The 104,685-nt window shown below is 40.0% G+C and overlaps 4 protein-coding genes and 1 long non-coding RNA gene across 13 annotated transcripts; 1 reads left to right on the top strand and 4 right to left on the bottom strand.

Annotated features, from left to right (window-relative positions):
• Positions 1 to 20,715: 20,715 nt before the first annotated feature.
• LOC148866992 (uncharacterized) lies at positions 20,716 to 23,513 on the bottom strand. Its single transcript, XM_088976445.1, has 2 exons — positions 21,509 to 23,513; positions 20,716 to 21,227 (listed from the first exon to the last, which is right to left on the bottom strand). The coding sequence occupies exons 1-2, from the start codon at positions 23,511 to 23,513 to the stop codon at positions 20,716 to 20,718; spliced, it is 2,517 nt and encodes an 838-aa protein (XP_088832571.1).
• Positions 23,514 to 24,313: 800 nt separating this feature from the next.
• Positions 24,314 to 28,555, bottom strand: LOC148866991 (uncharacterized). Its single transcript, XR_016109215.1, has 2 exons — positions 28,424 to 28,555; positions 24,314 to 25,055 (listed from the first exon to the last, which is right to left on the bottom strand). It is a non-coding gene; the product is annotated as an uncharacterized LOC148866991 (long non-coding RNA).
• Positions 28,556 to 62,989: 34,434 nt separating this feature from the next.
• On the bottom strand, positions 62,990 to 65,596 carry LOC148866990 (uncharacterized). Its single transcript, XM_088979531.1, has 4 exons — positions 65,092 to 65,596; positions 64,092 to 64,619; positions 63,664 to 63,694; positions 62,990 to 63,580 (listed from the first exon to the last, which is right to left on the bottom strand). Exons 1-4 carry the CDS (start codon positions 65,150 to 65,152, stop codon positions 63,409 to 63,411), a joined length of 792 nt encoding a protein of 263 aa, XP_088835657.1. The 5' UTR covers positions 65,153 to 65,596; the 3' UTR covers positions 62,990 to 63,408.
• Positions 65,597 to 83,317: 17,721 nt separating this feature from the next.
• Positions 83,318 to 85,295, top strand: LOC148866989 (Pentatricopeptide repeat (PPR-like) superfamily protein). The gene has a single exon (XM_088981232.1). The coding sequence runs from the start codon at positions 83,459 to 83,461 to the stop codon at positions 85,100 to 85,102; it is 1,644 nt and encodes a 547-aa protein (XP_088837358.1). The 5' UTR covers positions 83,318 to 83,458; the 3' UTR covers positions 85,103 to 85,295.
• Positions 85,140 to 103,394, bottom strand: LOC148866988 (Peptidase S41 family protein). 9 transcript variants are annotated; one of them, XR_016110819.1, is made up of 16 exons: positions 102,907 to 103,394; positions 102,598 to 102,717; positions 97,319 to 97,456; positions 96,332 to 96,436; positions 96,048 to 96,216; positions 95,179 to 95,255; positions 92,233 to 92,332; positions 91,126 to 91,256; positions 89,041 to 89,085; positions 87,056 to 87,139; positions 86,732 to 86,770; positions 86,586 to 86,648; positions 85,917 to 86,046; positions 85,789 to 85,849; positions 85,596 to 85,674; positions 85,140 to 85,431 (listed from the first exon to the last, which is right to left on the bottom strand). XR_016110819.1 is itself a non-coding variant. In XM_088981225.1 (15 exons), the coding sequence occupies exons 1-14, from the start codon at positions 103,333 to 103,335 to the stop codon at positions 85,794 to 85,796; spliced, it is 1,686 nt and encodes a 561-aa protein (XP_088837351.1). In that variant the 5' UTR covers positions 103,336 to 103,394; the 3' UTR covers positions 85,140 to 85,595; positions 85,788 to 85,793. The 9 variants fall into 9 exon arrangements, 7 of the variants coding, with proteins under 7 accessions (XP_088837351.1, XP_088837352.1, XP_088837353.1 ...); XM_088981225.1 differs by lacking the exon at positions 85,596 to 85,674 and having other exon boundaries at positions 85,140 to 85,595; positions 85,788 to 85,849; XM_088981226.1 differs by lacking the exon at positions 85,596 to 85,674 and having other exon boundaries at positions 85,140 to 85,537; positions 85,788 to 85,849.
• Positions 103,395 to 104,685: the final 1,291 nt, after the last annotated feature.

Raw genomic sequence — 104,685 nt, 5'->3', positions numbered from 1 at the left:
ACACAGAAAGTGTTTGAGAAACACGTGGAAAGCATGGGACTCCGGCTAGTACCTGATTGGACCTAAGTGTAAGTGGGAGTTGTTAGACAGTTTTGTATGCCCTTAGCTTCAATCAAAATGATGTACTTTATGAGTTTGTTGTAAATGAATAAAAGTGCATATTTGATTCATGTTCCCTTGGTATGTTTCTATGTAATACCCTTAAACTGGACACTTAATGAGACTCGTGTTAGTTTAGAATGTTCACAGCCAGTGGATCGGTCTGGGGAGACCTATCCTGACAAAACTGACACTGTGGTGCCACCAAGTCGGTTGCGGTGGCTTGTCTCAGCTGCCAGGGTGAGACCCTAGGCACATACAGTGTAGGATTAATTGAATCTATGAACTGGACCAGATTTTTAGTATTGCCCTGGACCTTGGAGATTGATGGGCAAAACTGGAAAATTACACCCGACCCCTAGACTCAATTATGATACTGCACTAGGTGTCGGATTGGGTTGTCTTTGATGTACCAATCAGTGAGATCCTTAGCGTGAAAGGCGTGAAAGGCGTCCATGTGATGGATCTCTCATCCCTTCCTATATGTCATATAGTCCAGCTTGTCACATATGTAATCTACTCTGGTGTTTTAAAAGGCGTGAAAGGCGTACGCCTGGAGGTGCGCAAGGCGCTCCCAAAACGCCCTGAGGCGTATGCCAGAGGCACTAACACCTTTGAGGCATACACCTCAGGTACGCCTCTTGTGCTTTTTTCATGAGGCGTTCTAGAGGTGTACGCCTCATGCACATCCGATTAAAAAGTCAGAAAAAAAAAAGGAAAAAAAAGGAAAGGAAAAGGAAAGGAAAAGAAAGAGAAGGGAAAGAAAAAGAAAGAGAAGAAAAAAAGAGAGAAGGAAAGAAAAGGAAATGAAAGGAAAGGGAAGGGAAGGGAAGAAAAGATAAGGGGAGAGAAAGTGGTTTGCTCCCTACCCCTTCGGTTGGGGGCTTCGCCCCCCAGACACCCCACCCCTTTTCGATACAACCCAATTTGTCTATTTTTGAGTTAGTGGGGGTGTTGCTCCGCTTCAACAAGACCCCCCTTTCAACTAATGTTATGCATCTTTATTCTTCTTAATATAAAAGATTTTTATTAAAAATAAAGAAAAAATGAGATCCCCCCTTCCTCTTCATCCTCCTCCTATCCCCCCTCCTCTTGTGTTCGGGAGGCTTACCCCTCTTGCATTCTGAACTACGCCTCACACCTCTAGGTAGTGGAACACCTCCGCATTTTAAAACATTGATCTACTCTGTCCCGAGACAGTCCCTTTGTAAAGAGATCTGCCCACCGGTTTCCTGAGCTCACTTTTTCTCTTACAAAGTGGCAATCAACTTTAATATGCTTTGTTCTCTCATGGAAGACTGGATTAGAAGAGATGTGTACAGCAACTTGATTATCATAGTATAATCCCATGGGTTTGTCAACTGAGAATCCCATCTCTTCTAACAAGTTATTCAACCATACTAGTTCACATGTAGTATGAGCCATAGCCCTGTAATCAGCTTCAGCACTGCTCCTTGCCACCACTGTTTGTTTCTTGTTCTTCCAAGTTACCAGATTGCCACCAAGGAAAGTAGTATCATATAGTTGATCTCCTATCTGATACAAAACCAGCCCAATCAGCATTTGTATATCCTTCTATCTCAAGAGTTCTTCCACTCTTGTATAGTAGACCACGACCTGGAGCACCCTTCAAATACCTAACAATTCTTAGACATGCTCCCCAATGAGGAGTCCGATGATGTTGCATAAACTGACTCACCATACTTATAGCAAATGATATATCTGGCCGTGTGATAGTCAAATACTTCAGTTTTTCCACTAACCTCCTGTACCTTCCAAGATCATCAAATTCCTCACCTACATCCATACTCAACTTTGCATTTGGTTCCATAGGTGTCTCGGTTGGTTTAGCACCTAACAGCCATGTTTCTTCTAGTAGGTCAATGACATATTTCCTTTGACATAGATTAATTCCATGCCTTGACTTTGCAACTTCTATTCCCAAGAATTACTTCAGCTTACCCAAATCTTTTGTGTTGAAGTGATCTTGAAGGAAGTTCTTTAACCTGTCAATCCCATTACTGTCACTCCCAGTTTGCTTATTTTCACTAACTGTACCACTACCACTAGTCACAACATGGTTAGCCCAAGTGTTGGGTGGACCATGTAAATCATAGCAGAAATTAACAATGTGCCCCTCTAATCCACAGTATGTGCATTACTCCTTCCTCTACCACGATGGCCACCAGAACGATTAAATAGAGAACCACCTCGGTTTCCTGGAAACCCATGGCCACCACCTCCACCTCTATTTCCACAACCTCCCCCTCTAGTCACCATAAAATCAGATCTGTCCAAGAGAGAAGAAGACTTTGTAGACTCAATAGATATCCTCCGAAGACAGGCAAACACTTCTTCAAGTGAGGGAAGAGCTTATCCTATGCCCGAGCAAGTTCATATTTAGCATTCAGACCCACTAGGAACCTTGTCACATCAAGTTGCTCTCACTATTGTTGCTGAACCTGAACATCCAGAGTCAAAGGATGATATACATTAATCTCATTTCTGATATTCCTCATGCTTGCATAGCATTCCTCCAAGCTTTGGTTACCTTGCTTTAGATTAAAGTACTCTTGGTACAGCTGATATACCTAGTAATCTTGGCTGGAGTAAAGTTTCTTAGCATGGTCCCAGATTTCTTTAGTTGTATCTATGAACATAAAGTTCACATTGATTTTAGGTTACATGCTATTCCACATCCAAGTCATGATTTGTGCATCTTCTTGTTCCCAATCACTGAACCCTAGAGAATCAAAGGAGGGTTTCTCCTCTCTCACATGTTTTACCTTTTTCTTGGCCTTTAAAAACACCTCAAAAAATTTGGCCCACGGCACATAATTCTCACCATTCAACTTAATAGATGTCATTTGAACATTCAGGTAATCTAGAGAAATCATAACACCTGTTTTATTGTCATTCCCATCTCCAGTTGATGCCATCTTAACTAATTCACTTCACTTCACAAAGAAAATCACTATTATAAAGTATAAACAAAGTATTCACCTTCAACTATTCAGCACAACTCCACACACCACCACAAAACCCTAACTCACTTTCAGCACCACCGGTTTCTTCAAATACACATCACACACCTAATACAAGAGCTGTAATCAATCAGCCATCAAATCGAACACTTGTACTGCACACTACAGAACCAACATGAACTCAAGTGAACACTGCTCCACCCGAACCTGCTCTCTTCATACCATCGAATAGAGAACTTCCTACCAATCACCACAAACAACCACCGCACCACAAACCGGAGGCATGAAGGCCTCCTTTGCAGCCTTTCCCTTAATCTCCCAGTGATTCTTGAGAAATTTGTGAAACCCTAGAGAAAAGGGCGATAAAAAAAACTGGGTAAATCAAAAAAAAAAATAAAGAGCAGATCTGAACTTGTTATATTCGCTCTGATACCATGTAAAAACAATCTTATTCAGTTCAGATTTGAAGTATGAGAAGGAGAAGAAGAAGAAGAAGAGAAGAGAAGAGAAGAGAAGAGAAGAAAGAAAAGAAGGGTTCGGCTGTAGAGAAAAAGTCATTCACTCTATCCGACCCACTTTGTATTTATAGTGAATAGATTGAGTTACAAAAAGACAGTATTGTCCCTTTTAAGTGATGGGACACATAACTTAAACTTGAATAAAGAAAACCTTTCACTTTCAACTAGATAAACCAAAAGACCAAAATACCCCTGTATTGTCGACACTGACAAGATTCTTCAATTTGGTTCAAACCACAACATTTTGATCACTTGCATGCTAACTTACATGAGCCAATTATATCCAGTTCCTTGTTTGATTTCCTAAACAATGACAAATAGGCTCTGTTTAAATTCTTGGTAGTAATCTTCATTAGTTGCTGCTTCCAAGATTTGTAGAGCTGTATTCATTGACTATTTTGTAAAGCCTAAAACTTCATCAGTAAGGTGAAGATTGAGCCAGGAATTGCTTGAATGGATTTAAGACCCAAAAAAACCCAAAGACATCAGATTCTTAGATATAACCCATTACAGGCCCAGGTTGGGCTTGAGAGGGGTTGCCCAACACCTTCCCTCTCTCAATCCATACTTATAATCTACTTGGGACAACCTTGGACATAATTGACTTTTGGAGTCGTTAAAAAATCAAAATGGTTTAAAAATATAATTCCCAAAAGTTGGGCACTTGACCTGCACCCCTAGTCCCATCACCTCCAATTTAAAATTTTATGGGTGGCAACTCTATTTCTCGCAAATAATATTCTCATTAGGACAGTCTCCAGTCTACCCCTCCCAAGACCCCAGAGAGCTGGGACCAACATTGGGTAATGGGCTTTTTTCACTATGGGGCATTTCTTTTACAAGTGTATGTATTGGAGATCTGAGAACACATTTCCTTGTATGATTAGCAAATTCATGGTTGTCACTAGACTTCTAATCTATAAAGCAGAGGTTAAACAGGTGCAACGGATTCTAGGTGTGCTAAAGGAGTTTGAGAAGGTGTTTGAACAAAGAATTAATAGAATAAAATCGGGAGCTTTCTTTAGTCCAGGGGTGCATCGAAAAAAAGTAAAATTTCTCCTGTCAATCCTCCATATGAAAAAACTAAATAAAATAGAGAAATATTTGGGAATCCAACTTGCACTATGGGGTACAACCAAAATCAACCAATTGGAATTGCTAGACAAAATAAATACAAGGCTGAGGTTATGGAAAGCTAAACTGTAATCACAAGCATGAAGAACAATCATGGTTAAATCAACACTCCAGTCTGTACCAAATTAAGAATGGGTTTCTCAATCCTTCCAAGTGCCACAATTAAGAAGCTAGAACAAACTGAGAGAAGTTTCTGGTGGGATGGCTGGCAGGAAACAAATCAATGCACACCATAGCATGGAAAATCCTTTGTCAACCCAAAAACATAGGGGGCTTAGGATTCAAAAGAATGAAGAGTTTAATCATGCACTGTTCTCAAAACAAAATTGGAGATTGTGGTTGGAAGAAAAGGATCAATGGAGGGAGGCTATAAAAGGAAAATATGTAAAAAAAAAAAAAAAAATCTATTTACTCCCTAAAAAAGAAGCAGGCGGGCTGGGGATGGTGGAAGTAGGTTATTAAGTTATGGGACTTATTAAAACCAAATACGATGTGGCAAATTAAGGATGGTTCTGCGGTTTTTATTACTGACCCATGGGTGCCAGTGTTACCAAATGGAGTTCCAGAAATAAAGCCTGAAGCACTTTCACAGTCGATGGGGCTAACAGTGAATGACTTCATTTCCACAACAGGTGAATGGGACCGAAGGAAAATTGAATTTTTTTAAAGCAAGACAGTTGCCACCAAATCTGTCAAACTATCATCGCTCATAATCTCTCTTCTGACAAGCAGGTCTTCATTGCAAAGTTCCCTGTTCTTTTCAGACTAATATGGGACATGAGAAATGCGGCCTTACAGAAGAATCATGTCATAAATCCAGAGAGCCTGCTTCATCATATGTACTGGTTTCTAATGCCAAGCCCAGCCATACAGCCCTCCCATCCATCATTTATGCATTCACATATAATCTTAGCCACAAAATATAAAATGTTCATTGATGGTTCCTTTATTCCATCATCTGTTATCGCAGGAACAGGAGCTCAGATACTCTCAGCAGAAAATAATGAAATTTTCTCAGGAAGAAGAAGAACTGCAGCAACAAACTCACTACAAGCCAAATGGTGGGCCCTCCTACATGCATGCAATATGCCCTCAAGCTGAAGACAAAAACTCTGGGCATCTTTTCTGACTCAGAAAGCTTAGTGAACAACATCTATATGGATGATGATACGGACTGGCATACTCAACCCATAAAACAGAAAGTCTTACATCTACCGTTTTTTTTTGATATAACTGTTATAAACCATGTAAATAGAAGTATGAATATGGCTGCTCATGAACTCACATATAATGCATGTAAATATAATATAGTAGTAGAAAGTGAGAACACCCAAAGTAGTCTTGTGATATGTTATTATGAGCAATAAAAAAAAAAAAAAAAAACTAAAATAAACCCAAACCTACCAACTCATGTCACGTTCTAGTCATATTCACATGTTGTATCAAATATGGCCAGCCCTAATCTCAGTGATTTGAGCTTTGAACATATTTTCAAAAGGCACATTCCTCTTGATTAATTCTAGGTACATGGGCAATGCCTCTTCTGGTTCCCTCTTTTCTTTTAAATGTTACACTCATCAATGTTTTGTTTTTCTTTTGTTTTGTTTTTATTTTGCTTCTTAACTGGCAAGATTGACCTTGTTTCTTGAGGGCTTCTTCTCAAGACTTCCTTTCCCTTTTATATTGAAATCTGGATTTCCTCTTCACGCCCACTTCACGGATTTACTCATGGGGATATGTTTCCAATTGTGTCTACAATGTGCTATGACGTGGGTAGGAGGAGGATTTTGTGAGATGGGTGTTGTGAGGTGGGTCTAATTTGTCTAACAATATATTCATCTTGTTAATATTTTAATCCAATACAAACTAACTAGAGAAAAGGGAAAAAAATATGCAAAGATTACATTGGTTTTAAAAATCATGTATAAACATAGTCCTTGATCCTCCAGCTTTGGCCTTTAGGCTGCATTTGGAAACGATGCAAACGGAGTGTAAATCCCGGTTCAGGGTAAATTTACACTCTGATTCACTTTTGACTGTGTTTGGCAACACTACATTTATGCATTGACAAATGACAAACTAATGCATATTTACATTGATAATAAGATGTAAAAGTACATCAATAAAAAAGAAGTAAATTTGCATTCAAGTGGGCTTTTAATAAAAATAAAAAATATATACTTTATTGGAATTCATATTTGCATCCATTACAGCTAAAAGTTTGTTTGGTAAGAAGGTAAATTTGTTGGTGCAAAACTAATCCAACTTTGCAATTTATATGAACCGTTTTACACTCTACAAATTTGCATTCACACTTATTTGCATTGTTTCCAAATGAAGCCTTAGGATTAAATTTTAACACTTACTTTTTCATGTTTAAAAATTAATAAGAATAAACTTTCAAGGGACAAATACTAGTAATCACAAATTTATGCAACTCTTGAATTTTTCATAACCCTTCAAACATAATGTATCCCATGAAAAATATGTTCTTTTTCTTTTCAGGAAAAGGAATTTTACTTACAATATTTGCAATTTAGTTAAGCTGGCAAGAAATGCTGGCAAAGGACCAATTAAATAATTCTTATCCAACTTCCTGCAAAAATATTAATTACACTTATTAGCATGAGTAGAAAAGTTGCTTAAATTAACTACATGTACCACTTATTCTCAATTATGAAAAACATGCACTTAGATACCAATAAAAAAACAGAAAAGTATGGACAAGCTCAATGCGGATTTCTGATTTCCACTGCAGAGTTATAAACATTGAAAATGACAATAACACATACACACTATGTACCAATGTCCGCCCGTAAATTGGCATCAATTCCGAACTGGCACCTACCCCAATAGTATTTTGAGCCTATAAATTCTAACACTGGCTGATCCATCATTCTCCCTAAAAAAAGGCAGCCCAATGCACGAGGTTTCTGTCAATATGGGGTTTAGGGAGGGATAGATGTACACGGCCTTACCCTTACACATACAAAAAAGTTGTTTCCAAAATACCGATAATAGCAATTTAAGAAGATTGTTTACCACCATGATTGCCAAAAATACCTTTAGTCTAGAATAAAATGTAGCTCTATTGTGATGGGCAATGCTCTTTCCATTCAAGCAGAGATTGAACATAGAACTTCTACCTCTTCCTTGAATAACAGAGCCTAATGATCAAAATATGGAATATGATTTCCAGCTAAAAAATTAAAAAAAAAATGAAAGTATGATAGATGGCTCATGGTAAGAGGGTATTTTGAGCATATTTAAAAAGTTTAATTCAATTCAACCACATGAAATTTCTATAAAAAAAATAAAGGAAAAGAAAAGAAAAATAACTTTAACCATGTGAAATTAAAAACAACTTGTAAAAGGGAAAAGAAGAAAGCATACAGAAATTCGAGGTAGGTGAAATTGATAAGCTCTTCTGGAATTCTTCCTTGAACATTCATATCCATTACTTTGCTGGCAAAACAAACAAAATAAGTGAGATTTCTCTCTGTATTCCAATTGGGTAGCTGCATGTATACCAAGAAAAATCAGCTATACCCATGGGCATAGCTGTGGCCCCACTTTGAATTAAATAAATTGGCATTAAAATGATGAAATCTCCTAAAGGCAGAAATTCTACACACCTTACAAAAGTATGGCAAAATGAATTTTACATGTAAGTATGAAAGATATTCTCAATGTGTGACTAAATATCGTGCTCTGAAGATTTGCACTATTTTTGCTTTTCAGAGATTTGGGCTCAATTTGACATTAAAGCGAGGCCACGATATATCAAAAAAATACTTCCTAAACAACAAAAAAAACGACGGTTTGATAAAACATAATACAGGCTTTTAATATGACAAGTAGATCCATTGTTGTAATTGCAATCGCATATAATTGCCGGGTTGAATTTCTCAACTTCAATGTCACGTGCATTACTCGTGAGGGCATAACCACTACAGGGATCTCCAGTCGTATTCCATTGGTAAGGGGAGCCGGAACTTTGGGATGAGATTCCCCATCTTTGGAAAATGGTGTTTAAAGCTATCACTGCATCAGCATCATCAACATCATCATTTAATCTATAGTAACGTTTACACAAATAAATAGAATAACCTAAGCTTAGTATGCATTTGATAAACTTGAACTCTGATGTTTGAAAAGTCAAAAAACCATTATTCAGGTCTAAAATCTGTTTAAAAATTTTCAAAAGATAAGATCATTTGAATTGGAGCAATTCTCTAGCATCTAAAATTGTGAAATTTACTATTTTATCCTTAGAAATAGAATGTTTGATAATTAGACCTATTCATGGGTCAGGCCAGGCCAGGATTGGGCTGGGTTTTTGTCTCTCTATTAACTGAATACATTAAGGCTCAAGCCTGGTCAAAATTTTGAAAATAGATTTTTTTCTTTTTTTATTCAACAAAAAAGTGTTTTATTTATATTAAAAATTCTCAAAACTCTAAATAATAAAAATCTCATTATTACTTGAAAAAGAGAAGAGGAACAAATAAAGAATATTATATATATAATTAAATAAAGCATGTTCTTTTATTATATAATATGTATTATCAAGTTGGGTTTGGGCTTGTGCTGAGCTTTTTTTAGAAAGCTCGAGCCCAACCCATAAAAGGTCAGGCCTGGTGTTTTAGGCAAGAGCTCGAGATCGCGGGCCGATCCGTCAAGCTAGGGGTGAGAAATAAAAACTGAAAAACCGAACCGATCGAAAAAACTGACCAAAACTTAACCAAAAAATCGGTTAACCAAACCAGTCGGTTCAATGTTTCAAAAAATCAACAGTTTCGGTTAACCATTTAAAAAAACCAACGGTTAACCGAACCAACTGATATATGTACAGTAATATATATTTATATAATATTATATATATTATATTTTTTTTTGAAAATCGAATAAAAAATTTGGCAGTCTGAGAGTGCCAAACTATTGAACAGAGACTTTCAGGTTTCAGCCGCAGGCTGACAGCCAGACTGGCGAACAGGCAAACACTACCAGACTGGTAGTCTAAGTGTCTGGCACCCACTACACCTTTCCCTTCCCCTTTCTCTCCCTCTCTCTCTCTCTCTTGGACTCTCACTCTCCCACACTTTCCCTTTCCCCTTTCTTTCCCCCCCTCTCTCTCTCGAACTCTCACTCTCTCTAGCACAAGCTTGCTACGACACCTTCGACTATGATCCCTCCTCCAGGTACTATGGCAACTACTGATTCATGCGTTACAAATTCTTCGACTGTCTAGGGATGGCCAACTTCGGCAACATTAGCGATCCCTCCTGCTTCCACAACTTGGAGGCTTGGCTGCAATTGCTCGACGGGTTAGTCTTTTCTCCTTTCCCTCGAGGCTCTGCTGCATTATGTTGTTCCCTCTCCCCCCCCCCCCCTTTTTTTAATTTTGAGGGCATAAAAAAAATCGAAAAACCGAACCACGGTTAACTAGTCCACCGGTTAATCGGTCGGCTGGTTAATCAATTGCATCGGTTTAGTTAAATGTAAAAATCAAACAAGTCAGTTCGGTCCATAAAATCACTCCACGGTTCGACATCCCTACGTCGAGCGACCCGACCCATGAACAAGTCTATTGATAATATTATAAATAGTAAAAAGAATATTAAATAAAATAGTGTTCTATTAACAAACAAATATTATGATTTGTTGGAATAAATAACTATTTATTAATTAATTAACACTAATATTTATTTATTATTATTAACTAATAATAAATAAAAATATTTTAATTGTTATTAATAATATATTATTAAATATTCTTATTAATATATTAATATTAATACTACATATTATTATTTAATTAATTAAAATGATATCATTTATATTTTTCTAATAATAATATTACTATTATTATTAAATGAATATTATTACTAATATTATTTATTTAAATAAAAAAGTAATAATATTTATTAATTAATAATAACTATTTACAACAATATTGATTTATTATTATTTTTGAATCAAATTATATAAATTATTATTATTTTCATTCTTAATAAACATATTATTATTCAATACTAATGATAATGATATTACTATTGAGTAGACATTATTAATAACTATTATTATTTATTAAGCTAAGAAGTAATATCATTTATTAGTTTATTAGTAATAAATATTTTATACTTATTATTATTATTAAATAATATTTTTTAATATTGTGAAATAGTATTTTTTAATATAATTTAAATATTTTTGTTATTTAGTAAATAAATTTTATTCTTTTTACTAAAGAACATTATTCGATAATAACAATCATATTATTATTGTTAAATATTATTAAGAAATGTGATTATTTATGCAAATAAGAATAATATTATTTATTATTTAAATAATCATAATAAATATTAAATAATAATAATTAATATTATTAAATAATATTTTTATATTATCAATTAATATTTAATAATAATGTTATTATTATTATTATTATTATTATTATTATTATTATTATTAAATAGATGACAATAACAAGGGTATTAACAACATTTTGTCATGTTTGAAATGTGTCTGATTTTGGTAACACAAAACTAAGTCTTACCATTTCAGATCTGAATTTGTGTTTCAAATCCTCTAATGAGACCTAAAGGTCATAAAAATTAGCGCTAGTAAGGTCTAAAAAGCAAAATTTCCAACCTTCAAATGTCTGAAAAGTGTTATCAAAGGCCACCTTATTTTGGGAAGAATGTAGATACAAATATGTATAGTATAAATATAAGGTTTTGAAATATCATATATGTTTTTGCATTCATTGAAAAGATTGCAAATACAAATATTTTCAATGCAAAACCTTATATACATTATTTCTAAACCTTGTATTTGCATTGTGTATATTTGTATTTGTCTCAATTTGGGAAGAGTACAAATAAAAATGTGTATAGTGCAAATACAAGGTTTAAAAATGCAATATATAAGGTTTTGTACTAAAAATGTTTGTATTTCACTCTTCCCAACTGTTGACACACAAAGCACCATCCTAGTGCTGCAACATGGGCCAAGTTAGCCTAAACCCAACCACCCCAAAAAGTTGGGTTGGATTAGGTCTTGTAGATGTTTGGGTTAGGGTTAACTTTTTGCCAATCCAACTTTACTTTTAGTTTGATTAGTGTTGACCTTTTGGGCAACCCGACCCAATTCTAACATGATGACTTTATTATTACTAATGTATGGTCCTCCTCATCTTATTGTAATCCACCCATCCTAACTCTTAGGGCCTAAACCTAATGATAGATTGTCATTAATGATCAATTTTACTTTCATAATTCTATGTACTAGTAAATGTGCATGTGGCAATTTTAAATGATGATGATGATCATGATAATAGCAATAATAGTAATAATATGTGTCCTAAATTATTACATTTTTAGGTTTTTATGTGTATAAAAATAAATCTTATTATCACATTTCATTTATTATGATGAACAAATATAATGTTTGAGATGTGATCAAATGTTTTTTATAAAATTTCAGATTTTTTTTCACTTTTTTCATTTTTATTATTTAATCATGACATCAAGTTTTGATACATTTAACCCAAAACTAATGTTGAATTGTTGACCTACCACTAGATAGAAATATAATTCCATTTTGAGTTGGTTTTAAATTATGTATTCCCGTTCCATCATCAATAAAATCAGTTCCTCTTTATCACACATTTTTCTTTAACTTAGAATATTAGAGATGTGCCCAAATGTTATTTCATAAAATTTCTCTATTTTTATATTTTTATATTTTGGGGAAACTTCACTTACCCCACCTAATAAATTTGAACTTCACAGTATAATTGGGGAACAATGAGATGGGGAATTGATGCCAATACAAGATTGGGGGGGATTGGCGTTTAGGTGGGGGTGTTGGAAGTTTTTAATTGTTGAGGTTTTCCCTTATGGCTCAATTTGGAAGGTGTACAAATACAAATATGTAGAGCGCAAAACCATGTATTTTGTATTATTTTGTAAGTATTTGTACTCTACATATTTGTATTTGTACTCTTTCCAAACTGAGCCTATATATCTTATTTTTATTATTCAATTAAGATATCAATTATTTACACATTTCATCATTGAATTGTTTACCCACCACCTAATAGGAAAATAATTTCATTTTTGGGTTGGTTTGAAATTTTGTATTTCATCTCTCATCAATAAAAACAGTTGTTGTTTATCAAACTTATTTGTTTAATATGATTCATAGCAAATATTGCAGATGCATAAAAAAATTTCTACATTTTTTTTACTTTTATAATTTTTTTATTCATTTATATTTAAAATAATTTTTTAGTTAACTATATCAATATGAATTGACACATTTGAGTCGAATGGTTGAATTTATTACCCATGACCTTGATGGAAGAATAATTTTGTTCCTTGTGTAGCTCAAGCACAAGTCGAAACAGGCCTCATGTAGCCCGACTTGAACCTACTCAAACAAATATACACATATATGCAACCTGGGTTGGCCCAAATTAACATTTTACATTTTTTTTTTATTTTAGCTTAGGGTCAAGCCCATTGAAACTTTGACTAAACCCAGCCTTGACCCGCTCAAGTTACACCCTTATATATGTACTAGTAATAAAGCATGTGCATTGCACGTGAGAATTTTTTTTCATATTAATTACTTGAATTTTAGATATATCATAATTAAGATAAAAATTGAAAATGAACAAAAATAACAATATGATTAAAAATAAGCTAAAATGCTTGTAGTAAGTGTGCACGTTAGGGCTGTTCATGGGTCGGGTTGGGTCGGTTTACTGGCATTTTTCCAACCGAACCGACCTAATCGGTTTACCTAGAATTGAAACCGAAAGCAACCCTGTACTAAGTAAAACCGACCTGGTCGGTTTGGGTCGGTTTTGTGAATGATTCTCTCGGTGTGAACGGTAAAGGATTCAAGTTTAAGAAGCGAAGGCTGGACGCCTGGAAATTAAAAATGATTTGATGAATTAAAGCTGAAATTTTATATATAATATTTATATTTCCGAAATAAAGTTGAAATACATACATACATACATATATATATATATATATATATATATATATATATATATATATCCACAAATATATATCTGAAATATATGCTAAAACTGAAATATATCAGATATATATATAATATATCTGAAATATATTATATAATATATATATATATATATATATATATATACCTAAGTCGGTTTGGATCGGTTCGGTTTTGTTTTTCACACTTGAAAACTGAAACCGAACCGAACCATCGGTTTATGTTTTTTTGTAACCCAAAACCAACTGGTGTTGAAGAAAAACCAACCGACTAGGGTTGGATCGGACCGAGTTGGTCGGTTTGGGTCTTGTTATGAACAACCCTAGTACACGTGCATTGCATGTGGAAATTTTATATTACAATTATTATTATTATTATTATTATTATTATTATTATTATTATTATTATTATTATTATTATTATTATTATTATTTTATTATTAAATTCTGTACTTCATTTTTGTCATAAATAAAAATAAATTTTATTTTTAACAATTATTTTTATTTATTATGATTAATATGTAACATTATAAATGTTCCCAAATGCAATAGAATTTTGTACGTTTTAAATGTTTGTGTTTTATCTTTTTTAAAATATTTATTATTCAAATATGACATCATGAGTTTCTTTGAAAAGTTGGATCATTGGTCCACCATCTAAATAAGAAAATAGCTTTACGTCCATATTTGTTTTAAATTATATATCATCTACATTATATAAATAATTTTTACTTATCATACTTAATTTTTGTTTGACATAATTAATATATAAATTTTAATATATTCTTTTGATTAGGGGTGTAAACGATATTCGAAAATCCGATTTTGAATTCGATATTCGACATAATCGAATCAAAATTAGATAATTCGAATATCTAATCGGTCAAATTCGGATATGACCTGATTCGATTCGATAAATATCCGAATACGACCGATTATTTAATTCTTATATATAATATATAAAATATTTTATATAATTTATATATTTATATACTTTATATCAATAAACTATTTATTTTATATATTTATAAGTTATCTAAAATAATTAATTAATCAAATTCGAATCAAATCGAATATTTGAATATTTAATCGAATTCGAATTCGGATATTAATTTTCAATATCCGTCGAATATCGGATTTTCTAATCGGATTCGAATTCAGATAATGCCTAATCTGATTCAAATTCGATCCATTTACACCCTACTTGTACTTTTTATTTTTTAAATATTTATTATTTAATTATCATATCATCAGTTAATCAATTTGACCCAAACCACTAACCCACAACTCAAAAAGGAAAATAATACGATTTCTAGGTTGACATTAGATATGTGCCCAAATATATAATATTAGAGATGTACCCAATATTTAATTATCATTTAATTATGGAAAATCATATGGAAAATAATATGATTTTTAGAAAAATAATATGAAATAATATTTAATTATCATTTCAATCATTGATAATGAATATATAATATTAGAGATGTACCCAATATTTATTTTTATGAATATATAACATTAGATATGTGCCCAAATATTTTCCATTTTTTTTTGTTATTATTTATATTTTCTATTTAAAAAATGTGTTATTTGACTATGACATCATTTCATTTATATGTTGATTTTAACTTTTGCATTCTATTTTTATCGTTAATAAAATTACTTCTTGCATTTTATATGTATTTTTATTTAGTATAATGAATGTATAATATTAGAGATATGTTCATTTATTTTATGTATTACATATTTTATATATTTTAATTTTTATTATTTAATTATGACATTATTTATTAACCCATTTGACCCAAAATGGATGAATTGCTTACCCACCATTGGAAGGGAAGAAAATAGTTTTGTTTTCAAATTATTTTTCAAAGTATTTTTTCTAATATTAAAATCAATTTTGTAGATTTAATAAGAGAATATACCTTAATATGAAATTTAATGAGAGAGAATAGGAAAATAGTATATGATGTTAAAAATGTTTCCAATTTTTTTAATTATTTTTTGCATTTTATTATTTAATTGTGACAACATGGATTGACCCATTTGACCCAAAATGGTTTAATATCTTACCACTACCTAGATGAAAATACTATTTTTTTCAAGTAGATTTTAAAAGTATGTTTTTATGTTATTGAAATTATTAATTTATTATGTATGGATTTAATTAATAGAATTTAATGATGAGAAGAAATAAAAACGCCTTAAATATATGATTCAATGAAAATGAATGCAAATTAATACCTTAAGTGTTGGATTTAATGAGAAGAAATTGAATGCATTAAATATCTCATGATTGTATTTTTTCAACTCATTTAATATTAACAATTGATTACCCTTGTGCCCTCATTTTTTATCAATAAATTTAAATATGGAAGGGTAAATTTTGTCCAAAAAAATTCCAGAAATATTTCTGAAGCTATTCATGCTTTTTAAAGTAGTGTTATATATATATATATATATATATATGTATACGTTTGTGAAATTTATACACATTTTTAATTCATTTTTCTTTATTAAGCTCTAAAGCCAAATAAAAAATGATTGTGCAATAATATAATCATAAATTCTTTAAAAAACTGACCAATCCACCTGACCTGCTCCAAATCCAACCCAGGCTATGTTAGGTTAAGCTTGAATGTACCGGCACAGCCTGCCCAAATTGCTATATATATATATATAATTACGGAATGAATGTACTCTCTGTTCAGTAAATGAAATCTACTTGTACGAGTAGATTGACTGTCACCATGCAAGCAGCTCGTGCGTGTAAATGAAAGCTCAAAGAATGGTGTGATTCAGTGCATGACACACACATGTCTAGACTTCTCTCGAATTACTTCTTCCATTTCTTTTTCGAGATGCTTCTTTCCACCCTCCCCATCTTCTCCCTCTATCTTCACATTGCCTCTCTTCGTTTCTCTCCGTTTTTTTGCTATGATTGGCGGTGGCGATGGGGTTTTTCTATAACACTGGCGGTGGCGGTGGCGATGGGTGGTCTATAACATTGGTTCTTTCCTTTGTTTAAACACCAAGGCCTATGTTTTTAGTGTATGCCTTTTTCCTTTAGTTTGTATGGTTCCTTTATTTCCCTATGGTTGCTTGATATTTAGTACTGAAATAGGATCTATGCCTTTTTCATATAGTGTATCCAATGTAAAGAAACACCAGACAAGGGAATAAAAATATTATTGAAAACAGAAGTAGAACAATGGAAACAAGAAAAATATGAAAAGTAAAACCTAGGATAATTTGGGTTTCCATGAGGCTAAGGAATCAAAAAAGGGTTCAACTATAATAGTTGAAACCTAAAAGACATGATACCAGAAAAAAACTTACAACCAATCAACCGGTATCATAAAAGAGGTGATCAATTAGATGGATTTCATCAAAATTCACAGGAGTGCTTGGATTGATCAGTATTGTAGACTTAGAAACTTATAAACTTGGTCCAACTCTCTTTTTTATATAAGTAGATAAGGACAAAAATTCTATGGTGGGCAGGCAAAGTCAAACTGCTTCCAAGAGGCAATCAATCCCATATAATGAGATTGCAATTTTTCCAATTTTATTACTTAATTTGTGTATTTTATTCTCAGTTTTTTCTTTGAGTCTATCATAATTTGTTTTGCATTTTAGATTTTGAGTGCAAAAGATACATCAGAAATTCAAACCCATCCTTCAAACAAGGGCATGAAGGAGAAAGAGTATGAAGCCATTGAAAACGACTAAGTTGAAAAGAGAAAAAAGAGAAACAAAGGTGCACTTTCAGAAGTAATGTCCTCAAACTTTTGTTTGAGTTTGAATTTTAGAAGTAAATTATCTGGCAGGAAGATAGAAACAGTGGAGGAATCTGGAAGCAGTGAATCTGATTTTGTGCTCTAACCAAAAAAAAAGTCTGATTTTGTAAAAGATGTCATAAATGGAGTGACGGTTGTGATTAATCCTTAGAATGACATGAAGGAATTATTCTATCGTTTACTTGTGTTTAAAATAGTAAAGCTTGGCATTATTCGGTTACTTATCTTCATTGTTCTTTTCTGACTTTTACATTGTAATTTTTGAATTATCAATCGGAGAAAATTTTTAAATAAGAACACACATTGAGTTTTCTTAGTGTGATTCCAGATCAATTAGACACAGGTGGTACTTGGATAAGGTTGTCACACTCTTTTCCATTGTAGTTTTTGAATTACTTAGTGTAGTTCTACAATATCAATACAATTCAAATTTAAGCAGGTCCTAGCTGATGGAGACTCAATTTCTATTAGGAGTTATGAGGCCACTGTTACACAACCCGAATCAGACTACTTGAGGAAACAAGTGAAACTCAAAGTAGAATGTAGGGAGAAGTAACAAAAAAAGAGTAGAATTTACTTGCTAAACTTTTATTCGAAGAGATAATAGATGGGTCCTTTATTTTTACTGAAAAGTTTCTTCTATTAGAGTTTTGCTTTCCTTGGATTTTATGTTTTTACTAATTCAGCTAATTTTGTGATAGCTGCAGTGTGGCATGGTTTGTATAGATATGAAACAAAAATGGGTTCAGTTCTACATGCCATTCTTTTTTGTGAAGGTTCAAGGGTAGAAGACTTCAATTATACAAAGTTGCATACATTTTAGGGTGATTGCATGGTTCAAAGTATCGATACGATATGCCCGATATGGGGCATATCGTATTGTATCTTTTGAAAAAGATACGGTGGCATTTCGGACCCCCTATTTTTTTTAATAATAAAAAATATCTTATAAGCTTCTCAAAAAACTAAACTAAAAAAAAAGTATGTATCAGCCATTTCTAAGTACCGATACAATACGACCAAAACTCGTATCGTATCGATACTTTGAACTATGTGATGGTGGTGGGTGCCGAACCCAACCAAAGATAAATAGTCTTGCTCTAGGTTCATAATTTGCAGATAGTGATGAGCAAGGTCGTTCTCCACAGGGATTGGGTGGATTTATTTCCAAGTAGATGGATTAAGGGGGGTTGTAAAGCTAACGAAAATAAGAAAATAGCAGAAAATAACAGAAAACAAAGATTAAATCGATGGGAGATGGCTTCCGGTTGAAGGGACAAGTTCAGCTTTGATTTGTAGCATTGATCCTCGATGCAAAGATAGATTCATATGCTTATGAATAAATTGGTTATATCTATTAACAAGCTCTAACAGCCAGCCTCTACTCTTATTATTCGACAACCAAAACAAGCTCTTTGATTGCTTCCCTTATTAATAGGCAGTCTCACAGTTAATTCACAGAAAATATATGAATACCCTTAAACAATGAACTGAAATAAAAATCAATTAGATCTCACAATGCTTACAAAATCAAGGCTTCCCTAACCCTTCAACCAGAAATAAAAACTGACAGACACTTCATGATGAAAACACAGCTTCTAGATGAGAAAGGGGGCGAACTCTTGCTTCTTCCTCCTTTGTTGCTGATTTCCCTCTCTGAAGACTGAAGCTCTCCTGGAGGAATTGATGCCTTGGGTGCTGGTCCGCCCCCCCTTTATATAGATTTGGGGAGAGGGCTGCTCTCCAACTTCCTTAAGGAGATTATCCTCAAACTAGAAAGTCCTAGTCTAATTTGAACTTATCATATCTAACTCCTATCTCTTATCTTTATAGGATTACAATTTGAGAATTTAAATCTGATAAAACTCTTTTATTGAGATTACATTTAACTTCTATTCTAATGGGACTCTTGGATCTTGAATTCGAACTGGGCTTCTTTAACAATTCGGGCTTGCTTCAAGACTCTCTGTGAAATGGGCTTCAGCTTGTGAAATGGGCCTTGCTGCGAAATTGCTCTAACTTTGGGCCCGAATTCGTCTTCGATGCGGACCGATTCTGCCAAAACCCAAAACATAAAAGTTGTGGGCCTTTTCCTTATCTTTTCAGTGCTTCTTGAAATATCCAAATCGGAGTCCGGAATTGAGAGTTATGCCCATATCACTGATCGGTGCCGAAACTGTGCAAAAACATCCGATTAGCCTTGTTTTCTTCCAATCGCCTTCTTGCTTGTCCTGAATCGAAATACAAGAGTAATGAGTCCAATTAGGTACCAATTAAGTGTAAAATACTGAATATTGAGGGATAAACATATGATAAATTTTATTCTTATCAAATTCCCACACACTTAAACATTGCCCGTCCTCGGGCAAGTCAAAATTCAAGTAAAAATAGAATAAGAACAAACTAGCTATCCTGCCAATTTTTAAACTCAACTCTCCTTCGTCTTTCTCTACAAATATTCTAGGTTAATTTTTGTGAATCGTTAAATCAACACAACCGAGTCATACACGACTCATTCATCAGTCAATCCAATTTTTGCTACTGCAAACTAGGTAGTAAATCAGGGAAAACCTTTTTATCTTCTCTCTCTTTTTATTTTCTTTTTCTCTCTTCTAAAGAAGCGAGTGCATTTTATGCTTCATCTCACTTTTGGATTACTTGGTCAGTAGGTGCATTTTATGCTCCATCCTACTGTTTGAATTACTAGCTAGTAGGTGCATTTTATGCTCCGTCCTACTATCAGATGACTTGGCTGGTAGGTGCATTTTATGCTCCATCCTACCATCGAATTACTTGGATGGTAGGTACATTTTATGCTCCATCCTACCAATTGTAGCAATGGTAAAGTATTTGCCATGTTTACTGTAACCTGAATTTAGGACTAGCTTAAAAGGGAATGGCTTCAGAAAGGTCATGTACTCCTTAATTGTACCTCATTACTAGGTCCACAAGAATTTTCCCAAAATATTGTTTCAATTGATTTCGAAAGAGTTTAGTGTTTTTTTTTTCTTTTTTTTTCGTACTGAAATAAAACGGTTAAAGCCTGTACTCCCCCCCCCCCCACACTTAAAACTTAATAAAAGGTGGAAATTACTAAATGATAAATGCAAAAACAAGAAAAGAACAAACTTCCCTGGTTTTAATCATAAGCCAGATCCTCCAGGTCTTGTAGTTGCAACTTCCTATGTTTTCCCCTCTCATCCATCATGGGTGGGTTCAAATCTGGTATAGAGGCCGGCACAATAGATGGGAAGAGTTTTGTGTGAGCCGGAGGCAAACTAATGAAAGCAGAATTATGAGCAAATTTAAAAGAGTTCAGTTCAGAAGTCAAAGTTTGCAGTTCCGAATTCAGCATAAACTTCTGCTCTGCTCGTTGCAGTTGATCAGGCCCATTGTTAAGTGCAACTCTCAGTGTGTCTTCATCATCTAGCTCAAAAGTTTGCTGCACTAAAGAGTCAATAACGTCCATAGAAAAAATGGAATGCGCATCATTAGGGTATCTCATGGCATCATAGATATTAAATTTAATAATTTCACCATCGAATTCCATGGTAAGTGTCCCCTTATGCACATCGATTTTTGTTTTGGACGTCTTAAGAAAGGGTCTTCCCAGAAAAATTAGAGTCGAGTTGGAAGAATTATCTTCTTCCGTGTCGATCACATAAAAATCGGCAGGAAAGACCAAATTATTAACTTGGACTAGAACGTCCTCCAAGACTCCCTTCGAGTATGCAGTAGATCGATTAGCAAACTGTAAGATCATGCCCGTTTCTTTTAATGGTCGGAGATTCATGGTTGTGTAAATAGAATGGGGCATGACATTTATCGAAGCTCCTAGGTCTAGCATAGCTTTTTTGATCTGGACATTTCCTATTTTACAGGGAATGGTCTTCCAAGAAAAATTGGAGTCGAGTTGGAAGAATTATCTTCTTCCATGTCGATCACATAAAAATCGGCAGGAAAGACCAAATTATTAACTTGGACTAGAACGTCCTCCAAGACTCCCTTCGGGTATGTAGTAGATCGATCAGCAAGCTGTAAGATCACGCCCGTTTCTTTTAATGGTCCGAGATTCATGGTTGTGTAAATAGAATGGGGCATGACATTTATCGAAGCTCCTAGGTCTAGCATAGCTTTTTCGATCTGGACATTTCCTATTTTACAGGGAATGGTGAACATACCTGGATCCTTGCATTTAGGGGGTAGTCTTTTCTGGAGAATGGCTGAAACATTTTCTCCTATATAGACTTTCTCATCGCCTTTCAGCCTTCTCTTAGTAGTGCACAGCTCCTTGAGGAATTTGGCATAGCGGGGTACTTGCTTAATTGCATCAAGGAGGGGGATGTTTACCTCAACTTTGCGGATTGTCTCGAGAATGTCCTTGTCTTGCTCCTCCTTCTTGGATCTCATGAATCGGCTAGGAAAAGGTGGAGCGATGACTATGGCTTGGGGTGGCTTTCCGCTTGAATCCGTTTGGGGAGATGGTGTCTCCTTTTTGGTTGTATCCTTGGGTGTTTCTTGATTGGGTTCATTCAGCTCCTTCCCGCTTCTCAATGTGATAGCGCTAGCATTTTGTTTCGGGTTGGTCGTGGTCTGGGAAGGTAGCCTCCCTGATGATTGGGATTCCATTCGACTTATAGCCGTTTCTAACTGGCTGACCTGATTCTCCAAGTTTCGAATGCTTGTCCTCGTCTCCTGTTGAAATTGTTGAGTATTAGTTGCAAGGGCTTTGACAATTTCATCGAGAGACATACCTGGATTGGAAGAGGATGAATATGGTGGAACCAGCGGCCTAGCTTGATGCTGATGTTGGAAGCCGAAGGACTTGGTTCCATAGTTAAGGTTGGGATGATCCCTCCATCCTACATTGTAGGTGTTCGAGTAGGGATCGTATCTCTTTTGCGGGAATCCTCCAACAGCATTAGCTTGTTCGTAAGGTTCATCTTGAAGCGTAGGGCACATGTCAGTTGGATGTCCCGGAGTTGAGCAAATCCCGCAAGCCTTCACCGTTTGTGTATTACCTGTGGCCATTTGACAGACAAGAGAGGTCAGGCTTGCAATTTTCTGTTCTAGGGAGGAGATGTTTACCTCGTTAGCATGAGTTGTTGAAGGGTTGAGCCTATAGCCGAACTGTTGAGAGTTGGCTGCCATATTTGAGATCAACTCTCTTGCTTGTGTAGGAGTTTTGTTCACCAACACTCCTCCGCTTGCTGCATCGATCATACTCCTATCCATTGGTAGTAACCCTTCATAAAAATATTGGATAAGGAGCTGGTCTGGAATTTGATGTTGCGGACAGCCGGCGCATAGTTGCTTGAATCTCTCCCAGTATTCGTAGAGAGTTTCCCCACTTAATTGTCTTATGCCACAGATCTCCTTTCTGATGTTAGCCGCTCGGGAAGCAGGGAAGAACTTCTCAAGGAATTGCCTTTTCATATCATTCCACGTGATGATGGAACCAGAGGGTAGGTAGTACAGCCAATCCTTAGCCTTATCAGCTAGTGAGAAAGGAAAGGCACGTAGTTTGATCTGTTCCTCGGTAACACCTTGAGGCTTCATGCTTGAGCATACTACGTGGAATTCTTTTAGGTGCTTGTGAGGGTCTTCGCCTGTAAGTCCACGAAAAGTAGGGAGTAAGTGTATAAGACCTGATTTAAGTTCAAAGGGTACCGTTAGATCTGCATATTCGATGTAGAGAGGTTGTTGGTGCAGATCCGGTGCAGCTAGCTCTCTAAGGGTTCTTTCTTCGTTGTTGGCCATGAATTCTTCTTCAGAATGGTTGGATGGCTCAACGATTTCTGCAGCCGACTTCACTCCGGAAGTGGGGAGTGATGCTGATTGGTTGCGGCGTTGCTTGGCTTCTTTCCTCAAGCGGCGAACTGTGTTCTCGATCTCAGGGTCGTGGTGGAGTTCACCTGCATGAGAAGAGCGAGGCATAAACCAAACAAAAGGAAATAAACCTACTTAGGACACCAATCCCCGGCAACGGCGCCAAAATTTGGTGGGTGCCGAACCCAACCAAAGATAAATAGTCTTGCTCTAGGTTCATAATTTGCAGATAGTGATGAGCAAGGTCGTTCTCCACAAGGATTGGGTGGATTTATTTCCAAGTAGATGGATTAAGGGGGGTTGTAAAGCTAACGAAAATAAGAAAATAGCAGAAAATAACAGAAAACAAAGATTAAATCGATGGGAGATGGCTTCCGGTTGAAGGGACAAGTTCAGCTTTGATTCATAGCATTGATCCTTGATGCAAAGATAGATTCATATGCTTATGAATAAATTGGTTATAGCTATTAACAAGCTCTAACAGCCAGCCTCTACTCTTATTATTCGACAACCAAAACAAGCTCTTTGATTGCTTCCCTTATTAATAGGCAGTCCTAAACAAGCTCTTTGATTGCTTCCCTTATTAATAGGCAGTCCCAAACAAGCTCTTAGAATTTAACCTATTAATAGCATTAAGAGGGGAGAGACCCAATTCTGGTCAACGATCTCATAAGCTTGGATCGTTTAAACCAGATCATATATTTTACTAACATAGATCGAAAACTTTTTTGCAATCAATTTATGTTAGTGGCCACCATGATCGAACCCACCAATCATATACGAAACTGGAGGTTCAATCGGCCATGGATTATTTCCATTGAATGAGCAAGGGGCCCTTCTTGCTTAATCAACAAAAATAATCCTCACAGTTAATTCACAGAAAACATATGAATACCCTTAAACAATGAACTGAAATAAAAATCAATTAGATCTCACAATGCTTAAAAAATCAAGGCTTCCCTAACCCTTCAACCAGAAATAAAAACTTACAGACACTTCATGATGAAAACACAGCTTCTAGATGAGAAAGGGGGCGAACTCTTGCTTCTTCCTCCTTGGTTGCTGATTTCCCTCTCTAAAGACTGAAGCTCTCCTGGAGGAATTGATGCCTTGGGTGCTGGTCCGCCCCCCCTTTATATAGATTTGGGGAGAGGGCTGCTCTCCAACTCCCTTAAGGAGATTATCCTCAAACTGGAAAGTCCTAATCTAATTTGAACTTATCATATCTAACTCTTATCTCTTATCTTTATAGGATTACAATTTGAGAATTTAAATCTGATAAAACTCTTTTATTGAGATTACATTCAACTTCTATTCTAATGGGACTCTTGGATCTTGATTTCGAATTGGGCTTCTTTAACAATTCGGGCTTGCTTCAAGACTCTCTACGAAATGGGCTTCAGCTTGTGAAATAGGCCTTGCTGCGAAATTGCTCTGACTTTGGGCCCAAATTCGTCTTCGATGCGGACCGATTCTGCCAAAACACAAAACATAAAAGTTGTGGGTTTTTTCCTTATCTTTCCAGTGCTTCTTGAAATATCCAAATCGGAATCCGGAATTGAGAGTTATGCCCATATCACTGATCGGTGCCGAAACTGTGCAAAAACATCCGATTAGCCTTGTTTTCTTCCAATCGCCTTCTTGCTTGCCCTGAATCGAAATACAAGAGTAATGAGTCCAATTAGATACCAATTAAGTGTAAAATACTGAATATTGAGAGATAAACATATGACAAATTTTATTCTTATCAGATTGTAATAGAAGGGAATATAATATTCCTTTGCTTAATTATTATAGGATAAACACCAATGCATTGTCATTTTGATTTCTTACGTCTCTTGTCTTATTTCAATATAAAGCATGTATTTTCTAGCTTTTTGCAATACCAATTCCAAGTATTTATTTTCAATAGATCATTATCCTATCATTAGCCCGTGCGAAGTAGGGCCCCGTGCTAGTTGCTGAGTATACAGAAACAGACTGTACCAAATAAAAAGCTTAAAAGCTAGGACTACAAATGGATCAAACGTTATCCATCCGATCCATTTAACTCAATCCACTTAAAGGCAAAATAGAAAGCTCTTTTGCGATCTGAATAAAAGAAAGGGAAAATTCTCAATCAATATCCTGTATATTGGCTCGAGTAATAATTTGGTCTCCAAACTTTAAAATGCGACAATCTAGTACCCAAACTTTTAAAATGTGACAATCCAGTATCTATCGTTAACCAGTCCGTTAATCAGCCATTAAGTGACATTTGAAAAATCAAAAATGCCCTTCGAATGATATCTAATTCTCTTTATCAACCATCCAAACATTGACAAAAAACTGAACAATCCCAAATTCTAGCCTCTTCTATTCAAAAAAGTTGGTGATTGTTTAGAAGAATCTAGAATTTGAACTGTTCATTTTATTGTCAATGTTTGGATGGTTGATAAAGAGAATTACATTGTATTCTTAAGGTATTTTTGACTTTTTAAATGTCACTTAACGACTAATTAACGGTAAGTACTGGATTATCACATTTTAAAAGTTTAGGTACTGAATTGTCGCGTTTTAAAATTCGGGGACCAAATTATCACTCGAGCCAAATTATAAGATACTGATCAAGAATTTTCCCAAAAAAATCAAAATAATGTAAAGCACATATACATTTCGTCCCATCCCGAATTTCTCCCAAACTTTTGTTTTCTCTTAGACTCAAAAGTAGGAAAAGGAAGGGAACATGAAGAAACATTTACAAACCTAGGCTTTTTTACATTTCCCTTCCATTTCCTTAAAACCAAACATAGCCTTAGGATTTCTGATTTTCTGAGGTAGGCTCGAGATTTTATATTGCCAATGACGTTCTAATACAAAGCTAACGCAACCTCATCAAGTACATCAAACGCTTTGGGTTAGGAATGATCTTGGGCCAGGCTGAGCCGGGCCTGGGCTCGATGATTAGATGATAGTTACAAAGTTGATTCGTGGCGTAGCCAGGAAATTTTTAGTGGGATTATACAATAACCTAAAAAATGACACTACTTTGCTTTCAAAAATAAATGATACTACCTTAGAGAGGGAAAACACAATTTAGGGTTTTTTTTAATCTTTTGTTTCTCTTCTTTTAATTATCTTTTAATTGCCATGTAATGATTAAAAGAGCCTTTACCCCTGCTGTTCATTTCGCATTTAAAAATGTCAGTTTTTTATATTATCAATGGCCTAAATTATAGTACAATTAGTTTAAAAAAGTCAATCAGTCTAATAGTTTAAATAAAATGTTCAAATTGACCCTACCCTCTTATATTTTCTTTTAACCTTACGGGGTTCAATATGGAAAAATAGACTCAAATAATGCATATAATTCGGTTTTTTTTTCTTCTTTTCAAACATCACTGGGTAAATGGGTCGGGTCTGGGCCAAGACTAGCTAGAACCGAAACCGATTCAACATGAAAATATTGAAAATTCGAAACCGAATCAAACCCAATAGGGTCTATAATTTTTAGATCCGAAACTAAATCGATCGGTTCTTGGGATAATTGGGTTTGATCTGGAGGACTCAATTATAATTAATTAATTAATTATATACATTTAATATATATAGCTCGAGTCAAATCTAAATCAGTTCGAGGTTGGGTGGAGCCAGTTCAGAACCAATAATAATCGTAACACTACATCAAGACCTGGAACCTATCCATCGGTTCCAATTCCTGGAACCAGAACCAACTCAATTGGTTTGGGTCCATCAGGTTGGACCCGACCCACTGACAGCCCTAAGCTTTGCCCTGTGCGTATGTCTAGGGATGGCAACAAGGCGGGTTTGGGGAGGGTTTTGTAAATTCTAGACCCTACCCACCTCCCTAAACATCTCAATCCATACCCGCCCCAAAACCCGTCGCAAGTTGGATTTTTAGAATCCAAACCCTTTCCGCACATACAAGTGCAAAACCCTCTCCAACCCTACCCTCCTCACATTCAAGGGTAGGGGCGGGTTGGGTTTAAAACCTGCATCTAATTTTCTATTATTTATTGTCAGATATAAGTAATAAATAATTCAAATAATATATAAACATCAAGATTTCTAATTATTTGATTAAGACATATAAAAAATACATAAAGTAGTGATTATCCTTCACATAAAATTCAAAATATTATTAAATTTAGCACTTACTATATAAAATTTGTATACTTTCCAACAATATACGGGTGGGAGAGGATCGTATTTAGCCTAATACCATACCCTATCCATACCCGTACGGGTTATAGAATCCCAAAACCCACCCCCAAACCTATCATTTAAATAAAAAAACTGCCCTGTTGAAGAGGGTAAGGACGGATAATTGCCAGGATAGAAATTGGCATCCCTATGTATGTCGGCCTGGATCAAGCATGCAGGCTAACCCACATACTGTGTGGACTTAATCTTATAGTCTAGAGCGAGAGAAATAAGACCCAAAGACAAAAAGAGGCCGATATACATGAAAGTGACCTAAACTTCTGACCTGGAGATGTAGTGCCTATTTGGGAGGGCTTTCATGCGGCAGCTTGGCAGTACACTGAAAGCCTAGAAGTTATGATTGATGAAGAACCCGGAAACCTCAATGTGCTTTTGTTCAATCATGAAATTTCCGGTTAATTAAGCTAAAAACCATATACACCGTCAAAGCACATCTAAACCAGATGATTTTGATTTATTTTCAAATCCATAACAAAAAAAGGAAAACAATTCACGTTGGAGAAAAAAATGGTTAGATTCAAAGGTTGTTGACAAGGGGTTTTGGCTGAAACTCCACTTCCAACCCTTTCATTTAGAATCTAAAACCTTCCCCGCTGATTGGTGAAGATTGAACATAGAAAACAATAACCTAGAAATAATGGTTCTGATATAAACTCTCGGATATAATCTCTTAGGCAGTATTTGGTTTGAAAGGAAATAAGAGAGAACCTCCTCTCTCAACTTTCTGTTTCTCTCTTGTTCTCTTTCAAACCAAACGCACCCTCAGAAAGAGAAGGAGAATTGCAGAAAGGTACCTTCATTTGGGTCCGGAGTAAGTTGGGCTTCAGATATATCCACCAGGTGGAATAAGCAGACAAACGCCAACCAACGAGGGAACTTTGATATGGGTTTCATTCTCTCTGTACTTTCTCTGCTCAGGAAATGATAACTCTGAGTGAGCAGTAATGCGTCCTTATAAGAGGAGGGTCAGAGATTCGGAGGGAGGCGGAAGGAGACTGTGTTTTTTGTGATTTGGGTTCCTTAAAGAGAAGAAAGAGAGATTTGTATTAATTAAGCTGAAAAAGAATTCTTGGCATAAGATTTGACCATAAATGGGAAATCAAATTTCAGCTTAAAAGACTTGACTTTTATGAGCCAATCAAAGAAGATAGCAAACCAAAGCGGAAAAACTGAAATGCAGCGGTCACATTGATGCCCAAGTGCTCAAACCAGCCAACCTCTGATCTAATCTACATGCAGGCCTGAAATATATCCACGCGAAAGGGACACAACTAAGAAATCAAATCAGCCCCCACAAGATTGCCCCCAATAATATTATGATGAGAAGATGTTCTCAATACACGGCAAAGATGTGCGTGGGACATTATGAGAGTCAATCTCGTGGGGATGATTTGAACTCATGCACCACGTCAGGATAATTTTTGTTCAAGTTTTTCTCCATAGCCAATTTCACACATTCTCTGAGAGTGACTCCTAGTTTTGAATTTTGACTTTTGACTTTTTGAGAATTGAGCTGAAATAGCGGCACACGAACCACACCCTTCACAGCTACAACTTTGAAGTCCGAATCTGCTGGTCCCACTCCCAACACAGGGTACCAGCAACTGATTCCAACTGCCATTATGTAAGAGCCCGTTTGGGAGAACTTGTGCAGTGACTGATCAATATATGAGTTCCATTGGTATACCCACTTCTGAGAAGTCACCAATTGTAGCTTCACTAGAAAATTAATGTTTTTTTTTTTTTTCTAACTCTTATACGTAAGCCTTTGTTTGGCTTTCCAAATTTTCACAAAACAAGGCTTATCAGCTCTCGGGGTATTTTCAGCTTATGCAACACTAAGGCTATATTTGGTTTGAAGGAAAAAGAAGGGAAAGACAGGAAACCAATTCAAGGGTTGTAAAGGTTTCCATATCTTTCCTTTCCTTTCCCTACCTTTTCCTTCAAATCAAACATAGCCTAAAGGCCACTGCAGGGAAATTTTTTATTATTGGGGTTGGTTGTTGGAACTAGATCCAAACTTACAACTTTGTTAATATGATCATGGACAACGGGTTCACAATGAAGGTTATAAAAACTGATTTAGAACTAAAACCGTTTTGGCAACTGGTTTTCAGGTTGATGGTTTGATCATTCGATTCGAATGGATGGCCCATTCCAACTAAAAAAGTAAAAAAATAATTAAAATAAAAAAACGATCAAAAACCATTAAATTGGTCAAATAGATTGACGGTTCAATCGCCCGGATCAATGGGTCACTGACTAATTCAACAATTTTGGTCAAGGGCTGAGTTTAGGATAAAACGGAATCAATTGCCTAAACAATTCCTAAGCCGAATGGTCCAACCGTCTCAATCAACGATCATTCAAAAACAGTGTTCACAATTGCTGCATTGTGCGTCCCCATTGAAGCAAGCTAGAACATGGGGTGTTTTGAAAAAATATAAAATATCACATCAACTAAATTTTGATGAATGTTGGGCATGTACGCGTTTCATTGGATCAATATTCGACCCATCAGTACACTCATCACATCAATTGAATTTTGATGAATGTTTGACATGTACTCATAAAATGGTGAAAGGATGTGGTCCCATAACTTTTTAGGGGGTGTTCTATAGTGTGGATCACACCCTGTGGTAGGGACCAATCCATACCACACCATAGTCTATAATTGTTCTGAATTGTAGACAAATTTTGTGGGCTGGACCAGTCCACACCCACAATGGCGTTTTGTAGGCGTGGTGTGGACCAGTCCACACCATATTTTTTGATTCCATGTATCTCATATACATTTATAAATGATCTACACCAATGTTTTAAAAAATGACCCGAAAACGGAACCGTTCTCGCTACTGGTTTCTGGGTCGACGGTTTGACCATTCAGTTCGAACAGATGGCCCCTTCTAACAAACAAATTAAAAAAAAATAATCAAAAATAAAAAGCGGTCAAAAACCGTTGAACAGGTTGACGGTTCGATCGCTTGGATCAACAGGTTATTGACTTTTTCAACGGTTTTGGCCAAAAACCGGGTTTGGGATAAAATGGAACCGCTTGCCTAGACAGTTCTCGGGCCGAATGGTCTAACTGTCCAGGACAACGGCGTTTCGAAAACCTTGATCTACATAGTTAATCATAAATATCTAATTTTTTGCATTTTATATGATAAATATATTGAAAAATGCATCAATGAATTAATATTAATCAATAAATATTAATTTGTATAAAAACAATAGTAAAATAATTAAAATTTAAAATAAATATATTTTAAATATTTAAAAAATATTATTTTATTGATAAAAACATTAAAATTTAAAAGAAAATAAAAAATTAAATAAAATAATTAATATTTAATTGACAAAAATATTATAATGTGAAATAGACAATAGGGTTTCATCATTTCAGGGAGAGTGTGAAGTAGGAGATCAAAAATAGAGTGTGAACGGGCCCTAACCACGAGTTTTTGCCATGGATGAGAAATTGGGGTATAGCGTGGACCAGTCCCGTCCAAAGCCAACAGAATGGGTGTTCATCACGTGGACGGGATGAATGGGATGAACACAGTGCCGAACACCACCTTAATCTCTAAAAATACCCTAACACTATTGATGGTCGTCTTCAATCTTTCAAACAGAAACCAAAGCAGCGGTTAGTGAAACTCTCTCTCTCTCTCTCTCTCTCTCTCTCTCTCTCTCTCTCTCTCTCTCTCTCTCTCTCCGACTTCTTCTTCTCTTCTTCTACACCACCAATTAGTGAACACAGCAAAGATTGAATGTAGTAAGGATTGTTTTGTTATTCTAAGGCCCTGTTCACTTTTCGGTAAGTTATTTACCCAGGTAAATGCAATTATCTGGATAAGTTTTTCTTGGGAAACACTTACCTATGTAAGTATATTTACCCATATTCTTTTATTTTCCAAGTAAAAAAAGGAAATAGTCATTTTAGTCATAAAAATCCATTATTAAAAGGGGCATTTTTGTCCCATTCAAGTGTTTGGAAACTTTCTCCCCCGATGGGAAAGTAATTTACCCACCTACCCGGATAAGTGATACGCAAAAACATAAATTTTCCCTAATTCCCAAATTAATCTGAAAAAAGAATATGGGATTCTTGGTCAATGGGAACCAAAATCCCTTTGACCAACTTTTCCCCATCTCAAAATCAAAAAAAAAAAAAATGCCCCCTAAAAGTAAGATCCAAAGTCGAAGAACAAATGGGTGGAGTTTTTTGTTTTTTTTTTTTTCCAAGCAAGAATGAGGTTTAGAAAAGGATGAATGGAATAAAGGAAAGTTGGATGTGGGATGTCATAATACACATGGTGTATATAGATGATGGGTTCAGTAGCCTTTAAGGAAGAAAGTGAGGAAGGGAGTAAGAAGATGAATTTGTAGTTGAGTTGTTCGTAATGGTGTTTGTTATAATAATTTCCAAATACAAATACAAATACAAATTTTGTGAAAAAACCCATCAACGGGAAAGATTATTTTCTTAGCTTAGATCCTCAAACTTTTTTTTTTTTCATTTTTCTTGTTTTCTATGACTCATGGGTTCATCAACTGATGTAGTGTCCATTCACCATTGCAATTGCTTTTACTGACACCCTTGGTTTCTTTTCCCAAGGTTTTTAAAATCTGATCGGACAGAAAACCATTCTGGAGACAGATTCCTGTGTCGAACGGTCCAACCATTCAGTCTGAATGGATAATGGACAAAAATGAAAAAAAAAATGGTTTTGGGGCGAAACAGAACCAATCAAGTGACTGCTTCCCGATTTTTCTGGTCTAACTATCTGGTCTGGTTCAGTTCTAAAAACACTATCCTTTCCTACCATTCTCACTCCCCTCAGAGACTCTCTATTCTATGGGAACAAACAAAGGTAAGAAATGTAGTGGATTAATCATAATTTTTTATTCACATTTTCAGCAACGAGTTTGCTATATATGTTTTCTCTCGTTATTACTACGGATTATTAACTTTTATGTAAACTCAAGCAAGATCGGCCATGTGAAATTTGGGCATATTCTTGGATGCCCTGAGTCTACCAGTCCTCTTGGCAAGCTCAACACTTTATCAACCCTTGGGGTCTTGGATAGAAAAAAGAAAGCTAGAGATCACAGCCCTTGAGTGTAAGGCTATCATTTCTTCTTCTCGTTCAAAGGATGAGGCTTGGACTTGGATTGGTTGGTTTTCTTCACCTTCAAAGAACATTCAAGTACACCCCCTTTGGATCGCGGAACTTTCAAGGCTTAATTCAAGTGCAGATACATTCTCCTATCTCCATTTAAGAGATGACCTCCTGTATTTTACTTCCTGGTATATGAAGTTCAAAGGAGCGCCTGATATTATTAATTAATGTTGGGTTTTCCCTCATGAGGGCATGGCATCACCAAGGATTGGGTGTTGGTAGACATTCATGAGGCACAAGGCTTGGATTGCAACATCATAGTTGTTGAGTATGAGTACCACATGATGGGGCCGAGGACTGTGGAACCACAGTTGGTCATATTTTCCTACTTGGTGTTGCAATGACGGGTCCACATGATCATTGTTTGTGGACACCACCGATGTGCTAATCCTATAGACATCAATACAGGTTGCATCCTCAACCACGTAGTCAGTTGGTTCTTGTGGTCCTTAGTGTTCCTCAATAGTTCTTTGCAAAATCTTGTCCCACAGTTGTCGCATTTTGTGGATCCCACGATGCCAACATATCGCTTCCTTCGTTCCTCGGCCTCAACCTTGGTGGCTCGAAAATCCTGTGACCTTTGGTCTTCTACAGACCTCATCCTCTTGGTCTTCTTAGTTGTTGTGATTGTCGGAGCTGTGTGGGATTGTGGCGTTCAGGATTCCCAAGACACTAGAAGAATTGTTTCTCCCACCTATATATTTATGTGTTTTCCTTCATTTGAAAAGTAGTTTTTTGATAAACTAACCTTGTTTTAGCCATTGGAAATCGGTGTAAACAGGTGAGCACTAGGGTCACCCACTATAACAGAGAAGAAGAAGAAGAAGATGCATCTGTGTTATCCTCGTGTTTCCTCCATCTCATTAGTTTCATTGTTTGCTTCCAAAATCACACACCCACCTTCACCCAACGAAGTAGTATCAGAGAAAGATTACTGGTTGTGTGTGGTTTCCTCCATTTTCTGTTGAGAAGAGAACTCCTACACCATGTTTAATTAAGGCTACAACTTGGGCCGGGTTAGCCCGAACCCACCCTGAAATAGTCGTATTGGGTTGGGTTGGGTTGATGCTTGGGTTAAGGTTAGGGTTGAAATTTATGAACCCGACTTTACTTCGGGTTGGGTTAGGGTTGATCCCTTGAGCAACCCGACCAAACCCAAATCTAACTCTATAGTACATATCATATATAAATATATGTTATATATATTATCATACATTCAAGTGTTTAATTTAGATGCATTATAGTTGTATAGCCCTTACCACATATTATCATTTATTTCATTTAAGATAATTACTTCACCTAATCCTAATTGGAAATACTAAAACCTTGATAACATATATATATTTTATGTTTTCTGAATATTTTATTCTTTATCTCCTCTATGTTGTTTGCTACCCATAGCTTGTTGCCCATAAAAGATCTATTATAAGGCATCATAATAAACTATAGTCATTTCAAACACTTTTTTCTGAATTTTGTACTTATAGAACCAATAAAAACATCAACAAACAAATACTAATAAAACATAGGATTAATATATGTAATGAAAGTTGAGTTAAAACTTAAGATTAAGAAATTCTACAAGATTTTAAGGGATGGGAAGAAGGTTGAGTTAGGCCCAACCCGAAGTTGACTTTGGATTGGGTTGGGTTGGGTTAGGTTGAAGGAATTTAGTTAGGATTAGGGTTAGGGTTGGATAGGCCGGGTTTGGTTAGGGCTAGGGTTGGGAGTTTAGAAGTTAGGGTTGGGATAGGGTTGGCCTCAACCCGACCTAACCCAGCCCGACTTGCAGCCCTTAAGATCACTACTTTGAACTACATAGTCTAGAAGTAGGGGTGTTTACAGGTCGGGTTGGGTCGGTTTATTGGGATTTTCCCAAACGACCCGACCTGGTCGGGTTACCTGAGGTTGAAACCGAAACCGGCCCACTGATAGGCCAAACCGACCTGGTCGGTTTGAGTCGGGTTGGATCGGTTTGGGCCGGTTTCGGTTTTGCTCCTGTACAAAAGGACACCTAATTGAATTCTAATTGTAATTGCCTGATGGGTTTCCTATTTGGTGTAAAAGACAATAGAAAGTTAGAAACTATGATAGATTGCCTATTCTAATTGTAATTGCCTAATGGGCCTTCTAGTTCTCGTAGAAGACTAGTTATAGTTAAGTAGGAAACTACTCAAACTAGGAACTACCGAACTAGTAGAAGACTAATTCGGTTTGGGTCGGGTCGGCTTTGGTTTTCACACAAGAAAACCAAAACCGACCCGATATATCAGTTTATATATTTGCCCAACCCGAAACCGACCAGTACTAATGAAAACCCGACCGACTCGGGTTGGTCGGTTTGGTCGGGTTGGACATTCTTATGAACAGCCCTATCTAGAAGACAAGAATAGAAGATGTCCTCCACTGTAAAGAGATTCCATCAAGCTGAAAGCTGCCAAACCCTAGACTGCCAAGATTAATAACAATTGGGAGATATTGAACAAGAAAGTTGTTGGGCAAACTAGTTAGTAGATAGACCAAAGTGTCTTCCACCATGTTGCAAGAAATTGATGCATACAAGCTATAGAATAAGCTAAAAGAGTTTATAAGAGTGCAAGACATCACAAAACAAGGCCTTCATGATTTGAAAGCTTGTGAACATGAAATACAAGGGTAGTTGTAGTGTTGCTAAGCATCTAAGCATGTTCCAAAACGTATTGAACGAATTGTCTAGCATGAAGGTAGTGTTTGATGATGATGTTCTAGCAAAACTACTTTTGAGTTCTCTACTTGATAACTAGGAAACCTTGGTGGTTTCACTCAATAACTCAACCAACATGGAATGTTGACCTTGAACATGGTTAAGAATAGCATGTTCAATGAAGAGACAAGAAGAAATGAGAATGGAACTTTCTCTCAATATGAAGCTCTTGTCGTTGAGAAGTGAGACAAGAGCAAAATTCGGAAATCTAATGACAACGACAAAGACAAGCCTTGAAGAAGATCTAAGTCCAAGAAGGGGTTTAAGTACTACATTGTGGCAAATCTAGCCACATCAAGGAGTGCAAAAAGATCAATAGAGAGCAATATAGAAGAAGTGATGAAGATAAAAGAGAAGAAAAGGACACATCTCTTGTAATTAATGACAAGATAATTATCATCTATGGTGATGGAATGGTGAAACTCACATGCCAAGACTCTACATGAGTGATAGACTAGGTACTTTGTTACATGTCACCTTATGGTGGATCTTCTCTTTCTACAATAGTGGTGATTCTATGTAAGGTTGGGAAATGATGTTTGAAAGATTAGCGATGTAGATGATGTTTTTTGAAGACTAACCTTGATTGCAAGCTACTACAGAAAAATGTAAGGCATGTCCTTAAAATATGCCTCAATCTCATTTTTACTAGTTGCCTTGATGATGTTGGATACTCCAGATACTTTGGTGAAAGAAAGTGGAAGTTCACCACAAGATCTCTAGTAGTGCCCAAAGGTGAAAAGGTGAAAACCCTTTATGTGTCATAATCTAAATTTTGAAATTTGTTGAAGATTCTTCCATAGAGATATGGTACAAGAGGCTCACTCATATGAGCAAGAAGGGACTTAAGACCCTTTGCAAGGAAGGAGGTGTTTTCCATTGCCAAAGTTATGTAATTGAAAACCTATATGTTTTATGAGTTGTAAACACTTGGTGGTGCCTTGTACTTTGTTACATTTATTGATGTTCGAGTAAGGTGTGGACTAATGCCTTGGAATACAAACATCAAGTGTTTATTGTATTCAAGCACATTTATGCTAGTGTTGAAAGAAAAAATGGCAAAAAAGTGAAGTGTGTAATGGTTAATAATGGTGGCAAGTACTAAGGTCTATTTGGTACTTACCGTAGAGAGTATTGTAGTAGGCCGGAGAAGACCATTCCCAATACCCCCAATAGAACTGAGTTGCAGAGAGGATGATGAATCACACCGTAGTTGAAAGGAGCAATGCATGCTTTCTTACTCCAAGTTACACAAGCCTTTTTGAGGAGAATCCATGAGGACTGCATTGGACTAAATCAATTTGTCACCTTATTTTCCACTAAATTGTGATGTTCTTAAAAGAGTTTAGAGAGAAAAGGTTGTTTCCTATGACCATCTACAAGTCTTCAGCTACAGGTCATCTATAAAAATTCCCAAGGACAAAAGATCCAAGCTTGACAACAAGCCCAAGCGGTGTGTCTTCATGGGATATGGTCATGAAGATTTTGGCTACAAGTTGTGAGATCATATACACAAGAAAACCATCTAGAGTAGAGATGTTGTGTTCTTCGAGGATCAGATTATTAAAAACCTTGAAAAGGTGGAAATGTCAAGGTTTGAACAAGAAAGATTTGTGGACTTAAGTCAAACTCCTCCTCCCATGATGAATGATGGAAATGGGGGAGAAATATAGTAAGAACTTGAATATTCACTAAATGAGAGTTCAAGTGATAGTTCATTATCCAAGAAACAAGCATCGTCTAAACCTCCTGTTGAATAATTGTTGAGAAAATCTATCCAACCGCAATAGTGTTAGACAGTGTATGTTTCTATGTAATTACCCTTAAATTGGACACTTATGAAACTCATGTTAATTTAGAATGTTCTCAGCCGTTTGATAGACCTGGGGAGGTGTATCCTACCAAGGCTAACGCAAATGTGCTGCCAAGTCGGTTGGGGTGGTTTGTCTCAGCTACCAGGGTTAGACCTGAAGCACATGTAGTGTGTGTTTCTTTGAAACACTGAACCTAGACCAATTTCTAGTTATGCCTTGGACCAAGGAAACTGGTAGGCAAAACTAGAAAGTTACACCTAACCCCTAGACTCGATTATGGTCTTTCACTAGGTGTTAGATTAGGATGCCTTTGATATGCCAATCAATGAGATCCTTCGGGGGTCAAAACCTAGGTATGTTGGAGCAATCTGAGAATTCACTTGAGTGGGTATATATTTATATGAAATATATATATATATATATATATATATATATATATTATTTTATGAAAAAATTTGCAAAAGGTTTTATTTCCTGGGATCCATCCGACCAGAGAGTGCAACACTGTACCTTGTAACTGAGGGAGATGTCATCTCTTGTCGGACAGTGTTTCGTCATTATGGGCTGAGAGGTTAAGTGTAAGACCATTTAGGGCTTTTATACCTAATGGGCTAATCTCACTTAAGAACCATAGTCCTTAGTCCTTCATAAGGTGACTGGACTCAAAGACCATTTAGTGTAAATGTTGGGCCCATTAAGAGCTCATACTGATGGACTCAGGAGTTCACTATGTAAAACAGTGAATTCGGACAGGCCTTGTAACAGAGGTTAGGCTGAACCCATATGCCTTTTGTGAGATCAATGTTAGGGTCCCACATCATATAAAGAGAGCCAAGTTAGCCAGTAATTAAAAGAAGTGAGCCTACAAGCTTAATGGGCCTAAGGCAAACTTGGGTATGGAGGTTTGGATCAGAAAGAGGATAAGAGGATAAGTCTTGTCCACTTAAGAGTTCATATCCAAATAAAAATTTGGGTTAAAGACTCCTCCCAATAGGATTAGGAGAGCTTATCTTTAAGGCTTATAAATAGAGGGGCAAACTGCTTCAGTCTTTACCTTTCTGCATTCAGTTCTCTCCCTCTGTTCTTGTCGCCCTACCCTAATTCAATCTCTAGTTTCTTGGACTGGTAGAGATCAATTTCTACCTCTGATTTTGCTAGAAAATCATATCTAATTTTGTGCTCACATTCCTTGCTTGATCCTTGCTAAAGGATTGCAATTCTTGTTGAAGGACTGCATTGTTGAACCTGCTTCATCTCAAGTCGCATCATCTTTAGTGGAAGCGGGTTTTGGTACCCTCTTTGGGCATGGACACCTACGTTAGTTGCTACATGTGTGGATTCCGTATTAGGTATTGCTCTTTCATTCCTATGATTTCAGATCTAGATTGGTTTGTTTCAAAAACAATCTTTGAAAAATGTAGTTTTTCTAAAACTAGGAATACGATTCCCGAAAGGGAGAAAAGAAAATTTTGAAATTTTGCCCAGCCACCATACATGGTTCGGCCATGCATATGATGGATCTCCCTTCCCTTCAAATAGCTTAAGAAATACTTCTCGTTGATGGAGTTGAACCAAAAAGCTATGAGGAAACTATGTCTCACAAGAACAAGAAGGAATGACTAAGGATGATGTAATATGAGATGAAATCCTTACAAGAAAATAACACTTACAACCTTGTAAAGTTACCTGATGGAAAGAGAGTAGGGATCAAAATTTTATGCATAAAACCGAGGTCTCACCCCGAATGGGATGGGTTTTCCTTGATCTTAAATGGGGATGGAGTGGGGACGAGGAAAATATTTTTGTGCTGAATTGGGAATGAGGTGACAATAGGGTTTGCATATAATTCTCTAAACCCACCCTAAACCCGATAGTAAATTATTAAAATATTCCTAAGTTTAATATTAATTTTTAAAGTACCCTTGCATTCCCCAAATTCCAAAAAAATCTAGGATCTCATAACCACATTTCTAAAATACTCCCAAATTTCCATAATGCTATTTCTAAAATACCCCTAAAATTTAATATATTTTTAGCTAAGTAGTTTTCTTGGGATAGGGAAAATTTAGGGATTCCATGTTCCCAATAGGAAAGGGTGCTTCACTCCAGAACCCGCGTCATTGCCATTCCTACAAGAGAGCACTCAAAGATTGGTGAGTGTACAGGGTTAAGGCTAAAGGAATTGTTGTTAAGCCCAAACACATTATTTGATTGGTTGTGAAGTGTTTAATCTAGAAGAAAGGTGTTGATTTTGAAGAAATTTTCTCGCCCATGGTGAAAATGTCCTCCATCCATGTGGTTCTTGCTATGGAAATAAGGTGATCATTCTTTGCTTGGCTTGACCCAGCCCAACCCACAAATTTTTTGGTCCAAGCCTAGTTTTCTATGTGCAGACCTGCCCCACATCAAGTCCAAAAAACTCTGGGCCGAGCTTGGGCCTAACACTTCAAGATTGGCTTGGGTCCAACCCATTCCATAATATAATATAAAACATATTTTAAATATTATTTACATATTTTTATAATGTAATATATGTATTGTATTTTATATATTATATATACACAAGTATATTTTATTTCATATTAAATGTTTAATCTTTTATTTTAACATATAAATAAATATTTATGAATTGACACATGTCAACACTTGAGTCAATTCAAGTATGAGAATGGTCTCCTAAGGCCTTATATTAATGAAGGCTAGAACTTCATTCTCATTCCTTAGGCAATGTGAGACTTAGGAAAATACTCAATAGTTGCACTAACTAATTAGTGTTGTTCTAAGTCCCACATTGTTTAAGAATAGGAATGAAGGCAAGAATCTATAAAAGGATAGGTAAAACAAGCCAAATCAAGCATAGCAATTAAATGAAGCACGTGATTTATTTTTGGTGTCGTAGGCCAAAAGCCTAGCCAAACTTAATTTCACTTTGGCTTGCATAATTTTTTTTGCATGTATTACATGTTATTTAATTTTCAAAATTTAAATAGTTAAATTTGTATTATTTGATGTTATGGTCCCAAATAAACCTGGCCTAGGTCCATCTAGGGTCAGGCCTAGGCTCGTAGTCTAGGCTTGGGGTGTAGGTCATCAAGGTGCAAGCCTAGGTTAAAGCCCTTGTCATTGGTGCTAAGGCCTAGCCTGACCTATGATTATCCCTATATAATGTGTAAATTTAGAAGTTAAGCAGCTTTATGTGCATTATCTATATGGTAACTTGGAAGAAGAGTCTCTATGGACTCAATCAAGCACCAAGATAGTGGTATAAGAAGTTTGAATCATTTATGACAGACCACAAGTAGAACCAAACTACCTTAGATCACTGTGTTTTCGTAAGATGTTTTTTTATGGAGATTTATCATCCTCTATATGTGGATAACATGTTGGTTGTTGGCCAAGACACAAAGAAGATTAAAAATCTAAAAGGGGAGCTAAGAAAATCATTGGCTATAAGGGATTTGGGCCAAATAAATTCTAGGTATGAAGATTCTCTGAGATAGGAAAAATAGAAAGCTTTGACCATCTTAGGAGAGGTACGTTGAAAAGGTTCTAGAAAGGTTCAACATGAGCAAGGCTAAACTAGTTAGCACTCCACTTATAGGACATTTCAGATTAATCTCATAGTTGTGTCCTATAAATGAAAAGGAAAAAGAAGAAACATAGCATGTGCCTTATGCAATAGTCATGGGAAGTTTGATGTTTCACTAGGCCAAACCTCTCACTCATGTTGTTAGTGTGGTAAGCAGATTCTTCTTAAAACCAAAGCAAAGAACATTGGGCATCATTGAAGCGGATCCATAGATACCCCCGAGGCACCTCTAGATAAGTTTATGTTTGGGAAGTGGTAAGCTTGTGTTGGACAGACACATAGATGCAGACATGGCTAGTGATTTGGATTCAAGGAAATATGTTATAGGTTACCTAGTTACTTTCATAGGAGGAGTATCATGGCAATCCAAGCTTCAAAAGTGTATTGCCTTACCCACAATTTAAGCAGAATTCATAGCCACTATCAAGACAAGCAAAGAGTTACAATCGATGAAAGGATTCCTGTAAGAACTTGGTTTGAAGTAGGAATCTGTAATCTTTATTCAGATAGTTAAAGTCCCATCCATCTTAGTAAGAACTCCACTTCTAATTCAAGGTCCAAGTGCACTGGTATTAGATATCATTGGATCCACAATGTTCTAGAAACAAAGAAGCTAGAACTTTAGAAAACCCACACAGAAAAGAATGGGTCTAATATAATGACTAAGGCTTTACCTCTGAAGATTCCACTTTGCAAAAGTACTACAAGCTTAGAAGTTGCATAAATTCCTCAAAAGTTGGGAGGGAAAATTTGTTGGGTTTTCCCTCCTCATGAGGAGGTCTCATTGAGGATTGGGTGTTGACAAACATTCAAGACAGACAAGGCTTGGACCACGACATCACAATTGGTGAATACCGCATGATGGGGATGTGGCTATTTGATCTGGAGTGAGGACGATTGAAGTATGGAGTGGAGTCACCATCTAAATTTTTTTGGAAAAGGGAATTTAGGAAAACCCAAGACTTAGCAAGAAAAACATGCTTTTCATGGTGACTCATTACCTAATGGGGATGAGATTCTTAGGGTCCCGGGATAAGGTATGGTGTGGGAAGGTGTTAGGTGCCCCACACACGCTCGGTTAAAGCGGCCTTTATTTTACCAATATTTGAAGAAAAATTTTGTAATTTTGGGCTTGAAATAAAATGATAAATAACATTTTAAATTGGCAAAGAAAGAATAAAAAACTATATCATACTAAATTAAACAAGTGAAAAAAAACTAACTATGATCAAGCAATTAATAGGAGAATAATAGTCAATAAACACTAAAAGATGAAAGAGCAATTTAGTAATTGGCTAGGAAATTCAAATAACAAATTTGAAGTACGAATTCTAAGTTAGAAAGCCATAAATAATAATTTAAAACTAATAGGAAATGAACAATATGCAACGATTTCTAATTTGACCTAATACTAATGCATGGGATGAAAAGAGATTAGCTATTGATTAGATTGGTTCTAGGAAAAAAGAAAGGACTAATTGAAAGAGATGTCACTAACACGCTTAAGGATACAGACGTTAGATAGTGTATGCCCTTAGCTCCAATCAGATTGGTGTACAAATACATTTATTGTAAAAGTACATTATTATTTCATGTTGATATTGGTATATTTTTGTGTAATTACCCCTTAAACAGGACACTTATGAGACTTGTGTTAATTTAGAACGTTCTCAACCGTTGGATAGATTTAGGAAGTTTATCCTACCAAGGTTGACACTAATGTTCTACCAAAGAAGTTGGGGCAACTTGTCTCAACTACTAGGGTTAGACTCGAAACACATGCAATGTGTATTTGGATGAAACACTGAACCCAAACCATTTTTTAGTTGTGCTCTAGACCTTGGAGATTGATGGACGAAACTAGAAAGTTACAGATAACCCCTATACTTGATTATGGAACTGCACTATGTGTTGGATTGGCCTGTCTTTGATATGCTAATCAGTGAGATCTATCAAGAGCCAAAACCTTGGTATGTTGGGACAATTTGAGAATTCACTTGAGTGGGTGATCATAGTGATAGGATCGACCCCATTGTCGAACAAAGTGAATGATAGGGTTTACAGTCTCTCTAAAGGAAACCTAAACTGTTAAGAGTGTATTTCAACTGTGTTTGAGATTTGGTTTGCAAAATATATTTAGTTATATATATTAATGTTTTACGAAAACTGTTTGTTAAAGGTTTTAATTCCCAGGATCCATTCGAGTAGAGAGTGTAATACTGCACCTTACAGCCAGAGGAGAGGTCATTCCCTGTCAGGCAGTGTTTGATCATTACAGGCCGAGATGTTAAGTGTAAGAGACCATTACAGGGCTGATTATCTTATGGGATTTATCTTACTTAAGTCCATTATCCTTCGATCTTCATAGGATGGTTGAATTCAATGATCATTTTACTATAAACGTTGGGCCCATATTAAGCCCATAGTAATGTGCTCAGCAGTTCATTACGTTTAGTAGTGAATTCAACCAAACCTTTTTACAAAGGCTTGGCCAGACACATTTGGACTTATTTGAAGTCTTTGTGGGGTCTCATGCCATACAAATCAGGCCTAAGTTGGCCATGCAACACTCTTATGTCGTGAGCCTTATAGCTGATGGGCCTAAGGTCCATAATTAATATGGCTAATTAAGCCAACACATGACAACTTAGCTTAGGAGATAGCTCCATAAGAGATTATAAAAGAGAAAGGGGTGGACCAGTCCAAGACAACTTCATATTTTTGCAATTTTTTATTCCCTCAAGAAAAGAGGCATCTCCTCGAGAAGTTAATGAGAGAAAAATGGCCAATCCCTCACATATTCAGGGGGAATTTTATATATTGTATTCAAATGTTTAAGTTACTTGGAGGGAGTATAAGTATCCTTTTTTAAGGTTTAATGCTTTACGCTTGTGCTTGAATAATTATTTTGCTTGGGGAGAGTTATCTTGCTCAAGGGGAGCTTTTAATAGTTGTGCTTAATTGAAATATTTCCTATTTATATGAATATTTGTGCTTAAATAACTATATTGTGCATCAATATTTTTGGATGATATGTTGACAAGGGGAGTGATCATTGTACTCTCTAATTAGTGCTTGTTACTATTTTTCATCAATGGTTTGTCATCATAAAATATTTGGGGGAGGGGGATGTTGGCCCTATGTGTTTTGATGATAACCAACTCATTGAGAGTACTAATGGTTTGTGCCAAGTATGTAGCTATTTTCATTGAGATAAAAATGATTAACAAATGGTAAATGAAGTAAAGCATTGAACAGTTATCAACTATGAAAAATCTCTCCAAATATGACATTGACCACCATGAGATAAAAAAAAAAAAAAAAAGATCCTTTAAGTCCAAGAAGTTTATATTATGTCATGTTAATTATGTCTAAGACTTGATGTAAATCATATGCCTAGGTTGTACATTATAAGCTCAATCAAATACCAATCTCAATTAACCTAAAACATAGGGACTAATTATTATTAGATTACTAGAGTCCAGATTCCATTGGTTTCCATCGAGTCCATTTCAACTCTCATGGCCTCCACCCACTTCTGGGAATCTATGTCTAACATAGCTTCCATGTAAATTACAGGATCCTCCTCACTAGTCAAGGCTTCCACCAAATAACTATCCTGGTCATAACCATATCGGACCGGTGGCCTGGATACCCGAGTAGATCTTCTAGGTTGGTCACTATCTAGAATTTGTGGGACATTTCCCACTGCTCCTGAGCTCTCCTCATCAAGAACTATTTCCTGACGATGGGTGTCCATGATGTATTCGGTTTCTAAGAATTAGGCATTTCGACTGCAAAACACTTTCTGCTCACTTGGGTCATAGAATAGATAGCTCACCGATTCTTTTGGGTAGCTTATAAATAGGCAATGGCTGGTTTTGGATTCCAACTTGTCCGCACTCATTCTTTTAACGTGAACAGGACAACCCCAAATCTTCAAGTGCCTTACACTTGGCTTCCTCCCGGTCCATAATTCATATGGAATCTTCGGAACTGATTTGGTTAGAACACGATTCAGCACGTAGATAGCAGTATCTAATGCATATCCCCAAAAGGATGTGGGTAATTCTGAGCGTACAAGAAGTGACTAGACCATGTCCAACAATGACGTTTTCCTCCTCTCTAAAACACCATTGAGTTGAGGTGTGGCAGGATGAGCTAATTGTGACACTATCCCATTGACCTTCAAGTAGTCACTGAATTCGTCAGAGAGATACTCGCCACCTCGATCCGATCAAAGGGCCTTAATTTCTCTCCCTAACTGTTTTTTGACTATCTGTCCGAACTCTTTAAACTTTTCAAAAGATTCTGACTTGTGTCTCGTTACGTACACGTAACCATATCGTGAAAAATCATCTGTAAAGGTGATGAAATACACGTGTTGATTCCGTATCCTAACACTCAGGGGACCACATACATCACTATGTATTAGGTCAAGTGTGCATACACATCTTTCAGGCTTACCGTCAAATAGTCGCTTAGTCATCTTACCTTGGAGGCAAGACTCACAAGTGGGAAGATTTTCTATGGTTAGAAAATCCAAAGGACCATCATGTACCAACCTTGTGATTCGGTCAACACCGATATGGCCAAATCGGTAATGCCAGAGGCATGTGGGATTTACTGTATCACGAGTCCTTTTCTTGGGATTTTTGACCGACGTAGTTTCGGTTAAGTTAGTTTTCAGAGAATGATGTAGAACATAGAGATCATTCTCCAGTACCTCGCATGCGATGAATTTGTTATTCCATTTAATAGTATATCCATCAACACACAGTTTAGAAACAAAAATTAAATTTCTTCTTAAGTTCTGTACATAAAGACAATCTTTAAGTACAAGCACTCCTTCTCTAAAGACTAATTCTATGGTTTTATTGCCACAGTTGCAACACTTGCAGTCGTTCCCAAGAATAGTGTCACTTCGCCTTCACTCAATCTTCTGCTAACTTTGAACCCCTGCAGTGAGTTACACGCATGAATTTAAGCCCCAGATTCAACACACCAGGACACAAAAGTAACTAACATATTAGTTTCTATGACACAAGTTTCGACATTACCTTTCTTAGATTCCAGGTAGGCAAGACAATTCTTCTTCTAGTGGTCGGTCTGCTTGCATAAGTGACAGACATCAGATGCCTTGTTCTTCTTCTGCTTCTTGGGCTTTGCAGCTTTCTTCTGGGGCTTCTTTGCCTTTCTCTTTTTCTTGCCCGATTTGTTAGCTTCAGCAAACATAACCACGGGCTCATCCTTCTTAAGTAGATCATCGGCCCTCTGCAACATATTGCTGAGTTCCTGGACGCTGACATTCAGCTTATTCATGTTGTAGTTCATTGTGAACGCATTGAAGGAAGAGGGCAAAGAATTCAAGATGGCATCCACTTGCGTGCCAAGATCTAGCCTGGATCCAAGGGCTTCGAGTTCGTTAATGTAGCCCATCATCCGGAGACAATGGTCATGAACTTTCTGCCCTTTGGACATCTACACAGTCATGAACAGTTTTAGGACCTTCTGTCGAGTAGAACAGTTCTGCCCTTCATACATTGTCTTTAGACTGTCCAATATGTCATTGTCTAGTTCGATCTGATCGAACTGCCTCTATATTGAGTTGTCCAGTGAGGCAATGTCAAAGTAGTGGGTTAGGGAGTTCTTATCCTCCCAATCTTGGTAGTCCCTCCTATGGGCCTCAGAAGCCCTATTACCCGGACGCTCCGGGGCAGGATTTTTCACCACCTTATCTAACTTTTCGGAAGTTAGGACCAGCATAAGATTTTTGTACCAATCGGCATAGTTTGGGCCCTTAAGCTTATTGTCGTCTAGAAGCTTTGCGAATTGACCGTTTGCCATTTTCTTATAAAATAGCAATGACATTAGTCCACAACCTCAGTTTGATTCATGTTACCTACATAGATATGGTTTTTAATCTATGTTCCATTTCCATTTGTTCATCTCTAAGATTTCCCTCCTTTCTCAGTGATGGAGACAGAGAAATGTCTCTAGAAATGTGGGAAATCACATAGAGTACATGGGGCCAACTATTTCAGTTGCATAACCCCACCACCTTTCTGCTTTCTGCGACAGATCACATCCACTCATCAAATGAGTTTCCCTTTGGCCTCTGTCAGACAAGGTTCAAAGACATTTTCAGGTAAACCTTTCTGTCCAATGAGTACTCACCCATCATATTTAGGTTATGCCAAGGTACTGTGAGAGAATTCCCATTTTCTGGTGAAACCCCTCCCACATCGGTCTATGACGCTCCTATCATCTTATGAAACACTCTGACAGACCTAACAGCAAATGGATAGCCCAATTTTATGGTGTGTTTCCTCATTACTGAAGGACCCATCGTTGTGCTAATGATGGAAGGCCTTTAGAGAGTCCATCATATGAATCTCCCTATCGCATGCACTCATATTTGCTGGAGGGAACAAAATTACGCCTTAGTTCTAATTTTAAGTCAAACCAGAGTGGCTCCCACTGACTTTCATAAAGTTCGATTTTTGGTGGGCCATAAGAAAGTAGGGTTTCCGTACGCATCCCTTTTCAGGGTTGTGGGACCCACCATATAAGGAGAAGTCATCCAATGACCTTAAGGAACACCATGGCAATGATGTACATTCAGCCATGGTGTGCGCAAGAGCCACTAACGAGTCATGGGCCAAGTGCTTATGGCCCAAAGTCGCAGCACATCAAACATCCAAACATCACATGTAAAGGAATAATTGATCCAATCAATTACCGGTTGTAAAGCCCATTGAACAGCCTATTTAAAATCCATAACATTAACAATTAATGTCGACTAGGTGTATGGGCTGAATCGAGTCAGCAGTTTGACCCATACAGCTTTTCTCACAAGAGTGGGCTTTTGCAGTTTTAACCTTTTAAAACTAGGCTTTATAGGTGGGCCGAATTAATCCCTGTAATTGAACATCAAATTTTGAACAACAAGTGTGAGAAAAATTGGACTGAAAATAGTCCCCTTCGAACCTTAGATTCGGTCCAAATAGTTTTGGTCCAATCTAGTCCGAAATTGTCCGAAACTGAATTTCAATTCAAGAGTTAATTCATGAAAGAACTAAAATTAATAATTTTAATTTTAGACAATCACAAATCAAATATGGACTGTTTGTACCACCTGCAAAATAGAGGTTAATCACTAGGGTTGCAGTTTCACAAACTGCAAACCGCAGAAAGCGAATTCTCCATCTGTAAATCTCCAGCGTCGCCTTCTTCTTCAATCAATAAAATAAAAAATAACAGAAATCCTATTTCTATTAATTAATTACAATCTTGATCAAATCCTATACATTCAGTCTAGAAAATTAAAAAAAAATTACAGACCGAATTAAATAAAATAAATGAATAAAAAGGAAACAGGGTGCGCTAACCATCTGCACCAAATCTGCATTGCGATCTCCAGGTTCGAACAATCCATTAAATCAAAATAAATAAAGAATAGTTCTAAATAAATTTTGGATTTAACAAAAATTAATTTCAGATCAATCGCCCTTAACAAGAAACAGTTTCTTGAAATAAAGAAAACAATTTGTGCAAATCTTGGCAGAACATCTTCTGTCCATCTGTGCAGGTTCAGATCTGATTTTCTTTTGGTTCAAGATTCGAACCTGTGGCTCTGATACCACTGAAAGAATGGTAGGATCCATCTAATGGACGCCATAAAGATTGCGGAATGGGTGGGAAATTTTCAAAAATTTTCCTACCTTCTCCCAACTGGGAATCGTATTCCCTAAATTTAGAATATAATATTCAAGGGTCGTACTTGAACCATAATCGAACCAAATCTGAACCAAAAAGGAAAGGGAGGAATTATACCTGATCCAGAGAAGTAGTATCTCCCAAAGTTGGTGTTCACGCCCAAAGAGGACACCAAGATCCGCCCCATATATATAAATGTTTTTTATAAAAAATAAATATATTTATAAATAATATATATATATATATATATATATATATATATATATATATATCGACCAAATAGAATTGGATCATGATCCGATCCATTTGCACCCCTAATGGAGGCTAAGGGTGCAAATCGGGCAGGTTGGGCCATGTTTACGGTCAACCCAAGCCCAAACCTAAAATTTGGGCTTAAGGCCCGAGCCCGAGATCAAACCCAATTTTCCCAACCTGAGCCTCGCCCGCCCGATTATTTGATGCACTCGGGTTGGGCTCGGGCCCAAGACAGGCTCAAGTTGGTCAATGAACCCACTTTAAAATTATACATATATAAATGTATTTATGCAAATATATGTACATATATTTATGTATGTATGTAAATATGTATGCAAAAAATCTATAGAATTTGATGATACGCAATCTGGTCGGTCCTAGCTGTCGGTCACCTTGCCTTTGACAGAGCTGAAGATGCCTGAAACAAGGAAGAAACTGGAGATTTTCGGGGAGGAACCCGGTAGGAACACTCCGATGCTCAAGTTAATACTCATGAGGAGGCAAGGAAAACAATGGATTTCAAGACCAGAGAGCACAAAAATCACATACCTCATTCGTTGGGGGAAGAGGGCTTTTTATAACCACCCTGGTACACTCATTCTCATACCTCTACCAGATCAGGTGTCATCACCTCTGCGGGGGTAGACATAACCACCACTATCTTCCTAGTCAGGGCCGTCTCCGCAACGTCTGAGATGGCGGTGGCAGGTGGTCGTTGGAGTGCAGCTGTCATGTGTCAGACCCCTAATTGGTCAGGCGCGCCGCCTCCGAGTACGGACTTCTTTGGTGTCAGGTATGGTTTGTTCGGTCATGCGACCTAGAGCTGAAGTGCCGAAGCGGTGCACGAGGTAGCCTTGAGTTTGGATAGAAGGGTGGCCCGAACTGACCCGAGGTGGGTCAACTCGAGCTCTTGCCCTTTGCAGTGCTCCTTGTAAGGCTCGGGGTCTCTAAGGGAAAGCCCGGGCTCTTTCTCCTGGGAGGTGTGGGTTCCTTTCGGGGGAGCTCGGGGCTCCTCTTGGGGAGTTCACGGGATGATAGGGAGATTTTCCTCGTGGCGTTCTTCGTCCGGTTCGGAGAGCCTCCTATCTGACTTGCTCATTCTTTTAGCTCGATCGAGACAGGCCTGGCTTGACCATGGGTCAACTCGGGTTGCGTACGGCTCACGTGCAGACGTCAAACGTTATTAGTTTACGGACATCAAAATATCACACTAAATTGAATTCACCTCGGGGGTCGTGTAGCCGGTTTTCCTAAGAGCTGTTGGATGGCTTTAATCCTGGTCGTTGATGCGCAGTTACAGCGGCTATAAATAGTGGGGGTCCAGGTCACTTTTCCTTCACCATTTCTCAGTACGCTTCCTGAGCTCGCATCACTTTCCTCAGCTCACGTTTCTCTCCTTAGCTCGGTAGTTTTTTCCTTGGTGAGTCTCCTTAGATTCTTTCCATTTTCTTTCCTTTCCTTTCCTTTCCTTTCCTTTCCTCTATGTCCAGTTCAGGTAGTTCGGGTAGTTTAGATCGTCTTTTAGGGTCTGAGGCAGGGACTTCAGCCCGAGCTGCTTCCGATAGCCTTCTGGGTGGACCCGAGGTAGAGTCTTCGGGTCAGTCCAGTTTGAGTAGCCTGGCATCCACTTCCCGTCAAGTTCGGATGCCAGACAAGTTCGAACCTTCCACCATGACGTCGAAGAGACTTCGGTCTCTTGTTTGTCAGTTCAACCTGCCCAGGGAGTACACTTATGGTTTGCACACGGGCGACTTCCCTTGGGAGCACGGTCCATACGAGATCGTGATTTTTTGGGAGCAGCTCATTGCCAGGCTGCGCCTTCCTATTCATCCCCTTATCGTCGAAGTCTTGAATCACTTCGATGTTACCATTGGTCAGCTTCATCCGAACTCTATCCAAAACGTCATTGGGACCATCTCCCTTTGTTGCACACACTACCTTCTGTTAGAATTAGAAATTTTCTTCGCCATCCTGATGCTCAAGAAGCAAACGGGTTCCCACCCTGGGGGCAGGCGGGCCTATTACTTGTCTCCCCGCCCGAGCTTAAAACACCTGCACAAGCTTTCGAGTAAGGTCTCGGCGTGGAAGTGGGACTACTTCATAGTCCAAAGTGCTATAGGGTGGATGTTTCCTTCTAATTGGAGGGCAGCTTCTCCCGACCCCGGCATTACTTTAGACAAAGACACGCTGGAGGGCCTCTAGGATTGGGCCCAGCTCGGGCTCGAGTGCAAAGATTATCTTGTGGAGGCTAAGCTTATCCAGGTCGGTATGAGTTCGGGTAGGTTTCTTGCTCAGTTTCTTTTCTCCTCTTTTTCTTTTTCCTTCTTTTTTACTAATGTCGAGCTCCTTTTGCAGGTGTCATGGAGGCGGAGAAGACCCGAGGTGCCAACTTGCTCGAAGGGATGAAGAGGCAAAAGCAGGCTACCAAGCGGGCTCGCGCTGGATCTCCTCGGGCCATGGAGCCCGAAGCCCGAAGCCACCGCCTAGTCATCAACCTGGAGTCTCCTAGGGAGCCCGAAGTGGTTGGGCCTGCTCCGGAGGCCACAGTAGAGCCCGAGATAGCAAAGGCTCGGGATATCGATACCACAGCCTCCCACACTCAGACGGTGCTCTCCAGCTCGGGGAGCTAGGAGGGGGTTGGTAGCATACTGATGTCGAGCTATGCTCATCGCAAGAGCAAGAAGGTTGTTAACCCTGGGGAGGTTGCGGTGTGGGCTGACCTCCCTCCAAATCACATCGGGGCATGCGCTGCATCACACGTCATGGTGGTAAGTCGTAGTGGTTTCTCCTGGTATTTTCCTTGTGCTATTATTCTCTTTTTGTCAGACTGACTTGTTCTCGCTTGGCAGGTAAACTCCATCCATACCCTAACTCTTCAGGCGGAGAGAAGCCTGAAGCGGGCACAAGCTGCCGAGGAGGCTTCCCACGTAGCGCAGGCAGAGCTAGGGCGGCATAGGCCAAGCTGGAGGTAGCTCGGGAGCGGATTCGTCGTCTTGAGGGTGATTCTTTGGCTCAGCAGACCGAACTAGAGAGGCTTTAGAGGGACAACAGGGCTCTGAGGATTGTGGTGAAGAACCTCGCGACCTCGAAAGGGGCCTTGAGCACGAGGTCAAATACCCCCAGGCCGACATCAAGGAGAAGACCAAGATCTTCCTCCAGGGCCTTGAGGATGCTAAGGTGAAGGCCATCGGCAACGACATTGCTTCGACGCGCTTTGATGACCTGATGGTGGACTCGTACCGGAGGGGTTTCAAGTTGAGCCGATGGATGATAAGGCATGCATTCCCCAAGCTCGACACCAATGCCATAACCACTTCGCGCATCACTCCGGAGATGACTGCTGCGGCTGACGATGATGCGGACTCTGAAGACAAAGCGGACCCTCTGAGTGCTGCTAGGTTCCTTCTGAAGGAAGGGATATGTGCCTCCAAATTGATGTATGTCGAGCCTGCGAGCTCGTTTTTTTTTTTTTTTTTTTTGGAATAAAATGTAGACAGTATTTTGCAATGAAATGTCCCTTTTTTTATTAAGTGTTGAGCATTGTCATTTTTCTCTTTTACCGAACTGACTATATTGTCAAACTGGTAGAATTGGGCCCCGAGGCTAGTTAACATAGTAAGGCTATACGCCCAATCAGTTCTCCACTTGGGTTGGTTAACATAGGCAAGAATTTGTTGATGAGGTGCCGAGGTCATCGTCAGCTCGGTGCTAGTACTTGGCCTTCACTTGCCCATGCCAAAGAGGCGATTGGGTCTTACGGTGCTGAGGTCCTTGTTAGCTCGACATTCTGGCCCTTAGGCTCTGGTAGTGGCTCATTAACCACTTAGTTTGATAATTTATAGGTAATATCATCTTAAGTTAACGATGTTCCAAGCTCGGGGTATCTGTTTACCCTCCAGGGTCTCGAGCTCATACGCTCCCCCAAGTACTCTCTTTACTCGGTAGGGTCCTTCCCAATTCGGCCCGAGTTTGCCAATATCGGGCTCAGGTACCATGACCTAGAGGAGAACCAAGTCATCGACGCCGAAATTTCGCCTCTTGGCTCTAACATTGTAGTACCGAGCTACCCTTTGCTGGTATGTTGCGGTCCTGATGTATGTGAGGTCCCTCATCTCGTCAAGAAGGTTGAGATTGGTACGTAGCTCATTGTTATTAGTATTATCACTGTATGCTTCCAACCGAAGTGAGGGGATTTCAATTTCAGCTAGGATGACTACCACCATGCCATAGGTGAGGTTCAAGGGGGTTTCTCCACTGGCAGCTTTCTCTATAGTTCGGTATGCCCATAGGACGCTGGGCAGCTCGTGTGCCCATAACCCTTTAGCCCGGTCTAGCCTGGCCTTTAGTCCACAGAGGATAGCTCTATTCATGACTTCTGCCTGACCGTTTGCTTGTGGGTGCGCAACCGACGTGAAGTTTTGCTGGGTCCTCATGTCTTGGCACAACTCTTGGAATTTGATGTCTTCGAACTGCTTGCCATTGTCGGAGTTCAGTATCCGAGGTAGCCCGAAGCAGCACACTATGTTCTTCTAGAAGAAGTTATGTACGTTTCGAGTTGTGATTGTTACGAGAGTTTCAGCTACAACCCACTTTGTGAAGTAATCTACTGCCACTACTAGGAACTTTCTCCCACCTGTTGTTGGCGGGAATGGCCCGAGTAGGTCAATACCCCATTGTGCGAAGGGCCATGGGCTGGTGAGATACTTGAGGTCGGCGGCGGGCTGGTGGTGAATATTGGCATGCTTTTGGCACTTATCTCACTTCCTAACTAGCTCAACAGCGTCTGCTTTCATTGTTGGCCAATAGTACCCCTGTCATACTGCTTTCTGAGCGAGGGCCCTGCCTCCCAGGTGTCCGCCACATAGGCCTTCATGAATGTCGTGGAGTACGATCTCGGCTTCGGGAGGCCACAAGCAGCGTAGGTAGGGGAGCATGTAGGATCTCCGGTACAGTCGTCCGTCTATTATGACGTACTTGGCTGCCTGGCGCTCTACCCTCCTAGCGGCGTTGCGGTCTGCGAGGAGGGTTCCATGTGGTAGGAAGCTCACGAGTGGATCAATCCAGCTCGGCTCTGCTTGGGCGACAGGAGCGACCTCCTCTGCCCCCCGGAGAATGCTAGGCCGAGGTAGGTCCTCTATGTACACAGTTCTCATGGTGTTGTCACTAGTGCTGGCTAACCGGGACAGGGCATCAGCCTCAGCGTTCTCTGACCTCGGGATTTCCTTGATGAAGTGTGACTGGAAGGTAAGCAGAGCCTCTTTTACCTTTGCCAAGTAGGCGATCATAGTTGGCTCACGGGCTTCGTATTCGCCTGTAACTTGGTTGACCACAAGCTGGGAATCGCTGCAGATAACTATGTATTTTGCTTTTATCTCTCGCGCCAAGGCTAGCCCGACTATCAACACCTCGTATTCCACCTCATCGTTGGATGCCGCAAACTCGAAGTGTAGCGCGTACTCCAATTTTGTGCCACTTGGACTGTGGAGAACTACACCGGCTTCGCTGCCCTGCTGATTTGAGGAGCCATCAACGTGAAGGATCCAGGGCTCTTCATCCCAGTTCGCGTTTGGCCTGACTAGGAGAGATACCGAACTGGGTGCGACCTCATGGGGCTCGGACTCAACCGGCCTGGGAGCACTGACCTCACCCAAACTGGGAGCTTCGTGCTCAACCGAGCTAAGGACCTCGAAGTTGAACGTGCATTCTGCAACAAAATCCGCCAAGGCTTAGGCTTTGACCTCGGGCCTGAGTAATACTTGCCTTAAGGGTTTGTCAGTGAGGACGATGATTGTATGGGCTTGGAAGTAAGGACGAAATTTGTGGGCCGCGATGACCAGCGCAAAGGCTAGCTTTTCTATCTCTAGATATCTCGTTTACCACTCCCTGCAATACTTTACTAACATAGTAGATGGGTCGTTGGACCCGATCTGCTTCCTTTACTAGTACCGAACTGACCACTTCGTCACTTGCCGAGAGGTACAGTTCTAAAACACCATCCTCTTTGGGCCGGATCAAAACTAGGATACTGGCAAGGTATCTTTTGAGCTCATCAAACGCGAGCTGGTATTCCGGGTTCCACTCGAACCCTTTGCTTTTCATTGTCTTAAAGAAGGGTAGGCAACGGTCTGCTAATTTAGACATAAAATGACTCAGATCAGTTATTCTTTCGTTTAATCTTTGAATCTCTTTTACTTTTCGGGGTGGTCTCATATCTAGGATGGCCTTTATTTTGTCCAGGTTGACCTCAATACCGTGCCTGTTGATGATGTACCCTAAGAACTTACCCGAGGTGACACCGAAGACACACTTGTTTGGGTTTAGTTTCATGCTAAATTGATGCAGAATTTGAAAGACTGAATGCAAGTCTTGTAATAATTCATGCAAAAACGGTGTCTTGATGACCATGTCGTATACATAACATTTTATCTTTGTGCCAATTAAGGGTTGAAACAGCTTATTCACAAGCCTTTGAAAGGTTGCCCCAGCATTTTTCAGTCCGAAGGGCATAACCTTGTAGTAGTACAGGCAGAACTCGGTTATGAAGGCAGTTTTTTCCTCGTCTAATGGGTCCATCCTGATTTGGTTGTAGCCCGAGTAGGCATCTAGGAAGCTTAGCAACTCGTGTCCCAAGGTCGTGTCCACTAGGCGGTCAATCTTGGGGAGGGGGAAGCAATCTTTTGGGCAAGCTCTATTTAGGTCGGTGTAGTCGACGCACATGTGTCACTTGCCATTTGCCTTTTTTACCAAAACTGGGTTGGCCACCCAACTCGAGTAATGAACTTCCTTTATGAAGTCTGCTGCAAGGAGCTTCTCGACCTCCTCATCGACCACCCTCTAGCGCTCTAGGGCTAGGTTGCGTTTCTTCTGTTCAATGGGCCTAACTACAGGGTCAGTATTCAGCTTGTGAGTTATAAGGTTGGGGTTTATACCGGGCATCTCTGTTGCGGACCATGCAAAAACGTCTAAATTTTGGAGTAAGAAACTTACCAGCTCAGCTCGTAGGGGTTCCTGGACGGAAGCACCGATCTGAAGCATCCGAGCTGGGTCTGCGGCTGAGGTCGGAACAGCGATTGTTTCTTCCGTGGGCAGCTCGTTCTTCGCCTTGCTCTGTAGGCCGCTCCAGTTCGAGGTCGCCGGCCACCTTGGTATTTCCCTTTAGGGTGGCAACATAGCACTTGCGGGACTCGAGCTGGTCGCCCTGTGCTACCCCACACCGAAGTCTGTAGGAAACTTCATCGCCAAATGATAAGTGGAGACCACCGCTCGTAGAATATAGGTGATTGGCCAACCTATTATGGCATTGTATGGGGAGGGCGTTGCGACCACCAGGAAGTCATGGTTGAGTCTGACTACGCAGGGTCATGTGCTGACTTCCACAGGTATTGTCACTTTCCCGAGGGGTCTAACTTCTTCTTCGCTGAAGCCCACCAAAGGAGTGTTTGCGGGTTTCAAGTCACTCCCCTGCAACTGAAGCTGGTCGAACGCGGCTTTGAAGAGAATATCTGCCGAGCTGCCCAAGTCAACCAATACGTGCCTGACCTCGAAGTCATAGATCTTTACCTTTATGACGAATGCATCATCATGGGGGTAGAGAACCCCGCGCGCATCATCCTCGGTGAAGAATATGGGGTCTTCCGTCCTTGGCCGCTTTGGAGGATTTTGTTCTTCTCTGGTGGCCTCACGGGTTGATGCCCGAGCTGCTGCCTAGGTGCATCCTGCTACAATCGATCCTCCAGCGATCACATGGATCGTTCCCCGAACTGGCCTTTCCTCTGGGGGTTGTTTCTATGACTGTTCTGTTGGCCGGCCGCTAGACTCGGGGGCATCTCTGTTGTGCTCCCCCTGCCGACCTATCTTATTATTGTTATTATTATTATTATGCTATACAAAATTTCTAAGGTATCCACGACGGATAAGTTCCTCTATCTCGTTGTGAAGATTATTACAATGCTCGGTGCTATGATCGTGGTCTCTATGAAAGCTACAATACAAATTTTTGTTCCTCCCATTCGGGTTCCCTTTCAGACGAGGGGGCCACTTCACGTATGGGTCGTCCTTGATTGTCATCAGGATCTCAGCCCGCTTTGTGTTCAAGGGCATGTAGTCCACCCGATCCGCCATGGGAGCTCGGAACGGAGCACTTGGCTTCGCAACCCAAGTTGAGTCTTTCTTCCTCCTGTCATCCTGGTTGGGGAGTTCGGTTTCCCTCTTCCTTTTTTCAAACCCGCCCTCAGTCCTCTGGTTGATCTCCTCCTCTATCCTTATGAATCTGTTTGCGAGCTTGAGGAATTCAGCTATGGTCGCGGATTAGTTGACCACCATGTGCCATTTGAATTCCTTGTGCGTCACCCCCCTCTTAGCTGTCGCGAGTTGTACTGCAGGGTCTAGGCGCGGTATCTGCAAGCACGCATCGTTGAACCATTTGACATAGCCTTGGATGGATTCTCCTTCCCTCTGGACTATCTCGAGGAGGCTCTCCTCGGTTCGGGGACACCGCTTGCTGGTAACAAAGTGCACGGTGAAGACTTGCACAAACTGGGCCCAGCTCCTTATCGACCCGGGGGCCAGGTTCCTGTACCAAGTGCGGGCAACTCCCCTGAAGGTGGTGGTGAAGGCCACACACATGCAGGACTCGCTGGCCCTCGCCGGGTGCATCTGGGACTGGAAAGCATCAACATGATCACTGGGGTCAAAGGACCCGTCATATTTGTCTAGTGGGGGGAGTTTGAAGTCCTTGGGCATGGGAATGATGAGGAGTTTTGAAGACAGGGGGAAGGGACTAAAAGAATAGGAGTAACCTTTACCTCGTTCGAGCTTGCTTCTTCTTTACCTCGGAGCTCGGGCAGGACGCAGGTGGTAGTTCAGCGACTTCGTCGGCGCCTCCGTTGCTGCTTAGAATGCCTGGTATTGGCATTGCTAGCCTCGGTGTTGCCGAGCTCAATGGGCCCGGACTGCTGGTGGTAGTCCGCGGACAGGACGCCGAATTGGTTTTCCGCGAGCAGGAACTCGAACTTAGAGTGTCGAGGTGCCGACTTGATTGGGTGGGAGGTTCCTGATCTGTCGGCGAGCTGCGAGGCGGAGGTAGTTAGTCTTTCCCTCCTGCTCGGGAATGAGGCCTGGCTTCTAGAGGGGTTCTGCGGCTGGGAAGCTTCCCCTCGGCCAAGGCGCCCGCCCTGAGGAGAGGACTTGACCGGCTTGATAGCAGGGTGCCGAGGTGGGAGTTGTGGTTGGTTTAGAGGCAGTTGGGGGAACTGTTGTTGGTAGTGATACTGAGAAATGTGGTGTAGTACTTTCTGCTAATGGAGTTGATGTTGCTGGAACTATTACAGTTGGGCTTGCATGGCTCGCATGCATTGCAATAAGTCACCAAGCTAATTCTGGCTGGTCGCCAAAGGGACAACAGTTGGTTCGGTGAAGGTTGTTTCAATAGGGAGGGGAAGGGGAACATTCACAGGTGCTACCGTGCTTGGTGCATTGAGGCTAGGGATTCCGTCCGCCGAGAGGGGATGGTGAACTATCTAATGCATACAGTGGCGAGCTGAGGGTGTTTCCCTATAGCATTCAAGTCGGCGTTGTGCCTGTTACTACTGGAGGAAGCCATGGATACTAAAGGTTTCTTTGAGAGAGAATTAAAAGTTAGGGGAGGCATTTTGAAGTCTTCCCACAGACGGCACCAAATGATGATACGCAATCCAGTCGGTCCTAACTGTCGGTCACCTTGCCTTTGACAGAGCTGAAGATGCCTGAAACAAGGAAGAAACTGGAGATTTCTGGGGAGGAACCCGGTAGGAACACTCCGACGCTCAAGTTAATACTCTTGAGGAGGCAAGAAAAACAATGGATTTCAAGACCAAAGAGCACAAAAATCACATACCTCATTCATTGGGGGAAGAGGGCTTTTTATAACCACCCTGGTACACTCATTCCCATACCTCTGCCAGATCGGGTGTCATCACCTCTATGGGGGCAGACATAACCGCCACTGTCTTCCTTGTCAGGGCTGTCTCTGCAACGTCTGAGATGGCGGTGGCAGGTGGCCATTGGAGTGCGGCTGTCATGTGTCAGACCCCTAATCGGTCACACTACCTGGAGCCGAAGTGCCGGAGCGGTGCGCGAGGTAGTCTTGAGTTCGGATAGAAGGGTGGCCCGAACTGACCTGAGGTGGGTTAGCCCGGGCTCTTGCCCTTTGCGGTGCTCCTTGTAAAGCTCGGGGTCTCTAAGGGAAAGCTCGGGCTCTTCCTCCTGGGAGGTGTGGGTTCCTTTTGGGGGAGCTCGGGGCTCCTCTTTGGGGAGCTCGGGTCTCACCTCGGATCACGGGTATGCTGTTGTGTCGAGCTGGCACTCCTGCTAGGTCACACTCTATTGTTTCCACGTGTTGCACGGCCAAAGGGTCGGGCCAAATCTCCCTCCATCACAAATGTTATATATACAAATATGTATATATAAATATATATATATATATATGCATGCAATATTTACATATACACACAGGCACACACACACACACACACACATATATATATATATGTACAAATGTATATAATTGGGTCAGGCTCGGGCCAGGTTTAGGCTACCTAAGGGTTAGGCCCGAGCCCAACCTAAAAAATTAAAAGCCTAACTACTTGGGCCCGAGCCCAGCCCGAGGACCGAAAATCCAAGCCCAGCCCCTGTAAAATTTCGGGTTGGACCAGTTCAGGCTCGGGCTGGGCCCGCCCAAGTTGCACCCCTCGTGGAGGCCCAGCTCAGAATACAAAAATCTGCATCCCGAAAACCTTACCAAACGGGCACTTAGCATCTTACGATGGAGACAAAAGACAAGGGAATTTCATGCATAAACACCCCTCAATGCTGCATTAGCTAGGCCAGACTGGTCTAGTTGGTAATTGGTATAATTTGATTGAGATTCTACCGCCTGACCTCCTGCTCCACGGTGGCATTGTTTTAAAAATGTTGGTTTTAGTAGAACGGGTACAAGGCATTCCAACATGTAGAACTTGAAAAATCACCAAAAATTGAAAAGATCACTAATTACCCAATTGGACAATCAAGCACAAAATTAAAGTTAAAGTTTGTACATACATTAACCTAGGGGTGTTCAAATTCGATCGATAAATCGAAAATCGAACCAAATCAAACCGAATAAGCTAATTCGATTCGGTTATTTTTGGTATTAGTTGGTTCAGTTTTTATTTTCTAAAAAAAAAGTTGGTTTTTGGTTTCGGTTCAGTTTGACTGAAATTTTCAACTGAACTGAACCGAAAACTGAATTAATATTGTTATTTAGTTAAATATATTAAATATTAATTTTTAGTTAATACTTTATGCTAATTAATTATTATATTTCCTAATGAACAATTTGTCAATTCTCCATTGGGCATTAGGCCCATTCTAAATTTTAATTAATAATAACTAATTAAAACCTAGACTCATTATTAATTGTTTATTAGTCATTAATTATTCATTAATCAATAATTAATTTTGAAAATGGCCAATTCGCCAATTCCCAATTAGCATAGGGCTTTTGGGCCTATTCTAACTCTTAATTAATAATAGCTGATTAATTAAAACCGTTGGGCTTTGGGGTCATTCTAACTTTTAATTAATAATAATTAATTATTTAAAACCATTGGGTTTTGTGGCCATTTGAAATTTTTTAATTAATAACACTTATTAAATGCTTATCATTTATATGAAACTAGGGTTCAACGAAACCAAAATCCGAACCAAATTCAGTTAGGTTCAGTTCGATTCTAAAATATAATTTGATTTGGTTCGGTTATTGGAAATGGTAAAACCGAATAGTCGGTTAGGTCCTCGGTTTGAACCAAATTGAACCAAACCGACCTATTGTACACCCGTAATGTAATCTTGACATGGTGATCAGATCAAATGGATTGACAGTTCAACTGCCTAAGTTGAATGGGTTTGGAACAAATTGATAATTTTTGGGTGACGGTTCGAACGGTTCAATGCGGATTGTAGGGGTGTCACTGGACTGGTTTTGGATTGGACCCCATCCAAACCAAAATCAATTTGGACGGATTAGATGGACCAACAAGATATATTTTATTGGACTAGTCCAGACTTAATGGTCCAAAGTATTTATTAGATTGGATGGGATTGGATCTGATCCATCCATAATGAATTTATATTGAATTGGATTGGACTGAGCCAATATATAGTCCATTGATAGGAGATAAGAATATAGGTGTCAATGAATTAAATTTAAATTAGAATTAATCTAAATTAAAACAAATTTGAACAAATTAAACTATCCAAACATTAAATTAAACCGGTCCAAAATGATTTAAAATATTTATTGAATTGGATTAAACCTGATCCATTTGTAATGAACTCGCATTGGATTAGATCGAATTGGACCAAATCCAGTCCAATTAACACCACTAGTCGGGTAGAAAACAATGCATGATGGAGCTCTTGACAGAGCCCGGAGGCTGACCTTGTCTGCAATAACCATGTGTTGCTTTGCTCCCTTAGCTCTCAACAAATTCTCTTTGACGACCAGAGGATGGTATCTACGAGTTCTGGGTCTGCGTGCCATCAGATTCGTTACTGAGTGGCTTTTGGTACACATCTGCTTTTAAGAAACCTGGAAGATTTTCTGTGGGGGAACTTCTTGGGTCCAGGGGACCGCGTGGTAGTGCGGTCTGAGCCTCTGGGGGCCCATGAAGTTGCCACATTACATGGAAAAGCAAAGCTTCTGAGCAATCTCCTTCGCCACTTTTACTGGAATTTGAAACCTCAAGCCTCAAGCTGGGGCTCGTTATTCAAGCTTAATTCTCTTTGGACTCTGGACAAAGGGGAAAAGATTGGGTATGGGCCATGGGGTGCCACCTCTCCTGGGCCGATCAGAATGGTCTGAGCCTCTTGACCTAGAATTCCTTAATTTTTTTTAAGACTGTGCGTAGGTGGGTCTCACATTGAAATAGTGTATAAAGAGAGACTGGATCTGCTCTCACGAATGGCGCTTCACACTGACCAAAGGTACATCATATTGTGCATTGGAAATATTTTACATAGTCATATTTATGTATTATTATTTATGAGAGATGTTCTCGATATACGATAGGATGTACCTGTAAAGTTCGTTGTGAAGCAACATGATAATATGATATGCCTGGCCCAGGACTGTGTAGGGCAGTCCTGGGCCCACATTTTAGGCTTGATGTGTGGACCGGCTGAGTAGTCATTTTAGGTTAGAGGAACAATGAGCACCATGGTTTTTAAAACCGATTCAGAGATCGAACTAGTCAGGGGTTTGGTTATCAGGTAGAACGGTCTGATTGTTTAAACCGAACAGTGGGCTTATTCTGACAAAAAAAATAAAATAGTCAAAATCGTTTGAACAGTTAATTGCTCGGATCAGCGGTTTATTGACCATAATCAATGATTTTTGAAAAAAATCCAATTTTGGGGAAAACTGAAACCGGTCATCTGACTGTTGCCAGTTTTTCCGGTCCGACTGTCTGGTCCAGTCCAATCTGATTTCGAAAACCATCATGATGAGCACAGACATACCGTAACCACAGACCCCTCTCTCACGGACTTCTGGATGGCAATAAGTGACAATTTCCCCCTTTCTTTCTCCTCCCTCTACCAGGGTAATGAATTCAGATTTCGAAATCAAGTATGGTACAATTATTTTGTTTATTACCTGGTCTCTGAGTAAGGTGCCGTTTACTCTTTTTATTTTAGAAAGATCTTCCAACAGTCGAAATGACCAAAAGACGTATTATAGGCCTTCAAAAATGAATTTAAAGAATACTTATCCTACGGAAAATCTTAAAAACTTCATTTGAAAGCTTCTTGAAATTCCCCCATTTCGGTCTTTTAGGGCGAACATCTTTTGGGCTTCTTAGCTTTCTGTTACCAAACAGAAAAAAGACCAATTTTCAATCCTCCAAACTAAGCCTAAAAGACCGCACAGAAAGATTTTCCAAAGGCCGCCTAAGCTAGTAGGCATTTTGGAGCCTGAGCATCTTTCTCCAATAACCAAATTATTCGTAAGTAAATAAGCAGATGAGTAGAGGAAATTAAGCTAAGAACCATCCTTTCTCACTACTGTATCCTATAATCCTTTAAACTGGCCTAAGCACAACAAAAGCAGTCCAAAAGGCATGTGGACTCGTTTGAAAATTTATTGCCTTTAACGCTACAAAGAAAGAGAGAACTAACTAGCTACACTGATGCTCTACCACTACAGGAAACCATCATATTACATTGCTGCTTCTGTGTCTTCTGGGAGCTCTGGACTGACCGATCAATAGGCGTTTATGGATCAAGTTCAGCACTGACCTGACTGCGAGGACTAAAGCCTCAAGATATAAATATTATCTCCCATGATCGGTCTGCAACTGCTCCTTTATGCTCTAAGGACGCAGAACAAGTATGGCAATTAAGCGAATTGCCATCCCAATTGCAAATGACGAAGTGACTGTGGTACCCATCTGTTTCAGAGACGATTTACAGAGAGAAGTGACAGCAGGAGGCATGTTGAGGTGAAGAGAAGCGACAAGCCATGTGCAACGGAGGCTGCTGAGTCGGTGGAGCCAGAAGGTTCTGATCCATAAACTGTTGATCCAGAGCCAGTTGGGTTGGTCGTGTTTAAAATCGAAGCGCCGGTGCTGTAATAGTGAGAACCAGTGAGCACTCTTTCTTTGGAACCAAGCAGAAGAAAATGAAATTACAGATGCTGAGAACAACTTACCTAGTTGATGGATACTGACATGTCGAAGTGCCTGCAAATAATGTAAAAGTAGATGATGTCTGAAAGTTAGATTTCAAACCATAACTTTGAAAATAAATTCAAGCAAACTCATTTGCCTCTCCATGATTACAGTTTGGGCAGTTAAGAGCAATCAGAAAGACTGGAAAGGATTCTCTGATTAGAGGAGAAATAGAGTTATACAGACCCATATCCAACTATACTTGGATACAGGATGAAAGATCAGTAATGCACCAGGAGAAATGTTTCACTTTTAGACTAGACTGTGAAAATTGTGATCAACATCATTAAGAATGCTGACTGGAAATTTGGGATTGCCCAGTTGAGCTTAACTTTCTAGGCAGTCTCTGTGTCTTCAATGATGTATTACTTCAGGAAGCAAAAGAATCTAGGTTGCAGATGTAGCTTACTTGGATCAACATTGGTAATAATGGCTGCTCCTCCGAAGTTGCAACTAGTAGGAATTGGGTTCTTCTGGTAGTAGTCATTGAATGCATAAGAAGCATGATCACGAACTGTGTTTGGATTGTAACAACTTGCACCTGGCTGAATTGCTGAACAATCTGTACCACCATACCCGCAAGCGTAGTCCAGAGCAACCTGTAAAGCAGTCTGCGATGCAGATTGGCTGGCGATGCACCAGCTCCCACCTGATGATATGGGGGTGGCTGTGGTTGGAGTGGTGTACGGGCTTGTAATGGCTGGGGTCGCCGGAGTTACACCTGGGTTTACTACAGGGGTGGTTGTTGTCGGCGTCGTTGTAGGGGTCGTTGTTGTCGGAGTGGTCGGATTGACCACCGGAACGGTTGTTATTGGCGTGGTGACATCCAATTGTGTGGTCGACTTTGAAACTGAGTCCAACGATTTTCCCTTGTGATCCAATTCTTTGCTGTGCGAAGTTGCGCCAATCGGAGCCTTTTTCTCTGCAACTTTTAAGCCTGAAAACAGAAGTTCAAATCAGAACCAAGGTGAGACTTGTATCGTTTTAATAACAAGAAGGGATTAATGTATTTATATTCAATTAACCACTCCAATGAAATCCGAATAAAAATTAAAAAGAGAAGAATCATCAGACCAGAGTTCTAATGGTTGATAATTGAGAATAGATACTTGGTGTGATCAGAGCCAAATAACTTGACTCAGTGTTTGGTGCTGGCAAAGACCATATTTACCAACATGAAGAACAGAAAGGCAAATTCAAAATACCAGACATAAAGCAAGAAATATGATTTACAAACAAAAAAAAAAAAAAAAAGTAGTCTCATAGAGAGATCGAGAGAGAGGGTGGAATTTCCAGCAAACAATAGAAATGATCAATCAGAAGAAGGAATGAAATACCCAGATGAATTAATGGCAATCAAATTCAAACTACATGGCACAAAGTAGAGCCCTGTTTGAAAAATAAGTCACCTGAACAAAATAGAAGACCCAGGAAGAGGAAGAAGAGACATTGAAGAACTCTTGGACCCATCACTCCAAACTACTTCTTCTTCCTTTTCTTCTTCTATTTCTGTTCTTTGCTTTTTTTTTTCCCTTGCTGTTCTTCCTGTTGTTCTTCCTCTTTAGCCTCTTGAGGCTGGCTGGGATTTTTCTACTTGATTTGAAACAAAGAACAGCAAAGATTTCTCAAATAAGTACTGATGCCGCTGTATTAGTTGTAGAAAAGGGGGATTAATCTTTAGACCCTTTGTTAATAATATACATATATTTGGAAGAATCAGAGCTTTCTTGGGTTGAAGAGAAAGAGGGAGGAAGAGAGAGAGGAGGAATAAAAGAAAACTTGAGAAGGGAGGCATAGGTGTTGGAAGATGCACGCAAGAGCAGGTGCAAAAAGAGAGAAAAAGATGAGAGCAGGAAAAATAAAGGGGCAAAGAGTGAATTGTTTGGAATTTAAGTCTGGTATGTGGGCTGATCTAGTGATGATAGTAATGATAATGATTATGTTGATGGATGCATTTCTTTCTCTTTTTGAGCTTCTCTTTTACTGTTTATGGGACTAAATCAAAAGACAAAGGTGGGAAGAGGAAGAAGAAGTATCATATGGTGGTGGGTGCATGTTTCCTCCTTTGTTTATTCCTTAATTCAGTCTTAATCTTAATACCTCCTAAAGGTTTCAGATCATGATCTTCAGTTTTTTTCTGTTGGGTTGTCAGTATTGTGTGTGTGAATGTGATTTCCAAATTCCAACTGCCCAAGCTTGAAGGCTTCTTGTCTTTCTACTTCTCTACTATAAAAGATGAGAAAATGGTGATCACATGCATGAAGGTTCCTTGAGATCAGATACTCTCCTTCCACATCTCATACTGGGGCCCTCAATTTTGTGGGTCCCATCTAAGAGATCAGTTTGCCTTTAGGTCACCTTACTGGGTAGATGGTAGATCTGTTTTTAGCTAGCGCCTAGGCCTTGTGATTAGTGGATGACTGGATGTGATTCATCAGATGGTTGCTCTGGACCATTGCAAGTGGGCCAACAGCCCAACACCTTTTGTTTCTTTATTTGGTAAAGAACGTGGGGAACACATGATGGAAATAGTTCCAATGTTCAAACCAGATCAAACTGTGGTCAAGTTGAGCCAGATCAATCTGGCCATGGCTTCCTTGCAGACATACAGAAGGAACCAGGTACTCCCCACTTGTATGAACCTTTACTTCTGTGAGGAGAAATCCTCTACTAGGGCTCCAAGCAAGTTTGAATGAGGGTACTTGGGTAACTCTGCAACCCCACTCTAGGAGAGATTCTCTGAAGACCCAATTGAAATGCAACACGTGTCCTTGCAAATATAGTCGACCGGTCCACATGTAACAAGTTGATTGGCTATCTAGTCCAGACTGGCAATCCCTGAATCCACAGCTGGACTGATGAAATGGTCAAATGGGCCCGTATGGACCACAAACGCACTCGTGCAGCCCAGGCCAAAAGGCATTTAATTAGTGAAAATTTTATCAAAGTGGGAGGTCCAAATCCCTATCTTCACACACTTTTGGCCCCATGGATTTTGAAATACTGCCTATGAAGAGAACACTTTTGGATTCACAGATAGGAGGCTCTTGGCTCTTGATTTCTTCTTCCCTAGACCATCCAAAAGCGAGACTATGTCTTTGTGCAAAAATTTAAAATAGGTCAGGGATCATTATATGTAGTAGCACCATAGATATGCCATCATTTCTCTTTTGAAACCACATATTATTTAATAACTATGTCTAATAAAACCCTAATCATGAATCATTTTGTATATCCAAGTCCAACCCAAAAGACCCCTAACCGTCCAACCAATGGATCTGTTTGGACCTTGAAATTTTATATAAAAATTATATCAATTATGGCCGTCTGTAACTAAGTGGAGCATGGACAGAACTCTGCTTTTAGCTGGGCTTGGCTTGTCAAGTCATCATCACCATCATCTCAGCCTTGTCCCAAGTATATGGGGTCGGTTATATGAATCGCCAGTGTGAGCTTCTCTTACACCGCGGTCCCAAGTCCGGATAAAGGAGGATTATGTCAGGTCGGCCGCCGGCACTAAAATTTATACCATACTCTTATGGTCATGGACCAAGAATTGACTCATTTAGGTCTGGATTTGTACAAAGAAGAAGAAGAATAAGATTTATCAAATCCTTCGTGGCAACTTTTTTATGAATGAAGTGGCAATCAATATTAATTTGTCTTGGTGTTATCATGTTTAACTAGGCTATGAGTAGTTCTAACACATACTGTTGTCACAATACAAATTAGTTGGATCTTACATCATTAAGCTAAGCTATCATAAATAAAGGGCTGTTTGACAGTTGATATCAAACAGGAATGCCAAATTAGGGTATGACAGTCACTTTTAACAGTAAAAAGGAGATAAGTCCTTAAAATAAGGAATGTCAAATGCAGCTTTAATGTGCAAGTTGGTTTGATCTTTTTTTAAACTGACTTTGCAAGAAGTACTTCAGCCATAGCTTCCTTGCATTGTATGTATTCGAAGTAGGGGTGTCAATGGACCAATAAAACATTGAATTGGACAAGTATGGACTTAATGGTCCAAAATATTTATTGTATTGGATGGAATCTGGTCCATCTATAATCAATTTATATTGGATTGGGTCGGATTAAACCAATATCCAATCCATTGACAGAAGATAAGAGTATGAGTGTCAATGGATCAGGTTTGGATTGGACCCAATCTAAATTAAAACCAATTTGAACAGATTGAAAGGTCCAGACATTGAATTGGATCAGTCCAAAATGATCCAAATTATTCATTGGATTGGATTGGACCCGGTTCATTTGTAACAAACTCATATTGGACCTACCTGCGTTGGGCCAATATGCAGTCTATTGACAATCCTAATTCAAGGAAAACTTATGACTCGGTTTGAAAAAAGTACAAATACAAATTTGCAGAAAGCAGAACCTTATATTTTGTATGTATTTGTATTTCTACACTTTACAAACTAAGCCTATATAACAAATCAGAATAAGACGCAAACGACATAACTACTTTTATCATCATCATCATATCATCATGTCCTTTTTTATATGCTCCTAGCCATCTAGTCCTTTCAATTTACAGCGGATCCTTCTTCTCATGGGTGCCCGTTAGGAATTGCTACCAACAAAACCCCCCTCAGACTGTACCAACAACAAAAAGATATTCCGAATGTGCAGCTGCAGAGGAGAGTTTGGATATGTTGCGGGCGTTTGACTGATAGCAGATTTGAACTCATGGGTGCCATAGATGGTATTTTGTACTTGTGACTAAGCCATCTTAATCACCTTTCTCCCATTTTTTTACCTATCTACTTTACTAATAACAATAAAAATTCCACTATATCAAATTCCTTCCAAAGACAGATGTGACATCTTGGCCAATTCTAACTTAGACAACTGAGCACTAATGAAGACTATATGAAAAAGAATTTAATAAGTGAAAATGGGAATCAAACTGAACAATTCAAACCCCTATCCGAGACTTATTGGCTCGAAAGAAGAAGGTTCTTGACTGTTGCTCATTAATCCATCGGAAAGTGGCAATGTGTTTTTTCCTTTGTTGTTTATACAACATTTTTAATAGAGCTTAGGGATTGCCATAAGATAGCTGCATAGCTATGGCATCATTTCTCTTTTGAGAACTGATGTAATCGTTTTCGGCCACGTACCAATGTTTTGTGATGTAAAATGTTTTTGCTAAGTACCTCGTTATTTGACTCGGTGGTGGCGTGCCTTAGTGATGAGCTACTTGGTGGCAAACTCCCTGGGGGAGAACTGCTTGGTGACGAACTGCTTGATGGCGAACTGCCCGGTGGTGAGCCCCCTGGTGGAGAGCTACTTGGTGACAAACTGCCAGGGTGGTGAACTGCCTGGTGGCGAACTGCCTGGTGGCGAATTGCCCGGTGGTGAACTGCCTGGTGGCGAACTGCCTGAGGGTGAACTGCCTGGTGGTGAACTGCTTCGTGGCGTACTGCTTGGTGGTGTACTGCCTGGGGGCAAACTGCCTGGTGGCGAACTGCTTGGTGGCGAACTGCCTGGAGGCGAACTGCCTGGTGGCGAACTCCCTGGTGGTGAACTGCCTGGTGGCGAGCTGTCTGGTGGCGAACTGCCTGGTGACAAACTGCCTGGTGGCGAACTGCCTGGTGGTGAACTCCTGGTGGCGAACTGCTTGGTGCAAACTGCCTGGTGGTGAACTCCCTGGGGGTGAACTGCCTGATGGCGAATTGCCTGGTGGCGAGCTGCCTACTAGGCGGCCGATGCCTTAAGAGAATGCTGGAGCTCCCTAGTGCGGCGCAATCCGACTGCCCTCAGCATGAGGTGGTCTTCTTTCCTTTGTAGGCTGCGGGAGATGAGGGACTTGCGAGAACTTCATCTTTTCCTCCTATTTGTAGGTGGCGGGAGCTGAGAGAACTGCGAGAACTTCATCTTTTCCTTCTCTTTGTAGGCGGCGGTAGCTGAAGGACCTGCAAGAACTGAATCATAGGTCCTAGGGGTATTTTCCCAGTGGGGGCTCTCCGACGCTTAAGTTAGCACTCTTATTGTAGAGAGCTTTGAAGATAATATGAGAGAGCTAGAGAGCAGGGGTTACTTCCCTTTTATCCTCCCCCTCCCCTTTGGGGGGTGAGGTCTTTATATACCAGAGTCCTCGCGGGTTAGGTGGGTGAAAAGCCTCCAAACGGTAAGACTCGTCGCATCCTGTCAAAACCAGGGTACGGTGGTGAACTCCTCGAGGTCGTCAGGCTAGCGCTTGTGTCAGGCGGCCAGGTCGGCGCCTGGACCGGGTTGTCAGAGGGGTGCCTGTGTCAGTCGGCGGGTCAGTGTCTTGGCCAGGTCGTCAGATCGGCGCCTGGGTCAGTTGGCAGGTCAGCGTCAAGACCAGGTCGTCAAGCTGGCGCCTGTGTCAGTCGGCGAGTCAGTGTCTAGACCAGGTTCGTCGATGGACGCCTTGGCCGGATCATGCGCTAGGCTGGTCCAGGTCGGCCAGGTCGCGCAGGCCACACGCCGCACGTAGCTCGCGCAGGCGATGCGCAGTTCGCGTAGGCTGCGCGCCCGCGTCGCGCAGGTCGCGTGTGTCACGCGCAGGTCGCGCAGGACGTGCGCGCAAGCCACGCAGGTCGCGCGTGCCGTCGCGCAAGTCACGCGTGTCGTGCACAGTTCGAGCAGGCCGCGCGCGCGCCGCGCAGGTCGCGCCAAGCCGTCCAGACTGGTGCCCAGGTGGGTCACCAACTTCGTAAGTTTGTTGGCTGGGTGTTTTCCTAATTGTCACGAGGTGCCACGTGTCACAATTTCATAAGAGGGCCAAATATGCCCTCATCAATAGCCCCCCACTCCCGAGCTGATAGTAACTCAGCAAAGGGAGTAGATTTCTTTTGGCCCGTAAGTCGATGAGCTAGTAAGTGCTGATCCAATTACTAGTGTGGCCCGTAGGCTTTAGGAGCGACTCATAGTCTACTCTTTTTGACTTTGCCCGTGCCGGAGAGGCGACCGGGTCTTAAGCAGTAATGTGGCCCGTAGGCTTTTGGGAGTGACTCGTAGTCTACTCTTTTTTTACTTTTGCCAGTGCCGGAGAGGCGACCGGGTCTTGAGCAGTAATGTGGCTCGTAGGCTTTTGGGAGTGACTCGTAGTCTACTCTTTTTTTACTTTGCCCGTGTCGGAGAGGCGACCGGGTCTTAAGCAGTAATGTGGCCCGTAGGCTTTTGGGAGTGACTCGTAGTCTACTCTTTTTTGACTTTTGCCTGTGCGGGAGAGGCGACCGGATCTTAAGTAGTAATGTGGCCTGTAGGCTTTTGGGAGTGACTCGTGGTCTACTCTTTTTTTACTTTTGCCCGTGCCGGAGAGGCGACCGGGTCTTAAGTAGTAATGTGGCCCATAGGCTTGGCCTGCATCAGCTTCGTAATGCCGGTCACCTACTCCTACAAGAAGCTACTAGGGGCTCGACCTTCGGGGGCAGCACTACTAACTTTAGGTTGCCAGCTCACACGGGAGCCTTGGAAGGCTCGACCAGTAAGGGCGCCTATGTAGTCAGTTGGCCACCAACTCCCGCGGAAGCCACGAAGAGCACATCTTTGTAGGGGGGACCTTGCAGAGAGGACTGATGTGGCATTATCTGAATTGAAAGTAAGGTTGGTAGATCTACTTAGTCCGTTAGCTCCTTGCATAGTCTCTGAGTTCATAAAAAATGTAAACTATAAAATGATAGCTTCAATTTCTAAAAGGTGAGGACTTAGTTTTGGTAAGATGAGAACTTAGCTTTTGTAGGATGAGAACTTAGCTTTTTGTAGTGTGTTCCCACAGACGGCGCCAATTGATGTAACCGTTTTCGGCCACGTACCAATGTTTTGTGATATAAAATTTTTTGGCTAAGTACCTCGTTATTTGACCCGATGGTGGCGTGCCTTAGTGATGAGCTACTTGGTGGTGAACTCCCTGGGGGAGAACTGCTTGGTGACGAACTGCTTGGTGGCAAACTGACCGGTGGCGAGCCCCCTGGTGGAGAGCTACTTGGTGACAAACTGCCGGGTGGCGAACTGCCTGGTGGTGCTCCTTGGTGGCAAACTGCCTAGGGGCGAACTGCCTGGTCGCGAACTGCTTGGTGGTGAACTGCCTGGGGGCGAACTGCCTGGGGGCAAACTGCATGGGGGCGAACTGCCTGGTGGCGAACTGCCTGGGGGAGAACTGCCTAGTGGTGAACTCCCTGGTGGCGAACTGCCTGGTGGCGAACTGCCTAGTGGCGAACTGCATGGTGGCGAGCTGCCTGGTGGTGAACTGCCTGGTGGCAAACGGTAAGACTCGTCGCATCCTGTCAGAACCAGGGTACGGTGGTGAACTCCTCGAGGTCGTCAGGCTGGCGCTTGTGTCAGGTGGCCAGGTCGGCGCCTGGGCCGAGTTGTCAGAGGGGTGCCTGCGTCAGTCAGCAGGTCAGTGTCTAGGCCAGGTCGTCAGGTCGGCGCCTGGGTCAGTCGGCGGGTCAGCGTCTAGACCAGGTCGTCAAGCTGGCGCCTGTCTCAGTCGGCGAGTCAGTGTCTAGGCCAGGTTCGTCGGTGGGCGCCTTGGCCGGATCATGCGCTAGGCTGGTCCAGGTCGGCCAGGTCGCGCAGGCCACACGCCGCACGTCTAGGCGGTCGTCAGGTCGGCACCTGTGTCAGTCGGCGGGTCAACGTCTAGACCAGGTCGTCAAGCTGGCACCTGTGTCAGTCGGCGGGTCAGTGTCTAGGCCAGGTTGGTCGGTGGGCGCCTTGGCCAGATCATGCACTAGGCTAGTCCAGGTTGGCCAGGTCGCGTAGGTCGTGCGTAGTTTGCGCAGGCCATGCGCGCGCCGAGCAGTTAGCGCATGCCGTGCACAGGTCGCGCAGGCCACGCGCGCGCCGCACAGGTCGCCTGTGTCGTGCGCAAGTCGCGCAGGTCACGCCAGGCCGGCCAGACTGATGCCCGGGTGGGTCACCAACTTCGTAAGTTTGTTGGCTGGGTGTTTTCCTAGTTGTCACGAGGTGCCACGTGTCACAACTTCACTAGAGGGCCAAATTTGCCCTCATCAATAGCCCCCCACTCCCGAGCTGATAGTAACTCAGCGAAGGGAGTAGATTTCTTTTGGCCTGTAAGTCGATGAGCTAGTAAGTGCTGATCCAATTACTAGTGTGGCCCGTAGGCTTTGGGAGTGACTCGTAGTCTACTCATTTTTTACTTTGCCCGTGCCGGAGAGGCGACCAGGTCTTAAGTAGTAATGTGGCCCGTAGGCTTTTGGGAGCGACTCGTAGTCTACTCTTTTTTTACTTTTGCCCATGCCGGAGAGGCAATCGAGTCTTAAGCAGTAATGTGGCCCGTAGGCTTTTGGGAGTGACTCGTAGTCTACTCCTTTTTGACTTTTGCCCGTGCCGGAGAGGCGACCAGGTCTTGAGCAGTAATGTGGCTCGTAGGCTTTTGGGAGTGACTCGTAGTCTACTCTTTTTTTACTTTGCTCGTGCCAGAGAGGCGACCTGGTCTTAAGCAGTAATGTGGCCCGTAGGCTTTTGGGAGTGACTCGTAGTCTACTCTTTTTTGACTTTTGTCCCTGCCGGAGAGGCGACCGGGTCTTAAGTAGTAATGTGGCTCGTAGGCTTTTGGGAGTGACTCGTAGTCTACTCTTTTTTTATTTTTGCCCGTGCCGAAGAGGCGACCGGGTCTTAAGTAGTAATGTGGCCCGTAGGCTTGGCCTGCATCAACTTCGTAATGCCGGTCACCTACTCCTACAAGAAGCTACTAGGGGCTCGACCTTCGGGGGCAGCACTACTAACTTTAGGTTGCCAGCTCACACGAGAGCCTTGGAAGGCTCGACCAGTAAGGGCGCCTATGTAGTCAGTTGGCCGCCAACTCCCGCGGAAGCCACGAAGAGCTCATCTTTGTAGGGGGGACCTCGCGGAGAGGACTGATGTGGCATTATCTGAATTGAAAGTAAGGTTGGTAGAGCTACTTAGTCCGTTAGCTCCCTGCATAGTCTCTGAGTTCATAAAAAATGTAAACTATAAAGCGATAGCTTCAATTTCTAAAAAGTGAGGACTTAGTTTTGGTAAGATGAGAACTTAGCTTTTGTAAGATGAGAACTTAGCTTTTTGTAGCGTGTTCCCACAGACGGAGCCAATTGATGTAATCGTTTTCGGCCACGTACCAATGTTTTGTGATGTAAAATTTTTTGGCTAAGTACCTTGTTATTTGACCTGGTGGTCGTGCCTTAGTGATGAGCTACTTGGTGGCGAACTCCCTGGGGGAGAACTGCTAGGTGACGAACTGCCCGGTGGCGAGCCCCCTGGTGGAGAGCTACTTGGTGACAAACTGCTGGGTGGCGAACTGCCGGGTGGTGCTCCCTGGTGGCAAACTGCCTAGGGGCGAACTGCCTGGTCGTAAACTGCTTGGTGGCGAACTGCCTGGGGGCAAACTGCCTGGTGGCGAACTGCTTGGTGGCAAACTGCCTGGGGGTGAACTTCCTAGTGGCGAACTCCCTAGTGGCGAACTGCTTGGTGGCGTACTACCTAGTGGCGAGCTGCCTGGTGGTGAACTGCTTGGTGGCGAACAGCCTGGTGGTGAACTCTTGGTGGCGAACTGCCTGGTGGCAAACTGTCTGGTGGTGAACTCCTGGTGGTGAACTGCCTGGTGGCAAACTGCCTGATGGTGAACTCCCTGGCGGTGAAGTGTCTGATGGCGAACTGCCTGATGGCGAACTACCTGGTGGTGAGCTGCCTACTAGGCGGCCGATGCCTTAAGAGAATGCTGGAGATCCCTGGTGCGGTGCAATCCGACTGCCCTCAGCATGAGGTGGTCTTCTTTCCTTTGTAGGCTGCGAGAGATGAGGGACCTGCGAGAACTTCATCTTTTCCTCCTCTTTGTAGGTGACGGGAGCTAAGAGACCTACGAGAACTCTATCTTTTCCTCCTCTTTGTAGGCGGCAGGAGCTGAAGGACCTGCGTGAACTGAATCAGAGGTCCCGGGGATATTTTCCCGGTGGGGGCTCTCCGACGCTTAAGTTAGCACTCTTATTGAAGAAAGCTTTGAAGATAATATGAGAGAGCTAGAGAGCAGGGGTTACTTCCCTTCTTTCCTCCCCCTCCCCTTTGGGGGGTGAGGTCTTTATATACCGGAGTCCTCGCGGGTTAGGTGGGTGAAAAGCCTCCAAATGGTAAGACTCGTCGCATCCTGTCAGAACCGGGGTACGGTGGTGAACTCCTCGAGGTCGTCAGGCTGGCGCTTGTGTCAGGCGGCCAGGTCGGCGCTTGGGCCAGGTTGTCAGAGGGGTGCCTGCGTCAGTCGGCGGGTCAGTGTCTTGGCCAGGTCGTCAGGTCGGCGCCGTTGTCAGTCGGCGGGTCAGTGTCTAGACCAGGTCGTCAAGCTGGCGCCTGTGTCAGTCGACGGGTCAGTGTCTAGGCCAGGTTCGTCGGTGGGCGCCTTGGCCGGATCATGCGCTAGGCTGGTCCAAGTCGGCCAGGTCCCGCAGGCCACACGCCGCACGTAGCTCGCGCAGCCCGTGCGCAGTTCGCGCAGGCCGCTCGCAGTTCGCGCAGGCCGTGCTTGCACTGCGCAGTTTGCGCGTGTCGTGCACAGTTCGCGCAGGCCGCGCGTGCGCGCCGCGCAGGTCGCGTGTGCCGTCCGCGCGCGCCGCGCAGGTTGCGTGTGCCGCGTGCGCACGCCGCACAGGTCGCTTGTGCCGCGCGCAGGTCGCACAGGCGCGTGTCAGGCCGCGTGCAAGTCGCGCTAGGCCGGCCAGACTGGTGCCCAGGTGGGTCACCAACTTCGTAAGTTTGTTGGCTGGGTGTTTTCCTAGTTGTCACGAGGTGCCACGTTGTCACAGGTGACTCCTTCGTTGCGCCATCAAGCACATACAATGAGCCATCCGAGTGCCAACCGCGTGCCTTCATGGTGTCAACATGTGTGTCATGGGTGGGCTTTGCTTGTATTTTGTAAGGGGGACCGCCAATGGCATTATTGTAATTACTTAGTATGCTTTTCCATCATTTTTATGTCTCCTATTGTCACTCCCCCAAAAGCTTAACGTACTCTTTGAGGGGAGGTAGGTAGTCGAGTGAGCTCATAAGCGTGTAAAGGTTAAGCACGAGATCCCCTCGACACTGTACTGTGTGCTTGTGCTTACCACTGATTAATGCAATACAAATAGCCTTTTGCTAATTCGTGTGCCATCTTGTTGCCTTTGTGTTTGTGTTTGCTTTGTTTCGTAGGCTTACTCGCCCATTTCGAGTGTCGCACAGGGCCCCAACGATTACCCCTGTGACAGTTGGTATCAGAGCAAGTGCTCCTACAAACACTCTGGACCTTGTCTTCGTCCCTACATCAACCCAATGAAGAGCAATTGAGTAATTTCCGATGACACACCACATGGGTGGATTCAAGCCCACGACACTGACGAAGCTCCACTTGACGAACCTACCAAGACACAAGCCCCAAAGGGGCGTACAACCAAAGCTAGCAAGCACGACAAATCAGTCGACCAACTAGCTACCATGGACATGCGCCTCCTACATTGCGAGGTGACAATGGGAGAAACCCGAGACTGGGTTGATGAACTCCACCTCAACCTAGAGACGGTTGATAATGCAATGGTGGAACTAGAAGGATGTTTCAATGGTGCCTTCAGAGACATGCACACCACCATACAGAATTCGGGAGTTGGGCCTTCCCAAAGCAGCCTGCAGGGCTTGCTAGACAGATTCCAAGCGCAATTGGATGAGATGAGAGATGAGATGACTCTCCTAAAGAGGGCAGTGGCCAACACACCAAGCACTCCCTCCACCCTAGCTTCCATGAACATCAAGATCCGAGAGCCAACACCTTACTCGGGTGCTCGGGATGCTAGGGAGCTTGACAACTTCTTGTGGCAACTGGAGCAATATTTCTCTGCCACTGGCATCATTGACAACCAAACTCAGGTACGTACAGCTGCTATGTATTTGACTAATATCGCAATGTTATGGTGGCGTAGGTGTTGCCAAGACATTGAACGTGGAACCCGTACCATCGACACTTGGGTTGGATTTAAGCGTGAGATCAAGCGGCAGTTCTACCCAGAAAATGTGGAGTACTTGGCGTGCCGAAGAAAGAAGAATCTTAGACCTGAAGAATCACTACATGACTATGTCAAGGAGTTTTCGGCCTTGGCGCTGGAGATCACTGACATGTCAGACAAGGATCTTCTGTTCAATTTTATGGACGGTCTCAGGCCATGGGCTGAGCTTGAACTCCAGCGGCGTGGGGTTGAGGACCTCGCCACCGCCATGGCCATAGCTGAACAACTTGTTGATCTGAGAACACCTAAGTAAGATGTGCAAAGACCATCCAGCCCAGGTACCATGAGTTTGAGTGGGGGAGACCCACAATCAACCCCTACAAAGAAGCCAGTGCCCGCGAACAAGCCCTACAATTACCAACAAGGGAAGAAGCCACAAGGAGGCCCAAGCTACCAGGGCCACCAATCCACCCGGAGAGCTCCTCTTGTGCTATGTTACCTTTGCAACGGGAAGCATTGGACGAGTGACTGTCCAACCCAAAAGAAAATAACTGCCCTCATTGCCAAACTCAACGATAGTGAAGAGAGCGATGAGGAGAAACCCACAGCGGCGCCAAGAGTAGGCGCCCTCCAACTCATCAATGCCATGGTCAAGAAAGAGGCCACATCAAAGCGGCCCACCAAAGCCCGCAAGGGGCTGAGTTATGTAGACATCACCCTCGGTGGGAGGCCGACCCAAGCCTTGGTGGACACTGGGGCCACCCACAACTTCATTTCGCTTGCGGAGGCAAAGCGACTCGGCTTGACCACCACCAAACAAACTAGGTGGGTCAAGGCTGTCAACTCTTGGGCCAAAGCAGTAGAGGGCACGGCCCGTGGAGTAGAACTCTGAGTTGGACCATGGAAAGGACCCATCAATCTATCTGTGGTTCCCCTGGATGATTTTCAGGTGGTTCTTGGAGTGGAGTTCCTCAAGCAGGCGGAAGCAGCACTTATGCCCCACATCAACAGTTTGCTTATTCTGGATGAACACTGCCCTCGTATGGTTCCTGTCTCATCAACCTTGTAGATACTTGGGAAGCAGCTTTCAGCCTTGCAGTTGTACCAAGAAACTATCAACCATGAAGACAGATCTGTGGCAACAAGGAAGAACCCCTGTCAAGTACCTCACACCGACACTAGAACTGGTTGGGAAGTCATCACCAAGAGGAAGTCACCCCCCAGACAGTTCCATTTTCAGCGCCAACACCAATGCCAGCGCCCAAGTCAACACCAGCAGCAGCATCAACTTCAACGCCAACCACATCAGCAGAAATCGACTTCGCAGTAGAAGCCGCAAGTGCCCGCAACTGGTGGGCCCAACAGAAGAAGACCCAAGGTCGTGTCAAACCTTGCCCACATCTACTACCACAACCACCGGGGAGAGCGAGTGCCACCCAAGCCATCTAGGGACCACATTCACATCATCCCTAGGGCTAGTTCCCGTAGTAGCCCTGTGAGTTACCCTTGGGGAAAAATGCATGGGAATCCACACCTTAATAATCCAAAACACCATTTTGATCCTTACCTGGCACAAACCTGCCCCTTAAAACAGAACCATCCACTAACATACCTTGAGGCTGCCAGGAAAGGACTTAGCCATAGGAAACCCCAACAAAATGAGCCAACCCGACCATGCCACCAAAATATGCACCTCGCCTTGGACGACAGCCGGTTCAGGGAGCAGCAGAAGAACCCTCCTTCCGCAATAGTGACTCTAAAGGACCAGCCGAAGCCGATCTCCGAGGACGTAGATCGAATTGAGTGGGGGAGAATGTCACAGGTGACTCCTTCGTCGCGCCATCAAGCACATACAGTGAGCCATCCGAGTGCCAACCGTGTGCCTTCATGGTGTCAACATGTGTGTCATGGGTGGGCTTTGCTTGTATTTTGTAAGGGAGACGCCAATGGTGTTATTGTAATTACTTAGTATGCTTTTCCATCATTTTGATGTCTCCTATTGTCACTCCCCCAAAAGCTTAACGTACTCTTTGAGGGGAGGTAGGTAGTCGAGTGAGCTCATAAGCGTGTAAAGGTTAAGCACGAGATCCCCTCGACACTGTACTGTGTGCTTGTGCTTACCACTGATTAATGCAATACAAATAGCCTTTTGCTAATTCGTGTGCCATCTTGTTGCCTTTGTGTTTGTGTTTGCTTTGTTTCGTAGGCTTACTCGCCCATTTCGAGTGCCGCACTGGGCCACAACGATTACCCCCGTGACAACGTGTCACAATTTCACTGGAGGGCCAAATCTGCCCTCATCAAGAACCACATATTATTAAAAGTATGGAGGTATTGTTCAATAGACCCACTACATATTTCATCTCATATCTAACTCAAAAGTGAATAAAAAGCTTGATCCTGAATGGTTAATGGTATAGGGTAAGGCCCAAACTTTGTATGCATTTGGGGAAGGCATGCTATGTCCTCCCTAATACTTATTCTGGTTTGATAATGGTTAAGAAAATTTTAAGGTCGTTGTCCCTTCACCTGAAATAAAGTTTGGAATTGAAAAAAAAACAGTTCAACCTTCATATCCAACATACACACCAAGACTTCGTTTCACAACTTTTGGGGTTCAACCATGGTCGTCGGCTATCTCCTTATATCTTCTTTCACCTAGTTGGAAATATCTTTGAAGAAAATTCAGGGCTTATTTGGTTTGCAGAAATAGGGGTTTGGAATGATTTATTTTGATTCCAATTGTCTGGTTGGACAGAATCAGAAACCCCAAGGTTTTAAAAATTGATTCAGAAACGAAATCATTCTAACTACCGGTTTTCGAGTCAATGGTTTAACCATCTGGGTCAAACAGTTCGGACAATTTGCATATTAGGGTAAATGTTTATATGATATTTGCCCTAATATGCAAACCTCATATAAGAAAGAAGAGATGTCGACTAAGAAAGCCAGAAAGGAGAAAGGAGAATTGTTGTGGGCTGAGAAAGAAAAATAGAAAGAAAAAGAATGAAAGAGAGGAGGGAAGGAGAGAAGGAAGAGGAGGAGGATGATTCGATGCTCACCGGCGACGGCGAGGCAATGGTAACAATTGCAAATCTGAGATCTAAGTTCTTGAATCTCAGATCTGAGGTCTGAGTTCTCGAATCTTAGATCTCATATCTGAGTTCTATTTCTCCAAAACACTTGTAGTCTTCTTCTTCTTCTTCTTCTCTTCATGCTAGATCTCATATCTGAGTTCGTGTCTCAGACTGGATCTTAGATCTGAGTTCTCCTCTCTGCAACTTTATATTGCGAATCGCTAGCTAGGATAAACGAGTCAACGGTTCAACTACCCGGGTCAGTGGTTTTCTGACGAAGTCAGCAATTTTTGACCCAAGAACGGGTTAGGGGTGAAACGGAACTAATTGCTTGGACGATTTTCAGGCCAAACAGTCTGATTGCCCAAGTCAATGATGGTTCAAAAACATTGAGAAACCCATTACCATTCCTACTAAAATGGCATTCTCCCATTTGAGGGAATAGCCATCCCCCCCCTCCCGTGGAAATGAGAATCCATTCCAGCCAATTCTGATTCTAGTTCGGGTTTCGGTCTAAACCAAACAGGTGGGGAATAGACCATTCCAATTCTGAAGGATTCTGATTCCGGTTCCGATTATAAAGTGTGAACCAAATGGACCCTTATTTTTTCTTAATGGTATTCCCCCATTTGAGGGAATAGCCATTCCCTTCCCTTTCCCTTGGGAATGAGAATCCATTCTAGCCAATTTTGATTCTAGTTCCAGTTTGAATCAGACAGGTGAGGAGAATAGACCATTCCGATTCTAAAGGATTCTGATTCCGGTTCCGACAATAAGCCAAACAGACCCTTATTTTCAAGAAATGGAAAGGTTTATAACATATATATAATTTGACAATATTTATCGAAATATATGGTGCAGCAAACTAGCAATGTTTATACCTAAGCTGGCGTAAAAAAATGTTTACACCTAATGGACTTATTATTGACTTCACTGAAGAGACTTAAAAAGCTAAATGGCTTCCTCTTGCCAAACCACTTACACTTAGTATATATACATATATATAATTTGACAATATTTATCAAAATACATGGTGCAGCAAACTAGCAATGTTTATACCTAAGCTGGCGTAATAAAATGTTTACACCTAATGGACTTATTATTGACTTCACTGAAGAGACTTGAAAAGCTAAATGGCTTCCTCTTGCCAAACCACTTACACTTATTATATATACATACATACATACATACATACATACATATATATATATATATATATATATATATATATATATATGTGTGTGTGTGTGTGTGTGTGTGTGTTATTTTATGAATATTATATACAAAATGATGACAATTCTAACTCTCATGATACATATGAGCCCACGTGTTACCGGCACTATTATAATAATTAGAAAGTATAATAAATAACCAAAAAAATCTTATAATAATAATGATAATAAAATGCTGAAAATAACCAGAAAGTATAATATCCAAACCTAAAAAACCAAAAATTAATGTTTGAGTTGGATAATTAATGCATAAAAATGTAAAAAATAATCAACAATAGGTTGGAAAATAAAAAAAAAATTATTATCCAACTCAAAAATATAATATTGTAAAAAATACTACAGAAAAGTACGAGCAGGTTCAATGCAGATTTTTGAATTCCACTACAGAGCTATAAGCATTCAAAATGTCAACAACCCCCACTCTATACACCAATGTTCGCCCGTGAATTGGCATCAATTCCAAGCTGGCACCCACCCCAACTGTACTTTGGGCCTAAAAATTCTGACCCTGGGCTGAACCATCATTCTCCCAAAATACTAATATCACAACAAATTCGAATTATCATTTCGATCATAAAGAAAAATTCTACTATTTTTTTTATAATTAATCGCAAAAAAAATTACAATATCAGAACACAAAAATATTTCAAGCACCAAAACAAATTTGGGTTAATATTTCAAATTTCAATAATAATAAATAATGTTTTTTCCTGATTAATCACAAAAAAAAAATTGCAATCAATATCATAAGCAAATACTAACATGTTAACCACATTTTCTATATGAATAATTCGGGTATTAGCATTTTCATTCACAATGATAGCTAGGAAAATTTAAAAAAAAAAAAAAGCAATCATATATTTGTAAATAGCTAGGAAAAATAAAAAAATAAAAAAATGACTTTGGAATTCACCAAACTAGACACTCGCCGACTAGGTGGTTTATCTCTTTCCTAACTACTGATGTAGGGGAAATGGTGAAAAAAGAAAGGATTAGATAAAACCGCCATGGAAGCTTTACCCAAAATACATAAATGGAGAAGTCTTCTCTATACCAGCGGCGTTCGGTGGAATATTGAAAAGTTTATGGGGATAGTTCTATCCCACCAAAATGGAATATAAGTGCTTATAATAAGTTGGCCTACTGTTTCTTTTTTTTATACTTATTTTCAAAATAATCACTTATTCTGGGTTTTTTATCAAACATGAATAAGTGCTTATTTTTTCACTTATTGTATGGTTCCATCACTTGTAAGTATTTATTTGAACTTTTTTTTGTGAGATTTTTTTCTTTTTTTTTTTTTTGAATACCGAACACAATGCACACCAACATTTTAACATAGGTGGAAATAGGAGGATTCAAATCCACATCTCTGCTGGGCCTACCCAGCTAACATGCCAAACGAGCCATTACTGATTAAGTATTTATTTGAACAAGTACTTGAAATAAGTGATCCCAAATAGGGGTGGAGGATTGCTCAACATGAAAGGTTTTAGTGTTTACCTAGGGCTGTCAACAGCCGGGTCTGGTTCAAGACAGCCTGACCAGTCCCATCCTGATTAAAAACCTTAGACCCCGAACCATCTTGATTAATAATTGGTTATGTCTGACCTGACTATACTAACATGTATAATTATGTGAATAAATAACAACCTAAAACTTGATTTTTGATAATAGAATCGTAATAAAAATGGAAATCAAATAAGCCCCCCACAAGATTTCTCCTTACAATGTCTCACAGTACATTCCTGCCATGTATTGATAACATTTTCCGATGATAACCTCATAAATTGGTGATGTCATCATCAGGAGATATTCCCAATACACAACGGGGATGTGCTGTGACACATTGTGGGAGGCAATCTTGTTGGGGACTGATTTGAACTTATAAAAATGACCGTAAAATAAGAAATCAAGTGGTTTTAATCAGAATTATCTTATATATTATCTATCAAATCTATACTTTTAGAAATAAAATATAATAAGAATTACAAAGGAAAACTAAAAAGCTTTTATGTATTATTAACAAAATAATTGGCTCATGTCTGAATCAGTTCGAAACAAACAAAAACCAGATTGGGACAAAATCATAGAACAACAACCGAGTCAGTTCAGGTCTGTTAGGTGGAACCAACCCGTTGGCAGCATTAAAGTAGAGAGTCCGGATGTGCTCCTCGTATGGTGCATCTCACATCATGTCCTGACCGCACATCAGGAATATCTCCGTACTTGTATTTAATATTCATGAACAATACAGGGTGGGGTATGGCTGTGAGGTCGGTGTGAGACACTCTCGGTGGAAAGCAGATCGGGCTCCTGACTCAAATACCCTGCCTGGCCCAATGCAACTGCAAGCCCATTCATAGGCCGGGCCAGCTCGGGTTAGGCCTTCCAAGGCCCAGTCTATCCTGTGGAGCCGTGGAGGGATTTTCCGTCCGCAGACCGGAACCGAGAGTATAGAGCACAGACTGACAGACAGAAAAGAAGAAGACGAGAACGGAAGGTATGCAACCATGGTGTTGCAGTGCACTCCCTTCATCATCCCCCTCCATTTCCAGATTCATCTCAGATCACCCGTCTCTCTCTATGCTAGAGAAGAGGTGCACCAACATGTCAGACCTCCAAAAGCTCCATGCCCACATCATCAAGACCGGTCTGGCCAAAGACACCATTGCCGCTAGCAGGGTGCTAGCCTTCTCCGCCACCTCCCCGGCCGGTGATATCAACTACGCCTACTCGGTCTTCTCTCAAATTCAAAACCCAAATCTATTCACATGGAACACCATCATCAGAGGCTTCTCCCAGAGCTCCACTCCTCTTCGTGCCATCTCTCTCTTCACTGACATGTTGCAGTCTTCACCTATTGAACCCCAGAGACTCACTTACCCTTCTCTCTTCAAGGCCTATGCCCAACTTGGTCTAGCCCATGATGGAACTCAGCTCCATGGGAGGATTATAAAACTTGGGCTCGAATCTGATCCCTTCATTCGTAACACAATCATCTTCATGTATGCAACGTGCGGTTTCTTAATCGAAGCTTGTCGCCTGTTCGATGTTTCTAACTCGGACGTTGTTGCATGGAATTCCATGATCATGGGTCTAGCTAAATTTGGGGAAATTGATCAGTCTAGAAGGTTGTTCGATAAAATGCCGAAGAGAAGTACAATATCCTGGAATTCCATGATTAGCGGGTATGTAAGGAACGGGAATTTCAAGGAAGCTATGGATCTGTTTGATGAAATGCAGAAGGAAGGTATCAAGCCGAGTGGGTTTACAATTGTAAGCTTGTTAAACGCTTGCTCTGGCCTAGGAGCTCTCGAGCAAGGGGAGTGGCTTCATACTTATATAGAGAAGAATGAGATTGAAACAAATAGTATAGTTTCAACTGCTATTATTGACATGTATTGTAAGTGTGGGTGCGTCGACAAGGCTCTTCAGGTGTTTGAGACCATCTCTGAAAAAGGACTTTCATGTTGGAACTCCATGATATTAGGCCTAGCAATCAACGGTTGTGGGAAGGAAGCAATTCAATTTTTTTCAAGGCTTCAATCTTCTGGTTTGAGACCTGATGATGTCAGCTTTATTGGCGTGCTAACCGCTTGCAGTCATTCAGGCGTGGTAAATGAAGCAAGGAAGTATTTCTCAGCAATGAAAGAAACATATAATATTGAACCCACAGTCAAGCATTACAGTTGCATGGTTGACGCCTTAGGCCGAGCTGGACTTCTTGAAGAGGCAGAAGAATTTATAATTAATATGCCAGAAAACCCAGATGCTATTATATATAGCTCCTTACTTTCAGCTTGTAGGAAACATGGAAACAGTGAAATGGGAAAACGGGCAGCAAGGCAGATAATTGAGTTGGACCCAAGTGAAACTTGCAGCTATATACTTTTGTCAAATGTTTATGCAGCGGCAGGTCAATTTGAGAATGCAATGGATGCAAGGTTGTCCATGAAGGAGAAGCAAATTAAAAAGGAGCCCGGATGCAGTTTGGTTGTAGTGAATGGTGTGGTTCATGAGTTTGTAGTTGGTGGGAGACTGCATCCTCAAGCCAGAGAGATCCATGCCGTGTTGGATGAGCTTAGTTTGATGTCTAAGGAGATAGAACATGTCCAGCATGGTACAATTGATGGAATTAGTTCATGAACGAAGTTTCAGAACAATGTAATATAAAAGAAACACATATTCGAAAAAAAAAATTCTCTTTATTGCCATTTATAACAATGTTCCTGACATTTGTTTTCCAAAACAATGGTAAAACTTGACCATGGTTTTGTATATGTAACTTCATACACATTTAGACAAACAAAACTCTTCCAAATTTGAGTTGCTGTCTCAACACTGCTCGGTGTGCTGTACAAAATTGTTCTATTTTTCCTCTTCATTTAAGCAAGCCTGGTTGTTACATATGAACATGTTGTACAACATCAAAAACCTCTGGCACTGTGAAGTGAATCCATCTAGAAAACTGGTTCCTGTCAAAGTGCAAAATCAAACGGATTCCCATTTCAAAAGAACTTTCTTGAATATATAGATCTTGTCTGCGGAATTAACTGATGGTTGCTCCGACTCGAGATGATACTGAGACAATATTGGCAAAGAATGATGCAGTCAAAATTTTTAAATTCAAGTCTTTCACCTGCTTATTGTAGGGAGTTACAACGGAGAAAACATCCATGCAGAAAATTTGAAGCAATCACGTATCCATTTAAGCAGGCATGGATTCCAAGAAACCACAGAAACATAGACAGAATTTGTTAGTTAAATTAAATGAGAATATACCCTTTGGGGTGGGGGGAGGGGGACTAAAATGGACAAGATTGGTGCAAACCTGTACTTATCCTAATCTTTGCATGTGACACCGTGAAAGATGCTTGATAACTTCACTCCAAACTGCAATAGAGGGTTCTGTAAATGCTGTGTCTACATTTGTAATACAAAACACAAGAAGCTTTATTACCTGGGATATTTCGAAAATCGGGCTCTATTCCATTTCCATTGATGTCCATATGATTTGGTGTCACATACTTCCCAACAGTGACAACCACACCAGATCCATCGTGAAGTTCAAATACAGATTGGATCAAACCCTGCAAGTGGTATTGAGCAAAATAAAAATAGCAAAAGCATATTATGACAGACCTGAAATAGAACGTCTCCTAAATTGATGATTTACTGATTTAGTTGCAGGGCCACTGAGCCGGCTCTCGGGTAGCCTTTTTTCTTTTATTTCTTTATCTTGGTTATCTGAAATTCTCTATGTATTGGAATAGATACAGTTCAAAATCCTAAAGTTGACCAGTTCTTCAGATTTGTCACCTCCAATTAAAGGGGCCCACAGATTGAACTGTTGATACTTGATAGTGTTCTGGTAAGAGTAACATGGTACACGCCTGAGCTGAATTATTTGTTAATTTTGAAGAGGTATGAACTAAGTGTAGCTGAAGTTGAGCCCACATTGTTTATCAGGGCCTGAATCTACACCAGAGTCTCACATCTAGAGTCCAATGAGCACCATGAACCTTAGATCCAGAGTATGACAATTTGTAATGCAAAACACAACCAAAGGCAGAAGTGGTAAAGACTTGTTCGAAACTCTTAAGAAACTATCTAGAATGCATATTCTAACCTTGCCATAAGTTCTCTCACCAACAAGGACGGCTCTGCAGTTATCATGAAGTGCAGTTGCAACCTGAAAAACGGGAATGGATGGGAAAAAGTCCTGTTTAACACATCTAATTCCATTACAAATAAATGGAGAATGGAGCCACTCACAATTTCACTTGCACTAGCAGTTTTGCCATTCACTAATACCTGCATCAGAGATGACAATTAGATAATTATGATTGAAGTGGAGTCTTAGATATCATCTATCATTAAAAATTGTGAATCACATAGCAATAATTTCTACTATTCAAAACTTCTGTGCAGCTATGCCTATAAAACCATCCAATTGCCAGGTTATTTAGGAATGGTTTAAGCATTCAGTCTCACCAAGTGACTACTGCATGCTTATCTAGACACCTAAATTTCCCAGCAAAGATTTGATGTACATCATGGTTTTCCTTGCATGAAAAAATATACAAGAGGTTTTCATACAATGACTGGAGCAGTAACCGAAGGTGAATTTTCTGCTACAATATTTCTTTGGTACTGGGGATCCCTTCCAACAGTATAAATCACCTGCACGTATCATTAAAAGAAGGATATGATAGCTGTATAATCCATGTAATTTCAATATTCACTACATGTCATGCATGGTAATAGGAAACATGGTAGCTAATATTATGAAGTCTAAACCACATGTAAAAAGTCATAAACATGAATATGGAGCTCATTGGTCCAAACTCCAAACTGTCCAAAAATCAGGCCCCACAAGGATTGTCCACAACATAATTTTCAGAATCACCATTCTGAATACCCATAACCATGTGACCAAAAGACTTCTATAGGATGAAACATGGGAGCTGGTGCAGGTTTATTTAAAGAAATTCACATTTGCATTGTTCAGGGGCCATTGCTTGGTGTAATGGTAAAATCTAAGGTTAACAAGCATGAGAACATGGGTTTGAGTCTGAGAGCAGTCACTTTGTGCTGGAAAAAAAAAATGCCAGACATTAAGTCCGTATCCAGTCCACCCCTCCCAAGACCCCAGATGGCTGGGACCAACATTGCATAGTGGCCATAGTTGCATTGCTCATATCATCCAACAAAGACACTACATACCAGCCCACCACAACTAGCCTGACATCTTGCCAACAGAAAGGTGTGCAAGTAATCCACATCACTTTTCTTCAAAGTGCAAGAGATACAATCAATTCAAGATGTGGTATACTTGTACTGTTCAGAACCATAATCATCTTGGTAAAAATAATAAAAAAACTAATACCTAAACAAAGAGGATACAAACATTATAAGAATTTAAAGATGAGTGTGACCCTTGAATCTTTGATAGAGTTGAAATGGCAAATGCAGGAATCATGTAGCTAACCCAATATAAAAAGGGCATGCCAGTGCACAAGGCTCCCACCAATTCAAGATGTGGCATTGCTCATATCATCCAACAAAGACACTACATACCAGCCCACCACAACTAGCCTGACATCTTGCCAACAGAAAGGTGTGCAAGTATATGGCATCCACATCACTTTTCTTCAAAGTGCAAGAGATACAATCAATTCAAGATGTGGTATACTTGTACTGTTCAGAACCATAATCATCTTGATAAAAATAATAAAAAAACTAATACCTAAACAAAGAAGATACAAACATTATAAGAATTTAAAGATGAGTGTGACCCTTGAATCTTTGATAGAGTTGAAATGGCAAAGGCAGGAGTCATGTAGCTAACCCAATATAAAAAGGGCATGCCAGTGCACAAGGCTCCCACCAATGCGGGGTCTGGGGAGGGACAGATGTATGCAGCCTTACCACTGCACGTACAGAGAGGCTGTTTCCAAGATTTGAACCCTGGTCACCCAGGTTGTAATGGAGCAGTCCAACCATTGTGCCAACACCCACCCTCAGCTAACTCCATATAGCAATAATAAAGTTATGTTGAGTTAACCCACATCTAGTAACAGAGCTAATACCACATTTGGGCCATTTGGGCCAGCACTTTGAACCAGAATTTATCATGCCATCTTTATGTGGGCATTATAAAGCTCCTTGCTGATATAGCAGCCTCTATATTTAACACATGAAAACAGTTTGTCATTGCCCCTTCTTCTCAGAGATACCCTAGACAAACAAATACTTGGTTGTTCTCATTTAAGTACTCAAATCAGTTAAGCAACAGTACAAGCCAATAGCAAGAGGCTAACCTGTGCCCATGAATGTGGCTCTATATAAATAATATATTGTCCATGGTACATTGACCCAGAATACCTATAATAAAAATAATAATAATAACAAACAACAACGATGGTAATAATAATAACAAGCAGGACTATTATTATAAAATGCAACTAATAGAACAATCACATCATCTACAAGATCATTCAATCTATTTGATGCATTTGGTCAAAGCATAATCATAGAGTTATACTGCATCTTGAAGGCTCATAGCTCAAAAAGATACATACCGTCTCCCCCTCATTTAGAAAGAGTTTAGCAACTTCAATGCCAGCCTGAGATGAGCAAGTGATAGTATCAAACTCACAAATTTATAAATGTTAATCATTAGCAATAAATGACTGAACGTAAGAATTCAACTGTACTAACTTAAAAAAGCCTTATTCCAATTATATGGAATCAGGTAGAATTAGTAGAGGAAAGGGTGTTAATTGAAACAATGTTTGGGGCAAAGAGAGAGAGAGAGAGAGAGAAGAAGAAGAAGAAGAAGAAGAAGAAATTCAAGGAAAGGGTCAGAGTCAGATCGAAAAACTGAGAAAGAGAAAGAGAGAGACAACACAGCCGAATGGTGGGTGTGACAACTTGTGTCAGTCAACACCCTAAAAGAAATATTTATATTAAGCTGTAAAAGGACAGATCTGCCCTTAATATACATGAGAGATATACAAAAAATAAAAATAAAAGTACAAAAATAGCCCTACGGCTAGATTTAACTATCTCTACACTCCCCCTCAAACTGATGCCTAGGAATAAGCATTAATTTGTCCATGAGAAATAGATGTCGAGCCCATGTCATTGCTTTAGTTAAAAAGTCTGCCAGTTGGAGCCTGGAGGAGACATGAGGAAGAGATATTGTACCCTCAAGAAGGAGATTGCGAATGAAGTGGCAATCAACTTCTATGTGTTTGGTGTGCTCATGGAAGACGGGGTTGGATGCAATTTTGATTGCACTGATGTTGTCTGCATAAAGAGGAACAGACAATGGTGGCTCACTTAATATTTCAAATAGAAGAGTCCGAAGCCACATGATCTCACTACACACGGAAGACATAGCCCTGTATTCAGCTTCAATGGAAGATTTGGACATAATAGCTTGTTTCTTGCACTTCCATGAGATAAGGGAGTTGCCTAGGAAGACAAACCAGCTAGTTGTGGACCGTCGGGTGTCAGGGCATCCAGCCCAATCAGCATTTGCATAGGCCATAAGATGAATGGGAGATGATGAGGAAAAGAATATCCCATGTGACAGTGTGCCCCGTACATATCTTATAATACGATGAACTGCAGATAAATGTGGTTGTCTCGGAGAAGACACAAACTGACTTGCTATCTGAACTGCATAAGATATGTCCAGTCGAGTGGTGAGATAGATTAAACTGCCCACTAGCTAACGATAAAGGGTAGGATCTTCAAGGGGAGACCCATCATCTTTGTTGAGTTTCAAATTCAGTTCTAGTGGAATGTCCACAATCTTAGAATCACTAAGATTTGCCAGCTTAACCAGATCAGCTGCATGCTTCTGTTGATTAACAAAGTAGCCTCGAGAATTTCTACTCACTTCAAGGCCCAAGAAATATGTCAACGGCCCCAAGTCCTTCATCTTGAAGGATTCACTGAGTAACTGTTGTAGCCTAAAAATTCCTTCTATGTCATCCCATGTAATAAGTATATCATCAACATAAAGGAGTAATATCGTTACTCCTTGCTTCTCAAACCAGGCCCTAGGAGCTTGCTTTAGGCCATAAAGTGACTTCTTCAAGTGACAAACAAGTTGCGGATCTGTACAACATCCCAGAGGAGGCTTCAAGTAAACTCTCTTTTAATTCCCCATGGAGAAAAGCATTCATGACATCCATCTGATGAATTGTCCACTATTTGATTGCAAGCACAGCCATCAAAAGTCGTACAGTGGTCATCTTAACTACAGAAGCAAAAGTCTCCTCATAGTCTATCCCATATTCCTGTTTTTAACCCTGTGCTACAAGCCTAGCTTTGTATCTATCTAGACTTCCATCAAATTTTAGTTTCACAGAATAAACCCATCGGCTTCCTATGAGAGATGTCTCGGGTGGAGCTTTGACTAAGTCTCATGTGTCATTTTCTAGAAGAGCTTGAATCTCATAATCCATTGCAACTTTCCAATGTAGTTTTGCTACAGCATGCTGATAAGATCTGGGAATGTTTGTGGTAGATAAAATGGCAGAAAAGGAGCTATGGTTTGGTGAATAACCATAACGGTTAGGTGGACGAGAAATTCTAGAGGAACGACATAAAGTAGGAGCAATAGGTTCAGAGGGAAAGTCTTGAGCACTTACTGAGGCAGTTGGAGTGGCCGGATCAGCAAATGGAGGCGGAGCAGAGGGGGGGATGGAGACTGAAGAAGGTTGTTGCTTCCTGAAGTAGGTCTGAAGTTGTTGTAGAGGTGACAATGGAGTATCCGATGTACCTGTAGAATCAGAAGAAACAGAAGGAGCTGAAAACTTCACAATATGTTCAAATAATGACACATTTTCAAGAAAAACTACATTATGAGAAATTCGAAGACGACGAACCAAAGAGTCATAGCAAAGATATCCTTTATGTTCAGAGCTATACCCCATAAAGGCGCACAAAGCTACTTGTGTAGTTAACTTTGTGCGTTCATGGGGTGGAAGGTGGACAAAACAAGCACATCTGAATAGTCTGAGCATGGATAGGTCTAGGGATTTGTGGAAGAGGGATTGAAAATGAGAGGAATTGTTCAAAACTAATGACGGAAGACGATTTATGAGATACACAGCAATGCTGGCCGCCTCCACCCAAAACCAAGTGGGTACGTGGGAATCATGTAAAAGGGTTCTAACTACACTCAAGATATGCCCATTTTTCCTTTCTGCAACCCCGTTTTGTTGTGGGGGTGCCTGGACAAGACTTTTGGGTTTGAATTCCATGTTGTTTTAAATAGTTTTGGAAATCTCCATCAATATACTCTCCCCCTGAATCCGATCGTAGCACACAAATTCGGGCATCAAACTGAGTAGCAACATAGGTGTGAAAGTGTTGAAATACAGAGTACACTTCAGATTTCTTTTGAAGAAAATAGGCCCAAGTGAAACGAGTGCAATCATCAATAAAGGTTACAAAATATTTAAAACCCATCCGCGAGACAACTGGAGACGACCAAACATCACTATGTATTAAATAAAAAGAGACTGTTGCAAGTTCAAAATGAGAAGGAAAAGGCAAAATATGACTCCTACATAAGCCACAGGTAATGCAGTCTTTATTTACATTTTTAAGAGAAACATTAGAAATAGGTAAACTACCAGAGGAAAACAACTTATCAAATTTCTTAGAGAAAGGACGGCCTAGTTGTTTATGCCACAACTGCCAATCTTTACTACAATTAACGGATTCAAAACTAGAAGTAGTAGAAATCAAACATGAAGTAGAAGCAGGCACAATTTTATTCTTCTCAAATTCCAGAGCAAAGAGTCTTCCTAGTCTACGTCCCTTCCCCTTCACCTCCCCAGTTTGCCTGTCCTGTATCAAACAACCATCAAAAGTAAATGAGACATTGTTACCTTCCTCTACAAGTTGGCCAACATAAATTAAATTAGTGGTAAGCTTAAGTACAAATAGGGTTTTGGACAAAAGAAACGGAGATGACTTAGAAGTAATAAATATAAATCATCACATCCAAGTATATCTAATTTCTCACCATTAGCAGTAACACGTGTTTATTGGGGAGATGGGGTTTAGGACACTTACCAAGAGTGGCCCCTGTCATATGGTTAGAGGTTCCTAAGTCAATGTACCATAGATGGTTCGGTGAGCGACAGTAGGTAGGAGACTTACCAAACAGGCCCATAGCAGAGAAGGCTGAAGAGATAACAGAGGACATGAGCTGTCGAATTCGTTCTTCAGACATGCTACCTGAGGTGTCATTCTGCCCAGTCACAAAAGTAATGGAGGATGTTACATCTGATCCATCTACACTTGTCTAATAAGCCTTGTAGCTTCCTTTCTTCTGATTTGATCCACTACTTTTCTGAGGCCGAGTGGGGCATTCAATGATAATATGGCCAACCTGCTTACAGTAGGTGCGTGTATTCTTTTTCTTGCAGTGAGAAACATGTCCGAACTCCTTACATTCATAGCACTGTATTTTAGAGAAGTCCTTCCTTTTCAGTTTTGTTGCTAGAAAGACTGTATCAATGTTAGAAACCTTCCATCCAGAGTAGTCTGTGTGGAAACTCTGGTTTCGGCCCTCAGAATTTCACCAAGAATAGTATCCAAGTCAATAAGTGTTCCTCAACTCAGGATATTAGATCTAACAACTTCGAATTCAGGTCTGAAATGCATTAGGAAGTGCATAATCTTTCTTCTATCGAAATGTTCCTTCATATACTTCACACAACATTCTGAATGATCATTCCCCATGTGAACAAGCTCATATTCGGTCCAAAGTTTAATAAACCCAGCATAATACTCTTGGACCTTTCTTTCTCCTTGATAATAGGAGAAGATGTCAACCTCTATCTGATACTGTCTTGAGGTGTTGGATTGCTGATATACTCTTTCGAGATACTCATACATCTCACAGGCAATCATGTATCCTCTCATAGGAATTGCAATGTCAGTTCCAACAGATCCTAAGATCCAAGATGCAATTTTCGCATTATCAATTCTCCATTGATTAAGGCCCTTGATGTCCGAATCATCAGGTTTAACTACTGATCCATCCAAATATCCCCAGAGACCTTTCGCCTCGACATGAAATTGGAAATTGAATTTCCAAAGTGCATAATTTGTACTATTAAATTTGATGGGGAGAACTTCCATTCTTTCTGATGCCATTGAATCACAAGAGCAAGAAAAACCACAGAGAGAAGTGTTCAAAACAGTAGAATAATGAAGTACCTTTCAGTCAATGTCCAGAAAAGGAAACTATAAGGGTCTGCCGAACTCTGAAGTGGCTCAAAACCCTTCTAGATCAAATCCAATTCAAACCAAACCAATTGGGAACAGTAGATCTGCCCTGGGCGACACTAGATCTAAAGTTTCAGCCTGATCCGATGCTTCTAGAGGGAGATCCAATCCGAAAGAGAAATCTGGTGGCACAGCAGTCCAGGAATAGTCTGTCAAGTTCTGATTAAAAGCAGCTTCAAAAATCGGATTTAAGAACACTCAAGAGCCTCCCAATTACTGTTAGGGAGTACTCTAGATAACTGATAAGAAAGAGGTGAGGAAGTAGTCACTCGTAGATCAGATCATGACCTGCTCTGATACCATGTCAAAGTCAGATCGAAAAATTGAGAAAGTGAAAGAGAGAGAGGCAACACAGCCGAATGGTGGGTGTGACAACTTGTGTTAGTCAACACCCTAAAAGAAATATTTATATTAAGTTGTAAAAGGACAGATCTGCCCTTAATATACATGAGAGATATAATACAAAGAGCGATATACAGAAAAGAAAAGTACAAAAATAGCCCTACGGCTAGATTTCACTGTCTCTACAAAGGAAAATGCAAAGGATACAAAATCTCCTAGAGTTTCAAAAATTATCATAGAGAAGGGTGAGGTGTAACAGGTGTCTAGCATGTTCTATTCTTAACTCTTGTCCAACATTAGTAATTTCAGTCCATTATCCCTATTCAGTTTTACAATCAACAAAGTTATAAAAAGTGTTAGCATTTTAGGGGAATATTAAGGAAGGCCTTAAGGAAACAGGGAATAGATTTAGTGTTGAAAGTGCCATATTACATACTCAGCATTCAATAAACATTTCTATATAACAAGTTACATAAGATTATGAACTAAAATAGGAAATACAACATCAGAATGGCAACTGTTAGTTTTGTTTTTAATAAATGCACCACAAAGAAATCAAATACTTACAGATAAGTTCCCCCATTCTCCCTGTCTCCCAGGAAGAGAAAAAGACAATTGTAATTAGGAGGGAGGGAGGGAGGAGGGGGAGAGAAAGAGAGAGGGGTTTAAAGAAACAGAGCACCAAGAAGCTGCCATAGTGCCATTGTAAAACAGCATTTCTGCTTGTTAAATTCTCAAGGAAGAATATGGCCAATAGGTAGAAAAGTTGAAAAACTAATTATTTCGTATCATTAACATGTCTTCTGTCTAGGAATATATCAACGAGCCATTTAGTTTACATTAAAGAAATCTGAAAAGTCTCAATATGTATACAAGGAGAAAAGAGTACATCCAATGCCCTAATCATTAAGGAAAAACAAATAGACTGAACGAAATCATTTATGGTTAGGATTTAAAATAAAACCTTTCTATAGATGGACATTATTGATCCGTTGAAGTTTGTTTGGAAAAAAAAAATCTATGGAAAACATAAAAGATTGAGATAGCAAACAAACCTGTACGAGTCCACCAAGATTATCTCTAAGATCCAGAACAAAATATGAGGCACCAAGGTCCTGAAGACGTTTCATTGCTGCAAGAGCCATTTACTCATTTAGTTTCAGCACAAACTTAAACTACATAGTGCAAATATGAATTCAAAAGACCTATAAATGAAACCAAAATATAGCAAGGTCAAAAAACATATAAGAAAAAATAAATAAATAAATTTGAAGAAAAAGAACCTCCCCATGCCTGTCAGCCCAAGATTTTACCATTACACCAAGCAATGTCCCCTACTAGGAGTCAAAAGATTCCAAATGTGTAGTATATACACTCAACCTTCAAATGGCTCTAATTCTTCTTTCCAAAAAAAAAAAAGCAAAGATAGATCTTTTGGATGTTAGGTGCTATCTTATCAAATATCCAGATTGTTTATTCAATGAAATTTTTCTTTTACTTACCCAAAAAAAAAGAAAATGCAAAGATAGCTCGCCTGCATATTTACAAGAGATGGGACTCAAAAGTGCCTCATTTAAGATCAACTACAACTACTGTTATAAGACTGGCAACTAATGAAGAAATCCATATCCCATTGGGCTCTAATGGTGAAGATAGACAGACAGACATGAGAGATTGCAGATGTCAGCATCTACAAGGTGGTGGTCAAACAAAATTTTAGTATTCCTTTCTTGTCTTTATGATAGTTCTAGTTCCAAAACCAGAGCATGAAAGGAATGGAAGACAATATATCATAATACATACCATTTTGCATCTGAAGTTTAAAACATTCAACCTATAAATTTCCTATAAAATTTTCACTACTAAACTAGTGCAACTCTTAAGATTCAGTTGTAGATAATAACAAATTAGCAACTTGATATACCAATAACCAAATCCTTTTTTGCCAAAGCATTAAATTCTTTCAGGCGTATATATCCAACAGAAGCAGTTCCATTCTCCATTTGCTCAAGCCGATAAAATACTGGGGTTCGAGCAGTAAGTTGTCTTTGGACTTCAAAAAATTGGATAGGTCCACAATTGCCATGTTTAACCTACAAGCATCAATATTTTGCAATGGAAAATTAAGGAAAAGCAATTTAAGGACAAAAACACAAAGAAAAAGAAAGAAAGTTAATGCTTGCATATGATTGGTTCCAATATCACAACCTCAATAGTCACAAATGTTTCATTAGGACCTTGTAGCATGGATGACACTTCAAAAGCTGATTTCCCTCTAACATCCACTCCATTAACAGATAAGACTTCATCACCCTACTAAGTCAACATAGAAAGCAAACAAATCAATCAAAATCATCATTCAACAATTGTACTAATGGAGTAACAGACAAACATCCAAAAGGTAAACAAGAACAGCATAGATAGTTATGCCCAGTAAAAATCATAAACAACTTTAAAATGAAAAAATAATAATAATGATTCAAATCAAAGATTGAAGTCTCCACCACTACGACATGTGGGTCTTGTATGTAAATCTTCAATTTAAAAGTGAATAAGGATAAGCAGTAATTGACCAACATGTAAAACATAGTACAACATCCTTGTCCCAATTCAACTTAAATTCAAAATGCCTAATGAAATGGACTTGATTTATCCATGTGCTCAAAATTTGTATCCTTCTAATAACAAACTGGAAAACCATTCAAGAAAACAATATATAGTAGATTAATCCACCCAGAAAGAGTGTTCCTGTGATTTATCTAAAAAAGGAGTGTTCCTGCAAATGAATATGTTGAATAAGAAAGGCATAACTTCAACATAACACATATCATCTATGTAACCAGAATTTAATAAATACTATTTGTGACTTAAAGGTAACCTTTAGATGGCAATACAGTACCCCTGGAAATCACATTAAGGTCAAACCAGTAAGAAAATAAGATAAGCATCGCCTTCCCAAGAATTTGTATATGGACTACATGTGCATGCAATAACAAGAAACTAAACAGCATAATGGAAAAATAACAATGTGATAGATGATAAGAGAATATACAAATAAACTATGTAAATTTATTAGTTATAAACAAAAACAGCCAATACTCAGGAGTGATATATTACAAACAACTTGTGAGCCATGAGTTGTCCAAAAATTAATGGTAAAAACCACAAACAGATAAGCTTTTGTTTACTATTTACCTGTCTCACACCAGCAGCATGAGCAGGACCATCTAAAATGATACCTAGTACCTTCAATTTAGTACTTCCATTGTCATCTGGAACTTCCCGAAGATTTACCCCAATGCCAGTCACATCATATTTAGCCATCTTGGAGAACTATCACCAACCATTGAAATAACATACGACATAGAGTAAGAACAGTTCTTATATGGAGAGACTACAGATTTATACCAATTATCTAAAGTCAGATGCAAAGTACTTAGGCCATGTTTGGGAGTGCTTAAAAAATATGTGCTTATTTGGGCGGGGACCACCCCATTAAGCACTTATTGGTGTTTGGAAATAAGCCCAAAATAAGTGCTTATTTTAAAAATAAGGACTTATTCATTTTTTTCTCCCATAATTGTCCCCAGTAAATTTTTAGAATACCAATTTTACTCTTTTATAAAAGCACTTTTACAAAGGCCCTTTTATAAAAATAATTTTAGGAAAGGTACTTTAACAAAATAAAGTACTTTTACGAAAGCACTTTTATAAAAGTACTTTCACAAAGCACTTTTAGGAAAGTACTTTTATGAAAGCACTTTTAGGAAAGTACTTTTACATGAAGCACTTTTATAAAAGTACTTTTACAAAGCACTTCTACAAATGTACTTTTATAAAAGCATAAAAGTACTTTGACAAAAGCACTTTTGCGAAAATACTTCTATAAAAGCACTTTTATGAAAGCACATTTACAAAAGCACTTTTACGAAAACACTTTTAAAAAGCACTTTTACAAAATCACTTTTATAAAAGTATTTTTACGGAAGTACTTTTATAAAAGCACTTTTATAAAAGTAATTTTATAAAAGCACTTCTATCAAAGTACTTTTATTCGTTCACTTTGGATTGGGTATTTTGAAAATTTGAAAGAAAATGAAGGACAAAAGAGTCACAATTGCTTATTTAAGTGCTTACTGGAGAAAAAGACCACCAAACACCCAATATGAAATAATTGAAAAAGCTGGGTGCCAAATGCAAATAAGTGCTTATTCGTATAAGCACTTGTTTTTAACATAAGCCCTCCCAAGCATGGCCTTAAAGGACTAACTACAAGTATGATATATCATACAATTAATGCATTATAGATAGTCAAAAACTGGTTAGGCTAAGTCAACTATAAGAGAAAAAACACACATACATACACAGAGTAACACAAAGGAACAAGGTTTCAAGTCTAAATTAGTAATCAGGAATGTAAGATGGGATGTATGCATGATGATAAGGACAACATTAAAAGTAGCAGAAAACAAAATCCACATTTTTCCTTTTTTTCTTTTTTTTATTTTTGGGGAGGTGGGGGGCATAGAACAATCTTCTTATATAAGAAAAGAGAAAGGGGAGGGAAAATTTTGATTTTTCTACAGAGAGAGTTTTGAAACACGCAGCTCTAAAATTCCAATTAAGCCAAGACTTTCTTCTTGATATGGATGGCACTTCAAGACAAAATTCCCACCATCAAACACCCAATATGAAGAGATAGAGACATACAAAATGAATACTCCCTCTGACATGCAGGTGAAGAATCAGTTGCCCACCTGTTTTTTTTTTATAAGTAATAAAGTAATTTATTAAGAATAATTAAGATGAGCCAACATAAGGTACATGATACAGTACCCACAGAGAGGCGTGAGATGCTGCCTCAAAACAAAGCAAAATTACAACTGATCCCAGAATAGGTGTTGCCCACCTATTGCTATTGGTCCCATACTTGTATAATATTTAGTACCATTTCGTCAAGCCCTTTGAGAAAGAATGAGTAGACCCTCTAGATATAAAGACCTTAATCCAAGATTGGTCATCAAAGGGTTTTGCAAGAGAAGCACAGCCCTTTAGAACCATACTTCATTTCTCAAATGCCAGTCCTTATGGAAGGAATAAAGCATCATGATTTTTTTAGCACAACAGTTGCCTAGAGAGGATCATTGGGAAAGTTGAAATGATTATCTTTTTTCTGGTCTTCTACTTTTGACAGATTTTGAATATCCATCTTTTTACTCATCTTTGTAATGAATGGCATGAAACTATATACCAGTCTTTGGCTGATATATAAGAAAGTATATTGTGTTATTAATCAGAAAATGTAAACCATGTCTGATTGTATTGTATTGCATCTCATTGTACATTTTGGTGTTGTTTATAGGGAAAATTTCTTAAGTTACCCTTACATTGAGCTAATTGACTAACTCTACCCTTACTGTTTACATATTGTCTTAGAGTATCCTTAAGTTTTCTGACAATTGTCTAAAACCTCCCCTGCCGTAAATTTTCCATCATACTCCACCGCATGTGACAGCACGTGACCAATATCTTTTTGAAAATTCAGAAAATAACCTTCTACCTCTGTTCAGATGATTGTCTTCCATGTAACTCCTTCCGCCAGTGGAAGGGGTTCATCGATGCACACCAGCTCTTCAGTGCTGAATCGAAGTCAAAGTTGGGAAGTTAACTGGGGTGATCAAACTTGAAAAACAATTTTCAAGTGCTGACAACCACAGGGTCACCAAAACTACATACCAATCTCTGGCTGATATATAAGAAAGTATATTTTGCTATTAATCAAAAAATGCAAACCATATCTGCTTGTATTGTATTATATCTCATTGTACATATTGGTGTTGTTTATACTGCACATGCCACATGGTACCTTTGGTCCTTATTGATATGTTATCAATGCAGTTAGGCGATGACTGGTCATTTTGGATTCTCTAGATGATGCAATGACTAGTCAGCAATGGTACCCAGATAGTTGTACAGGAGTGTTATGTTTTGTCAGACAGTTTAATTTTGGGGGGTGAATTTCCATTTCCGTTAACTGAACTATGTCCTTGCTATATCTGGGAACCATGGAAAATCAGAGTCATCACAGTGCACAGTTGTTTGTTAAGAATTTCCATCAGAGCTGATGTGCACGTGTCAATTACAGAAAAAATATATAGGAAAACCTTTACTTCTTCATTTTATCACCAATTCCATGGACAATTTCATACTTGTCATTGTGTTATTCAATAAGATGACAACAATGGCACAATTTACTTTGACCATCAGAAAGTAACTACTATGCCAAGAAACCATAACCTCTTATATATACCAGGCTTGGGCCACAGAAAAGGGAGTGAAGCAATTGCTATGGAAAACACACACTAAGCTACAATTAAATATTTCTGTGTGGCTTTAATACATGGCTTCTTGAGCTCAACATTTTTTTCTAGAAATCAGCAATAATACAGGGGTGTTGTGTTGTGTCAATTTAACTTTTTAGGGTGAATTTCCATGTTGGAAACCTTGTCAAAGCTATGGCCTTTCTATATCTGTGAATCATGGCAAATCAGAGTCAGCACAGCTGTTTGTTAAAATTTCAATCACAGCTGATGTGCTCTTGCCAATTATAGAAAATATATAGGCAAACATTTACTTCATCATATCCCCAATTAGGGATGCAAACGGATCAGATCGGATTCGAATCAGGGTATATCTGAATCTGATCCGATCCGAAGATTGGATCGGATCTGATAGGCCTCTATATTTGAAGTATTTTTTTAATTATCTTCATCATATATATACATGTTTTTTATAAAAATAAATAAATAATATAACAAATTTATAAAAATACAATATAAATAAATAACATATATATGTATTACATATATTTATATTTGTAAATATATAACATATATTGGACCGGATCTTCTTGGATCAGATAGGGGTGATCCGAATCCAATCCGATTTCTGTTCGGACCCTATCATCCAATCCGAAGATCGGAGCAGGGGTGATCCAAATCCGACCAAATAGGATCGGATCATGATCCGATCCATTTGCACCCCTATCCCCAATTCCACGGGTAATATCCTACTTATCATTGTGTCATTGAATAAGATGACAACAATGGCACAGTTCACTTTGATCATCAGAAACTAGCTACTATGCCAAGAAGTTGTAACCTCTTACATACATCAGACTCGGGCCACAGCAAAGGAACAGGACAATTGTTATGGAAAACAAACACTATTTCCTCCTCACTTTCCTTCTCCATCTCTCTTTCCCTCCACAATCCCCCAGACCTGCGCTCTAGTTTAGAGTTTTTCCTCCCTGATCTTGATAACCATTATTAATTATCCACTTCTGTGTATTGGAATAATGACAAGGTTCAAAACTGAGCTATCTGCACAAGCTGACCATTGGAAACCCCAAACTTAACTGATATGATCCAGCTTTTATGTTTTAAGTTGCCACATGGGCTGAATATACAAGGGGTCTATTCTTAAGTTAGATTTGATCAGCCTTGGTGCTCCAGGTCTCAAAGAACTAAACAAAACCAACAATATTAAATTCATGAACTTTTCTCTCAAATACCAAGTCTAGAGATTTCTTCTCCAGCACACCAGACAACTTTTATCCCAAGAAAGATAACTGAAAACCCAAATTCCTTTACAATACCATGTGTTCTTTAGCTATGAGGACTTTTAGGCTTCAAAACAAAATATGAAGGTCACACTGCATTCTAGCCAAAACCCAGTTTACTCCCCATTAAGTGGGGGAAGGGAATAAACAGAAAAAATAAATAAATAAATAAATAAAGGGCTCCTGATGCTTGGGAAACCTTAATGTCTCCTTGGTCATGCATGATGGCGGAAGCAGAATCATCTATTTTGTTTTCTGATACTATAATAAAACCAATTAAGGTAAGGGATTATTTAAAGTAATTATTTTTTTTGATGAATTATTTAAAGTAATTCTTCCAACAAATATAAAATGCATTTGTCCTTCCATGATATAGTATATTCTACCACACTAAGGGATAAATATAGGGCATGTTAATATACATAAAGTTGTAAGAAATTGTGCTTTCTATATGCTATAACTTGAGGAGAACCACAAAAACTGCAACAAAAAGAGTTGCTAATACTAAAATTAAAGAACTTGTCCTCACATATTGAATAATTTGAGGATATACAAAAAGGAAAAAATACAATAAAAAAGGTAATACTACTAAAAAAGAAAAAAACCCATTTCAAGGTAGGATTCAGAGTTCAGAAGTAATATCTTATATTAGTTCATTAATGCCAGCAGTCCTTTCACCATAATAGTATTTCTTGGAAAAGATCACCAATATAAGCAAAAAGGTAAAAGCAAACATCTACAAACAAATATATCTACACTTGCCAAGTCTCATACCGTAAACGGTTACTCACCTATGAGGAACAAATTGCCGTGTCTGAGTGTCTCTCAAATAAATCAAATAGGAAAGAATTACCTCTGAAGGAGAAAGAAACCGTGTATAAGGGTCACCCAAGCTAGCCAACATCCGCCGGATGATGTCATGAGCTTTAGACCTTGTTTGAATAGAGCTACCGATTATGTCTTTCTTCTTTTGCTGGAATTTGAAAAAAAAAAATGGGCTAAATATTAAGAGTTACTCCATCTTTGGATAAACAATGATGCCCAGGATATAACATCAGACAACTACTGCTGAACAATTCAATGAAACCCAGAAAAAACAATTTATGGAGTATCCTATTCGAAACAAAAAAGAAAGAAAAACAAAGGTTTGGTAATGCCATACCATCCATATATCGGGGGACCACTGACGGCGCCCGGTGTTAAGGTAGCTATCATTGACGATCTCCCAAGCTTCTTCTACAATTGCTTCATTGGTAACGAATTCTGGAGCGGGTTCTGGTGTTTGTTCCTCCGCTTCTTCTTCTTCATGGCAAAGCTCGGAAGGAGGAGAAGGAGGGGGTGGAATTTGAAGGGATGGGGACTGTGCAGCAATGGCAATGGAAGAGGGAGACGAAACGATGAACCCAAAAGAGAGAGCTGCCGTAAATGCACGCAGTAGAAGTTTCTGAGGCCATTTTGGATGGTTACCGTTATTGGGTTCGGCGTTGAAGCTAATAATCGGCGAGGAGAAATAATGGGGATTGGCTGCTTTTCTAGTCAGTGGCGTTGCTCCCACTGCAATTGAGCTGCTGCAGGAAAACAAGGCCCTCATCCTCTATCATCTGCTATTGGCGCGAAGCCACGAATGGTGGATCGGTATCAGTGCATAAATAGTTAAACACACAGCTCGGAGTTCGCCAATTCGGGTTTCTGACTCGTCTCGGCAAGCCCAGTACTGGAGTCAACTCGGAAGTCACGGAGTTGACTTGGGAATCATGTTACAAAATTTTACTCAAAGGAGCCAGGGGCCCAGGGTACATAATAAAACCCCTGTATTTTGAGGGCTTTACATTTACCTCCCTGTGTTATTCTTAACATAGCCCCTATACTGACCTCTTTCCAAATATGAATTAGGGGAAAATTCCTCATTAGTATCTTGTACTTTGGCTCAAGTGATAATTTGGTCCTTCGAATTTTAAAATGTGACAATTCAGTATCCGAACTTTTAGAATGCGACAATCTAGTACCTATCGTTAACCATCCGTTAGGTGGCATGTGAAAAGACACAAAATCAAAGCAGAACCAACCGTCAAATTTTTCATCCCTGCTATACACTTTTGTCTTTCTCCTCCTCTGAATATTCCATCATCTTTGGACCAAAACCAAAGCAATTTCTGGGAGAAAAGTTTTCCTTTAATTACTATAATTATTTTATCCAAAAAAATGGGAAAAAAAAAGTCTTTAGCCACCATCACTGCTCTCTCTCTCTCTCTCTCTCTCAAATATCAAGACAAAGCTTCCATTTCTTCTCCTCTCTTTTACCTATAGGAATAAAATATTATTATGTTAAGTTAAAAAATAAAAAATAAGTTGTATAAAACTTGGAATTTCTTGTTCTTAGCAAAGGCAAAGTCATTGCAAGTGTTTGTGACATAAAGCTTAAGCTCTATTTCAGAGAGCTTGGGCTCTTTTGCAAGGGCTTTGGTGTTTGATTCATAGTGTTTTTTGGTTGATTCATAGTGTTTTTTGGTTGATTCGTAGTGTTTTTTAAGCATTTGTAAACGGTTTAGACTTAGAACATTCATAGCCTCATAGGTTATGTGAAATTAGCTTATGTAGTATACATCATTTTCATGTTTCTTGTAATTGAAATGGCATTTTTTTCCTTCTTTACTTACGTGGTAAAATATGCAAATTCAAGAGCATGGTCATTTCTTGATAAATTGAAAATGATACCAAACAAGGCCTTGATTGTATATAGGATATTAACTCATATCTTTACTTGCATATGCACAGGCCCTTACACCAGTATCCAGTATTATGTATTCAACCTTTGAGCCAATCTATTGGTGTTGAGCCAGTAGTTAAGGCATTCTCCTATTGACAGACCAAGTGAGGGTTCAAATTGTGAAAAGGCAAGCTCTGTACATTGTGTGTTAGTATAGTATGCCTTGTATGCATA

Source organism: Nelumbo lutea, chromosome 3 (assembly GCF_056320005.1).
Source record: "Nelumbo lutea isolate HS-2025 chromosome 3, American lotus-T2T, whole genome shotgun sequence".
NCBI lineage: Eukaryota > Viridiplantae > Streptophyta > Magnoliopsida > Proteales > Nelumbonaceae > Nelumbo > Nelumbo lutea.
Note: the sequence above shows the minus strand (reverse complement) of the source record. Positions and strands in the feature narration are given on the sequence as shown.

Excerpts from the sequence above, each read along its gene's own strand:
- LOC148866990 (XM_088979531.1), bottom strand. The coding sequence starts at position 65,152 with ATGGGTCCAAGAGTTCTTCAATGTCTCTTCTTCCTCTTCCTGGGTCTT. Across the intron at positions 63,695-64,091 it reads TATTACCAATGTTGATCCAA|GCACTTCGACATGTCAGTAT; the intron begins GTAAGCTACATC and ends CATTATTTGCAG. Across the intron at positions 63,581-63,663 it reads TGTCAGTATCCATCAACTAG|CACCGGCGCTTCGATTTTAA; the intron begins GTAAGTTGTTCT and ends TCACTATTACAG.
- LOC148866988 (XM_088981225.1), bottom strand. The coding sequence starts at position 103,335 with ATGAGGGCCTTGTTTTCCTGCAGCAGCTCAATTGCAGTGGGAGCAACG. Across the intron at positions 92,333-95,178 it reads ATCTTGGTGGACTCGTACAG|GACAGGCAAACTGGGGAGGT; the intron begins GTTTGTTTGCTA and ends TGTTTGATACAG. Across the intron at positions 87,140-89,040 it reads TTCTAAATGAGGGGGAGACG|GTGATTTATACTGTTGGAAG; the intron begins GTATGTATCTTT and ends TGATACGTGCAG.
- LOC148866992 (XM_088976445.1), bottom strand. The coding sequence starts at position 23,513 with ATGCCTCGCTCTTCTCATGCAGGTGAACTCCACCACGACCCTGAGATC. Across the intron at positions 21,228-21,508 it reads TTTTTATGTGATCGACATGG|CGGAAGAAGATAATTCTTCC; the intron begins AAGAAGATAATT and ends ATGTGATCGACA.
- LOC148866989 (XM_088981232.1), top strand. The coding sequence starts at position 83,459 with ATGCAACCATGGTGTTGCAGTGCACTCCCTTCATCATCCCCCTCCATT.